This window comes from Choloepus didactylus, chromosome 5 (genome assembly GCF_015220235.1).
Source record: "Choloepus didactylus isolate mChoDid1 chromosome 5, mChoDid1.pri, whole genome shotgun sequence".
Classification (NCBI taxonomy): domain Eukaryota; kingdom Metazoa; phylum Chordata; class Mammalia; order Pilosa; family Megalonychidae; genus Choloepus; species Choloepus didactylus.
Genome location: NC_051311.1, coordinates 6,729,748 through 6,866,582, shown reverse-complemented (window position 1 = coordinate 6,866,582; position 136,835 = coordinate 6,729,748). Strand labels below are relative to the sequence as shown.

Here is a 136,835-nt window from a genome sequence, read left to right as displayed (position 1 = left end):
TATTGTTTAAGTATTATTCAGGTTCAAATCATGTGCTAGCAACTCTCAGAATAAGGCATAAGGCCTGAGAGCCTTTCTGTCCCATTGGGGGAGATCAGAGAAGAACAGCTGATGGTTGTCGAAACTGGACTCAAACCAGGTGTCTCTTCTTCCAAAAATGATGGATGTGCTGAGCCAACAAACCTGGGCAGAAAGCATACTAGAAAATGCCAGAAGGAGTGCCAAAGACAGCATTACAGAAGGCCTTGAGTAGGGGAGGGGGCACCAGGGAAGCAGGGGGAAGAGGGTGTCTTCATCTGAATTTGGACTTGAACTTGTATACAAAGGATGAGTAGCATGATTTTGAGGATGGCCACCACGCTTTCTCACAAGTGCTCCTTTAATGCTGCCAGAGAAAGAAAACTGGCCTCACGGGCCACCGAGTTCATCTGCTGCAACCCTTCGTATATAGTTATGTTATTAGGGACACTGGCTGGGGTGCGTTCACCCTGACCATGGATGTATCAGTCATTTACATTTTATAGATGAGAAATTCCGTAAAGCCTTGTATACTGTCAGGATCAGTGAAGCTGTTGGGAGACAATTCTTCATGGATCGCTTTCTTTTCTGCAAGTCACACAAACAGGGTCTTCCCAACTGCCCTTTGTTCTGGACAACCTTCTCGAGGATGTTAGCAAACAGCCTTGGAAGACAGAGTGTCTGCCTCCCATAGAAAGGGTAGACGTTCTTAATGTCCGTTATGAAAGACTCTGGTTTCCTGGTGTGCTTGTTTGGATATATTAGGTTCCTCAAAAAGAACCATGATCTTTTAACCCAATCTTGTTTGGTGGAAACTTTTGATTGAATGTTTTTGTGGGGATGTGACTCAATCAACTGTGGGTGAGACCTTTGATTAAATTAGTTCCACGGAAATGTGGACCCTGCCCATTCAGGGTGGGCCTTAATTAAATCGCTGGGCCCTATAAGAGAGCTCACAGACAGAAGGAGCTCAGAGCAGCTGAGAGAGACTTTTGGAGAGATGCTTGCTGACACTTTGATATGCTTGGAGATGTTTGGAGATGTTAGCCCAGAGTTTATTCCAGAGAAGCTAAGATAGGACTCCAACAGTTAGGTGAACAGGAGCTGAAGAAGCTAAGAGAGACCCAGAGACATTTTGGAGAAAGCCATTTTGAAATGCAACCCTGGAGCAAAGGACCAGCAGACACCAGCCATGTGTCTTCCAAGCTGACAGGTTTTCCAGATGCCATCGGCCATTCTTCAGTGAAGGTATCCTCTCGTTGATGCCTTAGTTTGGACACTTTTGTGGCCTCAGAACTGTAAATTTGTGACCTATTAAATCCCCTTTATAAAGACCAATTCATGTCTGGTATTTTGCATAATGGCAGCTCTAGCAAACCAGACCACCTGGGCTCTGGGTTCCTCGGGGATGCCGTGTGTGGAGGCACCCATTGAGCCCATCTCCATGGCCCACATCGGGCCTGGGAGCAAAGACACTGACACAAATATGCTGACCCACTGTTCTGGTTTGCTAATGCTGCCATTATGCAAAATACCAGAAATGGATTGGCTTTTGTTTTTTTATTTTATTTTTAATTCAGTTTTATTGAGATATATTCACATACCATACAATCATCCATGGTGTACAATCAACTGTTCACTGTACCATCATATAGTTGTGCCTTCATGACCCCAATCTGTTTTTGAATATTTTCTTTATCCCAGAAAGAATAAATAATAAAAAATAAAAGTAAAAAAGAAAACCCAAATCACCCCCCATCCCACCCCAATCTTCATTTATCCCTGTCCCCATTTTTCTATTCATCCATCCATACACTGGGCAGAGGGAGTGTGATCCACAAGTCTTTCACAATCACACTGTCACCCCTTGTAAGCTACATTGTTATACAATCGTCAAGAGTCAAGGCTACTGGGTTGCAGTTTGATAGTTTCAGATATTTACTTCTAGCTATTCCAATTCATTAAAATCTAAAAAGGGATATCTATACAGCGCATAAGAATGCCCACCAGAGTGACCTCTCAACTCCATTTGAAATCTCTCAGCCACTGAAACTTTATTTTGTTTCATTCACTTCCCCTTTTGGTCAAGAAGATGTTCACAATCCCACGATGCTGGGTCCAGTCTCATCCCCAGGAGTCATAATGGATTGGCTTTTATAAAGGGGATTTATTAAGTTACAAATTTACAGTTTTATAGCCATAAAAGCATCCAATCTAAGGCATCAACAACAGGGTACCTTCACCGAAGGAAGGCCGTTGGCATCCGGAAAACCTCTGTTAGCTGGGTAGGCATGCGGCTGGTGTCTGCTTGCTCCCAGATTGCATCTCAAAATGGTGTTCTCTAAAATGTCTCTAGGCTTAGCTTCTAGGGGCAAACTATGGGCTAGTCTCTCCAAAGCATCAGCAAAAGTCTGCTTTCAACAGCCATCTCCAAAATGTCTCTCTCAGCTGCAGCAGTCTGGGCCTGTGTGACTCTTTTTAAAGGACTCAAGAAAACTAATCAAAAACCATGCTGAATGGATGGGGCCACACCTCCATGGAAATAATCTAATCAAAATTATCACCTACAGTTGACTGAGTCACATCTCCATGGAAACAACCTGATTCAAATATCCCACAAGATTAGATAAAAAACATGTCTTTTGGAGGGACATAATATATCCAAACCAGCACACCCAAGCTGCCTGCTGTGCTGTGAGTAATCCAGTCCTCTGTCTGACCCAGCTGCCTTGTGTCTTATGCCAGTGACCATGAAATGGGGGTGGTTAGAACTTGCAAGTCTCAGACCCTTCACAGTTATTGACAGAAGTACAGAAGATAGGAATATTTTTTTTTTTTTTTTAGAGAGGCCAAGTTCATCCTAATCCTTATTGAAAAATAAGGCATCCCTACTGGCATCCATCAGATTAATATCAAGTAGGTTCTGTATTCAGGGGTTCCCAAGACCACCCCAAGTTCTGTGACTTCCAGGGGGCCTCTCAGAGTGCAGCAAAGCTGGTGTGCTCATGGCTATGGTTTATTACAGTGAAAGGATAGAGATTACAATCAGCAACAGAAAAAGGCACATAGGTGAGTCCAGAAGAGACTGGGTAAAAGCTTCCTGTTTTCTTCTCTTGGTTGAGCTGTGGGGACAGCACTTAATTCTTGGAACAACTATGTGTGATAACATGCATGGAGTACTCCAACTGCAGTGGCTCATCCAAGCCTTGGTTTGCTGAAGCTGCCAGAATGCGATATACCAGAAATAGGTTGGCTTTTACAAGTTCTAAGGTCATGAAAATGTCCAAATTAAGGCATCAATGCGATGATACCTTCTCTGAAGAAAGGCCGTTGGCATCCGGGATTCCTCTGTCAGTTATCAAGTCACATGGCCGGCGTCTGCTGGTTCTTTGCTCCCAGGTTTCATTGCTTTTAGCTTCTGGTTCCAGTGGCTTCCTCTCTGGGTCCTCTCCTAGCTCCATCAGGGCTTTTCTTTCTCATCTCCCTCCAAACTTCTTTGGAAGTTTCTCTCTAAGCTCTCTCCAAACTTTTCTGGGTGTTTCTTTCCGAGCTCCCTGGGCTTTTTCTGTCTCTTATCCTCATAAAGACTCCAGAAGAGGATTAAGACCCACCTTGCATGAGGTGGGTCACATCTTAATTAAAACAACCTAATTAAAATGTCCCACCCACAATAGATTCACACCCACAAGAATGGATTAAAAGAAGCTGGGATACAGAACAGCTCCAAACCACCACAGCTGGTGTCAAGGTTTCTTACTGAGGTTCTGTCCCTTAGGCATTGCCGACTGGCTGCATGGCTGACCCCTCCAGAGGTCAAGTTGATACCACTGGCCTAAGGCTCCCACCATAAGTCACACGGTTAGCATAGGCTACCTGGCATGGCCCAAGGCCTCCAGGTAAATGAAGACACTCCTATATAGCAGGACAGTCCCAGGAGTCCCAGGTGACCTCACAGGAGCTGGGCAAGGGCCAGACTTTCCTTTGGAATGTGCAGAGTGTGGACAACCCAGACCTGCTGAGAGAATCTGTTACTGCACGATGCAGCACAGAGCCCAGAGAAAACCCAGGAAGACACGAGGCCAGGATGTGCCACAGGTCCACACTGAGTAGAGCCCTTCCCATGCCCAGCCCCTGAAAATGTTCATCATCTAAAGCAAGGTTGACAAACCACAGCCTGTGTGCCAAACCTGACCCACTGCCTGATGAGTAAATAAAGTTTTATTGTTTGTGTATTGTTTACTCTGTTGATTGCAACATGGAAGTCATAACCTGTGCAGCCTAAATATTTCCTAGATGACCCTTCACAGACCTTTGCTGACCCCTCATCTAGGGGAAGAGACAGACACATGAAAGATAAAGAAGTACGTGAAAACTAAAGGCAGAGGTGTGAACAGACTGGAGAGCTACACACACACACACACACACACACACAGGTACTCAAGCACATACACTCACACAGTCACACCCATGTGTACTCACACCGCACACAACACACACACTCACATACACACTCACACTCACACATGCACGTGTACAACACACACACCTGCCATTTACACACATGATCCTGTTTAATCCTCTTGGTAGTTTTATGAGTTGTGTAGCTTGGGAGCTTCTGGAGCCAAACCAGAGCCAAACTGAAAGCTCTGCCATGTACTAGCTGAGTGATCTTGCGTATGTTACACAACCTCTCTGTGCCTCAGTTTTCTCAATTGTTAAATGCTCTACATCACAGGGTTCCTGGGCCCTTCCAGGAATTGCATGGCCCAGCCTCCAGCACATAGTAAGCTGTATGTAAATATTTGCTAGTGTTATTTATCCCCATTTTCCAGAAAAGTAAAGTGAGGACCAGAAATGTTAAGAAATTTTCTCAAGGTCACATGGGAAGGAAGAGGTAGAGCCAGAACTCAGACCACCAGTTTTGGCTTTCTACCACCGTGTCATGTCGCCCCTCCATAATAAAGGCTTATTGGATTTGTAAGTAAGATCACCGCAATAAACAACTTCTTTTCTGGCAACAATTTTATTTGTGGTTTGTGGTTTGTTTACTGCCAGATTCTACAGTATGTGAGTCCCCCAAGAGCCCTCCTTGCCTTCCCTCTGTTAAATTCACACCTGACACTGGGATGGTGGGTATCCACTGAAGTCAAGTCCACTTTGTTTATTGAACTAATTGTTTTTGTGGCTTTAAAATCTTAAGCCTAAGCAAAGCTTTGCTAGTCGTCTATATAATAATGCTTAGGTATTTTAAAATAAAGAATGGTGCTTTTCAGTTGTGCATGTTGAGGCAGAGTATCATGGGATAAGAGAAAAGAAGGTTTTAGATTTTAAAAGGGTAATCTTTCAGGTAAAAATTTCTAATTTGAGTCATTGTCTTGGCTGACTGCTGGTGAGCTTGGTCTTAGTATGTGAGAGGGGCAGTAACATTTAATTTCTCAAATTATTTTCCCCACCTTCTAGTTGGTATGAAATAATCCTCCAAGAGTCTTAGATGGGATCTAAGATAGTGTTGTTGAGTTTTCAAATTATCCTTGTACAAAATGACCCACACAAGATTGAATAGGTTCTCCTAAAAGTTGATTGTATTTTTTTTTAAATTAGAAATGTTTTCTCCATGTGAACTTTCAGATTATACCCATAGTTCAAACTTGAATATAATCACCTAGTCATGGATGATTGATTAGACATTGCCCAGTGCAATCACTTCTGACATTTACCTAAATCTGTTACCAACCTGATTTCCTCGACTTCAACAGAAAACTAGTGTTGCATGAGCTGTTAATAAATGTTTAATTCAAATTTTTAATTTCAGAAGGAAGTATAAACTAATGGATATACTTAATAGGACTTACTTTATTGGCCTTTATGTTCCCAACAAAAAAGCCAAGATGATCCGGAAAATGACACACAATATACATTGACCCGTAGGCAGTATTTATCAACTGAACATGTTGGCTGTTTGGCCACTGGCCTATCATTTTCCTCTACAGTTCTTGTATAAATAGTCTAGTCAATCTTTTTATTCCTATAATATGAGACTTTCCTATCTTGTTCCTAAAGTTAATAAATTGAGATTATAGTCCTCACACTTGGGCAACATTTAAAAAAAAAAGAATGGTGATTTTAAACACTAAAATTTAGATAGGCAATACACTATTGTATTGCTGTAAGAATAAACCAACAGTGACGTTTTCCTTGTAGTCTTTAGCCAGTTTATCCTACTCCTAGCATTCGGTTAAGAACAAATGGTATTTGAATTACGGCCCTTCTCAGAATTTTCTGAGGGCAAATGTACCATCTCTTGCTACACCCTGCGTCTTATCTCCACACCCGTGTCCTTGGCCGGGGAATGCTAGGGTAATAGCTTGCTGAGAAAGAAGATACCATTTATAAGAATTCTGTCTCAATAAAAAGAAAAGGTCAGTATCCATTTGATTTTACATGTCATTTTGAGCTTCTAGCTGATTCTTTGACAAGGAAATAATATATTTGAAATCTGATGGGCTCTGACTACAAGTGCAGTGCAAACTCGAATCTGTCTCTGATGCCTGCCTGGCGGCCACAAAAGCCTAAGAAAAGGGTTCCACTTAACTGGCCATGTCTCCACATAATTAATAGCTATTTTTCAAAGTTAGACACTCATTTTAATGAAATGTTTTGATCTCCAGAAGAAAAACATTAGCTTTTGATTCTGATAGAATAACAGCCAGAAGTGACTTTACCTAAATTGTTTTGAAATCTCCATGGATGCTAGTTTGGATATCTGCGGTCGAGTCATTATCCCACGTTGCCTGGGTCTCTTTCTCATCAACTGATGTGCTGTTCCAGTCCCAGCACCTGATCCCCCGGGGAGCACCTGATCTCCCAGGGAGCATCTGATCCTCCAGGGAGCAAATTAGCAAAACGGGGGTGCCCCTGGCAGCCTGGTCCCTTGTGGCCTGTGAAGCAGAGACCCCTCTTTTAACCAGAATTTAACATGTGGAGCACCTGTAAAATAACTTTGTTATATTAAGCTATCGAGATTCAGGGATTATTTGTTACCACTGCATAGGCATTCTATTAAATACCTTTGCCTGTTTTCCAAGTGGACTGTCTTTTTTTTAAAAAAACTGATTTATAGGAACTTTTGTTTATTAATGATATTAACATTTGTTTATTCCGTATGCTGCAAATTTTTCTCCTGGTCTATAATTTGACATTATGTTTTGCTTGTAGTGTACCTTACTGAAAGGAATTTGACTGTCTTATGGAGTTATGGTTTCTGGTTTTTCTGTCATATGTAGAAGGGGCTTCTTCTTGCCAAGACTATAATTTCCCCATTACCAAATACGCTATTATTTCCCCCACTGGGCAGAAAAGCCCCTTTATGTCAATTCTAAATTTCTATCTATCTTTTTAATCTGTGTCTGGGTCTTAATTTTAATATTTTATGCCTGTACCAAACTGATTTTTTGCTTTTAAATATATATTATGATAATAGATAGAGCGAATTCTTCCTTATTCATCTATATCAAAATATTCTTGGTAGCCAAACACATTCTTCTTCTGGAAAAATTTCACTGTCAATTTGTCAAGTTCCAGAAAAAAATGTGTTGGGATTCTGATTAGAATTGCATTAAATGTAATTTGGGGGCTGAGATCTTTATATTGCTACGTTTCCTGTCAAGGAACATGGTGAGTGCCCCCATTTATTCAGGTCTCCCTATAATTTTTTAGTTTTTCTTGCTTATTTCTTACTAAATTTCTTTCTAGATACTTTATAATTTTTGTTGCTATTGCAAATAGATTTTCTTCATATAATATATGAATATATAAAAGTTCATATATTAAATTTTGTGGCTTTGCACTTAACTGGCAACACGGAATGGGTGAATATCAAGGACCTGAGAAGATAATTTCAAACTCATGACTGCTCGATAATTGTCTTGTGTGGCTGAGATCAGAAGAGCAGCCCAGGTCCTTCCAGCTGAGAGAGGATTGTGTATTCACAATTGCCTCAAAGATCCCAAAGATCTTGAGCATGCTGAAGAGGAAAAACTGTGTTCCCTCCCTGAACCCGATGTGGCAGCCCTGCGTAGAACTTTTTTTTTTTTTTTTTTAATCTTCATCTTATTGAGATATATTCACATACCACGCAGTCATACAAAACAAATCGTACTTTCGATTGTTTACAGAACCATTACATAGTGGTACATTCATCACCCAAATCAATCCCTGACACCTTCATTAGCACACACACAAAAATAACAAGAATAATAATTAGAGTGAAAAAGAGCAATTGAAGTAAAAAAGAACACTGGGTACCTTTGTCTGTTTGTTTCCTTCCCCTATTTTTCTACTCATCCATCCATAAACTAGACAAAGTGGAGTGTGGTCCTTATGGCTTTCCCAATCCCATTGACACCCCTCATAAGCTACATTTTTATACAACTGTCTTTGAGATTCATGGGTTCTGGGTTGTAGTTTGATAGTTTCAGGTATCCACCACCAGCTACCCCAATTCTTTAGAACCTAAAAAGGGTTGTCTAAAGTGTGCGTTAAGAGTGCCCACCAGAGTGACCTCTCGGCTCCTTTTGGAATCTCTCTGCCACTGAAGCTTATTTCATTTCCTTTCACATCCCCCTTTTGGTCAAGAAGATGTTCTCCGTCCCACGATGCCAGCTCTACATTCCTCCCCGGGAGTCATATTCCACGTTGCCAGGGAGATTCACTCCCCTGGGTGTCTGATCCCACGTAGGGGGAGGGCAGTGATTTCACCTTTCAAGTTGGCTTAGCTAGAGAGACAGGGCCACATCTGAGCAACAAAGAGGCATTCGGGAGGACGCTCTTAGGAACAACCATAGGGAGGCCTAGTCTCTCCTTTGCAGCAACCGTCTTCCCAAGGGTAAAACCTGTGGTAGAGGGCTCAACCCATCAAACCACCAGTCCCCTATGTCTGTGGTCATGTTAGCAACCATGGAGGTGGGGTAGGCGAATACCCCTGCATTCTCCACAGGCTCCTCAAGGGGGCACTACATCTTTTTTTTTTCCTTGTTTTTCTTTTTTTTTTTTTTTTTAACTTTCCTTTCTTTTTTAAATCAACTGTATGAAAAAAAAGTTAAAAAGAAAACAAACATACAATAAAAGAACATTTCAAAGAGACCATAACAAGGGAGTAAGAAAAAGACAACTAACCTAAGATAACTGCTTAACTTCCAACATGTTCCTACTTTACCCCAAGAAAGTTACCTAATATAGCAACATTTCTGTGAACTTGCTCCTACTATATCCATCAGAAATTAACAGACCATAGTCATTCCTGGGCATCCCCAGAACGTTAAATAGCTTATCTGTTCTTCTTGGATTACTGTTCCCCCTTCCTTAATTGCTCTCTATTGCTAGTTCCCTTACATTCTACATTATAAACCATTTGTTTCACATTTTTCAAAGTTCACATTAGTGGTAGCATATAATATTTCTCTTTTTGTGCCTGGCTTATTTCGCTCAGCATTATGTCTTCAAGGTTCATCCATGTTGTCATATGTTTCACGAGATCGTTCCTTCTTACTGCCGCGTAGTATTCCATCGTGTGTATATACCACATTTTATTTATCCACTCATCTGTTGAAGGACATTTGGGTTGTTTCCATTTCTTCGCAATTGTGAATAATGCTGCTATGAACATTGGCGTGCAGATATCTGTTCGTGTCACTGCTTTCCGATCTTCCGGGTATATACCGAGAAGTGCAATCGCTGGATCGAATGGTAACTCTATATCTAGTTTTCTAAGGAACTGCCACACTGACTTCCAGAGTGGCTGAACCATTATACAGTCCCACCAACAATGAATAAGAGTTCCAATTTCTCCACATCCCCTCCAGCATTTGTAGTTTCCTGTTTGTTTAATGGCAGCCATTCTAACCGGTGTTAGATGGTATCTCATTGTGGTCTTAATTTGCATCTCTCTAATAGCTAGTGAAGCTGAACATTTTTTCATGTGTTTCTTGGCCATTTGTATTTCCTCTTCAGAGAACTGTCTTTTCATATCTTTTGCCCATTTTATAATTGGGCCGACTGTACTATTGTCATTGAGTTGTAGGATTTCTTTATATATGCAAGATATCAGTCTTTTGTCAGATACATGGTTCCCAAAAATTTTTTCCCATTGAGTTGGCTGCCTCTTTACCTTTTTGAGAACTTCCTTTGAGGTGCAGAAACTTCTAAGCTTGAGGAGTTCCCATTTATCTATTTTCTCTTTTGTTGCTTGTGCTTTGGGTGTAAAGTCTAGGAAGTGGCCGCCTAATACAAGGTCTTGAAGATGTTTTCCTACATTATCTTCTAGGAGTTTTATGTTACTTTCTTTGATATTGAGATCTTTGGTCCATTTTGAGTTAATTTTTGTGTAGGGGGTGAGGTAGGGGTCCTCTTTCATTCTTTTGGATATGGATATCCAACTCTCCCAGCCCCATTTGTTGAAAAGACCATTATGACTCAGTTCAGTGACTTTGGGGGCCTTATCAAAGATCAGTCGGCCATAGATCTGAGGGTCTATCTCTGAATTCTCAATTCGATTCCATTGATCTATATGTCTATCTTTGTGCCAGTACCATGCTGTTTTGGCAACTGTGGCTTTATAATAAGCTTCAAAGTCAGGGAGTGTAAGTCCTCCCACTTCGTTTTTCTTTTTTAGAGTGTCTTTAGCAATTCGAGGCATCTTCCCTTTCCAAATAAATTTGATAACTAGCTTTTCCAAGTCTGCAAAGTAGGTTGTTGGAATTTTGATTGGGATTGCATTGAATCTGTAGATGAGTTTGGGTAGAATTGACATCTTAATGACATTTAGCCTTCCTATCCATGAACATGGAATATTTTTCCATCTTTTAAGGTCCCCTTCTATTTCTTTTAGTAGACTTATGTAGTTTTCTTTGTATACGTCTTTTACATCTTTGGTTAAGTTTATTCCTAGGTACTTGATTTTTTTAGTTGCTATTGAAAATGGTATCTTTTTCTTGAGTGTCTCTTCAGTTTGTTCATTTCTAGCATATAGAAACATTACTGACTTATGTGCATTAATCTTGTATCCCGCTACTTTGCTAAATTTGTTTATTAGCTCTAGTAGGTGTATCGTCAATTTCTCAGGGTTTTCTAGATATAAGATCATATCATCTGCAAACAATGACAGTTTTACTTCTTCTTTTCCAATTTGGATGCCTTTTATTTCTTTGTCTTGCCAGATTGCCCTGGCTAGCACTTCCAGCACAATGTTGAATAACAGTGGTGACAGCGGGCATCCTTCTCTTGTTCCTGATCTTAGAGGGAAGGCTTTCAGTCTCTCACCATTGAGTACTATGCTGGCTGTGGGTTTTTCATATATGCTCTTTATCATGTTGAGGAAGTTTCCTTCAATTCCTACCTTTTGAAGTGTTTTTATCAAAAACGGATGTTGGATTTTGTCAAATGCTTTTTCAGCATCTATTGAGATGATCAATTGATTTTTCCCTTTTGACTTGTTAATGTGTTGTAATACATTGATTGATTTTCTTATGTTGAACCATCCTTGCATGCCTGGAATAAACCCCACTTGGTCATGGTGTATGATTTTTTTAATGTGTCTTTGGATTCGATTTGCAAGTATTTTGTTGAGGATTTTTGCATCTATATTCATTAGGGAGATTGGCCGGTAGTTTTCCTTTTTTGTAGCATCTTTGCCTGGTTTTGGTATTAGATTGATGTTAGCTTCATAAAATGAGTTAGGTAGTGTTCCATTTTCTTCAATGTTTTGAAAGAGTTTGAGTAAGATTGGTGTCAGTTCTTTCTGGAAAGTTTGGTAGAATTCCCCTGTGAAGCCATCTGGCCCTGGGCATTTATTTGTGGGAAGATTTTTGATGACTGAATGGATCTCTTTGCTTGTGATGGGTTGGTTGAGGTCTTCTATTTCTTCTCTGGTCAGTCTAGGTTGTTCATATGTTTCCAGGAAATTGTCCATTTCCTCTACATTATCCAGTTTGTTGCCATACAGTTGTTCATAGTATCCTCTTATAATTTTTTTAATTTCTTCAGGATCTGCAGTTATGTCACCTTTTTCATTCATTATTTTGTTTATATGGGTCTTCTCTCTTTTTGATTTTGTCAGTCTAGCTAGGGGCTTGTCAATCTTGTTGATCTTCTCAAAGAACCAACTTTTGGTGATATTTATCCTCTCTATTGTTTTTTTGTTCTCTATGTCATTTATTTCTGCTTTAATCCTTGTTATTTCTTTTCTTGTACTTGGTTTAGGATTGGTTTGCTGTTCATTTTCTAGCTTCTTCAGTTGATCCATTAGTTCTTTGATTTTGGCTCTTTCTTCCTTTTTAATATATGCATTTAGTGCTATAAATTTCCCCCTTAGCACTGCTTTTGCTGCATCCCATAGGTTTTGGTATGTTGTGTTCTCATTTTCATTCGTCTCTATATATTTAGCAATTTCTCTTGCTATTTCTTCTTTAACCCACTGATTGTTCAGGAGTGTGTTGTTTAACCTCCAGGTATTTGTGAATTTTCTAAGTCTCTGATGGTTATTGACTTCTAATTGTATTCCATTGTGGTCAGAGAATGTGCTTTGAAGAATTTCAATCTTTTTAAATTTATTGAGGCTTGTTTTATGTCCCAGCATATGATCTATTCTGGAGAAAGTTCCATGAGCACTAGAAAAGTATGTGTATCCTGGTGATTTGGGATGTAATGTCCTGTATATGTCTGTTAAATCTAATTCATTTATCAGATTGTTTAGGTTTTCAATTTCCTTATTGGTCTTCTGTCTGGTTGATCTATCTATAGGAGAGAGTGATGTGTTGAAGTCTCCCACAATTATTGTGGAAACATCAATTGCTTCCTTTAGTTTTGCCAGTGTTTCTCTCATGTATTTTGTGGCACCTTGATTGGGTGCATAGACATTTACGATTGTTATTTCTTCTTGTTGAATTGCCCCTTTTATTAGTACGTAGTGGCCTTCTTTGTCTCTCAGAACATCCCTGCATTTGAAGTCTATTTTATCTGAGATTAGTATTGCTACACCTGCTTTCTTTTGGCTGTAGCTTGCATGAAATATTTTTTTCCATCCTTTCACTTTCAGTTTCTTTGTGTCCCTGTGTCTAAGATGAGTCTCTTGTATGCAACATATTGATGGTTCATTTTTTTTGATCCATTCTGCGAATCTATATCTTTTAATTGGGGAGTTTAATCCATTTACATTCAATGTTATAACCGTGAAGGCATTTCTTGAATCAGCCATCTTATCCTTTGGTTTATGTTTGCCATATTTTTCCCCTCTGTCTATTAATACCCTTTATTGTACCCATACCGAATCTCTTTAGTACTGAACCTTTCTCCAAGTCTGTCTGTCCTTTCTTTGTTTCTCTGTCTGTAGGGCTCTCTTTAGTATCTCCAGTAGGGCAGGTCTCTTGTTAGCAAATTTTCTCAGCATTTGTTTGTCTGTGAAAAATTTAAGCTCTCCCTCAAATTTGAAGGAGAGCTTTGCTGGATAAAGTATTCTTGGCTGGAAATTTTTCTCACTCAGAATTTTAAATATATCGTGCCACTGCCTTCTCGCCTCCATGGTGGCTGCTGAGTAGTCACTACTTAGTCTTATGCTGTTTCCTTTGTATGTGGTGAATTGCTTTTCTCTTGCTGCTTTCAGAACTTGCTCCTTCTCTTCTGTGTTTGACAGTGTGATCAGTATATGTCTCGGAGTGGGTTTATTTGGATTTATTCTATTTGGGGTTCGCTGAGCATTTATGATTTGTGTATTTATGTTGTTTAGAAGATTTGGGAAGTTTTCCCCAACAATTTCTTTGAATACTCTTCCTAGACCTTTACCCTTTTCTTCCCCTTCTGGGACACCAATGAGTCTTATATTTGGACGTTTCATATTATCTATCATATCCCTGAGGTCCATTTCGATTTTTTCAATTTTTTTCCCCATTCTTTCTTTTATGCTTTCATTTTCCATTCTGTCATCTTCCAGGTCACTGATTCGTTGTTCAACTTCCTCTAGTCTTGTACTATGAGTGTCCAGAATCTTTTTAATTTGGTCAACAGTTTCTTTAATTTCCATAAGATCATCCATTTTTTTATTTAGTCTTGCAATGTCTTCTTTATGCTCTTCTAGGGTCTTCTTGATTTCCTTTGCCTCCCGTACTATGGTCTCATTGTTCATCTTTAGTTCTTTGAGTAGCTGCTCTAGGTGCTGTGTCTCTTCTGGTCTTTTGATTTGGGTGCTTGGGCTTGGGTTATCCATATCGTCTGGTTTTTTCATATGCTTTATAATTTTCTGTTGTTTTTGGCCTCGTGGCATTTGCTGAACTTGATAGGGTTCTTTTAGGATTTGTAGACCAATTGAAGTCCTTATCTCTAATTTATCAGATCTACAGCTTCGTGGAGTACACTTTCTCTAACTAACCAGCAGGTGTCGTCCACGAGCCACCTGTTCTCCACAAGCCAGTTCTCCCCTGCTTAGCCTTTTTGGTGAGTGGGGGAGTGAGTCTTGTGGGGTCCAATTGGTGTACCAAGCTTGCGTGTGTAGTTGGTGTTGCCTGCCCTGTATATGGGGCGTGTTTCTGGTCAGTCAGGGAGGGGAGGTGGCTCTAACAATCAAATCTCCGTGGTGATCCTAGAGTTTTAAAGCTGCTGCAATAGTCTAATCCTTCAGTTCAGTCCTGCCACAGTTTGTCTCTGCCACTGACCCACAAGTCCTTGGTATTGGCGTATGGCTCCTGAGACTTGCAAGTGGGCCCCTCTTCCAGGCCGTGCACCCCGGGTCCTCTGTTGAGGGATGACTGTGCTATGTCACAGGTGAGTGCCGTCCCCCCAGGGCAGTTCTGGGCTGCTGGGCTGTGTAGGGAGGCTCCCAGTCTGCTGAAATGATGGCTGAATGGGGCTTTGTTAATTCACACTGCTCCACCTTCCCAACTCTGGGGCAATCAGCTGAGGTTGCAGGGAAGGCTAATGTCCACACCCAGTTTTGTGGTGTGTGCCTGTTATTTGAAGCTCTTTCATAACACTGGGTTGTCTGGGGCAGTTCTGGGCTATGGGGCTGACGATGGGCAGGAGTGTTTCCTGTCCACCAGGATGATGGCTGTGAGCGGACACCCCCCTTTTCTTGGGAAGTTGTGGTGTTTAGTGAATTTTCTCAGCCACTGGATTATTGCGTTTTGTCTCAGAGCTCTCCTAGTTCTGCTCTTGACTTGACCTGCCCAAATAGCAAGTCTTTGAAGCTTTCTGTATTGGGCTTCTTAGAGTAATTGTTTTAGAAAAGGAAAAAAGGATTTAAAAAAAAAAAAAAAAAAAAAAAAGGGCCCTCCTCAGAGATCTAATGGGTTATTGAAATGCTAAGAGACAAAGCAACCAGGGCCATTAAGGAAAGGTCCACAGGGCAGAGAGATCAGCTTTTCTTTGGGATTTGCTTATGCGCCTCAGGGCCTGAGCTCGGGCCTGAGCTCTGCCCTTCCCCTTTCTATGTTCACCAGAACTCAAAAATCCTCCGCTTTTATTTTGGAGTTTTTCGTGTTGTTTTTTTCTATGCCTGTCTCCTCTCTGCTGGGCTGGCTGCTCTCAGATTCTCTGGTGTCTGGTCTCAGTCTATCTATGGTTGGAGTTTGGATCAGCAGAATGAGTTTCCAATAAGGGCTGCCACTGCAGTTCTCCCTTCTCCTTCCCGGAGCTGACAGCCCCTCCTCCCACGGGACTGAGCCTGGCAGGGAGGGGCGCGGGTCCCCTGGCCGCAAAAACCCACAGATTTCGCTGATCTCAGCAGTTCGACGTTTTCATGAGTGTTGTATGAAGTATGTCCAAAGTCAGATTGCTCTGTGGTGTCCAGTCCACGCAGTTCCTGGCTTTCTACCTACTTTCCTGGAGGAGTAACTAAAACATACAGCTCACCAGTCTGCCATCTTGCCCCGCCTCCTCCTAGAACTTTTATTGAACCCCACTTTGATGTGAGGCCAGTGCCCACGGAAACCCTTTTCAGAGCTCACTGGGGGGAGTCTCTGTTTCTGAGGAGTTATTGTACCTTTACATTGTGTCGTCGCCAGGAAGCTCCCCAGAGACCTGGTCTTTGTTCCCTGCCCCACAGCAAATGCATCAGGTCTTCTTGGAGGCATTTCAAAGTCTAACTTTATTCTTGGCCTTGTTCGTCTTTCTTTCTCACCCTCATGCCAGATTTCCTTTATCTTTCCATGTTACCCCTTGAATATCTGTGTAATCTGCTTTAAGCACTTTCTGGATCAAAACAGACTTGAAAATGACTGGAAAGCTTTGCACCCTACAGCCCACACTCTGAAGTCATGAAAATGCGTGACAAATATCATGACCACAACATTTGAAAGAAAGAACTTCATTCTAAAGCAAACAATTACATGCCTTAAAATGGAATAATGTTAGCCTTAATTTCTAAATTCCAACTCATAAAAAGACCTTCTTGGAAAGTGACTAAACAGGTAAACTTTAGACTGAAAGCATGACTAGAAAACATCTATCTCATAAGAGTGATCATGTAACTAGTGCTTACTCATTTTACCATTTGAAATGTTTGCACCATTTTGAGTTCAACGTTTGTCTTAGTTTGCCAGGCTAACAAAGGTTGGTCGGCTCAAACAACAGGAGTTTATCAGCTCCCCGTTTTGGAGGCTAAAATTCCAAACTCAAGGTGTTGGCAAGACACGCTTTCTTTGAAACCCATCGCGTTCTGGAGGCAGCGGGCCAGCCCCCCATAACACAATCTGTTTCCATCTCACAGGCATCCCTCTCTCCGTCCATCTTCCCGTCCTGCGTCCAAATGTCCTCTCGCGGCAAGGACTGCAGTCGCCCACCCTGCCTGGCCTCACCTTAGCTAATAATATCTTCAGAGACCCTCTTTACAAATGGGCTCCCACCTGCAGGAGCAGGCCGGGCCATGATTCAATCCACAACAATCCTGGAAAGGCAAGTCCTAGCAGAGCTCTACTCTATTTCTATATTTCAAAGTTTTCTAAAAAAAAAAAAAAGAAAAGAGTTGTTAAATTATATGAAATTTAAAATAATATTTTATTGGCCCAGCATTAAGATATGTCAAAGCAAATCAGAACTGTTTCTAACTGAAGGTGTATTTCCAATTTAACAAAGACAAAGGAAAACACATTTTCATGGAAATACTTTCTAGAAATATTTTTAATTTTTTAAAAAATATGACCAAAATTTTTTTAGAAAGGAGTTTGTGATGCTGAAATAGGTCTATAAATACTCAGGCTGTCAATAATCTTACTTTATGAAAGTGGGACAAGGTGACTGAAGACGCTGCAAACCACTGGATTTATCGAATCAGGTGCTCCGAAGCCTTCTGAGGCCACGGGGGTGTCCCGGGCACCGCAGCGCAGCACTTCTACACTCGATTCCCAAAGGACACAGACGCTCCTTAGGAAGGAGTGGGGTGGATGGAATTTGATAACCATAAGCTTTGCCTGGGGAGTGCTCAGCCGAACGTGGCCAAATCAGGCAGTGGCCTCTTGCAAAAGCATGGAATCGGAAGCACAGCCAAGTTCAATCCAAGTTTTCTCATTTCTACACAGAGAGAACATTTCAAATACTTTTATTTAAAGAAATACAACAATTGATGGAAAGTGAACATAATGAATTTCTTCTTTGCATCCCTGTTGTGTTCCTTTGATGGTTTATAGGAATCTGTAGAGTTCTGCCTCCCTGCTTTTCAACTTCATCAGTTCACCGGGATGGAACATGAGGTCCACGATGTACACCTCGGGGGGAGGCAGACACCCAGTCATGCCCTTACGAGATTTGCCCATCAGCCTGACTTCGTTCCACGCTCTGCCATACTCGCCCCGGGCTAGAGAGCAGCCGATGCCAACTCTATCTGCCAGAGCCTGTGGGAGAAAACACGAGATGGACCACGAGTGGGCAGGTGGGGGCGGGGAAAGAGCTTTAGTTGCAAGCCTCGCCTTGGCTGAAGGTCACACATGCAACTCATGCAAAGAAATGCCAAGGTAGGAGGCTGAAAAATATGGACTATGGTGACAGGATCCAGCAAAATGGAATGACAAGTTTCCTTGCTCTCAAGACTCTGTAACGACTGCCCTGGGTAGTCTGGGATGGGCCAGGATGATTAAGACATGCCGTCATTCTTAGGGCCTCACCCTCTATCTAGACTGAGACCGCTTGGGAAGCCGTCAGCCAGATCCCAAACACCTGAACATACGCACACATAGCCTAGTAGGGCTGAGAGGCAAAAATAAGTATGCAATTACAAGATTCCTGCCAAAGGAGCATTTAAGGATCTCTTTTTCCATAGCAAAGCACTTTAAATCATCAAAACAACTCTGGATGCCCCATTTTATAGACAGTAAAACTGAGGTCACAGGCAGTGGGGGCATAAAGGGAGAGCCAGGGAAGCTTCTCCAGAGCCTGAGCTCTTAACCTCAGAGTGGCCCCACCTGTGAGAGGAGGTGAGTCAGGTCCCACCAGGAGGTCCCCACTTCCTTCGTGAAGAGGGGAGGGTGCAGAAGGGACTGCGGGGAGGGGCAGGGGCAGGCACAGCAGGGGCGATGGGGAAGCTCAGGACGAGGAGCTGGAAGAGGGCAGCTGGGCCACGTGCGTCCACTGAGTCGGACACCAGGATCTGCAGCACCCCTGGATGCCCCTGGGGATGGCTGGCAAGGCAGGGTGATGGCATGGACGGGGTGAGGATGTGGGGGAAGCTAGCGAGCAAATTATTAGGGCTGTGGACAACTTATTGAAGCTGTGGGGGAGTGGCAGTGGGTGAAAGCCAAGGAAGGACCAACAAGTTGGAAGAAATGGAGACGAAGAGTGTGTGTGGGAGGAGGTGAGGTTTTATCAGTGAGTATTGACATTGGGGATTTCACAGGGAAAGTTCTGGGCCCTGGCATGACTCGGCTGAGATGTGAGGAGGGAGGGCGAAGGTGATGAAGTCATCTGGGCACCATGAGTTTGAAGCACCCATGAGACTCTCAGGTGGAGCCAGCTAGAGGCCATCAGATACACAGATGTGGAATCCAGAGGGGTGTGTGGGGTGGGGGAAGGATCTGGAAACCCGAGCAATACGGTATATTTTAATGCCATACGAGGGGACAACCTTGCCATGTGAGGCTCCTAGAGGGTGGAAAGAAGAGTTCCTGGTCAGGACCCCAAGGAACCCCAACATTAAAGAGGGGTAGAGGAAAAGAGGTCTGTAAATGAGCTTGCGATAGAGTGGCAAAAGAGGGGAAAAGTCAAAGAAAAAGAATAGCTAATGATGAAGTCTTCAGATACATGAAGACAGGTGATAAGGTGGTCTCTGTGCTCCTTACTGAGAGGGCATTGGACGAACAGCTGGCTGCAGCGCACTAAGGAGGGAAGGGGGAGGTGTGCCCAGGGCTGATGAGGTGAGGCGTGGGGACAATGCTGGGCAGTCGGCTGCCAATGAGAATTGTCTTAGGGAGGGAAGCAGAGTGGCAGTTTTTTGATTCAGCTGGTCATGGGTTCAAATTCCAGCTTCCCCTCTGGTTGACCTGGGGAAGAGTTCTTGTCTTTATAGCAAGGCTAGTAATTTCAACACTTGCATTTTTGAGATCACCCACAGTTGTATTTCCCAAGTGCCTGGCACACAGCTCAAAATGGCAGCGGTCGTGGTAACTGGAGTTACCGTGGAGTTGTTACGGACAATTCCGAGGAAAGATTTATAGTTTCTTTTTAAAGACTGTAGACTTAAACATGTTGAGATGCCAAAGAGTAAATAGCTGGTAGAAAGAGACTTAAGATGGAAAAGAAGGAAGAATTGATAGAGCAAGAAGAAACCCGGGGAGACAGAACGGCTGGCACTTGAATTCTACATAGAATTAGCTTGGAACAGGTGGCAAGACACACGTGGATGCAATGAGATTGATAGGTGTTTAAGAGAAGCAGGAATTTATGAACTCAGAAAGCATTTTCTCAGCTCCTAATATGAGCCAGACACTGTGGATTCAATACAGCCGAGACCTCCGTCTCTCCCACCTGCTCTTTCTGTCTCACTCCCCATCTCAGAGAATTGTGCCATCTTCCCCTGAACCTGGAGCCATTTCATTCTCACGCGGCCCCTCGCGTCGTGTCCAGGCAGCACCCAGCACCTGGTGGTTCTGTCTCCTGAGTCTCCCGCCAACCTCATCCACTGCCCGCGGCCTCGTGCCGTCCATGCAGCCCGCTCCCTGACCTCCTTCAGTGGCTGCTCTTGTGTCCTGCCTGTACCTCCTCACTTACTCCCGTTCTGTCACCCTCTCTCCTGAACAGCTTTCAGTGGACTGCTTAGATGTTAGGGTGCCCTGCACCCCTCGCCCGTGACCCTACTTGGCCCTGGTAGACCCGGGCCTTGCGCCTCGTCCAACCTCTCCTTGTCTCTCCATCCAGACATCCGCCTTCTGCGTTCCTCAAACGGCGGTGGTCCCCCTCGCCTGCGTTAGTTTGCACGAGGTCTTTGCTGGGTTTAAGGTGCCCCCCACTTCCCTCTGCCTGGCAAGCTCAGGCTACGTGTCACTTCCTTCCTGAAACCTCCCCCCACTCACCTGTCACCCCAGAACCTTTCTTATGAACTTAGGTCCCCCTCGAGTGCAGGGACTGTCACCTCAGCATCTCTACACCCCCAGACCCTGGCACCGGGCCAGCCCACAGGACACACATGATAAACGTGGAGTGAATGGGTGAGCGTGCTTCAAATAGCCTGGGAGATTATATACATACGTGCTGCATCAAATATAAATAAATCAAATCATAGGATTAGTACTATGCATTCAACTGTTAGTTACTGGCTCACTCTGATACGGCTAAGATAAAACAGTTTTATCTAGTAGCAAATCAGGCAAAAACATCTTAAATACCTTGAAAAGCAAAGCTCGATGATAGAAGATTCCTTTTTTGATCTGTCCAATCGGTACAACATTGGATTTAAGCTGAAATTTTAGTTCACTTATGTGAAGTTCCCAGCTGAATTCGTGTAGCTTATCTTTGGCAATTGGGCCACCCATTTTTTCTGCCACATACCTGTGTCGATTACATTGAGATTAAATTAATCAAGTTTAAGATCTTACTTTGGATGCTTTGAGTGTAACTATACATATAATTATGTGCACAAACTACATTCCTTCCAACTTTTATTGTTTGCTTTACTTTTAAATTTTTACTTACTATAAGTTGGTTAACATTATACTGTTGCATTTGAACTCTATATAAACTGTAAGTTCTGCAATTTTATTCAACCCAAAGAAGGAAGCAAATGCTAATTTTCCCAGTAGCTATAATGAGATGCAAATCATTGTCACATTAAACTTATCGGTGAAGTTTTAAAATCCTATCTCACCCCTGAAAATATTTTTAAATGTTTTCCTCTGAAGTCCAAGGCCTCACCCTCATCGAGGAGGAGGGGGTGGGAATGAGTGACTTGCCCTGACCCACTGTTTCCAGCAGCAAGATGCCAAGGGCAGCAGCCAAGCCGGACCAGGGCTGCGACTCTTCCCAGCCCCTGCTTGGTGGCAGCTCAGGCTAAAAAGACAACTCATCATCTGGGGGATGCTGGGGAGGGTTTCCAATGGGAACAAAGCACGAGAAGATCTGATGAATGCGTAAATGTCCTGCTTGGGTCACCACTTCCCCAGGGCATCGGGAAAATGGCAGTGGCCAACAGTGGCAGTGGCCCTGGCTGAGGGGAAGCCACCGATCTGGCAGCTGGGCAGCTGGCTGTTGTCACGTCCTGGTTTGATGCGTGCAACTCGCTTCTGTCTGGAGGAGCTTCAGGCTCCTGTGGAGACCACAGCTGTCGCACAGCCCAGCAGCCCACCCACCGGTGGGAACCCGTCCCCAGGACCAGCCTCGGCCTCCACCGTGAGCCCCAACCCCTCAAGCCACCAGGTCAAACGGATCAGGTGCTGTAAAGAAGAAGGCAGTGTCCACTGGCTCACACAGAGAGGCAGCCACCTCCGAGGAGACACGCACCACCACCGCAAGGAAACTTGACATGCAAAAATCCAGACATAGAAAAATACGGAAGCACTGTTTCAATTCAAAAATAATTTGTGAGTTTACAAATACTTCAGTGTAGGGATTCTTTAAATTGTCAGCACCCCATATACCAAAGGAATGACTTCATTGTCAAACTTCTAAGTCATACTTTTTCAGGATCACCCTGGAGAAGTCTCTGAAGGGTATAACTAGAAAAAAGGATGTAAGTATTTTTCTCTAAGCAACTGGCAGCTCCCAGCTCTGATTTTTGATGGAAATAAACTGAAAAGAGACAGTCAGAACCTTTCCAATTCAATGCATTTCAGCTTCGGAATCAGAGTCAGGATGCTCTAGAAGTTCAACTGTATTAGAGTACACTTATCTGAAAATTGCTTAAAAGATGCAAGCCACTAAAATGAAATAAATATTAAGTATTTAATTCAGAAATTAAATGTATATGTATATATAGCCAACTTACTTTGCAAGAGCCACAGTCTGTTCCTTAATATTGGTTATCGGCAGGATTGTTCTGGTCACTTCATACACGTAGAGAGAGAACTTGGGATCAGCAGGAGGGCACCATTCCTTTTTGAGACTTCCTTCTCCAATCACTTTTGGAATCAACATAACTTCTTCCTCCTCCTTCACTTTTTCCTCTTCTTTTTTTCCCCTGCCTTTTCTTTGAGAGTAAAGATCAGCAAATAAAATCACATCTACTAAATAAATGAACATGCACCAACTGAGCTCTGAGTTATCTGAAGAAAATCACAGACATAAGATAATTTCATGCCTCAACAACAACACAGATGCACAATGACCATTATGGAGTTTTATTGGAGGGCATCTAAATTATGCAGGAGAAGCTCATTTGCAAGAGAACGCTACATGATTGAGGTATATTATTAAAATCCCATGTGATACCGGTAATTCCTTGGAGGTATTTTCCAATATCCTCTGGCACCTATTTCTGATATTGGGAAGTCAGATCACATTGATTTATTTCACTTTGCCATGAAGTACCAAGCTACAGATTCCATTTTTGTATTTATAGATCCTAGAACATTCTTGGTCTTTCTACATCTCTGTGAAATGTCAAAATGTTTGCCTCAGGGACTGTTCCCAGAAATCATTCTCATTGATTTCCCTCTGAAACTCACAATACATACATTTTGGCCCTTCTCACGCTATACCCCATGTTATCTTAATTTTGTAAATCAGGTATCACCATACTACACCTGGGACATATCCTCACTATTGCACTCCAATTTGAAATTGTTTCTTCAGCTATGTCTACTCTACAATGGCATAAACACTTTGAATTTGTTAATCAAGTAAGTAATTTTCACCTCTATGATATTTGCCAAAGAGATGCATGTAATTGGTTATTTTTCTATAACATATCCCCCTTTGTGTTTCAAGAATTCAAATTCATTCTTATTTTTCACATTATTAAACATGTCTTATTAAAACTTCAAAAAAAAAATAAATAAATCACATGTGAGACTTCTGCCCAGTTGCCCACTGCTGTGTCTGGCACATGGTAGATATGCAATAAACATTTATTGAATTGGAAAAAACAGTGGCCTCTTCAGGGAGTCTGAGTCGGTCACATATCCAGCCTTGCATCAGTTGAGACCTGCTGCATGATTCTGCACTATTTTTCTTTCTCATTATTTTAAATAAAAATTATCCAAAACATGGAAATAAAGCAGGACAGCACATAATTTCTATGTCATTCAGGGGTGAAGACTCACCCAAGGTTTATCTAGGGGAATATACTTTTGTATCTAGGGGAATATATTTTCTTAAATACACTTCATAAATATACTTTCTTGAATATAGTTAAATATACTTCTTAAATATCTACTTAATATATTAATATAATATATACTTAAATATATACTTCTTAAATATACTTTCTTAAATATACTTAAATATTTAAGAAGTATATTTTCTTAAATATACTTCTTTTCTTAACAAAAATGGAATGTACTCAATAAACTGAAAATAATGCTTACTAGTAATTAAAAGTTCCAGACTTAATTTATTAGTTAGCATGTAGATTTTTGTCTGATAGAGATGCAAATAATTTCTGTACAATGGAAAATGTACTCTCAAAGATTATTGACAGTTTATTGTTCTGCAGAATGTTGACCAGTTTTGTATGTAACTCGGCAAACATTCCTTAACTGAATTGCATATAAATACCTATTTCCTCAAGTGCTCTTTGAATCAGTCATAACATCTTACTGGTTCCCTCATTAATTAATTAATCGAATGAAGAAAAAGACATGGGTCGTCATCCCAGGTGATGTGGAGTAAGTGCATCCCACCCGTCTCCCCCACGGAATGCGTCATAAATACAGGAAGGACGCATGCAGCAGCTATATGGAAACCCAGAAAAGTAAACAGCAGCAGAAGAAGGTTGACTGAGCTGATGGCAAGCTTATCTTTTTATTTGCCTCCACTATTCCCCAAGCCGAACTCAATCCAGCGAGAAATCAGGCAGCTGGCATCAGCGTAGACGAGAGAGCTCAAAGAGAAGCCCTCTTGAGAAGCAGGAAAGAGTGGAGAAAGCCCCTGATCCTGTTTTGTTTTGTTTTTCCTTATTTTTCTCTATTCTCTTGTGTCCCAGCCCACTGAGGAGCCCTGAGAGAGTATTAACAGTGGTGGTATTGGGGTCTGCGAGAGCCTAAAACAGCTTTTTTTGGTTTGGTCCTCCTGGTATTTGGCTGTAGATGTGGAAGCAGTTCACAGAAATGTGAGGCAAGCAGGGTAATCAAGTTTTCTGGTGGGAAGACCCAAAAGGGACACCTCAAGGAACGGAAAAAACTGGAAACGCAGAGAGATGGAGGGGCTCAAGAAAGCGACCCCCATGAAGTGGCTGATGCCCTCTAGGCTTAGCCCCGAGCTGCATACACATCATGTTGACCCTGAAGAGCTTGCACTGCCTTTGAAAACTGAACTAAAGGACTCGCCACCACACAAGTCCCAGACTGGAAGCTGGCTGGTGCCCAGGCAGGACTGATCCAAACAGCACAAGAAAGGCTTTGAAAACTCAAGGGACATTGGAAGGACGCCCACAGGAAGCTGGTTGGAATTTGGAGCCAGAACCCAATTGGGTCAATTGGCTGATAAAACACGTGCAAAAATGCAACGTTCTTTTCAGAATGTAAATAAGACCCACATTCAGAATCTCATAATATTTCCATCCAAAATTACTCAGCAAATGAATAACCAGGAAAATCTCAACTCACACAGAATAAGACAATCAACAGACATCAACATCAAGTAGCTAATAGGAGGACGCTCCAACAACTAAGGTCAAACATCTTGAAGTGAATGGAGAGTTAGACAGTCTTGGCAATAAATAGAAGATAGAAAGAAGAACAAAACAGAAAAACACAACTTTGAAAAAAACCTCCCTGGATGGGTTGAATAGCAGAATTGAGACAACAGAGAAAAGAATCAGTGAACTTGAAGACAGATTTGTAAAATTATCCAACCTTAACAACACAGAGAAAAAAAAAGATTAAAAAAATATGACTGAGTCTCAGGGATCTCTGGTACAATAACAAAAGGAATAATACTGATGTAACCAAAGTCCCAGAAGGGGAGAAGAGGTGTAGTACAGAGAAAATACTTGAATAAATGGGCTAAAGTAACTCCCCCAATTTGGTTAAAAGTATAAACTTACGTAGTCAAGAATTTCAGTGAAGGCAATCAGGTATCTACCAAAATATCCATGCCCACACATATCAAAATAAAGCTATTTAAAACCAAAGACACAGTAGAGGACATGACTGCCTATAGAAAAATTCCAAGGAATTTAACAAAAACTCCTAGAACTACTAAGTAAGTTCATTAAGGTCTCAGGTGCAAAAATCAATCACATTTCTATACAGTAACAATGAACATGTGGAAACAAAAATTAAAAACACATTATCATTTACAATTGCTCCAACTCCAAAGAAAATTAAATACTTAGGTGTACACTTTAAAAATATGTATAGGATCTGTGTGCTGAATATTGAGAAATGCTGATGAAAGAAATCAAAGAATGCCTAAATAAATAGAGATATACTGTGTTCACGAATTTGAAGAATTGACTTAATAATAAAGATTTCAATTCTCCCACAAAATGATCTGTAGGTTTAATGCAATTCTTATAAAAATCCCAGCAAAGTATGTTTGTTTTTTGTTTTTTCTTCCCATAGTGTGTCTTGTCTAGTTTTGACATTAGGGTAATGCTGGCCTCATGAATTGAAAGGAATTCCCTTCTCTTGTATTTTCTGGAAAAAACTGTGCAAAATTGGTGTTAACACTTTAAATGTTTGGTAGAATTTACCAACAAAACAATCTGGTTCAAGGGTTTTTTTTTCTGAAAGGTTTTAACTATGAATTCAATTTCCTTAATAGTTATAGGAGTATTCATGTTATCTATTTCATCTTCAGTGAATTTTTGCAGTTTGTGGGTTTTGATGAATTGGCCTATTTCGTCTAAATTGCAGAACCAAGTTGTTCATAGCATTCTTTTATTATCTTTTAATGTGTGAAAAGTCTGTAGTGATAATCCCCTCTTTCATTCCTGATACTAGCAATTTGTTTCTTTTCTCTTTTATTCTTTGTCAGTCTTATTAGAGGTTTTTTGATTATATCAAACTTTTTAAAGAATCAACTTTTTATTTCATTGAATTTTCTGTTGCTTTTTTTTTTCAATTTCGTTAAGTCCTGCTTTTTTGTTATTTCCTCCCTGCTGCTTGTGTTGGGTTTGTTTTGCTGTTCTTTTTCTAATTTCTTGAGGTAGGAACTTACTACTGAGTGGTGACCTTTCTGATTTCTAATGTAAGCATTTAGTCCCATAAATTTCCCTTTCAGCACTGCTTGCACTGCATCCACATATTTGATATGTTATATTTTTATCTCTATTCCGTTTTATGGATTATTTAGAAGTGTCTCACTCAATCTCCATGTATTTAGAGATTTTTGTCTTTCCATTACTAATTTCTAGTTTTATTCTATTATGGTCAGAGAACATATTCTGCATGATTTAAGCTATTTTAAATTTCTTGAGGTTTGGTTTATGGTCCAGAATACAGTTTATTTTGGTAAATGTTCCATGGGGCACTTGAAAGAACTGTTTATTCTGCTGTTGGGGTGAAGTGCCCTATATATATCAATTATATCCCGTTAGTTGATGGTGTCGTACAAATGTGTAACTTTGCTGATTTTCTGCCTAGTAGTTCCACCAGTTGCTGTGAGTGGAGGGTTGAAGTTCTCAACTGTATTGTGGATTATTCATTTCTCCTTTCAGCTCTATCAGTGTTTGCTTCTTGTAATTTGATGTTCAGTTGTTTGGTGCATATACATTAGATCGTATGTCTTCTTTGTGAATTGATCCTTTTATCATTTTGTGTTGTGATGTCCTTACTTGCCACTAATAATTTTTTTGCTTTGAAGTTTATCAGCTATTAAAATAGCCAATCCTGCTTTTTTTTATTAGTGTTTGCATGGTATATCTTTTCTATCCTCTGTCTTTCAACATATCTATGTCAGTGAATTTGAAGTGAGTTTCTTTAAACAGCATGTAGTTAGATCATGTTCTCTTTTTGTTTGATTTTATCCATTCTATCTCTGTCTTTTTATTTGTATAATTCAGCCATTTATATTAATTATTGATATGTTCATGCTTAGTATGTCACTTTATTACGTTTTTGTTTGTTTGTTTCCTGAGGCTCTTATTCCTCTGATTTTCTTTGCTTGCCTTCCTGCAGGTTGCTTGAACATTTTGTAGGATTCCATCTTGATTTATTATAGTATATTTGAGTGTATCTCTACATCTAGGTTTTGCAGTGGTTACAATAGGCATTACAATGTGTGTCTGTGTGTGTGGCTTATCACAGTCTACTGGTATCTAAATTTTACTACTCCAAGTGCGGAAATCTCAGTCCCATTCAGGTCCCTTTACCTTTCCTACTTTAAAATACCACTGCCTTGAGTATCAGATGTTGTTTATAATTTTTGTTTCAATCATCAAATATGAATCATAAAATTCATAAAGAAAAGGATAGTTTATTATGTGTAGCATATTCTTGCGCTTTCCTTCTTTCCTTCCCAACCTTCCCAAGTTCTTTCTTTTATCATTTATTTTCTGTCTCAAGAATGTTTTCTAGCCAGTCTGTAAGGGCAGGTCTGCTTGCAATAATCCTTATCTAAGAATGTCTTTATTTTCCCATTTATTCCTGAAGGATAATTTTGATAGAGAATTTGCAGTTGACAGTTTTCTTTCAGCACTTGAGAAATGCTATGCATTTCCTTCTGGCCTCCATGATTGCAGATGAGAAATCTTCTGTTGCTCAAATTGGTGTTCCCTTTCATTTCTTTGAGGGCACTTTCAAGATTTTTTCATTTGTCTTCAATTTCAGAAATTTAATGATAATGTATTTTTGTATGATTTCTTTGGATTTAACCTGTTTGGTGTTTGCTTCACTTCTTAATCCAAAGGTTTATGTCTTTTGCCAAATTTCGGAAATTTTCAGCCATTATTTCTTTGAATCTCTTTCTGTCCCACTCTTTCTCCTATTCTGCTGGGGCTTTTGAATTGTATTAGTGAGGATTCTCCAGAGAAACAGAACCCGCAGGAGATACACATGCACATAAATATTAAGAGATTTTTTATGCGAATTGGCTCATTGACCGTGGGGATTGGCAAGTTCAAATTCCTTAGGGCAGACCACAAGTTGGGAGCTCTGATTAAGACGTTGATGACTTCCTCAGGAGAAGTTGCCTGGCTGAAGTAAAGACAGAAATTCTTCTTTCTGAGTGCTGAAATCATCAGTTCTCCCTTTAAGGCCTTCCTCTGATTGGATGAGACTTCTCTCAGTACTGAAGGCAATTTCTTACATTGGTTTTAGATGTACTTGGCCATACATGCAATCAACTGACTAATGATCTAAGTCCTTGAAATATCCTCACAGTAATAATCAGGCCAGTGCTTGCTTGACCAAACAACTGGGCACCATTCCCTGAACAAGTTGACACATGAACTTCACCATCACAGTCCACCCTTTGTCAACTCAGCACCCATACACACATCCTTAAAACCATAATCAATCTCTACATAAAAACAGTAACAGTCATACTTTTACCTAACATAATTCAACTGTCCTGCATACACCCAGAAATGAATTAACTCTTTCCCCAGATCATGATGAAAGTCCTTGGGTAATATTCACTCTTAAACTTGATAGACTGTTACTTAAATACTGACATAAAGTTAATGCAATTTATATACTAAGAGGATAATATAGGGAAGAAAACAAAGATATGTGCTTTATGTATACATACAAGCATATTCATAACAAAACAAGGAATAAATACTCATAGCCATTACAGTGCTTGTTTCTGCAACTGGTCACATGGCCATAGTTTCTATTTAAAACTACCTTCTTCCATTACTCATTCCAGCTTCCCTTTGCCCTCAAAAGCACCTCATGGTTCTCTGCAGGGTGGGGTGAACCAAACCTTCATTCCTAAGAGCTCTGGGCTATTAGTAGCCATATCAGGATTGGGTTGTTGCAGTTTTCCATTGATTTTAATTTCAGGGCATGATGGTACTAAGAGAAACCCCAGGGGGTCTCCTGTATTCCAGGCAAACTCTACTTACATTGTGTAGTCGGAGTCCTATTTCCCCTTGATAATCAGGGTCAATCACCCCAGCCAGTACAGTAATCCCCTTCCTTGTCTGTTGGTTCAGAGGCATGAAGAGCCCAAAATGGCTGGGTAGCAGTCTAAACTTCTAGTTCAGTGGAGCCACTGTCATGTCTCCTGGTGAAAGCACTCCTCCTTCTGGAACTAAGAGCTGTAGACCAGCAGAACTTATAGTCACAGAGTCATGAAGCAAAAATCTTCCTAGTAGATCACTAAGGGTCACAGTGAATAGGATCACTCCCATTTCCACCCCTTGACTACTGTACTCATGAACCCCAGTATAGGAGAAACAGAGTGGATGCTGATTCAGAGCATACACAGCCTCTTGGAGATCACTGCACCAACTCTGCAAGGTATTAACACCCAGTTGGTGCTGTAATTGAGTCTTCAAAAGGCCATTCCACCGTTCTGTCTACCCAGCTGCTCCAGGATGATGGGGAATATGGTAAGAACAGTGAATTCCAAAGGCACGTGTCCTTTCTTGCACTTCATTTGCTTTGATGTGGTTCAGTGCTGTATGGAGTACCACGCTGATGGATAAAGCATTCTATAAGCCCATGGATGGCAGTTTTGGTAGAAGCACTGCATGCAGGGAAAGCAAACCCATCTTTGGAATATATGTCTATTCCAGTTAGAACAAAACATTGCCCTTTCCATGATGGAAGTCATCCAATGCAGTCAACCTGCCACCAGGTAGCAGGCTATAACTTCAGGGAATGATGCCATATCAGGGACAGAGTATGGATCTCTGCTGCTGGCAGGATGGGCACTCAGCAGTGGCCGTGGCCAGGTCAGCCTTGGTGAGTGGAAGTTCATGTTGCTGAGCCCTTGTATAACCTCCATCCCTACCACCATGACCACTTTGCTCATGAGCCCATTGGGCAATGACACTAGTGGCTGGGCAAAGAGGCCAACTGGTATCCACAGAATGGGTCACCTTATCCACTTGATTATTAAAATCTTCCTCTGCTGAAGTCACCCTCTGGTGAGTATTCACATGGGACACAAATATCTTCATGTTTGTCAGCCATTCAGAAAGGTCTATCCACATAGACCTCTGTCACCAATTGTTTTTGTCTCACAGGTGCATAAAGCTCTGTTCATTTTTATAAGCTAACTTTTCTCTCTGTTGTTAAGAATAAGTAAATTCTATTGCTATTCCTGAAGTCCACTGATTTTATTCTCTATCATCTTCACTCTACCACTCAGTCCATCCAGCAAGTTTTTTATTTATGTTAATGCATTTTCATTTCTATAATCCCCACTTGGTTCTTTTTTTATACCATTTTTTTGCTGAGATTTTGAGTTTTTTTTAGATTTTTCAAGAAAATTTGTACTTGATTGTTGAAGCAGTTTTATGAAGGCTGCTTTAAAATCCTCATCAGACAATTTCAACATCTGACTCATCTCAATGTCGGCATCAGATGATTGTCTTTTCTCATTAGGGTTGTAATATGTTTGGTTCTTGGTAAGATGGGTCATTTTCGATCACATCCTGGGCACACTGTCTATTATCAGGAGACTCTGATCCCACTTATTTGAACAAGCAGTCACCCTGTTTATGTTGAGCAAGCAGGTACTTGTGGTCTGTGTTTCCAATGGTGGCTCAATTTTCAGAGACCTTCAGTATTTTGTTTCTGCTGCTTCATTTATCTGGTGCTACTGGGGCTCCAACCATCCCCTGCTGGTGCTGCCTGATGGGAGGAAAGGGTTTCCCCAGAGCAGGCAGTTGGGTAAATCCCAATGGGGACGGGTGTCTCAAGCCCGCAGGAACAAGGAGCCTTCCCTGGACAGGTGCTTGTTGAGGCAGGATGCCCCTACCCCTGCCACCTGCCTCGGCGTGTCCCAGCAGGGGAGGGGGAGTCTCAGGCCCACTGGCTTCTCTGAGTGGGCACCTGTTCTGGTGGGTTCCCCTGCCTGCGGGGCACAGAAAGCTCTTTCCTGGCCAGGTGCTTCTGGTAGGTTCTCTGTCAGCATCCTGCAGCTACCCCACTCTCTCTGGTGAGGAAGGAGAGTCTCAACTTGTAGGACCGAGAGGCTTCCTTGGCTTGGCTGCTTGTCACAGAGGAGTCTCTTTTTCTGGTACCTCCTGGCTGCCCCTTGCCTCTGGTTGGGGAAGGGGCGTCTCAGGTCCATGAGGACACTTGTGATTGGGTTTATCCTGCTGATGCCACCCGGCTGCCTCAGTCTCTCTTGGAGGGAATGAGGTGGCAGGAGTCTCAGGCCTGGTGGGAGAGGAATGTGCTTTATCTTGGCCACTTGATAGTGAGGCTACTGATCATGCCCCTTTGTCGGTGGCACGGGGCTCACCTGGTTTGTCAGGGAGAACCTGGGCTGCCTTCAGTCGCTAGGTGGAGGTTGAGAAAGGCAGGTCTAGGTGTAGGCAGCCTTCTCCCGTTGGTTAGGGGGGATATAAGATGCCCTGCAGTGGGCGGTTCCTCCAGTCCTGGAGTCCCAAACCAGCCTGCCTTCTTCCGACATTTCAGAGTTCTCCGTCCGTGGTTGCTTCTTGCATCATTTCCAGGGTTTAGAGCTGCACTTAGCAGAGAGGAACAGGGAGAAAAGGGTCTGTGCCATTTTGTCCATACTAGAAGCCACCAGTTGATTTTTGACAAAGGTGCAAAGACAATCCAATGGAGAAAAGATAGTTTTTCAACAAACATTACTAGAAAAATTGGACATCCTTATGCAAAATGAATGACAACCTAAGCATCACAACTTATACAAAAATCAACTCCAAATTGATCATAGACATAAATACAAAACCTAAAAAATAAAATTTATGGAAGAAAATCTTCTTGATCTGGGGATAGACAAAGAGTTTTTAGACATGACACTAAAAACGCAAACCATAAAATAAAAAATTGTAGATTGGACTTTGTCAAAACTAAAAATTTTTGCTCTGCAAAAGTTACTACTAAAGAATGTAAAGACAAGGTACAGACTGGGAGAAAATCTTTGCAGTTCACTAAATGACAAAGAACTTATGTCCAGAATATATAAAGAAGTCTCAAAACTAAACAGTAAGAAAACAGATGATCCAAGTGGTAAACAGGCAAAAGACTTGAACAGACACCACCAAAGAGGACGTAGGGATAGCAAAAGAGCACAAGAAAAATGATCAATAATTCTAGCCATTACTGAAATGTAAATTAAAACTTTGTATTAGAATAGTGAACATTTATAGATAGAGATAGAGATAGAGATAGAGACAGAGACAGAGACAGAGACAGAGACAGAGATAGAGATAGAGATAGAGGTAGAGGTAGAGAGAATGTCAAGTGCTGGCCAGGATTGGTCACCTGGAACCCTCACACATTACTAGAGAGAATGTAAAATAGTGCAACCACTCTGGAAAAGTTTGGCAGTGTCTTATAACATTAGACATATAGTTACTATGTGACCCAGAAACCCCAATCCTTAGAGAAATTAACACTTACATTCACATAAAACATCTGTACATAAATGTTTACAGTTGCTCTAATCATAAATGCCCCAACAGGTGAATGGATATACTGTGGCACCTCCATACAGTGAAATATTAGTCAGGAATAAACAGGAATAAATTGTTGGTGCACACAGAGACCTGGATAAATCACAAAGACATTGTGCCGAGCGAAAAGAGCCAATCTTAAAAGATTGCTTCCTGTATGGTTCCATTTTCATGAGATCCTCGAAAAGACGAAACTACACTAATGGAGACAGAGCAGCGGATACAGGAATCAGGGTATCTGGGACAATGGATGGTTGTGTGACCCAACGGTGATGATGGTTACACAAATCAATACATCTGTAAACTTCATAGAATGGCACCCACAAGTCAATCCGAGAGTAAGTTAGCTAAAAAGATAAAATAAACCTTGTCATGTATGCATTTTATATTTGCATGAGAGTTACGATTTTACTTCGACACAAATTATATGTCACCACTGCAGACAGAGAAAAGGTGTGCTCTCTCTTCACTTCCTCTGACTAACACTAGCCACAACGCTGATAGGGTTTGATGAGCGAGAGACTCCACTTCCTTCTCTGCACCCCTAACTTAATCAGCTTGCCATAAACTTGAACAGGTGAAATGTCAAAGGAGGCATTCGTTATTTCGTTAAAATGCCTCCACATCAACATATAGTGTCTTATCTGTCATTTGTGCCTCAATAAGGCTCATGTCATCAGACATTTCCAAAGGATCAGACTAGCTGAGAGTAGGAATTGAGAAATGTGCGTAGAGACAGAACACTCTCGAAGAGGAAGTGGGTACAGCGGGGACTCGTGAGCCCTTTGCTAGAGCAGCTTTGCAAGGGATTCGCAGAACATTTCCAAAGGAAGGGGAAGGGGCTTGAGCCCACAGCCTTCTCACTTGGCAGCTGGGCCAGGGCTCAGCCTCATCACTTTAACTTTTTACAGCATTAGCTTTTTTCATGAATAACTATCATGGTGCAAGTATGTTAAGTAATACTTTTAACCAAAAGACTTAAGTAGGGGGCGGGGCAAGATGGCAGACTGGTGAGCTGTATGTTTTAGTTACTCCTCCAGGAAAGTAGGTAAAAAGCCAGGAACTGCGTGGACTGGACACCACAGAGCAATCTGTCTTTGGGCATATTTCATACAACACTCATGAAAACGTGGAACTGCTGAGATCAGCAAAATCTGTAAGTTTTTGCGGCCAGGGGACCCGCGCCCCTCCCTGCCAGGCTCAGTCCCGGGGGAGGAGGGGCTGTCAGCTCCAGGAAGGAGAAGGGAGAATTGCAGTGGCTGCTCTTACCGGAAACTCATTCTACTGATTCAAACTCCAACCATAGATAGACTGAGGCCAGACACCAGAGACTCTGAGAGCAGCCAGCCCAGCAGAGAGGAGACAGGCATAGAAAAAAAACAACACGAAAAACTCCAAAATAAAAGCAGAGGATTTTTGGAGTTCTGGTGAACACAGAAAGGGGAAGGGCGGACATCAGGCCTTGAGGCGCATATGCAAATCCCGAAGCAAGGCTGATCTCTCTGCCCTGGGCACCTTTCCTTAATGGCCCTGGTTGCTTTGTCTATTAGCATTTCAATAACCCATCAGATCTCTGAGGAGGGCCGGTTTTTTTTTTTTTTTTTTTTTTTTTTTTTAAATCCTTTTTGCTTTTTCTAAAACAATTACTCTAAGAAGCTCAATACAGAAAGCTTCAAAGAATTGAAATTTGAGCACGTCAAGTCAAGAGCAGAACTAAGAGAGCTCTGAGACAAAAGGCAATAATCCAGTGGCTGAGAAAATTCACTAAACAACACAACTTCCCAAGAAAAGGGGGGTGTCCGCTCACAGCCACCATCCTGGTGGACAGGAAACACTCCTGCCCATCGCCAGCCCCATAGCCCAGAGCTGCCCCAGACAACCCAGTGTGACGGAAGTGCTTCAAATAACAGACACACACCACAAAACTGGGCGTGGACATTAGCCTTCCCTGCAACCTCAGCTGAATGTCCCAGAGCTGGGAAGGGGGAGCAGTGTGAATTAATAGAGCCCCATTCAGCCATCATTTGAGCAGACTGAGAGCCTCCCAACACAGCCCAGCAGCCCAGAACTGCCCTGGGGGGACGGCACTCACCTGTGACATAGCACAGTCATCCCTCAACAGAGGACCCAGGGTGCACAGCCTGGAAGAGGGGCCCACTTGCAAGTCTCAGGAGCCATACGCCAATACCAAAGACTTGTGGGTCAGTGGCAGAGACAAACTGTGGCAGGACTGAACTGAAGGATTAGACTATTGCAGTAGCTTTAAAACTCTAGGATCATCAGGGAGATTTGATTGTTAGGGCCACCCCCCCTCCCCGACTGCCCAGAAACACGCCCCACATACAGGGCAGGCAACACCAACTACACACGCAAGCTTGGGACACCAATTGGGCCCCACAAGACTCACTCCCCCACTCACCAAAAAGGCTAAGCAGGGGAGATCTGGCTTGTGGAGAACAGGTGGCTCGTGGACGCCACCTGCTGGTTAGTTAGAGAAAGTGTACTCCACGAAGCTGTAGATCTCATAAATTAGAGATAAGGACTTCAACTGGTCTACAAACCCTAAAAGAACCCTATCAAGGTCAGCAAATGCCACGAGGCCAAAAACAACAGAAAATTATAAAGCATATGAAAAAACCAGACGATATGGATAACCCAAGCCCAAGCACCCAAATCAAAAGACCAGAAGAGACACACCTAGAGCAGCTACTCAAAGAACTAAAGATGAACAATGAGACCCTAGTACGGGATATGAAGGAAATCAAGAAGACCCTAGAAGAGCATAAAGAAGACATTGCAAGACTAAATAAAAAAATGGATGATCTTATGGAAATTAAAGAAACTGTTGACCAAATTAAAAAGATTCTGGACACTCATAGTACAAGACTAGAGGAAGTTGAACAACGAATCAGTGACCTGGAAGATGACAGAATGGAAAATGAAAGCATAAAAGAAAGAATGGGGAAAAAAATTGAAAAAATCGAAATGGACCTCAGGGATATGATAGATAATATGAAACGTCCGAATATAAGACTCATTGGTGTCCCGGAAGGGGAAGAAAAGGGTAAAGGTCTAGGAAGAGTATTCAAAGAAATTGTTGGGGAAAACTTCCCAAATCTTCTAAACAACATAAATACACAAATCATAAATGCTCAGCGAACTCCAAATAGAATAAATCCAAAAAAACCCACTCCAAGACATATACTGATCACACTGTCAAACATAGAAGAGAAGGAGCAAGTTCTGAAAGCAGCAAGAGAAAAGCAATTCACCACATACAAAGGAAACAGCATAAGACTAAGTAGTGACTACTCAGCAGCCACCATGGAGGCGAGAAGGCAGTGGCACGATATATTTAAAATTCTGAGTGAGAGGAATTTCCAGCCAAGAATACTTTATCCAGCAAAGCTCTCCTTCAAATTTGAGGGAGAGCTTAAATTTTTCACAGACAAAGAAATGCTGAGAGAATTTGCTAACAAGAGACCTGCCCTACTGGAGATACTAAAGGGAGCCCTACAGACAGAGAAACAAAGACAGGACAGAGAGACTTGGAGAAAGGTTCAGTACTAAAGAGATTCGGTATGGGTACAATAAAGGATATTAATAGAGAGAGGGAAAAATATGGCAAACATAATCCAAAGGATAAGATGGCCGATTCAAGAAATGCCTTCACGGTTTTAACGTTGAATGTAAATGGATTAAACTCCCCAATTAAAAGATATAGATTCGCAGAATGGATCAAAAAAAATGAACCATCAATATGTTGCATACAAGAGACTCATCTTAGACACAGGGACACAAAGAAACTGAAAGTGAAAGGATGGAAAAAAATATTTCATGCAAGCTACAGCCAAAAGAAAGCAGGTGTAGCAATATTAATCTCAGATAAAATGGACTTCAAATGCAGGGATGTTTTGAGAGACAAAGAAGGCCACTACATACTAATAAAAGGGGCAATTCAGCAAGAAGAAATAACAATCGTAAATGTCTATGCACCCAATCAAGGTGCCACAAAATACATGAGAGAAACATTGGCAAAACTAAAGGAAGCAATTGATGTTTCCACAATAATTGTGGGAGACTTCAACACATCACTCTCTCCTATAGATAGATCAACCAGACAGAAGACCAATAAGGAAATTGAAAACCTAAACAATCTGATAAATGAATTAGATTTAACAGACATCTACAGGACATTACATCCCAAATCAACAGGATACACATACTTTTCTAGTGCTCACGGAACTTTCTCCAGAATAGATCATATGCTGGGACATAAAACAAGCCTCAATAAATTTAAAAAGATTGAAATTATTCAAAGCACATTCTCTGACCACAATGGAATACAATTAGAAGTCAATAACCATCAGAGACTTAGAAAATTCACAAATACCTGGAGGTTAAACAACACACTCCTAAACAATCAGTGGGTTAAAGAAGAAATAGCAAGAGAAATTGCTAAATATATAGAGACGAATGAAAATGAGAACACAACATACCAAAACCTATGGGATGCAGCAAAAGCAGTGCTAAGGGGGAAATTTATAGCACTAAACGCATATATTAAAAAGGAAGAAAGAGCCAAAATCAAAGAACTAATGGATCAACTGAAGAAGCTAGAAAATGAACAGCAAACCAATCCTAAACCAAGTACAAGAAAAGAAATAACAAGGATTAAAGCAGAAATAAATGACATAGAGAACAAAAAAACAATAGAAAGGATAAATATCACCAAAAGTTGGTTCTTTGAGAAGATCAACAAGATTGACAAGCCCCTAGCTAGACTGACAAAATCAAAAAGAGAGAAGACCCATATAAACAAAATAATGAATGAAAAAGGTGACATAACTGCAGATCCTGAAGAAATTAAAAAAATTATAAGAGGATATTATGAACAACTCTATGGCAACAAACTGGATAATGTAGAAGAAATGGACAATTTCCTGGAAACATATGAACAACCTAGACTGACCAGAGAAGAAATAGAAGACCTCAACCAACCCATCACAAGCAAAGAGATCCAATCAGTCATCAAAAATCTTCCCACAAATAAATGCCCAGGGCCAGATGGCTTCACAGGGGAATTCTACCAAACTTTCCAGAAAGAACTGACACCAATCTTACTCAAACTCTTTCAAAACATTGAAAAAAATGGAACACTACCTAACTCATTTTATGAAGCTAACATCAATCTAATACCAAAACCAGGCAAAGATGCTACAAAAAAGGAAAACTACCGGCCAATCTCCCTAATGAATATAGATGCAAAAATCCTCAACAAAATACTTGCAAATCGAATCCAAAGACACATTAAAAAAATCATACACCATGACCAAGTGGGGTTCATTCCAGGCATGCAAGGATGGTTCAACATAAGAAAAACAATCAATGTATTACAACACATTAAAAACTCGAAAGGGAAAAATCAATTGATCATCTCAATAGATGCTGAAAAAGCATTTGACAAAATCCAACATCCCTTTTTGATAAAAACACTTCAAAAGGTAGGAATTGAAGGAAACTTCCTCAACATGATAAAGAGCATATATGAAAAACCCACAGCCAGCATAGTACTCAATGGTGAGAGACTGAAAGCCTTCCCTCTAAGATCAGGAACAAGACAAGGATGCCCGCTGTCACCACTGTTATTCAACATTGTGCTGGAAGTGCTAGCCAGGGCAATCCGGCAAGACAAAGAAATAAAAGGCATCCAAATTGGAAAAGAAGAAGTAAAACTGTCATTGTTTGCAGATGATATGATCTTATATCTAGAAAACCCTGAGAAATCAACGATACACCTACTAGAGCTAATAAACAAATTTAGCAAAGTAGCGGGATACAAGATTAATGCACATAAGTCAGTAATGTTTCTATATGCTAGAAATGAACAAACTGAAGAGACACTCAAGAAAAAGATACCATTTTCAATAGCAACTAAAAAAATCAAGTACCTAGGAATAAACTTAACCAAAGATGTAAAAGACCTATACAAAGAAAACTACATAACTCTACTAAAAGAAATAGAAGGGGACCTTAAAAGATGGAAAAATATTCCATGTTCATGGATAGGAAGGCTAAATGTCATTAAGATGTCAATTCTACCCAAACTCATCTACAGATTCAATGCAATCCCAATCAAAATTCCAACAACCTACTTTGCAGACTTGGAAAAGCTAGTTATCAAATTTATTTGGAAAGGGAAGATGCCTCGAATTGCTAAAGACACTTTAAAAAAGAAAAACGAAGTGGGAGGACTTACACTCCCTGACTTTGAAGCTTATTATAAAGCCACAGTTGCCAAAACAGCATGGTACTGGCACAAAGATAGACATATAGATCAATGGAATCGAATTGAGAATTCGGAGATAGACCCTCAGATCTATGGCCGACTGATCTTTGATAAGGCCCCCAAAGTCACCGAACTGAGCCATAATGGTCTTTTCAACAAATGGGGCTGGGAGAGTTGGATATCCATATCCAAAAGAATGAAAGAGGACCCCTACCTCACCCCCTACACAAAAATTAACTCAAAATGGACCAAAGATCTCAATATCAAAGAAAGTACCATTAAACTCCTAGAAGATAATGTAGGAAAACATCTTCAAGACCTTGTATTAGGAGGCCACTTCCTAGACTTTACACCCAAAGCACAAGCAACAAAAGAGAAAATAGATAAATGAGAACTCCTCAAGCTTAGAAGTTTCTGTACCTCAAAGGAATTTCTCAAAAAGGTAAAGAGGCAGCCAACTCAATGGGAAAAAATTTTTGGAAACCATGTATCTGACAAAAGACTGATATCTTGCATATACAAAGAAATCCTACAACTCAATGACAATAGTACAGACAGCCCAATTATAAAATGGGCAAAAGATATGAAAAGACAGTTCTCTGAAGAGGAAATACAAATGGCCAAGAAACACATGAAAAAATGTTCAGCTTCACTAGCTATTAGAGAGATGCAAATTAAGACCACAATGAGATACCATCTAACACCGGTTAGAATGGCTGCCATTAAACAAACAGGAAACTACAAATGCTGGAGGGGATGTGGAGAAATTGGAACTCTTATTCATTGTTGGTGGGACTGTATAATGGTTCAGCCACTCTGGAAGTCAGTCTGGCAGTTCCTTAGAAAACTAGAGATAGAGCTACCATTCGATCCAGCGATTGCACTTCTCGGGATATACCCGGAAGATCGGAAAGCAGTGACACGAACAGATATCTGCACGCCAATGTTCATAGCAGCATTATTCACAATTGCCAAGAGATGGAAACAACCCAAATGTCCATTAACAGATGAGTGGATAAATAAAATGTGGTATATACACACGATGGAATACTACGCGGCAGTAAGAAGGAACGATCTGGTGAAACATATGACAACATGGATGAACTTTGAAGACATAATGCTGAGCGAAATAAGCCAGGCACAAAAAGAGAAATATTATATGCTACCACTAATGTGAACTTTGAAAAATGTAAAACAAATGGTTTATAATGTAGAATGTAGGGGAACTAGCAATAGAGAGCAATTAAGGAAGGGGGAACAATAATCCAAGAAGAACAGATAAGCTATTTAACGTTCTGGGGATGCCCAGAAATGACTATGGTCTGTTAATTTCTGATGGATGTAGTAGGAACAAGTTCACAGAAATGTTGCTATAGTATGTAACTTTCTTGGGGTAAAGTAGGAACATGTTGGAAGTTAAGCAGTTATCTTAGGTTAGTTGTCTTTTTCTTACTCCCTTGCTATGGTCTCTTTGAAATGTTCTTTTATTGTATGTTTGTTTTCTTTTTAACTTTTTTTTTCATACAGTTGATTTGAAAAAAGAAGGGAAAGTTAAAAAAAAAAAAAAAAAAGAAAGGAAAAAAAAGACTTAAGTAGCACATGGAAACATAATAAAGATGCATTTGCCTTTTGAAGTGGGGGCTCTTGGCTTCCCCACAGCCAGAGAGGGACCCCTAAGCAGCAGGGCAGAATGGTTTCCGTTCAGCCAGCACTTTAGGATGGATTCAGTTTTGCATTTCAGTTCCTTGAGTTTAGCCAATGAAATGTAAATAACACTCCATTTTAGGATTAAAAAGAACTGGTGCTTTACCTGAATGGCTACTACATTCTTCCTTTAAATCTGGTGCTCCCTATATTTGACAGCTTTTTAGAGGCCAGATTTCTTATACCCCTTTATATTATAATAGAGTCTGACAATATTAGAATTAAACAGAAGCTTTTCTTTTGCTTCTCATTGGGACCAAAGAACTTAAAATAATGCATTTGTCACCAGGTCACGAAAGCCAAGCAAATGGGGCTGGACCAGCCTGGCCAGTGAATCTCCTATGTCATGAATTCAAGTGTGGAGCATTCCATTTCTCTAGCAGAAAATTAGGGGCGGAAATTGTTTATCTTTAAATCATACTTGAAGCACAGGATGGAGGGGTGGGGATCAACTGAAGTCCATGAGAATTTTTTTAAAATGTATTTTGAGAAAAAATGGAAAAATAAATCTCTCAACTGCTGTTCGCGATGCACAAAATTTGACAATTACAACTAATACCAGAAGTTTTATATTTTCTAATTAAACATTATATTCAACGAAGCTAGGAAAAGGAGAGAGCCTAACCAAATCTCATCAAATGCATCAGCCATATATCATGATAAAATCTCTAATCAAAAATTAAGATTTCCTAAATATATAATTTTAACTCCTTTCTGCTTTTGCAGAATAATTTGAACATCTATGCATATATAGTAATATTTTGTAAAGTAGGAACCTGCATTGGGAAGATCAATTAGAAAGGCAGGACACAGGGGTGGGTTTGCCCATTTTCTAAAATTACAAGGTAGCTCCATAAGATTGGGGGGCTTGACTCCCATCACTTCTCTGCCTACAATGCAGAAGCAGGGGTGTCCCTCATTGAGTGTCCTCCTTGACCCGAGAAGAAGGAACCTTCTGCCGTGTAGAAGATGCTACCTGGTGCCCCAGGCTAACACCTGAGGGCAGGGCCTTCTAATTGGGTGATTAAAAAGAAATAATTTACTGGAATTCCGGAGTCGTAGTTTCCTGCTGCTATAAATACAAGTCTTTCCTTTGGACCTCTTCCCACGAAGGCTGCCAAGCTGTGTTAATAAGGACTTCAATGCTTAAATGAATTTCATTTCTAAGTGAATATGGAAGCAAACACATGGGAATTATGAAACCAACTCCTTTAAAATTAATCCTCAGAAAGAGTATTAGTTGATGATCAAAGATGGCAGAGCTTTTTCCTGTCTTGCAAAACTACGTCAGAAAACGAGGAATCACTGTGTGAATCCAAGACCCTAAGTATGTTTCTCTGTGTCCATAGGTGGATCGAGTAGGGGCTAGGCAGACAGAGGTGATTGTCTGGGTCAAAATTGAAAATGGTATATTGTGGTTTTCAAAGTGTAATCACTTTCTCCCTTTTGTAATATCGACTATTTGAATATACAAATTATGGGGCAAGCTTGGTGGCATATATGGAGATGTGAAAGTCATGAACCCAGCCCACAGGGGTTTACAATTAGATTGGGAGATATGGGTCTGTGGAAAAAAATCACAATACTAGGCAGCATGCGATAAATTCCAGATGCAAGATAAAGACAAGAAACTCAGGGAGTTCAGTGTTGTGAGAAACCTATTCCATCTGGGTGGCCTGGGCAGCGGGTGAGAAGGGGGTGTTGTTCAAAGCGGAGGCAGGATATGTCCTGGGCCTGGAATGATCGACAGCATGCGTGTGCATGCGTGTGCATGCGTGTGCATGTGCTTATAGCACGTCTATGTGCATGGGTGCATACGTGTGGGTGTGCGTTTGTATATGTGTATATGCATTTGGTCCATAGTAGATGCTACATAGTATCAGTGGAGTGAAAGAATAAATTCAAGAAAAAGGAGGTGAGAAGGTATTTCAGTGTGAATAGAGACAACACCTATTTGTGAAAGACTTGAAGCTGGGTAGTCAACATTCAGAAGGAGAGAAAAAAGCATCTAGGGTATGGGTGAAAAGAGAGTTGGTAGGAAATTATTTTAAGAACAAAAATGTTAGGAAATGATTGTGCTGGAGATCGAGATGGTCTGAGCAGCAGAGATGTTCAAGTGTACACTGTAAATTTCTAAAAGGGCCCCGAGATGAAGAGGCAGGAAGGGGGACGTGACCCAGGAGACAGAAGCAGTGAGCTCTGAGGGGCGGGGCCTCTCGCTGAAGGAGATGGGTTGTCACTCACATCATACCTGGTAACAGTGTTCAGCAGGATGAAGGGATTCTAGAAAGCCACCTTTCTCTCTCTCCGGTCCCTGCTGGGCCACCTCACACATATGACTGATTTTCTTGTTTCCCACTTCCTCTCTCCTCTCTCTCAAAACTTCAGTCACTTTATGGCTCTGGACGTATCATCACTCTTCCACTATCAGTATCTCTTTTGCTGTCTTTTTGTTAACATAAACATTCTCAGGGACACTATCTGATGAGTAGAGTGAAAAAAATATTTTCCTCTCTCCCCAGGCGTCTAGAGTTGTGGCAGTCACAAGACAAGAAGAGCTGACGGAAAGAAAGACAATGTGACAGCAGGATTAGGGCCAGTCTATCCCCAGTGGGCCACGGGCCAAGAAAGGAAAGGGGGGCAGACACACGGGGGGCAGTGGCACACGGCGGGGCAGGGGCACACGGGGGGGCAGGGGCACACGGCGGGGCAGGGGCACACGGGGGGGCAGGGGCACATGGGGGGCGGGGGCACACGGCGGGGCAGGGGCACACGGGGGGCAGGGGCACACGGCGGGGCAGGGGCACACGGCGGGGCAGGGACACACGGGGGGGGCAGCGGCCCAGGCCCAGTGCAGACATCATCAGCCCATTTGATCGTGCACCACTTCTGGGGACAGAGAAGGATGCCAAGGACCAGCTTTGTCTGAATCCAAAGATGTTTCTCCTCTGCGGAAACCATCTCCATGGAAGTGGGAGCACATGGGACTAAGCAGAGATGAGAGGGAGAGCAGAGGCAGGGTGAGGAGAGAGGATTCTCATGAGTTTATAGAAAAGGGAGTCAAACACCTCCTTTCAGCAGCCAGCATGCAATATTTAGGGTAATTTGTGAATATTTAACCCGTACATATTTCTTTACTGCCACATTGTGCCTAAAACTCTTCTAGACTTTGCGGGACACTGATTACGTGCCTTAACTTGGCGGGCCTGGGCTGGGGGACCGGATCCACCCCTGGGGAGGGTAGTGGGTACGGGTGAGTGCGCCCTCTACAGCCCCCCGGGCCTGGGAAAGTGAGGCCGGAGGCAGGCCCCATTTCCTCACCCAAAATATACCAAATGTTAGGAGAGGCTTGCCGGAGGGAACCGCCTTTTCCCCACCCCCTTATCTTGCCCGGACACTCCCCGTTGCCAGCGCAACTCCCATCACCACCGGTGCGCATACATTGTTGCCGGACACCGTTACGGGAGCAACTCCCGCCCCTTTTCAATCAACCTCCGCGCCCTCTCAGAACCAATCCAAGCCTTTAACCCTTGCAGCTACCCCGCCCTCTAAATGCCCGATATAAACTTGTACTCTCCCCTAATAAAGCTCTCTCTCTCTTGGTTTTCATCACCCTAAAAGAACCGTGTCCCGCCTGTTCCTTTCTCGCCGCCCCTCATACTTGCACGCCTCCCGCCAGGGACCTGGCCAAGTCCCCCGCCTCGCCCTCGCCTCCGGGAAAGAGCCCCCGCCGCCGGTACCCTCGGAGCAATCCTGGGAGCCTAGGATTTAGCAACCGGCCGCCACCCTCCCCCAGACGAATCAACTGCGACCGCAACTGGCGCCCAACGTGGGGCCCCTGGAATTAAAAGTCCTCTCCACGCAGCGGTCCAGTGAAACCACCCGCTCGCCCAGACGCCTCTCCAGCTCCCCTTCTCCTCGCCTGCAAAGTAAGGGCCGCCTCTCCCTCGCCGCCCCGCGGAGCCGCCCCTCCCACGCCGCTCCGCGCCCGGGCCGCTCTTCCTTTCCCGCGTTAACCTAACTCTTACCCCCGACTACCTTTCGTCTTCTCTTCCTATATCCCCACATTCCTCCTAACACTCTTCCTCCAGTAGCTTTCCCTCTTCCCCTTCATTACTTTGCTGTGGTCCTCTGTGTCTTTGTTTCTTTGTTTCGCGCGGTGTGCCTCTTTGCAACCGCCCCCCCCCCCCAAACTGCTCTCGCTACTAGAGGCTCCTGCCTTCCATTCTCACCATCTCCTTCGGCCTCGCTGCCACAGTTTACCTCATTTTCTTTACTCAATAATCAACCCCCCTTTTTTTTCTCTTTTCTCACTCCGCTATGGGTAATCGTCTATCTGCACGCCAAGCACCCCAAGTTCGCGCTCTGGCGGGTCTCCTAGACACACATCGCTGTAAAGTGTCTGTCCGGCAGCTGCAGGTATACTGGGACCTCCTGCTGCCCTTTAACCCATGGCTCACCACTTGCCATCTTTGGGACCCTGTTACTTATGATCGCCTTATTGATCGGGTCACCAACGCCATGGAACATGAGAGCAAGCGCTTCCCTCCCGGCTTACTCCCCACCTTAATAACCGTCCGCTCCTGCCTTCAAGGCTCCCTTCCCCCTGATCGAGGCCCCATTAAATCCAAGGAGGCCCTATCAACCCAGCCAACAGATTCAGACAGCGATACTAATGTAGACCACGATTCGGACACAGAATCCTTAGTTGAGCAAATTAACAACACGCTCGAAGTCGCCCCCCAAAAACAAAGCAATACTAAGCCTCGCCAAGATGGCGAACTTCCTCCTTCTTCTTCCATCGAGGGGAGGAAGTGCTCCGGCGATGACGTCAGCCCTAAGCCGGGCCGGAAACCGCATGCGCTTTACCCCGCCCTTTCACAGGGCGGAGCTAGTCCACCATCTTATGCCTTAGCCACTCCCACCGCGCCGCCGTCTTGCGACGCTTGGGGCCTCCCACTTCCGCCTCCCCCTCCGGCGAGCTCCCCCTCGGAGCCGCTACCGGCAGCTGCCGCCGCTCCTCCTACCCTGCCGACTAACAACCCCTGGCTGCCTTCTACACCTCAAGGCAACCCTTGGGGCAACGCTCCCCCTACCCCCACTCCCGCGCCAAGCCCTCTGCAAGCGCGTCCTCCTTTCTCTCGTGCCTTTCACTGCTTTCCTCTTAACCTTACCCCCACACCACAGAAACCGTATGACTGGTATCCCATTGACTCTAATACTATTAAGCAGCTTCGCAGGGCCGTCAAGGAGGACGGGTTGGGTAGCCCATACGCTTCCCAAATACTGCAGGATCTCGGCATGGACTTTTGCATCCCCCAAGACTGGGCCTCGCTTGCCCGTTCCATTCTTAACCCCGGCCAGTTTATTGATTGGCGTGCTCACTTCCAGGCAGAAGCAGCTAAGCAAAGTGAGCAAGACGCAGCCACTGGAGTCTATCATCCCCCCGAAGCCTATTTAGGCACGGGAGCATTTCTAAATGCGTCTGCTTATATTAATGTCCCTGCCACCTTCTGGACTATCCTCAGAGGCATCGCCTTACGCGCGTTTGCCAACTGCTCTGCCCGTCGACCTGACAGCTTTACCAAGCTCCTCCAGGAGCCAAACGAACCTTTCGCCACCTTCGTATCCAGAGTCGAAGAAACCTGCGCTAGAAAAGTTAGCAACCCCCAAGCCCAGCTAGCTCTCACCCGAGAACTCATTCTAGAAGGGGCTAACCCCCCCTGTAAGCAAGCCATTCTCCCCTTGAGGGAAAAAAGTCTAGATGACTGGGTTCTCGCCTGCAGCGCCTTTGACCCAGCTGCCGCGTCCCTAGCCCAGGCTGTCTCTGGCGCTGTCACTGCCGCCTTAGCCGCCACCACCGGTTGTTTTAAGTGCGGGCAGAGCGGTCATTTTGCACGGGAGTGCCCCAATGCAGAAATCAGCCGCCCGCCTTTCATGCAGCGCAATGGGCGCCCCCCTCCCACTCCCTGCCCACGCTGCCAGCGTGGCTATCACTGGGCGCGCGATTGCAAGAGCAGCCCCAGAGATCTTAGCAAGAATAGCTTAAAAAACCTCTGCTATCCTTGGTGCCCTGACGGCAGTCAGCGCCAGGGCACTGAGCAAGCTTTAAACTCCAAGCGGGGCAAGCCTCAGCCCCGCCCCTAAGAGGCAACGTGCCGGCCGGTTCTAATAAAGCTAATCACTTCACCGGCAGTAAAACGCTTCTCTGGACAGTCCCTATCACCCCAGAAAAGCCTACTCGTAAGTTAAGAATAGAGGGGCAATGGTACACGGGCACGCTCGATTCAGGGGCAGAGGTCTCTTGCATGCCCGCTCAGTATGCCACCATGTGCATGGTTCTCGATGGTCCCTCGGTAGTGGGAGCCACTGGTACCTCCACCTCTCTTCAGGCCATAAGGCCCATTAAGTGGGAGGATGAAGAGGGCCACTCAGGCACCTTCCGCCCGTTATTTCTACACACCATAGACCAAATTTTATGGGGCCGTGACATCCTCGCCGCCTCTGGGGCAGTGCTTACCACGCAGCCCCCCCAATAATGTGCGCCACTGCTCGTTTAACACCTCCAGCGCCCGTTCCTCTGCAGTGGGATACTGAGGAACCTATATGGGTGGAGCAGTGGCCCCTTCCCACGCATAAATTAGTAACACTCCAAGCCCTTGTCCAAGAATAATTGGACGCTGGCCACATAGAGCCTTCTACTAGTCCCTATAATTCGCCAGTGTTTGTTATTCATAAAAAAACCACAGGGAAATTTAGGCTCCTCAATGATCTGCGGGAAATCAATAAGCATATTCTTCCCATGGGTTCCCCGCAGCCTGGCCTCCCCCATCCGGTAGCCATCCCGGCCCACTATCATGTAACCACCTCAAGAACCCATTAACTGGGGTATCTATGGAGGCCATCACCAGATTGCACCTACAGGTACCTGCTCACATTTAAATCTCAGTGTGCAGCTCCCCAATGATCCCTCCTGGTTACTCAGTCGAACCTGGGGCTTCAGAATTTATTTGAAAGGAGTCGACCCAGGTTCCCTTATTCTCATAAAAAAGGAAGCAGCTCAACATTCATCTTCGGGCATTGGCCCCAATAAAGTCATTAACCCCCTTTTTCCACAGCTCTCCAGCTGCACCTCAGCTTCAACCAGCCGCACCTCAGCTCCAACCAGCCGCACCTCAGCTGCAAACAACGCATCGCCAACCCCACCACCCCAACCTTTTCTGCCCCCCTCTCGTTACTCCTCTCCCCTCCTCAGCCTTATCCAAGCGGCCTTCACCTCAGTAAATTCCTCCAACCCCAATCTTACCTCCTCTTGTTGGCTTTGCCTCTCCACTTCCTCCCCCCTGTATGAGCCAGTTGCCTCCAACCTCTCCTTTTCAGAAAACACAGAGGACAGCCCCTCGGAATGCAATTGGAATACCTCTGCCGTCCCCCTAACCTTTCATTCAGTCTCCTTTACAGGAAAGTGCATCCGCCCTCGCTCAAGTAACTCTCCCAGCCTCACTGCCTGTGCCAGCTACTCATCTCCCAGCAGCTCTACCAAATTTCTCATTCCTCATAACTCCTCCCAATGGCTCTGCTCCTCTACAGGGCTTACCCCCTGCCTTAACGTGCAAACCCTCAATACAACTAATGAAACTTGCCTCCTAATTGTCCTCATCCCTAGGGTCCTATACCACAGCGAGGAAGACTTCTTCCTCCGCCTGGAAACAACTGCAGCTTCTGCCCCACTGCAAAAGCGAGAGCCCATCACCGTCCTCACGATTGCCTCCCTCCTAGGTCTTGCAGGCGCTGGCACCGGAATCGCTGCATTAGCCAGTCAAGGCTCCGCCCTAACTCACCTCCGGGCAGCTGTTGACGAGGACATTCGTCACCTACAAGACGCTATTTCTCATTTTAAAAATTCTGTCAATTCCCTCTCTGAGGTCGTGCTCCAAAACCGCCGAGGTCTCGACCTTCTCCTCCTCAAAGAAGGAGGCCTCTGCGCCGCCCTAGGAGAAGAGTGCTGTGTATATGCCAATTCCACAGGTCTCGCCGAGGACAGCCTAAAAAAGGTCCGAGAGGGACTGGAACAACGCAAAAAAGACCGTGAAGCCACCAGCTATTGGTCCCACATCTTTACCCCCCTCCTCCCATACCTCCTCCCTCTCCTCGGCCCCCTACTAATGATTATTCTAGCTCTCACCTTAGGACCCTACATTATCTGCAGAATTGTCCAGCTTGTAAGGAAACAAACGGATGCTATTTTTTCCTCGTTCGTGCAAGTCCAGTACCAACGACTCGCCACCTCTCTACTCCGAGATGCTCCCTACTCCGAGATGACAACCAACCCTCCGCGACCTCACCGCCACCGGTCAACCCGCCGACCACGAGGCCCTTCTCGATCACCTGAACATCGCACCAACCTCGAGCTCCAGCTTCTCTGAACCTCCAACTTTAAACCCCCCACCCTCGTCCATCCCGCAAGCAGCAAGGCCCCTGTCGAGCGCCCGGGCGCCACACCAACGCCGAGCTCCAGCCTCGCTGAGCCACCGTCAACCCCTTTTCCCCTCCCCGACCTCCCCCTTCCCTCATCCCTTAGCGGACCTCTCCGGTAAGCTTCTTCCTTTAATTAGAAAAGAAGGGGGAAATGCGGGACACTGATTACGTGCCTTAACTTGGCGGGCCTGGGCTGGGGGACCGGATCCACCCCTGGGGAGGGTAGTGGGTACGGGTGAGTGCGCCCTCTATAGCCCCCCGGGCCTGGGAAAGTGAGGCCGGAGGCAGGCCCCATTTCCTCACCCAAAATATACCAAATGTTAGGAGAGGCTTGCCGGAGGGAACCGCCTTTTCCCCACCCCCTTATCTTGCCCGGACACTCCCCGTTGCCAGCGCAACTCCCATCACCACCGGTGCGCATACATTGTTGCCGGACACCGTTACGGGAGCAACTCCCGCCCCTTTTCAATCAACCTCCGCGCCCTCTCAGAACCAATCCAAGCCTTTAACCCTTGCAGCTACCCCGCCCTCTAAATGCCCGATATAAACTTGTACTCTCCCCTAATAAAGCTCTCTCTCTCTTGGTTTTCATCACCCTAAAAGAACCGTGTCCCGCCTGTTCCTTTCTCGCCGCCCCTCATACTTGCACGCCTCCCGCCGGGGACCTGGCCAAGTCCCCCGCCTCGCCCTCGCCTCCGGGAAAGAGCCCCCGCCGCCGGTACCCTCGGAGCAATCCTGGGAGCCTAGGATTTAGCAACCGGCCGCCACCCTCCCCCAGACGAATCAACTGCGACCGCAAGACTTCATGAATATGAAGATGTTAAAAGGCATGGTTTAGGCTCTCAAGCAGCTCACTACTTAGTAAGAAAGACAAATAAACTGATGCCAGTCAGTGCAGTTTATACAAGCGGGAACCAACTTCAGGCTTCATCTGGCAGATAAGGAGCCCTCATTTTAGGGAGAGTAATATGACCTGGTTTTTCCTTCCAAAAGGGCAACTCTGGGGCTTGATGAGGCTCTCCCAGGGCCATGAGGATCTTAAAGAGATCGAAGGCCTGAACCAGTCAACTACCAGGGGGAAATGAAGGGAAGAATGGATTTAAGAGATATTGAAGATACAGGTGGACAGGACTAAGAGCCGGAGTCAGTGTTGGGATAAGGGAGAGAGAGGGCTCTAGGACAGATCCCAGGCTTGGACAACTGTATGGGACAGAGGAGAGACTAATGCACATAGGGAGTGGAGGTGGGGTCGGGAGAGGTTTGGGAGTTGGGGAGAAGGGGGAGTTGAGCTGGGAACATACTGAGCCTGAGCTACTCACGGGGCAGCAGGTGCAGGAGCCAACTAAAAACTGCGGCTGGATTTTAGTGGGAGCTGAGACAGGCCAAGAGGTGGACAGAGAAGTCTGGGTGTTTGCAGGGGGAGAGGAGAAAGCGAGCAGGAATGAAAAGGAAGGAACTTGTCTGTGTAACAAGGTGACGTGGGTCCAATGGGAAAAGGCCATGATGGCTCCAGAATGTGCACGGAGATGGTTAAGACCAGATATCCCAGCACAACAAGCCGGGGCTGTCTGCAGATCAGCATTTGATAGCCACAAGCCAACAAGCTAACTGCCAACTCCGAAGGGCTACCCTCTCTGTTTCCCCCAACAAATGTAGGATTAAGAACCAGATGGAGCTGTTAGAAAACTGAAATAACAAAAAGAGCTGAGAAGAGTGGAAGAACCGAAGGTGGAAGCAGACGTGTACCTCGTGGGCGTGAGGGCCAGAGGGAAAGGAGGGCTTCCACAGACGGGTGACCGGTGGAGGCGGGCCATGTGGGCACTCTGCCCCAGTGGCCCAGGCGTCCCTTCTCAGGATGGCAGATTCTCCACCCCCCCGGGCCAGACTCCTGCCTCCAAGCCGCGAGAGGAAGACCGTCTCCCCTGTGAATGCCAGGAGATGCCGCGGGTGCCCGGGGGGCTGTGGAGCTGCGAGGTTCTTTTGGCACTGAAGTCAGACTGGGTCCCGGGCAAACCAGGGTCACAGGGAGTCTGCAACTGTGCGCCAGGCAGTAGCTGAAAGAGCCAACGGCGGATACGAAGCAACTTGTGGATGAGAGTCCAGGCAGGTGGAGAGAGAGACCCTGTGGCCATCGCCTTTACTCCCAGCTCCTGGACCTCTGGGGGCTGGCCGCGTTTCCTGCACTGGATTCAGGGGGTTCCTTCAGATCCTCGCAGGGGTTGAATGGATTTTGGCTCCTGGCAGCTATGTTTAGTACAACAGTAACAATCATAGCCAATATTTGTTGAGTGTTTACCATGTGCCGGGCACTGCTCTAAGCATGTTCTGTGCATTAACAACAAATCCTTACAACAACCCCATGGTGTGGAGCCTATTTTTATTTCCATTTTACTGATGAGGTAAATGAGGCAAAGGAAGGGAAAGTGACTTGCTCAAGACACAGGATTTATCAGTGTGTTGAAAAGAAGCAATCTTGTCCTGCCGAAGTTCAGAATTCTCTGCTCCTGAATAAACACTGAATGCTCATGTAGGCCAGCCTGAGCTGTGCTAATCCTGTCTTCAGGGACCCTGAGTTTTTATCCAGATACAGAAGAAGAAATTCTCTCTGGATAAATTTTAAAGAGACAGCGAGACACAAAAATAAAGTTACTTCGTAATTGCATCTCACGATTCCAAAGTAAAAACTTCCTTCATAGTTAAAAGCCACCTCTCCTCCCCCTCCCTGTCACCAATCTTCCTGGGTAAATGGAAATAACGGAGTAGGGTTAGGAGGAGAACACAATACCCGTTTCCCTACCTTGATCCTTTTTCTTTCGTGGCACTTTTGCTAAGAACAGTATTTCGTCCAGAAGTAGGTTCTGATTTCTCTTCGGTGGGAGATGCAAATCCAGCACTAAAATGATAAGCACTTTTTCTCATTTCGAAATAAAGCACAATCAATTTCAATCATATGGAAAATAACCATACAGTATATTTGCGAGGTATGCTATCATTTATAAGGCATGTCTGCTTCCATCATGTGCTTTGATTCCTTCCTTGACACAGGGACAAGGGGCATTACGGCACTGACAGAGACACACACATACACACACACACACACACACCGTCTCAAGGTCTCCCTGGGCCCCCAGCAGACAAGGTGAGCCCAGGTTCCCGGCTCCTTTCCCATAAAAGAATAAAACGTAGCTTGCCCAAATCTAAAATCTAAAAATTGGATACTTCCAAATTAAGGGGAGAATTATTTGAGTATAGATAAATCTGAATTTTCTCACTTGGCTTTTTCTCTACTCATTCTTCTTAAGGAAGATGAAGAAGAAATACTTCGTCCATAACCAGTATCTGATGATCTATCTTCCATGGAAGGTGGTGGAGAGCTAAAATTGTACATGTTTGGAAAACGTACAAATTAAAACAACTTATTTTTCCATATTGGCTTTGTCTCAGAAAGCAGATTTTTTTTTTTCTGAAAATCATATTGTTGAAGCTCACTTTTAAGTGATGTGCTATTTTAAAGGCATAAAAGAGAGGTGAATGTAAGATAGAAAGGTTATTCTAAAGCTTTTCATGAGCTAGAACAGGAAATACTTTTATAAAATATATCATAAATATAAATTATATAGGTGTATAGATATATACATGACCATTGCACAGAAGAAAGCAGAAGCTTTAATCATTAGCAGTGCTAGTCCAGCACAAGTGCTGTGCACTCGTAAACATAACTCATCTTGGTTTGCTCCTTTTTATGCTCTCCTCTATTACTCCCCATGGCCTCAAAGGTAAGAGGTCCTTTGGAAATGCATTTGGAACTGACTAGTAACATGGAGTCGGAGGAAAAGGGCAGAGCAGATGCTGAATCTGTAGAGGGGTTGTTCTGTTGTCTTTACTGGGTCCAGGCTATGAGCTTGTGGACCAGTGTTTATTTTCACGGCGGCACTACCTGCAGGGGAAAAGGAGAGCTACCGCACTGGGGAAATTGACACGTTCACACGTTGATGGGCAAACAATAAAATATGTGCTCCCCTGCTCCCCTCCAGGACTCACACGTCACATTTACTGTTAATTAAGAGTACTGCACGTAGATCACTTGGTTCTTGTAAGGAGAGCTCCTTCAAAGGCAAAAGTTTGGTGCCGGGATTAATCTGTAAGATAATTTAAGGAACTGAAAATAATAGCCGTATGGGTTGTATTTTTTCAGTGAATGATAGAATACATCTTAGCCATTGGAGATGCTGAATCTATATAATACGTATATACACATGGGGGGATGGAGGATGACCGACTGTGGGCTGGAAGGTTAGAAATAGGAAGCTGAAGGTCCACACGTGCCATCGAGCTGCTGGACGCTCTCATCCTCGCTCAGGGTCTCCTTCCCTGTGCCCAGAAGCTCCGCTGCTTTACACTCGGCAGCTTCACGCCATAGTTATCAGCCTGACTCCTGACAGCATTTGAGTTTGTAAATCCATCTATACGTGTAAGGGAAAATCTACTGTCTGTAAGAATGAGTGATACTAAGACAGTTTACTATGTGCTCCCACCCTCCCCCCAATTTCTTCCTTTTGTAGTTTCTGCCTGATCTCCAGAACTCTGAGCAGCCCTTGGTTTTCTGACATCTGCTTCCTAGTATTGCCTAAAATAGGATTTGTGGGTTTCTCCCCCCCGCCATTCTCCTCATTGCTTTCAGATAATTTCCAGAAGTGGAAATGTTAATTTATGCAGCAATGTTCAAAAAGTCCTCTAGACTTTAATTTTTAGCTCTCCATTTCTATTAACATTAACACCCCACTCCACTATATGTTGTTTAAAAATCATAAATGCAGTTAAGCAAAATAACATTCTTCTCCATTACATTTTTAAATCCAGTATTATAATTTAACTTCAATTGGACATAGTTAATAAAATGAAGAACATTTCTATTTGTAACCTTATCACTAACACTAAGCCTTAGAAGTAATAGAACCCCAAACTAAAAACATTCCTTCTTTCATATCTTATCTGAAATTTGAGGCTAGGATTAGCAAGCAGATTTACATACAATGATTCAGAAATTGTAGAAAAGGGTACAAAAATGAAAAATCATATAGCTAGACGAAGTTAAGGATAAAGTGCTGATTTCCAAATTTCTGTCCATAAAAATATAAATTAAGTGGTTATGAAGTTGCAGTCTAATGGCATTGTGATTAAAGAAAAAAAAACTACCATCATACATACTAAAATACAAATAAGTGCTGCCACTTACCCGGCCATAATCATAGAATCCATCAGTAATTATGTTACTTGATGACAAATAGCCAGTCTGGCTGTATTTCAGGGAGAGATTGCTGTTGAGAAGTTTGTTGTAAGCTGCCTCACTGTATTTATTTTTTCGACTTACTGATAAATTAATTTCCTCAAGGATGTCCAAAGCCCTGTCAACAAGACCAAAGAGCCCTGTTAGCTTTATAAGCAATCCAACAGGAAGCTCACATTTATAGCCCCCCTAACAATCTGGAGTGAAGAATTGCGATGGAAAGCTTCAAGCCTCGCCTGCCCTTTTGGGCAACAGAATACCGACAGAATTCTGATGACAAACCAGCCCCTTTTCAGGACGTATGTCAGGTAGTATCTCAGATGCCAACAGTTGAAAAGATGAAATAGAAGTTCAGAAAAAGAAAAGTTGTTTGTTCATTTAAAGCAGAATTAGTCATGGTCCCCAATGTTGTTGGCTAAACAGACAATATACACGAAGAACAGACATGGTTTCAAGTGAACGCAGTGGGGGTGGCTCCAGCGGGGTTCCAGTGGAAGGGTTTGGGGTGGGTGGGGAGGAAAAAGGGGGATGGCAGCCAGAACATGCCCATTTCACTTGGGAGACCAATAGGCTGTGTTTGGCAGTGGCAGAGGAGAGCGAACGAGAAGCAGTTCTCAAGATGAGAAAGAGGAAGAAGTGTGGAAGATGATCTTTGCCAAGGAGGCAGGAGGGATGGGGGAGATGGGAGGGTGCGGAGGGCAGCCGGGAGGCCGTGCCCGTCATCTCTGCCAGAACCCAGGGCGGGCACCGCTCACCCGAGGCGGCACAGCTCCACTGCCACGAGCTCGTCACTGGCACAGACCATCACAGCCCAGCTGGCGTGCCTCTGGACGTCATCGTTCTTCGAGTGCAGGAGGTCCACCAGGGGCTCCAGGCCGCCTGCAGCTCTTAGCTGGAAGCAGAAGACAGGACAGTTGCACCAAGAGTATAGGGTACAGGCATTTATGCTTACAAACCTCTCCTTCTTGGATTGCAGAAGGTTTGAACTATGCATTAACAAAATTTTAGAATATGCCTATATATATTTGTTAAATTCAGGATTAAAAACCCCATCTATTGCAGACCCTTATGGCCAGCAGCCCAGTTGCAAGCTCGAGTGTTTGTAAAGTGCTTAGCAAGGTGCCTGGCTCTTAGCAAGGGCTGGGTGATGGTGAGCTGTTGTGACTATTTGCACTGGGGACAGAGGCACAAACCCAAGGGCACCTGGGTGGGTGCCGTGGTGACAGGTAAATATGAGTAAGGTGAGAGAGAAAAGGATGCTTGTAGGTTTATATCAAACGTTTATGATGATTTAATCAGATCAAGCACAAGTGCTAAAAATACTTTTATATGATGGACTTTAAAAAATGCAATTCTGCATTTCAAGATTATAAACTGTAAGACAAACACAAAACGTGTATACAACCCACGTGTATAATTTAAAGACACCTACTCAAGGCCAGAGCTCTTCTCAGTCACACCCACCTCCTTCTACCCCACCCAAGGGACCACTCCCCCGAATTGGGGGTTAACCCTTCTCTCACTGTTCCTGATGGTTTAACACACTATTCCCTTTGCCTGTGTTTGAATGTCATAAAAATGGAATCCTATCATCTGCATTTTTCTGTGCCCTCAGAAAACTACAGCTCAGCTTTATGCCTTCCAGGTCTATGTCCACATGTGTAGCTGCAGTTGAGTCATTTTCACCGATGTGAGATTCGATTTTATGAATATACCCCAATCGATTTATCCACTCTTACCAGTTGGACAATGGGTTTGATTCCCGTTGTTTCTCTGTTATATCCCTAGAGATGCAACCGCCCGGGTACCCACATGTTGCAAGATGCTGCACGGGTTCGGAGAACGACCCAGGACAGCGGCGCTGCTCACCTCCGCGCGCGCGCCCACGTCGCAGGCGGTGGCAGCCACGGCGAGTGCAGCGCGGCCCTGCACGGCGGCGTTGGCGGAGCGCAGCAGCCCGATGACGGCGCGCAGCAGGTCGTGGCTCTGCAGGCTCCCGCGCAGTGGCTCCTGCAGGGCCAGGTTGGTGAGCACCGTGGCCGCGTTCGCCACGGCTCCGTCTCGTTTGCTGGACAGGGTGTTTATCAGCGGACCGATGCCGTCCGCCTCGGCGGTGGCCCTGGGTACACCAAGGAGCGACCAAGGCCATCAGTCTGGGGTCAGGAAAGTGCCTTTGGAGCACACAGTTAGGCTTATAAGATAAATGGACACATAAATGAGATTGTAGGAATAGATTCATTTGCAACGTGATGAACACACAATTGAGGCGCCTGGGATTTAAACCGGAATCTGGGGGAATTTTCAGGTGTGAATGAATTTGGATAATCCTTTTCCTCCTTCTACAGTTTGGGTTGTAGAAAATTTTAGGACTACCTCTTAGAATACCTACTACAGCTGTTGTTTTTGTTTGTTTGTTTTAAATTCAGTGATATTTATAAGGCCAGGAAATTCTATTCAAAATTTCCTAACCAGTAGGAAAATATCTTAACTAGGTGGAATGACTGAACATGGGAACCTTTGATTTAAGTTCAGATTCTTTAGCCCATCTCCCCCTTTTCAATTAGGTTGTTAATTGTAGGCAGAGGTTAATGTGCTAGAAACCAGCAACTCATTCTGCATTGAAATGCGGCTTTTACAAATCAAACATCAAAGATCAAAGTCACGATTATTGATATAGATAATTTTAGTAATGTAGGCATATTCAGTTGTTAAATTTCCTATTTCTAATATAATAAGACTACAGTAATACATTAATATACTCATTTTTTCAGCATCGGAAAGCCTAATCTCCCTTTAAGAACACCGTACTTTCTATAGCCCTTGCTTTATAATCACAAAAGCTCATCAAATAGTAAAAATAAAAATGAGATCAGTTTAATGAGTGAGAGACAATTTAACAAAGTTCCTTACTGTGTGGCGTTGCTTCAAATAAGAGATGTTCTAAGCAATACAATATACTGAGCATCTTGATTGGAAAGGAAGACCCAAAATTATGCATTAAAAATCCATTTAAATCATTGTTTACAGACATAAACATGGTGCTGAAGATGTATTTGAGACTCCAATAAAATGAGCACGACTTGTGTGTATTTGATGTATTTTTGCATTTAGGATCATATAAATAACCAATATTGAAAAGAATAAAACTGATTGTGATTTAACCTCTTGCCCTGTACACTGTCACTTAAATGTGCTGTGAAGGGGCATGGACACTCTCAAGAATAGAAGCTACGACGTTTATCCATCAAAGAGCCGACCCCCGTTAACATTTCAGTAAGGATTTGGGTGGCCCTCCATTAAAGGTGTCTGTGATTGTGGCCCCCACTGGAGCTCCGAATGAGCCTGAGCAGCAGGGATTGTGCAGGTACAAAACAACGAGGACACCCCGAGAACGCAGGGCTCGGCTGCAGTTCACCTGGAAGGGCCCCCTCTCGCCCCTGGCTGCTAGAAATCAGTCCATAAAGCACACCGCACCACATCAAGGCAAAGCCAGCGCCTGGGTCCTTTTCTACACCACCCCCCCCATTCCTGGGCATGCTGGGTGTGCTGCCTCCTGTTTTCTCTCTGGGAAGGTGTCCCCTGAAATCAAAATTTGGTTAGATGACATGTAACTAGCATTTACTTATATAAAAATGTCCAGAGGAAGGCCCTGCATCTCACTGTAGGACACTCACTGAATTTCCTTTTCTAAGGAAGAAAAACAAACACTGTTACACTCACTACAGTGATACCTATTATTCATTGACATGGTGGCCATTTAGTTTTATGAATAAGGGAAAACTTGGATGCTCTAATAGATTGTTTGATCAGAAACTTTTCATATTTTACTTAGTTTAAACACTGAACTTCAAAAAAAAAACTGCAAGGATTTTTAAATATCCGTATTTTGTAATTAGTTAGTGTATACTTAAATCTTTTTAAAAATCATCTTTTTCCCTTGGAGATAGTTTTCAGTTCCTTAAATCAAATACTTTGCTGTTATATTTAAATATATAATTGCATATATATAGTTTATATTATATTCACAATTCCCTTGTCACTTGGTGGTTTTTCCTTCGGCAAAATTTAACATTTAAAACTCCTTGGGGAGTAAAGAAGGCCCACGTGCGTCAGCATATCCGTGATAGAAGCCAGAAGGATTGTAAGTCAATGCCATACTACTATATCCTCAAAGGCTTTGATTTTTGTGTATATCAGGGAGTTTTTGAAAAGTTCAACTGAATCCACAGGAGCACACACCCCTGCTTTAGCCTCTCTCCTTTATAAGAAAACTAGGGCCATAGAGATAATGAATTCACACTGGGCAGCCGGCGCCCAGCCTTCCTGCTTCGGTTTTGCTTCCTCCTTTTCCCATGAACATCGCGTTTTGCCTGGGTTCATCTGTATCTCTACTTTCTGCTCTTTTCTTCACTCTTTATGGAGGCAGTAAAGGGAAGTCCATAAAAACCTGGCTGTTCAAAAAAACAAGGATTCGAAAAGGCGGGGCAAGATGGCAGACTGGTGAGCTGTATGTTTTAGTTACTCCTCCAGGAAAGTAGGTAGAAAGCCAGGAACTGCGTGGACTGGACACCACAGAGCAGTCTGACTTTGGGCATACTTCATACAACACTCATGAAAACGTGGAACTGCTGAGATCAGCGAAATCTGTAAGTTTTTGCGGCCAGGGGACCCGCGCCCCTCCCTGCCAGGCTCAGTCCCGGGGGAGGAGGGGCTGTCAGCTCCGGGAAGGAGAAGGGAGAACTGCAGTGGCAGCCCTTATCAGAATCTCATTCTACTGATCCAAACTCCAACCATAGATAGACTGAGACCAGACACCAGAGAATCTGAGAGCAGCCAGCCCAGCAGAGAGGAGACAGGCATAGAAAAAAAAAAACAACACGAAAAACTCCAAAATAAAAGCAGAGGATTTTTGGAGTTCTGGTGAACACAGAAAGGGGAAGGGCGGAGCTCAGGCCTTGAGGCGCATATGCAAATCCCAAAGAAAAGCTGATCTCTCTGCCCTGTGGACCTTTCCTTAATGGCCCTGGTTGCTTTGTCTATTAGCATTTCAATAACCCATTAGATCTCTGAGGAGGGCCCTTTTTTTTTAATCCTTTTTTCTTTTTCAAAAACAATTACTCTAAGAAGCCCAATACAGAAAGCTTCAAAGACGTTCAATTTGGGCATGTCAAGTCAAGAGCAGAACTAAGAGAGCTCTGAGACAAAAGGCAATAATCCAGTGGCTGAGAAAATTCACTAAACACCACAACTTCCCAAGAAAAGGGGGGTGTCCACTCACAGCCACCATCCTGGTGGACAGGAAACACTCCTGCCCATCGCCAGCCCCATAGCCCAGAGCTGCCCCAGACAACCCAGTGTGACGGAAGTGCTTCAAATAACAGGCACACACCACAAAACTGGGCGTGGACATTAGCCTTCCCTGCAACCTCAGCTGATTGTCCCAGAGTTGGGAAGGTGGAGCAGTGTGAATTAACAAAGCCCCACTCACCCATCATTTGAGCAGACTGGGAGCCTCCCTACACAGCCCAGCAGCCCAGAACTGCCCTGGGGGGACGGCACTCACCTGTGACATAGCACAGTCATCCCTCAACAGAGGACTCGGGGTGCACGGCCTGGAAGAGGGGCCCACTTGCAAGTCTCAGGAGCCATACGCCAATACCAAGGACTTGTGGGTCAGCGGCAGAGACAAACTGTGGCAGGACTGAACTGAAGGATTAGACTATTGCAGCAGCTTTAAAACTCTAGGATCACCACGGAGATTTGATTGTTAGGGCCACCCCACCTCCCCGACTGCCCAGAAACACACCCCACATACAGGGCAGGCAACACCAACTACACACACAAGCTTGGTACACCAATTGGGCCCCACAAGACTCACTCCCCCACTCACCAAAAAGGCTAAGCAGGGGAGAACTGGCTTGTGGAGAACAGGTGGCTCGTGGACGCCACCTGCTGGTTAGTTAGAGAAAGTGTACTCCACGAAGCTGTAGAACTGATAAATTAGAGATAAGGACTTCAATAGGTCTACAAACCCTAAAAGAACCCTATCAAGTTCAGCAAATGCCACGAGGCCAAAAACAACAGAAAATTATAAAGCATATGAAAAAACCAGACGATATGGATAACCCAAGCCCAAGCACCCAAATCAAAAGACCAGAAGAGACACAGCACCTAGAGCAGCTACTCAAAGAACTAAAGATGAACAATGAGACCGTAGTATGGGATATAAAGGAAATCAAGAAGACTCTAGAAGAGCATAAAGAAGACATTGCAAGACTAAATAAAAAAATGGATGATCTTATGGAAATTAAAGAAACTGTTGACCAAATTAAAAAGACTCTGGACACTCATAGTACAAGACTAGAGGAAGCTGAACAACGAATCAGTGACCTGGAAGATGACAGAATGGAAAATGAAAGCATAAAAGAAAGAATGGGGAAAAAAATTGAAAAAATCGAAATGGACCTCAGGGATATGATAGATAATATGAAACGTCCAAATATAAGACTCATTGGTGTCCCAGAAGGGGAAGAAAAGGGTAAAGGTCTAGGAAGAGTATTCAAAGAAATTGTTGGGGAAAACTTCCCAAATCTTCTAAACAACATAAATACACAAATCATAAATGCTCAGCGAACTCCAAATAGAATAAATCCAAATAAACCCACTCCGAGACATATACTGATCACACTGTCAAACACAGAAGAGAAGGAGCAAGTTCTGAAAGCAGCAAGAGAAAAGCAATTCACCACATACAAAGGAAACAGCATAAGACTAAGTAGTGACTACTCAGCAGCCACCATGGAGGCAAGAAGGCAGTGGCACGATATATTTAAAATTCTGAGTGAGAAAAATTTCCAGCCAACAATACTTTATCCAGCAAAGCTCTCCTTCAAATTTGAGGGAGAGCTTAAATTTTTCACAGACAAAGAAATGCTGAGAGAATTTGCTAACAAGACACCTGCCCTACTGGAGATACTCAAGGGAGCCCTACAGACAGAGAAACAAAGACAGGACAGAGAGACTTGGAGAAAGGTTCAGTACTAAAGAGATTCGGTATGGGTACAATATAGGATATTAATAGAGAGAGGGAAAAATATGGCAAACATAAACCAAAGGATAAGATGGCCGATTCAAGAAATGCCTTCACAGTTATAACGTTGAATGTAAATGGATTAAACTCACCAATTAAAAGATATAGATTCTCAGAATGGATCAAAAAAAATGAACCATCAATATGTTGCATACAAGAGACTCATCTTAGACACAGGGACACAAAGAAACTGAAAGTGAAAGGATGGAAAAAAATATTTCATGCAAGCTATAGCCAAAAGAAAGCAGGTGTAGCAATATTAATCTCAGATAAAATAGACTTCAAATGCAGGGATGTTTTGAGAGACAAAGAAGGCCACTACATACTAATAAAAGGGGCAATTCAGCAAGAAGAAATAACAATCGTAAATGTCTATGCACCCAATCAAGGTGCCACAAAATACATGAGAGAAACACTGGCAAAACTAAAGGAAGCAATTGATGTTTCCACAATAATTGTGGGAGACTTCAACACATCACTCTCTCCTATAGATAGATCAACCAGACAGAGGACCAATAAGGAAATTGAAAACCTAAACAATCTGATAAATGAATTAGATTTAACAGACATATACAGGACATTACATCCCAAGTCACCAGGATACACATACTTTTCTAGTGCTCATGGAACTTTCTCCAGAATAGATCATATGCTGGGACATAAAACAAGCCTCAATAAATTTAAAAAGATTGAAATTATTCAAAGCACATTCTCTGACCACAATGGAATACAATTAGAAGTCAATAACCATCAGAGACTTAGAAAATTCACAAATACCTGGAAGTTAAACAACATACTCCTAAACAATCAGTGGGTTAAAGAAGAAATAGCAAGAGAAATTGCTAAATATATAGAGACGAATGAAAATGAGAACACAACATACCAAAATCTATGGGATGCAGCAAAAGCAGTGCTAAGGGGGAAATTTATAGCACTAAACACATATATTAAAAAGGAAGAAAGAGCCAAAATCAAAGAACTAATGGATCAACTGAAGAAGCTAGAAAATGAACAGCAAACCAATCCTAAACCAAGTAGAAGAAAAGAAATAACAAGGATTAAAGCAGAAATAAATGACATAGAGAACAAAAAAACAATAGAGAGGATAAATATCACCAAAAGTTGGTTCTTTGAGAAGATCAACAAGATTGACAAGCCCCTAGCTAGACTGACAAAATCAAAAAGAGAGAAGACCCATATAAACAAAATAATGAATGAAAAAGGTGACATAACTGCAGATCCTGAAGAAATTAAAAAAATTATAAGAGGATACTATGAACAACTGTATGGCAACAAACTGGATAATGTAGAGGAAATGGACAATTTCCTGGAAACATATGAACAACCTAGACTGACCAGAGAAGAAATAGAAGACCTCAACCAACCCATCACAAGCAAAGAGATCCAATCAGTCATCAAAAATCTTCCCACAAATAATGCCCAGGGCCAGATGGCTTCACAGGGGAATTCTACCAAACTTTCCAGAAAGAACTGACACCAATCTTACTCAAACTCTTTCAAAACATTGAAGAAAAGGGAACACTACCTAACTCATTTTATGAAGCTAACATCAAGCTAATACCAAAACCAGGCAAAGATGCTACAAAAAAGGAAAACTACCAGCCAATCTCCCTAATGAATATAGATGCAAAAATCCTCAACAAAATACTTGCAAATCAAATCCAAAGACACATTAAAAAAATCATACGCCATGACCAAGTAGGGTTCATTCCAGGCATGCAAGGATGGTTCAACATAAGAAAAACAATCAATGTATTACAACACATTAAAAACTCGAAAGGGAAAAATCAATTGATCATCTCAATAAATGCTGAAAAAGCATTTGACAAAATCCAACATCCCTTTTTGATAAAAACACTTCAAAAGGTAGGAATTGAAGGAAACTTCCTCAATATGATAAAGAGCATATATGAAAAACCCACAGCCAGCATAGTACTCAATGGTGAGAGGCTGAAAGCCTTCCCTCTAAGATCAGGAACAAGACAAGGATGCCCGCTGTCACCACTGTTATTCAACATTGTGCTGGAAGTGCTAGCCAGGGCAATCCGGCAAGACAAAGAAATAAAAGGCATCCAAATTGGAAAAGAAGAAGTAAAACTCTCATTGTTTGCAGATGATATGATCTTATATCTAGAAAACCCTGAGAAATCGACGATACAGCTACTAGAGCTAATAAACAAATTTAGCGAAGTAGCAGGATACAAGATTAATGCACATAAGTCAGTAATGTTTCTATATGCTAGAAATGAACAAACTGAAGAGACACTCAAGAAAAAGATACCATTTTCAATAGCAACTAAAAAAATCAAGTACCTAGGAATAAACTTAACCAAAGATGTAAAAGACCTATACAAAGAAAACTACATAACTCTACTAAAAGAAATAGAAGGGGACCTTAAAAGATGGAAAAATATTCCATGTTCATGGATAGGAAGGCTAAATGTCATTAAGATGTCAATTCTACCCAAACTCATCTACAGATTCAATGCAATCCCAATCAAAATTCCAAAAACCTACTTTGCAGACTTGGAAAAGCTAGTTATCAAATTTATTTGGAAAGGGAAGATGCCTCGAATTGCTAAAGACACTCTAAAAAAGAAAAACGAACTGGGAGGACTTACACTCCCTGACTTTGAAGCTTATTATAAAGCCACAGTTGCCAAAACAGCATGGTACTGGCACAAAGATAGACATATAGATCAATGGAATCGAATTGAGAATTCAGAGATAGACCCTCAGATCTATGGCCGACTGATCTTTGATAAGGCCCCCAAAGTCACCGAACTGAGCCATAATGGTCTTTTCAACAAATGGGGCTGGGAGAGTTGGATATCCATATCCAAAAGAATGAAAGAGGACCCCTACCTCACCCCCTACACAAAAATTAACTCAAAATGGACCAAAGATCTCAATATAAAAGAAAGTACCATAAAACTCCTAGAAGATAATGTAGGAAAACATCTTCAAGACCTTGTATTAGGAGGCCACTTCCTAGACTTTACACCCAAAGCACAAGCAACAAAAGAGAAAATAGATAAATGGGAACTCCTCAAGCTTAGAAGTTTCTGCACCTCAAAGGAAGTTCTCAAAAAGGTAAAGAGGCAGCCAACTCAATGGGAAAAAATTTTTGGGAACCATGTATCTGACAAAAGACTGATATCTTGCATATATAAAGAAATCCTACAACTCAATGACAATAGTACAGTCGGCCCAATTATAAAATGGGCAAAAGATATGAAAAGACAGTTCTCTGAAGAGGAAATACAAATGGCCAAGAAACACATGAAAAAATGTTCAGCTTCACTAGCTATTAAAGAGATGCAAATTAAGACCACAATGAGATACCATCTAACACCGGTTAGAATGGCTGCCATTAAACAAACAGGAAACTAGAAATGCTGGAGGGGATGTGGAGAAATTGGAACTCTTATTCATTGTTGGTGGGACTGTATAATGGTTCAGCCACTCTGGAAGTCAGTCTGGCAGTTCCTTAGAAAACTAGATATAGAGTTACCATTCGATCCAGCGATTGCACTTCTCGGTATATACCCGGAAGATCGGAAAGCAGTGACACGAACAGATATCTGCACACCAATGTTCATAGCAGCATTATTCACAATTGCCAAGAGATGGAAACAACCCAAATGTCCTTCAACAGATGAGTGGATAAATAAAATGTGGTATATACACACGATGGAATACTACACGGCCGTAAGAAGGAACGATCTCATGAAACATATGACAACATGGATGAACCTTGAAGACATAATGCTGAGCGAAATAAGCCAGGCACAAAAAGAGAAATATTATATGCTACCACTAATGTGAACTTTGAAAAATGTGAAACAAATGGTTTATAATGTAGAATGTAGGGGAACTAGCAGTAGAGAGCAATTAAGGAAGGGGGAACAATAATCCAAGAAGAACAGATAAGCTATTTAACGTTCTGGGGATGCCCAGAAATGACTATGGTCTGTTAAATTCTGATGGATATAGTAGGAACAAGTTCACAGAAATGTTGCTATATTATGTAACTTTCTTGGGGTAAAGTAGGAACATGTTGGAAGTTAAGCAGTTATCTTAGGTTAGTTGTCTTTTTCTTACTCCCTTGTTATGGTCTCTTTGAAATGTTCTTTTATTGTATGTTTGTTTTCTTTTTAACTTTTTTTTTTCATACAGTTGATTTAAAAAAGAAGGGAAAGTTAAAAAAAAAAAAAGAAAAACAAGGAAAAAAAAAAAAGATGTAGTGCCCCCTTCAGGAGCCTGTGGAGAGTGCAGGGGTATTCGCCTAACCCACCTCCATGGTTGCTAACATGACCACAGACATAGGGGACTGGTGGTTTGATGGGTTGAGCCCTCTACCATAAGTTTTACCCTTGGGAAGACGGTTGCTGCAAAGGAGAGGCTAGGCCTCCCTATGGTTGTGCCTAAGAGCCTCCTCCCGAATGCCTCTTTGTTGCTCAGATGTGGCCCTCTCTCTCTGGCTAAGCCAACTTGAAAGGTGAAATCACTGCCCTCCCCCCTACGTGGGATCAGACACCCAGGGGAGTGAATCTCCCTGGCAACGTGGAATATGACTCCCGGGAAGGAATGTAGACCCGGCATCGTGGGACGGAGAACATCTTCTTGACCAAAAGGGGGATGTGAGAGGAAATGAAATAAGCTTCAGTGGCAGAGAGATTCCAAAAGGAGCCGAGAGGTCACTCTGGTGGGCACTCTTATCCACACTTTAGAGAACCCTTTTTAGGTTCTAAAGAATTGGGGTAGCTGGTGGTGGATACCTGAAACTATCAAACTACAACCCAGAACCCATGAATCTCAAAGACAGTTGTATAAAAATGTAGCTTATGAGGGGTTACAATGGGATCGGGAAAGCCATAAGGACCACACTCCACTTTGTCTAGTTTATGGATGGATGAGTAGAAAAATAGGGGAAGGAAACAAACAGACAGAGGTACCCAGTGTTCTTTTTTACTTCAATTGCTCTTTTTCACTCTAATTATTATTCTTGTTATTTTTGTGTGTGTGCTAATGAAGGTGTCAGGGATTGATTTAGGTGATGAATGTACAACTATGTAATGGTACTGTAAACAATCGAAAGTACGATTTGTTTTGTATGACTGCGTGATATGTGAATATATCTCAATAAAATGAAGATAAAAAAAAAAAATACCAAGGACAAGAAAAGAACTCTGAAAACTGCAAAAGAAAAACAATGTGTTATTTACAAGGGAATCCCAATAAGATTAAGTTCCATTCTCATCAGAAATCCTGGCATCAAGAAGGGAATGGAATGAAATATTTGAAATAAAGTGCTGAAAGAAAACAATTGCCAATCAAGAATTTTATATCTGGCCAGGCTGTCTTTCAAAAGTGAGGAAGAAGTTAAGAGTTTCCCAGAGAAACAAAAGCTGAGGGGCTCATCATCATTAGACCTACCCTACAAACAATGCTAAAGGCAGCTCTTCAGTTTGAAAGAAAAGGACACAAAACAGTGGATCAAAGTGGCATAAAGAAATAAAGATCTCCATAACCATAAAAAAAAAAAAAAAAAAAAAAAAAAAAGTATTCTAGTAGGCCGTGGAGTACGGCTTTCCTAAATCAAGCATAACTGCCAGCCCAGAGAGACACACCACGGCCACACAGCGGGAGGAACCCCTTGTCTTGGGTGTACACATCTCTGCCCTTAATTTGCGACGTGCAGATTAAGTGTAAACAGCATAACTGACGCTACCTTATGACGACGAACGATGAAGCCGTTGTCCTTACCTAAAAAAACAAAACACTAACTTCTTTTACAGAAACAAAGTGCAGAATTGCACTAATTTTGTGCCTTTCAAATACAAGGCACTGTTTTATTTCCCCGTTTCTACTAAGTACACAAGCCGAAGCCTGTCATATTTTTTAAAAACATTTCCGTTTCCTAGATAGCACAGCTCTATCCAAGCAAACGAGACAGGAGTCAAACTGCTTGGTTTCCAAACCCAGGATTATAAGGCCACATGTCACCACAATAAGTTGAAAATAGTTTCTGTTATTTGCTCTCATTAGTCTCCATCCAGTTGGGATTTCATCAAATAAGAGTTTAAAATGGAAATCGAAGGGAAGAAAAACAATGAAAAAAAACACACACACACACAAATATGGGAGTGCGCATAAAAGCGTCTGTTTCCATGGCTGGATAGATGTAAACTGAGGCTTGACATGCCTGCAGATCCAGTCTCTGCCCAAGTCCTGTTTCCCTCCTCTGTCCTCCAAACCCTCCCATCATCTCCACCCCCTTCTAGGCTAACCCAGCACCCTGTCTTGGGGAACTGACATCAGCAGCCTCCAAACAGCCGTCTCCTCGTCCCCTTCGGTCCTTCTCCACCTTACAGCTAAAGTGATCTTTAAAATTATAAATCCGATCCTATTGCTCCGCCGCTGGCCAGGCTAATGGTCCCCCTTGCTCAGTGCGGCGCCCCCGGCCTCCCCATCAGCACGCCCACCTCCTCCCCAGCTCGGGACCCCAGCCCGACTCCTGGGCCCCGGCCTCCAGGCCCCTCTCTCTGTCTCCCCCAGTACAGCTGCTCTGGACAGCAGTTCACCTCCCGCCCACCCCCAGCGCTTCCAGACTGCAGAGTGATGGAATTTTCACATGGGGTTTAAGAAAGGAAACGTTGCGCTTTAGTCTGCTTCTTAGGCATTTAGTCCAGGATGTCTCCACTGGGACTTCGCAGGTGTCTACTTGTGTGTCGCATCCCAGCGTGTGACCTCGGCTGCAGTGGGAGGGTCGCCTCCACCCATCTGCTAAGGCTGGTTCCACGAACCCAGGCGACCTTGGATCGGACAGAAATGGGGGGACACAGCCCAGTGTGGGGAGTGTGGGACCCATAGGGCACTGGAGCCGTTCCCAGCAGCGAGGCGTCTCGTCTCCGGTGAGTCCTGCCGCTGGAGGAAGAAGAGCTGGGGGCGGACACTCGGCAAGTGGGCAGGAGAGTGGGCGGCCGAGCAGGTGCGCTGCCCCGGCCAGGTGGGATGGACCTGGCTCCCGTGGGCTCAGCCGGGCTCAGACAGGATTCCTGACTCTCCTCACGGCCAGGTTTTCCACAAAGGTAATGACCCGAGAAGTGGAATGTGTTCGCTAAACAGATCAATTTCTGAATCCAAGACAGCCATCCCCCTGCTGCAGCCAACAGCAGCAGAGTGCCTGGCTAGGGGGCCCCAACCCACTGAACGCCAAGATTGGCACAACCAGCACGGTAAGCGGAGGTCGTGTTCTCCTGCTAGAGAAGCATTTCTTAAAGAAGCTTATTTGTGCTTTTAATTACAGATGACTTTTAATTACAGATGAATGATTAAAATGAAGGATTAACCCAGGCCCATTAAAAGAAAACCCAGATTAATCCAGTCTGATTAAAGGAAAACCCAGCCACAGAAACAAATGTGTGAAATCGTGCCTCCTACCACAAAATAGCAAAATAAGAAAAATGCAGAAAAAGAAAAATTGTGTGACACCAAATTGTGTCATATCGATGTGTCATAGTAGGTGTGATTCTGAGACACTTCAGAATATGCTGTTACACTACAGCTGCTGTGACATTATGAAGAGAGAAATGCCTCACTGTAAAGAGAACAATATATGTGAACCTAGGGCTCCCACAAACAGCACACGCTTTCTTGTGACTGATTATGAGGCAGTCAGTCAAAGTCTGGGGAGTTCAAATTCAATTTTCTTACAAGTGACAGGCAATCTTATTAACCTATCTGTTCAATTGCAATACTTCATTTCCACACACGCTACCTTCTCTTTCAAAAGCTGGAATGTCCTGCCAGGAAAGAACAGCTAGCTTTGCTTTCCCTGGAGCAAAGGAAATCCAAGTAATGGCCAAGGTGTTGGAATAGTCATGTTGAATGACATTTGTGGTTACCCAATGTTTCCGTTTAGCCTGCGAACCACGTTGTATTTACATATCTGTACATGACAAGGGACAGTCCCAGTGAAATTAGCGATACCATGCTGCTGACATTTGGACATGGAATGCTCTAGAATGACAGCAAGAACGACCCCTGGTGTTTCCCAGGACTGGCTCCTGGGTCACGTCTTCTTACTTCCTCGCACGTCGTTCTCCTCCCTCTGACATTGCACCGTTTCATTTTATCTGCACTATATCAGTTCTGAAAGTACCATCTTAAAATTGTTCCCTTATTGTCTATCTCAGATAATAAATAATGAAGGAGGGGGGAGAGGAGGAGAGGAGAAATAATGGGGAAGGGAACCCTTGGGAGAAAGCTGGAAGAGCTTAGGGCTAAAGGGAGAGGAGAAGAGACGAGCCGAGTGTCCCCAGAGGCGCCCGCTGCAGCCCGAGGAGCCCTGGCTGTTCCAGGGTGAGGAACTCAAGGAAACCCCGAAGGCAAAGGGGAGGATGGTGGGGAGAAGATTCGGAGAAGCTCGGCATCGAATAGGAGACCGAGAGAGAGGCACCTTCCAAGGGTGGAAGGAAGAACGTCACCTGCCGCCTGCTCACCGTGGAGGTGAGAGAGCGCCCCGCCTCCCCGACCCGAGCACGTGCTGTCCACTGCTCCTCACCTGCAGATGGCCATGGCGATGGGACCCCCAGCTCAGGGCACTGCTGTTGGGGCCTGGCGAGACGGCTCACGCGTGGCCCGTGCACGCCCACTCCCCATCCTCCTCCAGGCCTCAGTCAGCCACAAGGGCGGAGATTTTCCTACAACCTGTCTCAGGTCCTTGGATCGTGGGGAAATATGATCACATTTCCAGATTTGTACATGTGTGTGAAATTTTAATTCACAGACAGCTTTTCAGCGGGACAGTCAAATCTCCACCCCCATCAGGGCTAGAGCTGGAGTGGTTTCCCCAAGAATCCCATGCAAGTCTTTCCATCTAGGTGTAATCAAGGAGCAATGCAGATTTCACACTTTCCAGAGTGAAGAAAAACCACTGAAAATGGCTCATGTAAAAAGGCAAGGATGAGTAAAAGAGGGCTGCTTTGAATGAAGAGAAAAAATTTCACACAAGAAAAAGAGATCCAAACTGATCATTTCCTCTGAAAAAAGTAACATTGGAAATTAAATCTGAAAAAAAATGTACCAGCAACTTTTAAATGTGGTTATGCAAGTGTCATTCTCTGCTCTCCAGGTAACAAAAGCTGCATGGATAATTTTCTAACTGAACATTTCCTGAGATTCACCTAGCCTCAGAAAACTACAAGCTAAGGACATTCAAACTCTTTGTCAAGAAAGGAGGATGTGAATTTGGCCTGTTTTATAGCAAAATTCAGTTCTTTATCCTGTATATTTTCTTCCAATCCAGTACAACCAGCATTATGACAAGATTTCTGTGAAGCTGGGAAGGAAATCTAGGCTGTAAGGGTTAGAAATGAAAAGTAACCACTAGTGAGTAAACTTGGAAGATTGTAGAAATTCAGGAATAATTCTTAAGTTTGCCACAAAGACTCTTTCCACCTATTCTATCTATTCATTTCAGAAGTCATACAGTCTTGTGTAACACTCTACGTTCTTTGAGATGCCATCCTTAATACAAAAGTTTGAATCATCTTTAAAACAAAACTGAACCTCTTAGACTAGCTCAAGTTACCATGCAAGACATGTTAGCTTGCAACCCAGAGGATCTATCGATATAAATATGAATTTTGAAACAAAACAAGCTCCAGAAAGCCAAGAGCAAAAAAATCTAGAGTAACCACAATAAAATAACATTTCTTAATTTATGTTCTCAAGCATATTGTATTTATCTTATCTGATTATGTAGCACAGAAGATATTCAACTACCAGCACAATGAATGTCAAAAGTTTTTAAAAGACTTCACCTTAAAACGGGACAAAATAAACACAAGGGTTTGTCAAACATACTCTCAGCAGTAAAATTATCTATTTAAAAGAGTCACAAAGAAATGCTTTCCCTATCACGGTATTTTAGTAATTTTTCAAAATATTATTATGGACAGTGTGCGTCCATTAAAATAACAGAGCAATCTTCCATCACCTTTATCGCCCCTTCCTAACGTCCTCCTCAACCGCCACTAGGGCGCAGCATGAAGACGCGATTCCTTTCCGTCGGACGGGAAGGCGCGGCGCAGGGAACGTCTTGTTCATGCAGCAGAGGCGTAACTGGGCAACTCTAGCAATACTGAGTCCAACCTTGTAGCCTAAAACATGAGTCTGCATTTTAATTCTGTCAATCACTGTGGAGTATTTCTATGGTCAGTGTTTCTTTACTAAAAGTATTCTTAGTACTTGCTCTACGTGAACCTGTGAGTATTGTAGATGAAGACAGTGTCAAAACCTATTTTTCAAAGGGTGACAGTAAACATCTCCAGCCACCCCAAAGACAGACAGACAGACAGACAGACAGACACACACACACACACACACACACACACACACACACACACACACGCACACACCACCTCTTCGTGGGGGAGGGGAGGGAACTTGTGGCATCGGGCTGACTTTAAGAGAGGTTTTTTCCCCTCAAAATGACTCTGATTCACTGCCCTGCAGCCTGCAGTCCTCAATCAAAATAGGCAATTCTAGGGAATACGCACGAGTCTGTCCTGAAAACTACAGAATAAAGGAAATTAAAAGAAATGGTAAAGATGAATAGACAAATGTCTCCCTTTCCTCTAAACCTATTTAATGGGGGTGGGAAAGGAAAACCCGGCATGAAAAACGTGTTCTGTACAGCCTGAGACTGAGCAGCCCATGAAATCCCTCCAGACTGTGCTTGACCCTGAGCGCCCTGGGGAGACTGAATGAACGGAGTCCTGGCTTCTCTGAAGTACCCTATGAAGCTCTGTTGTGGCAAAACTTTTCAGTTTTTCTCTCCAAACGGCACGGCTTTCTTAGGCCGGGTGCTCCACGGATAATTACAGAAGGTGTTAAGATTACTCAGTGTTTCATTTCCACGTTCAGGAACAGAATGCCAGGCCAGGCAGAGTGAGCACGTTCCAAGATTCCCACAGCACAAGAAGGCGCGTCCCCAGACCCTGGGGCCCTCTCTCTCAATCTCTCTCTCTCTCTCTCTCTCCCTCCCTCTCTCCTTCTCTCTCTCATCCCTTTGGGGTATATCCTTTCCTTGCTCTTCACAGGCACCCCATAGCAGGACACCCCAGAAAAGGGCGGTTTGTCTCCAGCATTGTGGAGGCCGCAGGGGCCTAGAAATCAATTAGCTCATGTTTTTGTTTGCTCTTTTTTTTTTTTTTAAGGAACCACTATCTGTGCTGCCATTTAGAACATTCTTGGGTCACTGGGGCTGTGAGAAGTCAAGAAGGGGAATAAAAAACAAAACAAAAAAAACTCCACTAGGAAACAGAGATAAAAGGGTCTTTAAGATTTAGGGAAATCACTCTGTTTTTCTGAAGATAAGATTAAATAAGTATGAAAACTCAGAGTTGGTATGATCTATGTGTAAACAATGGAGACCTGATTATGTATTTTCTACAGCAAAAAAATGTAAGTCTTTGGAAAAAAGAAAATCACATTGTTTCATCCAACATTCATTTAGCTCAAACCAGTTTTGTTTACCAACCCATATGTATTAAAATAATTGCAACTATTACTTTTTCACATTATTTTATTCATTGCATTTTATTTCCTAAAAATAATTATACCTTTTGAAAAACATCTAGACTATAGCCATACTAATTTTCTAATCATTTCATAGTTTACCAATGGCTCAAATTAGCGCTGAAAAAAGGAAAATGAAAACCATTGAGTCCCTTTATCTCAGGGGATAACTGAAAAACTCTAATTCTGATCAGATCCAACAGATGGCAGTGATGTTATAAATTAATATTTTAAAATAGTCTTATAATATGTAGGATCTGCCCTGCAGAAAAGTGTGATCAAAGAATAATTCTCTCTGTGTTTGCATATATAACTTAAATCTTTGATAAGACTAATTGTAAAAAGAGTACAAGGTAAATATAACATGAAATTTAATGGAAAAATAATTGTTCCTCATCTCAAAAATTAACAACTTTTTCCTTTCCAATAAATCTTACAAGTTGAGAATTGTCAACTTGTCAAGTATACCAAGAAGAAATAACGGTGTCCAAATTAACTAAATCGATCACATTTTTATATCAAATTCATTATTACCTCTTGGTTCCCATTTTCATCTGTTTCTTTATACAGGCGTTGTTTTAGCCTTCTCACTTTTTATTTATTCACTTTAAAAGAATTTTACTTTTCTTTCTCCTTCTACCACTTCTCATAGTGGTTGTGGCTGTTATCTTCCTTTACCATACCTTCAAATAATTACTTTTATTCTTGTTCATCGTCTTTTCATATTTCTACCCACTGATTTTTGACAAGGGTGCTACAGCCACTCAGTTGGGAAAGAATAGTCACTTCAGCAAATGGTGTTGGGAAAACTGGATGTCCACATACAAAAGAATGAAGATGGACCCCAACCTCATACCACCCACAAACATCAACTCAAAATGGATCAAAGACCTAAATATAAGAACCAGAATGATAAGACTCCTAGAAGAAAATGTAGGGAAGCATCTTCAAGACTCTCAAGATTTCATGACAGGCAATGGTTTCTTAGACTTTACACCCAAAGCACAAGCAACAAAAGAAAAAATAAATGGGGCTGCATCAAAATTAAAAACTTTTGTGCATCAAAGGGCTTTATAATGAAAGTAAAAAGACAAACTACACAATAGAAGAAAATATTTGGATATATTTATATCCAGAATATATAAAGAAATCCTACAACTCAACAATAGAAAAACAAACCAATTTTTACAAATGAGCAAAAAACTTGAATAGATATTTCCCCAAAGAAGATATTCAAATGGCCAAAAAAGCACATGAAAAGATGCCCAACATCATTAGCCACTAGGGAAATGCAACTCAAATCCACAATGAGATACCATTTCACCCCCACCTAGAATGGCTACTATAAAAAAAGTAAAGAAAATTACAAGTGTTGGAGAGGACATAGAGAAAAAGGAAGACGCATTCATGTAAATGGGAATGTAAAATGGTGCAGCCACTGTGGGATATGGCTTGGAGGTTCCTCAGAAAGTTAGGTATAGAATTACCATAGGATCCAGCAATTCCACTTTCAGGTATATACCCCAAAGAATTAAAAGCAGGTTGATTTCTGACCTCTCGATTTGATTCCATTGGTCTATACATGGCTTTGTAATAAGATTGGGACATGTGAGCCCTCCCACTTCATTCTTCTCATTCAAGATGACTTTGGCTGTTTGGGACCCCTTCCCCTTCCATATAAATCTGATGATTGGCTTTTCCATTTCTGCAAAGAAGACTGATGGAATTTTGATTGGGATTGCACTGAATTTGTAAAATCACTCTCGGTGGCATTGTCATCTTAATGATATTTAGTGTTCTGATCCAGGAACACGGAATGTCCTTCTATTTATTTAGGTCTTCTTTGATTTCTTTTAGCAATGTTTTGTAGTTTTCTGTGTACAAGTCCTTTACATCCTTGGTTAGATTTATTCCTAGATATTTGATTCTTTTAGTTGCTATTGAAAATGGAATTATTTTCTTCATTTCCTCTTCAGATTATTTGTTATGAGTGTATAGAAACACTCCTGATTTGCAGGTATTGATCTTGTATCCTGCCACTTTGATGATGAATTCATTTATTAGCTCCAGTAGCTTTGTTGAGGATTTTATTGTGTTTTAGTTTATTTTATTTGCTGTGTTTTTATTGGCCAGTGTTAGAGTTTTAGTTATCCCATTAAGCTCTTATAAAATATTTGTGTGGGAGTAGAGAAAGGGAGAGAAAGGTTAGGAAATAGATGGCATATGTGATGGGGGGGGTGATGGTGGTGGTTATTTCGACTTAGAAAAGAGGAATTTGGCCACAATGCCACAAAATAATATTTTAAAGTTAACAACTAAAGTACCAAATGAGATACAGGGAGGGTAAACCATTATTTTATTTATGAAAGCTGCCCTCCAGAAATTCTTACTGCTTTATAAAACAATCTCATCCTCTGCAGAGGAAAGAACATTGACTTTGGTGTCCCACAGAGCTGGATTTAATTTCTGGTTAAGTTATTCCAATAAGTGTATATTCAGGAAATAAGGCAAACTCACAGAGCTTCAGCGTCCCCATTTGTTGAATGGATTATTTGGGGAATTAAAATTTAAAATGAATATACATCACCTACCCCACTGCTTGGAAGACAGAAGACATGCCTTCCTTTCTTCATCATCTTCTCCCAAAATATGCTGTTTTAAAATTGACTTTGTAAAATGTTTCCAGATTTATCTAATATGCATGTCCTTTTAAAATAGACCTTCCTAAACCTTTTCTAGATTTTACATAATGTTGTCTTTAATGTTCCCATCATTATCAGGATTTCTTTGTAATATAGCTCTTTCTGCATGAGGACCCTGCTGTCTGCTTCAAATGGATTGAATGTAATTGAACCTTATGACAACAGCCTGTTTTCATAAGCAATTCTGAGAAATAAGCAGAGATAGACCATTTGAGAGACCGTGTAAACTACTTCAAAAGTAAAAACATTGCAGTTTGAGCAACGGGTCGTGTTGAGGGCAGCTGTGTCCTCACCTGGCGTTGGCGGGATTGCAGGTGGTCAGGTTCGCGAGGGCGAGAGCCCCGGCCTCCCTCACCTCCTCGTTGTCACTCTTCAGCAGCTGAATTAACTGGGGAATCCCTGTGGGAAAAGACAGGTGAACGAGGACTCGAAAAACGTTCCTGCGAACCAGAAGAGGGAAACTTAAGCACACTCCCAGTGCTTCTCTCCAGCTTGCTTACCCTGATTATTGAAAACATCCTTGCTGCTTGAATTCTCACACATGACTGAGATAGCCTGGGAGGCAGCGATTTTAGTTCCATCATTTTCAGAACCCAAAAGGGCTACAAGGCATTTTTCAACCTCTTGTTCATGAAAAAGTTTTCTGTTTTCAGCTTTTCATAAACCAAAAGAAAATGAAAATTCAGAATTTTGCTGCAAAAAAGGGGCAAGGAGTGAGCTACTCATGAGCAAGTAGCACTACTTACCCACCCGAAGGACAGTAGGGATTCAAACCATTTGCTAGCTTTAGTCACAAGAGTCTAAACCGAGCAAAGTATGTACCTGTTTCACCTTCAGAGCAAAATGATCATGCGACTTGAATCATGGTACTGCACTTTTCCCTATTGCCTTATATAACAATACTATGGCGATTAAAACGCAGTAACAAGACTTGGCCACATCCTCACACTTCACAGGCACTGATCTAATGCCAGCCGGGTACCTGTCGGTGCTCAGTGTTCACACATGCTGTCTTCTCACTAAGGAACAGAGCCTGTGTATTTGATGGTTATCTTAAACACAAACCTGACATTTGAAGAACATCTAATATGACAGACTGGTGGACTGGACACTGCGTTGTTTGGGAGAAGAGCAGATGAGAGGAGAAAATTTTAAAAAGCGGAATGCTATGACCTCGAGTCTTAAGGAATGTACAATCTTATCCCAAAATATCATTATCTTTTACCTTAAGTTCCAATATAAGCTAAAGTAGCAAACATTAAAATAACTATTTTCATTGATAAATTGTCAGAAACATAATCTAAAAGCATGTTAGCATAGTTTTCTTTATTTGAAGGCAAAGATATGACTCTATCATATACCATAATATTGAACCAATTTAAAAAACACTAATTTGGAAACCAAATATCTTGCAATGTTCTTTTTTCCCTAAGCACTGGATTTTCTCTTGATTTTGCTTGATTTTTCATACTTGATAATCTTATACAAAAACAAATATTGCATTAAACTAAATTAGAAAAGTAGGTTTCCATAGTTTTGTGTTCTATAGTTAATTCTAAATAAATCAGCTACTAACTTTTCAAAGCATGTTCTAGAAAAAATACATTAAAGCAAACTCAGGTTTAATGCTATAAAGAAGTACCAGAGATGAGCTTCTAAGGAAATAGCTTACAAATAATTCCTTACCAATTTATTTACAGTTCCTTCAAAAAATCTTATCGTAGGTTTGAAGAATCAAATTAATTAATCTTTATAAGGTCACTGTGCATGATTGAAAGAGAAGAAAGTCTTCTATGGTCTCTTGGGATATTAACATGTAAGCAAAAACTAGTCTGTTAGAATAAAAATCTCTACCAAAAAAAGGTGATAATAAATTAGATGATAGCATCTACATGTGGAAATAATTCATTATCTATACATATTTTAATAAGCTTGGTTTTTCCCCAGAAATATTTTCAGAAATCAAGAGTCAGTAGGCTTACATTTTAAAATTAATATATGACTCCTCTCTTCCTTCAACACTGATGCAAAAAATTGCATGCTCTCCCAGAAGCAGTGTCGCTGTCTGATATTGCCATCTCTGCAACGCTGTGGGCTGTTTCCGCCTGATTCACAGACACACACGGGGCGATCAGACCCGCCAGGTCCGGGCTGAGCCCTGACACTGCTGCTTGCGCATCTTAAACCAATCATGAACCATGCCCTGTAATCCTATAGCTGTAATCCCTTGCTCCTTTCATTTGAAATTAGAATTCAGGCAGGCCAGAACTGCGGTTCACAAAAAAAGCTGTGGGTAATACTTAAATCTCAGGTATGTGTAGCCCTTATTAGTTTCCACTGAATAAATAACACCTGAAACTTTTCTAGAGCCTCTGATCTAAAATACTTTGATTTATAAGTACGAGTTCCTGATGCCTCTAAAACAACTTTCCTGAACAGAATGCTCTTAGCCTGGATCCCTTCAGAAAAATCAGCCAAAAGAAATAATTTGAGAGGTTAACTTCACAATACGTAATTGTCACAGTCAGAAAACAGAATATATTTAATCATTGGGATGATTTTTAAAATAATTTAAATAAATACTGTGGGCAATTAGTTTTTCAACCATGCTAGGAATGGTCTCAAAATCCAGTTGTGTCCACCAAACCTCCAAAGGGCTGATGAAGTAGATTTAAAAAATGCATTAATATATTAAGCAAGTACCGTCATTGAACTGCTACACTAAGAAGTTTAAATTACACAGATGAGAAAGATGGTAAGCTAGTCATGTTTCTAAGAGAGCATCACTAAACTAAAAAGCTTGAGATTTTGTAACTGAAGGTAAATCTGCATCTAATGATGCTTTCCTTCACCCATTCTGGGAGGTTGCTAAGATGTTAGCACCAGTTAAGAAACTTCACAACCACCTCCACTTTATGCCAAGTCAAAGGCTTACTCAACCCGGCTATCCACTTGGGGTGGCAGGTTAAACTTACTCCACAAAGCAGCACTTAATTACAGGTGTATTACGTGCTCCTGTGTCGCAGCTGTGTTTTTGACGGATGCTGAACATGCATTACCCAGCCTTTTGGAAATAAAAAAAAATTGAGGATGATAAAAAATAAAAAGAGAATGTCAAAATTACATCACTCTTAATAGCCATCTGTGGAGCACCGTTTGTTGAAACCTATTTGTGAATGGAGTTCTCTAACTGTGGAAAATGATTTTAAAACTTATTCATGACTATTTACTTTCAATTCAGAAATATTAGGCGATGAGGACTTGGCTAATCCTTGTTAAGTGTTTAGAGTTTATGGCTGCGACTAACATAAAATAAAACTTATGTCCATTTAAGTAACTGGGGCTGGCAGGCAGAGGTCCACGCAGGCTGCTGCTGATATCAAAAGGAACAGAACAGAAATTTAGTGGCACCTGAAAAAAGGCTGAATCCAGAATCCAGCAGGGAGGAAGTGGTGGCTTTGTGAATCTGGCCAGAAAAACAGAGATAAGAGGTAAATAAATCCACAAAAACAGAAAAGAACCACCAGGAAATGGGGACGAGGCCAGCTATCCCTAGCCTGGGGGTTTCCGTCCTCGTTCTGATTCCTGTTGGGAATTACGCTTATGGATAAGCTTGGAATAGAGAAATCTCTCTAGATTTCTCAAAGCCCTGCCCTTCCCATCAGAAGAGGGTTCACATATGAGGATATTTATTGGGATATGTGGACAGAGAGAAAGTCTGAGTCTTTGTGGAATCTTGTATCTTTCTAGAGGCTCTAAGAAGGGAACTTTCAGACCAGATACCAACTAGGCTATGAGAAAGCTAAGCACCTCTGCATCCTATAGATTTAAAGAGTCACTTGAGCTACTTTTGCAGCGTTTGCTCAATCACCAAAGGACGAAGCAATTTAAGAAGGAGAACATGCCAGGGAGGATGGAGAAAGACTACCTGCTGAGTAAAGTGAGTGACAAATGTAAGTGTTGAGGCTGATGGGTGAAGCCTGCAAGGCAGTGGGGAAGGAGCAGGACTGAGCCACAGGGGAGCCGTGAGTCCGGTGGGGTTGGGGCAGGTGTAGAGCGTGTCCCTTCTGGAGAGTGGGCATGCGGCTACGCAAGGGGGCATGGACTTCTGTGCTGTGCTTGCTCGGTCTTCCAAAGTCGCCATAGTTCACGCACGGAGCACAGATCATTGCTCTAATCCACCCCAGGAGGGTAGATGAATGCTATGGTGGGAGGAGAACCCAAGGAAACTGATAGCAAGTTAAAGCAAAGAGGGTGAAACCATGAGCAAGCACATTTTAACACATTTCTTAAGGTGCAGAAAGAGAAAGTTATTTTACTGACTCCACACAAAGCAGCGGAGTGTGAATTTTTTTTCTTTCTAAGGCTAGCCAGGTGGAGACTATGGATACACAATGGTTCACAACAGGATTTCCAAAAACTAACCTGAGGACCTAAACCAGAGCAAATGTGCACAGAATTAAGCCCTAATGTAAGTCATATGCTTCCGAGCTCAGTGGATAGTGGCTTTGCAGGGGCAAAGTGATAATCAGTGGGCCCATGGTGCTGTGAAATGGGACACTCTCTCTGGCCAAGCTAGGACATTGCGAGCTTATCCCGCTTTATTGCAGCACAAAATTCTTAATTTGGAGGTGATGGACCCACAGATCTAGAAGGGCTTCAGGCAGTGCATGAACTCCCTGCAATCGCATGCAAAGTGCTGTGCCTATGTGCAATCAGTAGTGAAAAAAAGCAATAGTATAAGTCTCATATACTTTAAAAGAGAGCATCAAAATAAAACCAAGTTAGTTAAAATAAAACGACAAGAGAAAATTGACAGAAATAATAGAGTGGGGGCTCCTAACATACCACTGTTCTCTGTGATAGATCAAAGTAGACAGAAATAAATAAGAATAAAAAGAATTGTACAGCACAATTTATAAAGTTGAACTAAAAGATAAATACCAAACTCTACATTCTACAGGAAATACATCTTTTTGTTTACTTAACAAATATTTATTCAGCCATCTCATTCACCGCTGTTTACCCTTATCTTCTAGAACATTTCCTTGCACACAACATGCGTATGATAAATATTTGTTAAATAGCAAACAGAGAGCGTACCTTTTCAAGATTCCATAGAATACCTGCACACATTGATTTTATATACTAGACCTCAGAGAAAGTGCAATAATATCCCCCAAAGCAAAATTTGCTTTTTAAATACAAATAAAAAAATGTTAGAATTTAAAAGACCTTGAGCTCTGGGTCATGCCTGAGAAAGGGGGTCTGGGGTTAACAGCAGGTTTTTCCCTCAAAGGGTTGGCGCAATATGCTAATGTGGTCAAAAGGCCAACTAAGACACTCGCTTCATAAGGCCAACACCGGAAATCATCATAAAATAACTAATCTTTGTTATGTAAAATGATGGTGCGAGTTTTTAAAATGCTGTTCTTGATACCATCACCACAGCTCAAGGAGGGTATGATGAACAAGAGAAAATCCAGAAAAGGTAACCAGGAGCTCCACGGGACAGCCTGGGGACAAGGCCCGTGGGGGGAACGACACGAGGTGAGGACCCTTCCATCTGGAAAGGGGGTGGGTGGCGGGAACAGGATGACAGGATGCAGGCACACACGGCCGAGATGAAGGAAACACAGGATCAGCCGCTGGGTTCCACACCAAAGGGCTGGGAGACACAATTTGGAATGGGAATGTAGGCATTTTATAACCAACATAAGGAAGCAGAATCATAAATATTCAATGCCAGAAGGGACAGCAGCCTGTCTGGTGATTCCTTCATGACACAAAGGATGGACCGCGCTCCCTTCCCTTCCACGGAGCCTGCCCCTCCTCTTGAGGGCCCTGTTTCAGGAGCTGCCCCACCCTTCTCCCCACTGTCCAAGCCAAAAACATGGACTTTGCCTTCTCCTTCCCCCACCCCTGTGTGCTGGTGGTTGTCCTGGCAAATGTCCGTGTGTCCGTCCCGGGCACCAAGCCACCATCGTGAGGCACCATCTCATGTTGGTCAGTTTGCTTTGCAGCAAGAGCTCTTTCTTTGCAAAAGTGAAATCTTGCACGTCCCTCCCTGCTTTCAGTCACGTCGCTGACTCCTGGTGGCCATCAAGACAGCCCGAATCCTTCCCATGGTCCGTCCTGCCCAGGAGGGCTGGAAGCCCCGGGGCTCCTCCAGCTCACCGCTCCCTCCCTTTGCCACTGCCCTCGACCACTTGCAATGCTGCCCTGGGATGGCCTGTTTGCCGCCCTGCCCGGGCCTTAGGCACACACGCGGAGGCTCAGTGTGTCAGTTCTGGATGCGCTGACCACGGGCCCGGGGAGGCCACCGCTCGTGCATAGTCACACAGCGAGGCTGCGACCCTGCGGTGGTGGAACCAGCACCAGCACCCCGGAATCAGTCCCACTGCCCTTCCCACCACCCTGTCGTGAACTCGCCCCACTCACAACCCCAAGAGGGGCTGGATCGACATGGAAGGACCAGGCCACACGGGACCCTGTCCGTGCGTGCACTGCCCCCCTTGGGTCTCTGCTGCAGAGGCTTGGGAGAGACGGACAGACGTACCAGCCAAGACACTGTCCAAGTCCCATTTGATAGAATACTGGAAAAAAACAACTTTTGCCTGTATTAAGAACTCTAATTGCACAGTCTGTCTTTAGATTTGGCATTTTTAATGTAACTCATGGGCTCTGTGCTGACGCAGTACTGCGGGCTGACACTGTGCTGGCTGCATTCCAGGCTTGCCTTGGAGAGACCCGGCATGGGTGGAAGAGGAAATGCTTTCCATAATAAACACATAGACATATATAAAGATGTGAGTATGTATGTTCAGAATATAACTCACTTAAAATAGTCAAAGCTGTCATCATTTGTAAGGGGAGTGATGCAGAAGGGGGGAAATAAAATCACATCTTTTATTAAATAAAATACTCCAAATATACATAAATTAAAAGTCTAATTTCATCTTCAGTGCTTGTGATGTAAATAATCTCTCATATTTTAAAGATTTATGTCAACATAGCTTGTCACCAAATGAAAATCTTATTATGTATACAGTATGAGTGTATTACTTCTCAGAGCTATATAACATAGCACTACCAGACTCCAGCTGAAACTTGAAAGTAACTGTATAGATATATTCCACATGTAGATTTATTTAAACAAGGGTTTCTGGATCACAAATAACGTATACATTCTGCATAATTTCAAAATTGTGAGAAATTAAGGCTTAAAACTTAATTTAGGAATGGATTGTTAAAAAAAAAAGACAGGATAATAATTAAATTATGTTGAGTGTAGTACACCTCTGACAAAAAGAATCTCTGTTTTAGTTCACTGGCCCTGAAATCTCTATTTTAGAGTTCAATGGCACTGAGATGAGTTTTGGCCTTAAGTAATAATTATAGTGCTATTCTCAGGTGGTTATTTAAAAACAACACATATACTCTAGCTTGTTAATATTAATCAAAATCAAGACTATAAGAAGGAATATGCTTAGTTTATATAAAATGAAACATACGATCATAAGCTGCTTTAGTAATTGCTTTTGCTGCATTCTTCTGGATATCAGGAATTGTAGAGTTTTCTGCAAACGACAGGAGCTTTTTAAGACCCCCCGTCTGCTGAATCAAAACCATAGTATCCATATCTTCAAGGCAATTGGCTATCACCAAAAGAGCTTCTATATGAAGGTCATTCAGTTCCTAATAATAAAAACAAGCACAACTTTAGAACGGATGACTTATACTTTCCAAATTTTGCTACAAGAGGGACAAAGGTCAGCCAGAACATAGTGTAATTCATTATCTTTGTGACAAGGCCTGAGTAAACAGGAGTTCTGTTTACCAAAGTAATATCACTGGCCATAGCCTTTTGCCCTGTCTTTTCTCCTTTCCCCCACTCCAAAAGGTTTTACAGGTAAAAAATAATACCATAGAGGAAATTTCCAGCAATTGTAGTGGGGGTAGCGGAGTGAAGTTGCTCATAGAACTTTCCAACGATTTGAAAATCTGGACAAAATATTTGTTTCTATAAAAAACTATTTGAATATATTGGAAAGCATCCAAAAGTAAACAGAAGCTGAAGGAAAATTTATTCTTTATAGACTGCACTTGGAAGGAGAAAGTATTGTGAGTTTCTGGCTTTCTTGCCTGAGGAATCTCCCCGAGCCCCATAGCAGTGGAAAACAGCAGCCTTTCCTCGACAGCTAGAAATCAAGAGGGGAAAGTCTAGAAGCGAGAGAACCAAATAAGGAGGCAATCTAAAATCTGAACATAAACTATACCCAACTCTCCAGCTGGCCACTGAACTGTACATCCATGAAGGAGACTCAAGGGACTCTGAAAAAAATAAATGGGCAGGGACTAGAAAGGGATATATCCTACCCTTGCTCGGGGTGGGAACTGCTAATTTGCTGCCTTTTAAATAGAGGCCCTTCTTCAATCTCTGTGCAGCTCAGTGACATAAAACTGAAGCCCTTCTTGGCTTGATGTGTCCGAGGTCAGAGTCTGAGGCTGGCAGGGGAGCTGGAAATTCAGAGGGAGGACTGCTCAGATGCCAGAGAACAAGAGGAAAGATAAACCCCCAAATCTGAGTTTAAATTCTGCCCCAATACGTGGCTGACCACCAAAATACAGAATCACTGGGGAGAATCCCAGGGAGCCAGGCTGGAAACAACAGCAGCTAGCAGCTATCAGAACTAGGCAGACATCCCAGCTAGTGCACATCCCAAGGGAGAGGGGATCTGCAGTTAACAGCCTACTAGAACAAAATGTCAACAATCCTCAGAAGAACAGAATCCAGAGTCACCAGAATGTATTACCTACAATGCAGTGTTTTAACAAAAATTACTAGACGTGAAAAGAAACAAGAAAGTTTACCTCAAACTTGGGGGAAAAAGGTGGTTAACGCAAACTCACCTTGAATGGGCTCAGACGTTGTCTGATTTAGCAGTGAGAGACTTCATACCAGCTATTTTAAATACATTCAAAGAGGAATACTCAACAGAGAAATGAAACTTAAGATAACAGAAATTTAAAAATGAAAAGTACAAAAACAAAAAAGAAAAATTCACTAGATGGACTCAACAGTAGTTTAGAGATGGCAAAAGAAGCTGAGAACTTGAAGATAGATCAATAGAAATTAATTTATCTGGAAAGTATAAGGAAAAATGAACAGAGCCTCAGAGATGTGTGAGCAAATAGAAAGCATGACAACATATGTGCAATTGTGTCCAGAGGAAGAGAAGGGGCAAAAAACACTTTTGAATAATTAATGGCCAAAAATCATCCGTTTGGTGGAAAACATTAATTTACAGATCTAAAAAGCGCAAGAATCCCAAACAAGACATACAAATTATACCACTTCTATGGAAAGAAGATGAAAAGACAAAAGGAAAGAGAAAGTCTTGAAAGCAGCCGAGAAAAGTGATACATTACATAGACAGAAACATTGATGTGACCTGTGGCTGAATTCCAGAAGACAATGAAATAAAGTGACAAGAAGAAAAACAAGTCAACCAAAAATTCTGTTAAGCTAAACAAACCTTTCAAAACTGAAGGCAAAAGGAAGGCATTTTCAGATAAACAAACAAACAAAAAAAACCAGAGAATTCATGTCTGCAGATCTGCACTGTAAGAGAAGGTAAAAGGTCTTCAGATTGAAAGGAAATGACCCAGCTGGCCACGTGGCTCTACAGGAAGGAAGGAAGGACACCAGAAAGGGTAAATAAATGTGTAAATTAAAAAGCCGATAGAGAAACTCTACACACATATATGTATACATAATTTTTCTTCTTTCCTCACAATTTCTTTTAAAAATATATAACATATGACTGCTCAAAGAAAAAAATTACACTGTATTTCTCACTTTATAATGGACATAGGTGTAAAATACATAGCACGAGTATTAAGGGAGAAATAGAAAATACTGCTACAAGGTTCCTATAGTTCACTTGTGGTAATTCAATATTAACTCTAACTGGACTGTGATTTTATGAGGTCAGTTTTACTCTGATACTAAAACCAGCAAAGACACTGCACAAAAAAAAGGAAACTGAAGACTAACATCCCTCATGAACATTGATACAAAAATCCACAATAAAATATCAGCAAATTGGATCCAACAGTATATAAAATGGACAATATGTCACGAGCAAGCAGGGGCTTATCTCAGGAATGCAAGTTGGTTTAACATTTGAAGTCAAATTTAATTCACTATTTTTATAGAATTAAGAAGGAAAATGAAATGTTCACCTCATTGGTTCAGAAAAAGCATTTGAAAAAATTCGGCACACAGACGGAATAAAAACCATGACAAATTAAAAATAAAAGGAAAGTTCATCAATCTGAAAAACCAGCAAATACAATCACACTTAATAATTTACACTCAATAGTAAAATAGTTAATTTACACTTAATAGTAAAAAACTAAATGCTTTCCTCCTAAGAATGGGGAAAAGACACAGATGTCTGCTCTCATCATTTCTACTCAACATTGTACTGGAGGTCTTAGTGGGGGAAATTAGACAAGAAAGGACATAAAAGCCACACAGACTGGAAAGGAAGAAATAAAACTATGTATTTGCAGATGACATGACCATATATACAAAAAAAAAAAACCCTAAAGAGTCTACAAAAAGCTACTAAACTTAAAAATTCAATATATAAAAATTATATTTCTATATAGTAGCAATGAACAATTGAAAAGAAAATAAAAAATACAATTCAATTTACAATACCTTCCCAAAACATGAACTACACGGAGATAAACATTACAAGATTTGTGCAAAATCTGTACGCTGAAAAATACAAAACCCTTTTGAAAGATGTTAAATAAGGCAGGCCTAAATAAAAGGAGAGATATAACACGGCTGTGGATTGGAACACTTGGTATTAATATGTCAATGTTCCCCAGATTGATTGATAAAAGTCCTGGAAGACAAGGAAGAGATCCACCCATGAATCATGAATTTGGAAGAAAACCTGAGATACTAGAAGTGGAGAGATTCAGCCTGATGGAGAAAACGCATCCTAAACGTGTGTGGGAGAAGACAGGTGCGACACGGGAAGCAGTGACAGAGGTTGCGCCAAGGTCAGAGTCTGTGGACACAAGAAGCAGCTGGGGTGCCTGAGGCCAGCATCGGGGTGACTGAGATGCACACTGGGAGCAGAGGGCAGCCTGGCCCTTCCCGCCTCCCCCGTCCCTCTGCAGTGGGCGGCAGAGAAGTCAACCGGAGGCTGAAGCAGTTAGTGTGGGTGTCTAGCTGAAAAGGCACCAAGTGTCTCAGGGCTCCAGAGAGGCCAGGAGAAGGGACTCCAAAGTCAGAAGACAAGCTACTGGCAGCACCTCCCGGTCCAGGACAGTCATAGCTGGAGATACACATACACCCCTGCAGGTTTATATCTGTAGACAAATGGGGCTTATCAAGCGCAAAGATTGCAAACAGCAATCACCAAAGATTTATGTAAAACCAACAGACAATAAATCAAAGACAGTGAAATTTTAAAATAAGTGTAACTGACATCCTAGAGACTATTTCATCCAAAGAATCAACGGGAGATCTTAGAAATTAAAATTAGTCATTGAAATAAAAATTTTAGTAGATGGTTAAAGAGCAGAATTAACAAACCTTTAATATAAAATAGGGAACTGGAAGATACAGTCCAAGGATTCTTCAAGAGTGCAAACCAAAGGACAAATAAAAAGAGGGTATGAGAGAAAAATGTAAAAAACATGAAAAATGGATTTTGAAGTGCCAGCATCCTTCTAGAAAGAATGAAGAGCTTTCATCAAAGAAATAATTCAAAATACTACCCCAAAAGAAGAAAGCTTTCAATTTGAAAGGGCCCAGCATATGGCAAGCAGGATGAATAAAAACTAGGATCTACAATTTGATATAACATGATGAAATTTCACAACACCAAGAACATAAAGCAAATCTTGAAAATTCCCATAGAGAAATAAATCATTTATTTATGAAAGAACTAGGATCAGATTGGCATTAGAATTCCTATTGGGAACAACAGATGCTAGAGAGCAATATTTTCCTAATCCCAAAGGAATAAAGGAAAGAAAATGACATCCCTGGCCAAAATAGTTTTCAAGTAGGAAAGCAAAAGGAAGATATTTGAACACACAGGCACTCAAAGTGATTGAGCCACAGACTTTCTCTAAAGAAGAGATATCGGAACATATGCCCCAGAAAAAAATTAAGGAAGAGGAAAAATAAGATGTAAGAAGCAGTGGTGAATAAAGAAACCACTTGTCTAAAAAAAATTGTTTATGCATAACGTAAGAGAAATCAATAATAACCTGGAACTAAAACTCCAGATGATTTCAACGAGGACAATGGTAGAGTGAAAGAGTGACAGTTTGGCATTTTGTCATTGCTGAGGGGAGAAAAAAAGAATAATGATGAGGGTTACAACCCAACGAGAAGTTTTAACAGTCTTGAGTCCTTATGCTTGCAACAACATAGTTTCAGCTGACTGAAATATAAGAAGTGGACTACTCTATAATCAGAGAATGTCAAAGATAAAGAAAAATATCATGGTTTACCAGAAAAGATAAAACAACCTAGGAAAGAACAAGATTAACACAAGACTTCTCACTGCACTACTATGTGCAAAAAAACAATGCAGCAAATTTCTGAATTTTTAGAAGGAAAATGACTGTACCCAGACAAATTGTCATTCAAATGAGATGCAAAAATAAAGATATTTTGCAAATTGAAAAGTGAATCCAGAATTGATTCATGAGGTAAAAGAAACAGAAGTAAGCAAATATAATGGTGTCACAAACTTTAATTTGTACTATGACTTTAAAGGAAGGGGAAAATATCTGCATTGAATCTTATCGTAGAAGAAAAAATCCTAATGGACAGAAACATATGAAAAGTTCTCAATCTAACTGTTACTGGGGAAACGGATGTCAACAAAAATGAGATATTATGCCTCCCCCCAAGATTGGAAAAACTTTATAAAAAGATTAATAAGATCCATTGTTGGAAAGCAGGCAAGGAAGCAGTCACTAATTCTGTTGGTGAGACTATTAATTAGAAAATCTAATTTGGTGTACTACTTGGCATTATCTACTAATATTTAAATGTATTTATATCTTTAATTCTGTAAATGAACTTTGAGTATCTATCTTAGAGAAATCCCCATATACATGTACAAAATTATGCAATATTACCATAGCAAAAAATAACATGAATGTCCATCAATAGGATAAAAGTAAACTAACTTAAATATAGCTTACAATATGAACAATGATTTAGTCATTTTTAAAGACAATGAGGTGTTTCCATCTACACAAACATGGAAAGTTTCCCAAAGGACAATCAGTTTAAAAAAAGCATGTTGCAGAACGATATACATAGTATGATCCCATTTATTTGAGGGAAAAAGTAAAAAGGATGGACATTGTATATTTGCATTTGCACAGATATGTAAGTGAATGCAAAGAAGGAGATCAGAAAGGACAGACAACAACACGTCACCCCTGGGAAGGGGAGGGGAGCTGCAGGCAGGGGTGGGGAGGAGCACTTTCACTTTTCCTGCTCTGAATTTCTGTATTATTTGAATTTTTCCAACTACAATGCCTGTATTAGCTATTAAAAAAATTTGGCTCTTACATTTCCTAATTCTGTGACCATGGGCAAATTATTTAACCTCTCTGAGCCTCATTCTTCTTGTCTGTAAAATGGGATTTGTGACACAGTGACAGTTATATTACTGTCATTTTTCCATTCTACAGATGAGAAAATTACTATCATCACATCCTTCAAAGGACTTTTTTGAGAATTTAATCAAATCACACACACAAAACACTCACACAAGGCCTGCCACACAGTAGATGTTCCCACTCCCTTTCCTGGTTCAAGAAGACAGGTGAGCTGTTGGACAGGTGAGATATCGGACAGGTGAGAACTCCATGACACATCAGAAAAACCAAAACCTGTCCTGTGGGTGATCACTTTCAACCTGTGTGATACAAGGAAAATTTAACCTCTCCTTGTGTCACTTCCATGTAAAATAAGATAAAAGTCTGTACGGAATTCTACACCCCACGTGTAAAATGGCCAGTGCAGGGCCTGGCACACATGGATCACAGGCAATCCCCAGGTGCAGGCCCCTGCAGCCATGGAGCACGTGGGCTTGTCATCCCAGCTTCGCATTGTCAAGCTCTGAGGTTCTGTTTTGTAGGAAAATAATGTAAGGACTGGGTAATCTGGAATATAACACCAAGTTGCTACTCAAAGGTTAGTGACACCTTCAATCTTAGAGGCCCTAAGAGTATATTTCTGTTATTAGAGTTAATTTAATCTACTAAACCTTTAAATTAGGCACAGGCGGATCTGACAACAGCACATCCGCTCCTTCCCACTTCACTCTGTTGTTAAGATGTTGGACACTCTATGAATTGAGTGAAGTCAACTAAACGGCATTTGATAAATGACTAGATTTGTGTGTGTGTGTGTGTGTGTGTGTGTGTGGCTGGGTGTCTAGAAAAAGGCATACACATTCTTAAGTTGTCTATTTCATCCCTAAGAAACATACTAGCTACTTAGGAAATTTGACTCCAATATTTCTCAAAATGTTTCTAGGAGGCAAATTACTCTTCCTGCTTCCCTTTAGAGAAAACCATGGAAGACAGAAGTTAAAAAACTGATTCACCAAATCATGAGGAAGATCATACTCAGGAATTTTTAAATCTTCATATACAGGAATCTACAAAAACCTGAAGACTTTTTTCTAATATATATGATGGTCTCTGATTAGTCTGAGTTAATCAGGCTGATAAACTTGATGTAGCAATAAGCAGTTTAGTCCATCATACATAGTACCATGCTTAGATGTAATAAAATTTCATTTTTAAAAAATATTCTACAATTCCTATTTTATAACAGCATTCCAGAGAGATATGGTTTCATCATGGAGAGTTGAGTGGATGCTACAAATACCTTCGTTTCTAGGATCTTAATAAGATGGTCCAATCCTTGATTCTCTCTTAGCATTGCTTGGGACTCCTTGTCATTTGTAACAACACCCAGGGTTTTGAGCGCCAACAGCTGAATTATTGGGTACTCTGACTTCAGGAGATCTAAGATGGGAGGGATTGCATTTAGTTCTTGAAGTGCAGTTCGACACTGAAAATCCTGCCATGAAATACGAACAATCAAATTAGTTATTTTTAAGCGAAATACAATCTCAAGAATAGAGAATTTCTATTTTGTAACAAATTACACAGTAAGTTATAATTTTCTCATCTTTTATTCTAGAAGATTCCCTTAAAAAATAACTCACAGACACAAATAGGCAAACCCTCAATTGACAACACTAAATATTCATTTTAACTGTGCAGATGATGTCAGCAACAAGAAATGTACATAATCGGATGTCTGCAGTATCTATTGTTTCTTTATTGTATAGCAAATTCTTGTCACTGTAAACATCATTACAGTAAAATCTATGCATAGTAAAATCCTTTTCTCACTCTGTTTGATAAGCCTGTCACAGTAGTGTTTGATAGAATGAAACAGTGGCATCAATCCCTCATTATCTGTATTCAAATGGCTTGTTTGCAAAATGCACATACGCACGCAGCCCTGTTGGTCGAGCTGTGCATTCAAAATTATAGCAGGTTCAGTTCAGATTCAGAACCTTTGTTTGAGAAATTTACAACATCAAGGGGTCATTATGGTCCAAATAATATCTGCGTCATGTCTGTAGTTGTGTGTGTGTGTACACACACACACATGGGGGGGGTGGGGGGTGGAGATGGGGTGAGCAGAGAAGACAAGGCAAAACACCATGAGAAGTCCCAAAGCTTTGCTGGCGAATAGGGGTATTTTAAATCAAAACCTGGTAAATGGTATTAGAACATAAAAGATAGTATTAAAGGTGGCTAATGGGCCCTGCTTACGCTTATTTCCCCTATCCATCCTTCAACTAATCCCTTTAGACATAAAATTGTAGCTTGCTGTCATCAACTTGTACTTCTAGTATTAAGCAGTGATTGTAGAGGTAATTATTTCCCTTTCTGCTTGATGAAAAACTTACAGGGAGATAACTTTGGAGTCTTGGAGTCTTGGGATTAAAAACACTAACATATTTATAGGAAAATTTCGACCTGCCGTGTGAGGTAAAGCCCAATAGTGGAACAGGGAAGTGAGCCGAGCGCCTCTCCAGGTGCCTCCACCAGGAAGCAGGGCTGGTGGGGTGGGGCCGGGGGGACCAGGGAGGGCAGGGCTGGGCAGGGGGTGCTCAGGCCAAGGGCTCCTGTTTGGCCCTCATTTGGCAGGAGTCCATTTATCTCTCGTGGCCAAGATTCTCTGCCTCTCAATTAGCCCTCTCCCTGTCCCTGACTCTGGCTTCAGTGTCTCCTCCTTTCTCCCTCACCAGCTGGCTGGGGAACTCGGGGGTGCAGAGGGAGGGTGGAGGGGGGCGGCCCGGGTGGGGGTAGGTGGGCAATTTCTTTCCGTTACCGAGGTAAAGGGACAGCATACCCAGATCCCATGAACATCAGATTTTCTGTTTCAGAAGTCAGTTTTATCTAGCACACTCCCACTTTAATTTGCATGCCATTCCATTCTTTTAAAATAGAAATGTGCTTCTACCATGCCCCTTTAAGGGAGGGGGGCAAGTCATATAAAACATGGAACTGAAAGGTATCTAGAACACACTGTCATTCTTTTCTCTGAATGATACATACTAAATAATATGAAGTAGAACTGATGAGTCCAAACTAGTGAGTTTTATTAAAGCTTTCTGTTTGCTTGTTTGTTTTTAACAAGAAAATAAATTCTGTAATCGGCTTTTGCCAAACACGTCTGACAGACAGACGCCCGCACCTGGGCCAGGTTGTAGATGCACTCGATGGAATTCTTCTTTACGTCGGGGTCGGAGCTGCCCAGGAGACGGATGAGTGGCTCCAGCCCGCCCTGGGCAAAGATTTGCACTTTGCTGGTGTACTCTGCAGACATGTTGGCCAGGCAGAGACTCGCAAACTCGTGGATGACTACTTCCTCTGTGTATCAAAAATAAACAACACTGGTCAGTTAAACACGTGCTCCACCATGACTTTAAAGCACACTCGGAAAACCGAAGGTCCACACCTGAGCTTGGGGAGAGCCCACCTTTTCCCTAAACCCACAATCGAGCTGCGGTTTGAGATATTTTAACGGCAGTTCACAAGTTCTGTGTCATAAACTAGTTTCAATAAGCAGTGTAATAAAATGTAAAAAAAAAAAAAAATGAGTTCTGTGTTTGAAATCGATGTGGGATCCAAAGTTACCTTCTGGAGCGAGCTGGGCAATGACCGAGTTCATGACATCTAACTCCCTTAGCAATTTTTTAACATCATCTGCAAAGGAAGACACGGAATATTGAAGCTTATTAATAAAAGGAATGGCAGTATCTGCCGAACAGCCCCTTATGAGATAGGTGCCAACTACCCAATTTTACAGATGAGGACATCGAGGCTCAAAATCACCCACAGGGTGGGCAGGGAGGGGCAGGTTTCATTCCAAGATCGCCTCCCCCAGGTGGACTCAATCTTATGTTCCTTGACCACTGAGGGGCACCGCCTCCCCATTTCCCTAGGAAAGAGCACCAGAAAACTGCAAAATGTACCTGGAACACACACCAGTCAAGTTGAATAACCATGCCCTCTGTATAATAGTGTGCTGTATAATAGTAATTCTTCCTTTGTTTTGTTGGAGGGGAATTTTTAAATTTTGATTTTAATAAAGCTGTGCAGAATACAAATAAGAATGATCTCAGCCTGTTTCAATTAATAAATCTTGATGGTTTACATTCCTTTTGAATATTAAGAAATGCCAAAAAAAATTGCTTAAAGATAAGTTGATTGGCCTTTTTAAAGTTCACTTTTACAGTATTTATGTTTGCCTTTTTAAGGCTAGACGGTTATCTATCTCTCCTGAGAAATAAGGCACCACTTCTCCTTTAGTTCTGAAATTTTTCTTCTTGGTCCATTATCTTCGTCTGGAAGTCAAAGTCAGCCTTACCAGAATTTTGGAAAAGCCCACTTTGCAGCAGCCGAGCAGCAGATGGTCTCTGGATGAGTTCTTCCTCAGTGGCTGATGGCTCCACTTGGCTTTTACTAAACGTCTTTTCCTAATGGACTCAGGGTCGTTCTTCAATGTGTCAAAACCTCACGCCCTCTCTCCATCCAATATGGCTAAAAGAGGCCCTGCAGGTACACCTAGCTATACCCATGCAACAGGCTTGATGTACAGAAGATTCGGGCTTCTGGAAGGCTTCCCGAGGTGGAGGACAAAAATGACAAGAAAGGAATACCTTCCCTCCACAGATGCAAAAGTAATAGCCTTGGCATACACTCCAGTCCCCACAAGTGCTGGTCAACACCCCAAGGGGCACCCTCCAAGAGGCTGGTGTTCTCTCCTCTCTCGGGGGAGTCCAGTCTGCATTGCTCCGTCTCCTAGTTTTACATGCTCCAAGAAAAATATTCCCGAGCTTTGAGATCTCCAAGTACGTTTCCCCTGTGGCACAGAAATAACCTTCTGTGTCCCTGGAAATGCTCTGCTGCCACACTGACTATAAGATCAAGAAGACAGAGCCCCTTGCACCCTCCACTGCTCTCGTGGCTCCATGCACAGCCTCAGGGGATACCACACCACGGAAAACCCGAGCAAGGTAAAGTTCCCATCAGAGGGTTCCTGCATGATGTAAAATTTTCCTGCAGATTTGAATTAAGGCCAAATAATACGTGATGTGCAACAACAAATCTAGCCAATCTAGCCACAGAACCATTTTCTTTTGGCTCAATGGATGATTCCGATTCACTGGCATCACTTGTAAATTGGTGGTAAAGTCAATCAATCCGTTATTCTGCTTGTTGACACCAGACTGTTGCAAGGAGTTTTCTTTTCTTGAGGTTAAATCAGCAAAAATAATGGCCAAGCTGTGTCGTGCACCATCGTGAACACAATCTTGGTCTCTTCCCCCTTTGCCCTCAACAGGGAGCACTCTCAGAAATGGCAACTCAATAGAAACAGCGGCTCGTGGCCGGACATCTGGACATGTTCTAGGCAAGCAGGGCCACAGCTATAGTTTTAGGGTCTTTCACACCTGCCAGCACCTTTGCTTCTGGAGTACCTTCACACACTCTGTTTTCACTGCATCCTCATTCACAATGTCTAGATGCATCGTATCGACCATCTCATTTATTCCATATCTACTTCTTCCTATGATGACAAGTGCTTTAGATTGCTTTGAGCAACGGGAAGTGTAGGCTTCAGATGAATGGTCACTGCCTTTATTAAGTGAGCCCCTGTTATTACGTGTCCTCATGAAACTAAATGCCACAGGGCAGGAGAAAGAAGACAGCAGCTCCATTTGATAAAGGTTTAACAAAGGAATATAAATACCTGTCTTGAAAGATCCAGGCTGGTAAAGACATATGGCTCGATAAAAATGTTTCCTTGGCTGCTCAAGCAAATACCACGCAATGGGTTCTGCTTCAACAATGGGAATATTGGCTCACGGTTTTGAAGCTAGAAGTCCAAATCAAGGCATCATCGAGGTGATGCTTTCTTCCCAAAGACTGGCATTCCAGGGCTGGCTGCCGGTGATCCTTGGTCCTGGGTTCCTCCGTCTCCTGGCAAGGCACGTGGCGGCCTCTCCCGGCCCCTCCCTTCTCCTCCAGGTTTCACTGCATCAACATCAGAATCTGTTGATGCTCAGGTTCTGGCTGCTCCCACTGGCTTCCTCTGTCTGAATTTCATTCTCTTATACAGGACTCCGGTAATAGGAGTAAGACCCGTCCTGATTGAGGCTAACTGAATTAGCCTCATCAAAAGGCCTTTCTTACAATGGGTTCACATGCACAAGAATGGATTAAGTTTATGAACATGTTTTTCTGCAATTCATACAGCTTCAAACCACCACACCTGGGTTCAAGCCCTGACTCTGCCATTTAATAACTATGTGCTCTACTCAGAGTACTCAAGGTCTTTAATACTCCATTTACTAAAAGCAAAGCAGAACCATTGTTAGGATTAAATGAGGTAATACGTGGACTACGGGCAGGATCAGTAAATGGTAAGGTTTTGAAAAGTCTCAACCCCCAGCTTCTCTCTTCCAAACCAAGCTAGATCCACTTTTAGGTTGATCTTCTCAAAAGACCCCATGTCCACACTGTTCCACCACGCACCTTCTTCTACTCACAGCTCTTCAGTTATTCCCTGTTGTCTACAGAATCAAGTCCAAATTCTTAAACTTGACCCTGAGTTTTTCTGTTATTTAACCCCAAACTTCTTTCCACTCCTGTTTCCTGTAGCCCACGAGGAAACCACGTGAACATACAAATCTCTGAAGAAACATCAGTTATTTTAAGACTGCCCGAAGATGGCAATTTAGATGTGCAGCTGCAGGAGGTACATTTGCAAATCAGCCTCGAAACATGACTTTTCACTTAGATCAAATGACTAGTTTTCTAAATAATTTTGTTCCTAATTTATTCCAAGTTTTCTCAGGTGTAAAAAAGGTGAAGCAATAGCTGATAACGTGTTGGCCCTATTAAAAAAAAAGAAAAACTTCTACAAGCAGGGAAGGAAGCCCGTTTTCCATCCTGTGTCAACAGATATTTCAAATAGAAAAGCAGTTGATTCCAATCGCAGTTTGATTTTTTCCATCCAAATCATGGAATCAAAACTTCTGAAGCCTATTCATCATTCCTGAGATCCACACGCCCAGTGGAGACCCAGATGGCTGTGAAGCAGGCAGCGTCTCTGCTCCACTGCTCTCCACTTTGCAGCTGCAGACCTGGAGCCTCCTCCCAGCGCTGAGCTCACAGAGGACGGTCTGGTGGGCCTAAGGGGCCCCTGTTTTAACACTTGAATGTCACAGCAATTCTTCATCATTTTCCATCACAGCCTCCCTTAGAAACCTGCTTGGAAAATTATGTAAACAATTTGGAGGGCTGCAGAGGTTATCAACTCCCCAGATATTAGAAGACAGTTGTCTTGGTTTGCCTGAGCAGCTGTGACAAAGTGCCACAAACTTGGGGGCTTAAAGCCACAGAAATTTATCTTCTCACAGCTCTGGAGCCAGAAGCCCCCGTCAAGGTGTCTGCAGGGCCGTGCTCCTCGGAAGTCTGCGGGGAAAACTCTGTCCAGGCTGCTGTGCTGGCTCCTGGCTGGGGCAAGCCACCCGTGGCTTCCTGAGCTGGTGGCCTCCGTCGCCACACGGCCACCTTCTCCCCGTGTCCGCCTGGGCCCCTCCCCTCATCTTGAAAGGACACCAGTCACATTGGGTTTAGGGCCCCCCTTACACCAGTCTGACCTCATTTTTACTTAAATAATCCATCTGCAATGATCGTGTTTCCAAATAAGGTCACATTCTGAGGTACTGGGGATTAGGCGTTCAGCATGTCTGTCTTCTTTGGGGACAATTCAACCCAATACCAAATAAAGTGAATACTAGAAATTAAGAGCAGAAGGAAAGAGGAAAAAAAGTCATGGAGATCTAGACATTAAATTAGAAAAAAATAAGTGCAAATAGGAAATAACTCTCTCCTTTTCAAAGGTGATGCCTCCTGCCCCAGAAACATTTAGGAAGGACTGATTTAGCTTGCACACTAATGGTGAGAACCATCCCTGACTTGGTGAACAGAAAATCTACCAAATCCTGTGAGTCAGAGAGGAACATTTTAATTTTAGCTCTGATTTTAGCTTGTAATCAGTTCTGCTACTAATCACCCCGTGACTTGGGTCACGTAACCTCTCCTTGGAGGGCGGGCCCTTCCTATTTTCAGATTGAAGGCGTTGTACAGAGGCTCATAAAGTACCTTTAGTTCTCTAATCAGAGAATTTAAAAACAGAGGAATTTAAAGTTTCTCCCTTTCTCTGCTACAAATATATCCAATAAGACCCTGAAGCAGGATAGTTAGGCAACTCCCAAGACAGATGAAGGAAGGCCTGGGAACCTAATTGCACCCCTGATATAACTGCCCTGTCACCAGGGGCCTGGGGAAAGGGGGGTCAGAGTTGGTGAGAATTAAATGAATTAATACATTAAGGGCTCTGAGAGCAGCGCCGGGCAGGTCCCAGAGCTCCCGGAGCTGACACAGTCTGCGGAGGTGAGACACATTGGCCCCATGGCCGTCCCCTCCCATCGCCATCTCCACAAGTACCCTGAGTCCCCGCACCACAGCACAGCCGCCGCTGGAGCCCCGTGCACTAAAGACCCCACCTGAGTGCCCCTGCCCCTGGCCTGCAGGTCTGTGTGTGCAGCCCCAGAGATGGGGTTGTCCGGTGGGGGGCCACACAGGGCTCCCCTCCCCTCTGCCCCCTCCCTCCTTCCTCCTTTCCCCCTCTTTTCCCTCTTCACCCCTCCCTATCATCCTTTCCCACTCCTCCCCTCCCCTTCCAAGCCCCCCTGTCACCCCACGGAGTCCATGGAAAGTTGTGGGGGGGGCAACGGGTGGGGACAGGGACAGGGCCGTGCTGGGGTTTTTGCTGACACTGCGTAAAAGGGGAAAGTGCCCCGATGCCAAACACCCGCTCTTCCCACACCTGAGCCCATGCTAGAATTCAGCCTTTCAGACTTGGTGTGAGTTAGAGCCTCCTGGGGACTCACTCAAAAACCACCTCCCCTTCTACCCGAGGAAAACGCATCACCAATGGACAGCGCATCCTGCTCAAAAGTCCCAGCCTGTCTTTACTGGCGCGGTTTGGGTCAATCTGACATTCTCATAGACATAATAACATACTGTAACCAGTGACGTTTTACCACTAGATTAAATGTATCAACATATCCCAGGCAAGTACCAGGTTTGACTTAAGCTGTAAATACATTGAAATTTACTTTGGCAAAATATAGTCTGCAGTTTCCAAAAAAAAAAAAAAAAAAATCAGTTTATGAAAACTTTACCCTGGGCTTCATTCATTATGAAATACACAGGAAGTGTCAATTACATAAATTACATATAGGTAGGCAAATTACATTATATTAACTTTTAAAAAAAAAGGCGTAACAGGTGATGCTTGTTTGCCCAACTTGTAAGACTGGAAGATGCTATTTTACCAACTTGGAGAGGAGTTTCTGCCTGGCTGTATTTGCAAGTATTTTTATATTTTGAAAATACCCCTTACCTATGAAACTGTATGTTTGTTGAGTTAGACTGATTTACCTCTTTTTTCTTAACATTAAAGTCAGTTTAAATAAAAGGAAAACACATCCCTTAAAGTTAAATTTTAAAGAAGGATAATGCACTACAGGAGCGTATTGGCTTGTTTCTAAAAGTGGATAACTTACTATTAGAAGCCAGGATTCCAAATATCATGGTGGCATTTCTTCTTACAATTTTGTCTTCATGGGTGAGAAGTTTAGTCAAAGGTTCCACAGCTCCGAGTTCAAGGAGGGTTGCTTTGTTTTCCTCACCTGACACCACAGGTAAAATAAATTCAGACATGGTTATCATTTATTTCTCAAAACCCTCCTGCATCCCATTTGCCTCTGCAGACCCTCTTTGCTCCCACTCTCTAGAATAAACCTGTCCCTCTCCCCTGCCCGAGGTTTGCGAGTCTGGCTTCACCTGTCGTCTGGCCGGAGGCGTCTGCCTTGCCCACCCCACCACCTCCTCCAAGCCTTTCTTCTCTCCATCCTGCCTGATTGTCTTCAAACCACCTAATGACCTAGTGTCCAGGAGAGTGGACACCCTGTCTGCCTGTCCTCCCTCGGTCACTCAGGGCCGGCCACACTGCTTCTCAGGTAACAGGCACGCAATAAATGGTCATTTGCATAGTTGATTAATTATAAAAGCAATGAACAGTGGGTGGGGGTGGGGGAGCACGCTTGTCACCCAGCGGGGTTACAGCTCCTATATGACATCACGCGAGACACCTGCAGGCACCACGGGGGTGCAGGCACAGGAGGTGGGGACCCTTTAGCTGGGGCCGGAAGCCCTGCAAGTTCAGTCAAGGCCAGAGTCCAGGCTGACATTAGAAGTGGTTTGTCCACAGCCTGATGAACAGGATGTTACTCTGCAAAGCCTGGAACGAGGTCCAGGTCCTGGTTAATTTCAGCTGTTCAACTTCCCTGGGCTAGTAAAATACAGATTTCACTTTCAAAATTACTTTGATAGTGTAGTAAAGTCACTTGCACTCTTTATGCCTCCGTTTTCTTATAAGAAAAACAAACAATTTTGAATTTTAAGTAGTTGGTTCATATTCTGAAGACGGTTTTCAAAACACAGAACTCTATCTTTCTAATAGCCCATAGAGTGCCTTCCACCCAAATGGTCAAATCTGTCACCTGAGAGGAATACAGTTAAACATGCATTGCTGAGTAGTACAAACTTCCTTCTCAAATTTGCCATGAAATCTGTATTACACAGGAGCTCAAAAATATCTTTTACATGAAAATATTTTATCATATGAATTTTAAGATAAATTTTAGCATTCCTATGCTTAAATAAATAAAAATGTTTTACATAAAAAATTATTATAAAAATTAATTTTTTGTCTTCTGAATTTACATTCTGGGACTTTCAGAATATAATTTGAATTACTTCTTCATTAAAAGAAATTTCTCATTATTTTTTAAATGATGGTATATACTCTAATTTGGGAAAAATATTTTAAAAATTAATAACTTGGATATCATCTTTCATATCTATTTATATTGTGCTAAGCAGTTTCGTTGAAGTATACTTGACATGCAATAAGCTGCCCATAGTACATTTTGATGTATTCTGACATATTGGTACATCCATGAAACCATCACTACAATCAAGAACATATGTGACAACCCCCAACATTTGTAGTTCTCCCTCATGTCATTCCCTCCCCACCCACATTCCGTTCCCAGGAAACCGCTAGCCTGCATTTGTCACTATCCATTATTTTGCATCTCCTAGAACTTTATATAGTAGAATCATATGTATTCATTTTTGTCAGTTTTATTCACTAGGCCTAATTAGTTTGAGATTTATACATATATAGATGTGTCAATAGTTCATTTCTCTCTATTGCTGAGCACCATTCCATTGTGTGGATACACTGCGATTTGGTTGGATCACGTGGTCGGCATAGGTTTAACATTTTTTTTAAAACTGTCAAACTGTTTTCCAACGTGATCGTACCATTTTACATTCCCACCAGTGACGTAGGAAGATTCCAGTTTCCTCACATCCTTGCCAATACTTGTTATTGCTCAGTTTTCTGATTATAACAATCCTAGTGGATGTGAAGTGGTATCTCACTGGACTTTTCATTTGCATTTCCCTAATGACTAATGATATTAAATGATTTTTTGGGGCCAGACATATGTCTTTTTTAGTGAAGTGTCTGTTCAAATCTTTTGTGTGTGTATGTATATCTATCTATCTATATATTTTTAATTGGGTTGTTTGTTTTCTTATTGTTGAGTATTTTATATATCTTGGCTATGTCTTTTAGGAGATATAGGATTTCCAAAATTTTTTCCCAGTCTGTGGCTTATCTTTCATTCTCTAAACAGTGTCTTTTGAACACTGAAAGAGAAGTTTTAAATCTTGATGAAGTCCAATTTATCAATGTGTTCTTTTATGGATCATGTATTAATGTCCTATCTAAAAAACCTTCATATAACCAAGGTCACAAAGGATTTCTACTTTTCCTACTTTTATGGTTTTACGTTTTTAAATTAGGTCTATTATCTATTATAAGTAAATTTTTTATATGGTGGAAAGTATGGATTGAAGTGCAGTTTCTTGCAGATGGAGCTCATTGTTCCGGAACCACTCATTAAAAAAGACCATCCTTTCTCCCCTGACCTGCCTTTGCACATTTGTTGAAACTGTTGTTCATATATGTGAGGGACCATTTCTGGACTGTATTCTGTTCCATTGATCTATTTGTCTCTCTTTGCACCAAGACCAGTGTCTTGATTATTGTAGCTTTATAATAATCTTAAAACTGGATAGTGTAGAGAGGCAGGGCAAGATGGCAGACTGGTGAGCTGTATGTTTTAGTTACTCCTCCAGGAAAGTAGGTAGAAAGCCAGGAACTGCGTGGACTGGACACCACAGAGCGATCTGACTTTGGGCATACTTCATACAACACTCATGAAAACGTGGAACTGCTGTGATCAGCAAAATCTGTAAGTTCTTGCGGCCAGGGGACCCGCGCCCCTCCCTGCCAGGCTCAGTCCCGTGGGAGGAGGGGCTGTCAGCTCCGGGAAGGAGAAGGGAGAACTGCAGTGGCAGCCCTTATCGGAAACTCATTCTACTGATCCAAACTCCAACCATAGATAGACTGAGACCAGACACCAGAGAATCTGAGAGCAGCCAGCCCAGCAGAGAGGAGACAGGCATAGAAAAAAAACAACACGAAAAACTCCAAAATAAAAGCGGAGGATTTTTGGAGTTCTGGTGAACATAGAAAGGGAAAGGGCCCTGAGGCGCATATGCAAATCCCGAAGAAAAGCTGATCTCTCTGCCCTGTGGACCTTTCCTTAATGGCCCTGGTTGCTTTGTCTCTTAGCATTTCAATAACCCATTAGATCTCTGAGGAGGGCCCTTTTTTTTTTTTTTTTTTTTAATCCTTTTTTCTTTTTCTAAAACAATTACTCTAAGAAGCCCAAAACAGAAAGCTTCAAAGACTTGCAGTTTGCGCAGGTGAAGTCAAGAGCAGAACTAGGAGAGCTCTGAGACAAAACGCAATAATCCAGTGGCTGAGAAAATTCACTAAACACCACAACTTCCCAAGAAAAGGGGGGTGTCCGCTCACAGCCATCATCCTGGTGGACAGGAAACACTCCTGCCCATCGCCAGCCCCATAGCCCAGAACTGCCCCAGACAACCCAGTGTGACGAAAGTGCTTCAAATAACAGGCACACACCACAAAACTGGGCGTAGACATTAGCCTTCCCAGCAACCTCAGCTGATTGTCCCAGAGTTGGGAAGGTAGAGCAGTGTGAATTAACAAAGCCCCATTCAGCCATCATTTCAGCAGACTGGGAGCCTCCCTACACAGCCCAGCAGCCCAGAACTGCCCTGGGGGGACGGCACTCACCTGTGACATAGCACAGTCATCCCTCAACAGAGGACCCGGGGTGCACGGCCTGGAAGAGGGGCCCACTTGCAAGTCTCAGGAGCCATACGCCAATACCAAGGACTTGTGGGTCAGTGGCAGAGACAAACTGCGGCAGGACTGAACTGAAGGATTAGACTATTGCAGCAGCTTTAAAACTCTAGGATCACCAGGGAGATTTGATTGTTAGAGCCATCCCCCCCTCCCTGACTGCCCAGAAACACGCCCCATATACAGGGCAGGCAACACCAACTACACACGCAAGCTTGGTACACCAATTGGACCCCACAAGACTCACTCCCCCACTCATCAAAAAGGCTAAGCAGGGGAGAACTGGCTTGTGGAGAACAGGTGGCTCGTGGACGCCACCTCCTGGTTAGTTAGAGAAAGTGTACTCCACAAAGCTGTAGATCTGATAAATTAGAGATAAGGACTTCAATTGGTCTACAAATCCTAAAAGAACCCTATCAAGTTCAGCAAATGCCACGAGGCCAAAAACAACAGAAAATTATAAAGCATATGAAAAAACCAGACGATATGGATAACCCAAGCCCAAGCACCCAAATAAAAGACCAGAAGAGACACAGCACCTAGAGCAGCTACTCAAAGAACTAAAGATGAACAATGAGACCATAGTACGGGAGACAAAGGAAATCAAGAAGACCCTAGAAGAGCATAAAGAAGACATTGCAAGACTAAATAAAAAGTGGATGATCTTATGGAAATTAAAGAAACTGTTGACCAAATTAAAAAGATTCTGGACACTCATAGTACAAGACTAGAGGAAGTTGAACAACGAATCAGTGACCTGGAAGATGACAGAATGGAAAATGAAAGCATAAAAGAAAGAATGGGGAATAAAATTGAAAAAATCGAAATGGACCTCAGGGACATGATAGATAATATGAAACGTCCAAATATAAGACTCATTGGTGTCCCAGAAGGGGAAGAAAAGGGTAAAGGTCTAGGAAGAGTATTCAAAGAAATTGTTGGGGAAAACTTCCCAAATCTTCTAAACAACATAAATACACAAATCATAAATGCTCAGCGAACCCCAAATAGAATAAATCCAAATAAACCCACTCCGAGACATATACTGATCACACTGTCAAACACAGAAGAGAAGGAGCAAGTTCTGAAAGCAGCAAGAGAAAAGCAATTCACCACATACAAAGGAAACAGCATAAGACTAAGTAGTGACTACTCAGCAGCCACAATGGAGGCAAGAAGGCAGTGGCATGATATATTTAAAATTCTGAGTGAGAAAAATTTCCAGCCAAGAATACTTTATCCAGCAAAGCTCTCCTTCAAATTTGAGGGAGAGCTTAAATTTTTCACAGACAAACAAATGCTGAGAGAATTTGCTAACAAGAGACCTGCCCTACTGGAGATACTCAAGGGAGCCCTACAGACAGAGAAACAAAGAAAGGACAGAGAGACTTGGAGAAAGGTTCAGTACTAAAGAGATTCGGTATGGGTACAATAAAGGATATTAATAGAGGGGAAAAATATGACAAACATAAACCAAAGGATAAGACGGCTGATTCAAGAAATGCCTTCACGGTTATAACGTTGAATGTAAATGGATTAAACTCCCCAATTAAAAGATATAGATTCGCAGAATGGATCAAAAAAAATGAACCATCAATATGTTGCATACAAGAGACTCATCTTAGACACAGGGACACAAAGAAACTGAAAGTGAAAGGATGGAAAAAAATATTTCATGCAAGCTACAGCCAAAAGAAAGCAGATGTAGCAATATTAATCTCAGATAAAATAGACTTCAAATGCAGGGATGTTTTGAGAGACAAAGAAGGCCACTACGTACTAATAAAAGGGGCAATTCAGCAAAAAGAAACAACAATCGTAAATGTCTATGCACCCAATCAAGGTGCCACAAAATACATGAGAGAAACACTGGCAAAACTAAAGGAAGCAATTGATGTTTCCACAATAATTGTGGGAGACTTCAACACATCACTCTCTCCTATAGATAGATCAACCAGACAGAAGACCAATAAGGAAATTGAAAACCTAAACAATCTGATAAATGAATTAGATTTAACAGACATATACAGGACATTACATCCCAAGTCACCAGGATACACATACTTTTCTAGTGCTCATGGAACTTTCTCCAGAATAGATCATATGCTGGGACATAAAACAAGCCTCAATAAATTTAAAAAGATTGAAATTATTCAAAGCACATTCTCTGACCACAATGGAATACAATTAGAAGTCAATAACCACCAGAGACTTAGAAAATTCACAAATACCTGGAGGTTAAACAACACACTCCTAAACAATCAGTGGGTTAAAGAAGAAATAGCAAGAGAAATTGCTAAATATATAGAGACCAATGAAAATGAGAACACAACATACCAAAACCTATGGGATGCAGCAAAAGCAGTGCTAAGGGGGAAATTTATAGCACTAAACGCATATATTAAAAAGGAAGAAAGAGCCAAAATCAAAGAACTAATGGATCAACTGAAGAAGCTAGAAAATGAACAGCAAACCAATCCTAAACCAAGTACAAGAAAAGAAATAACAGGGATTAAAGCAGAAATAAATGACATAGAGAACAAAAAAACAATAGAGAGGATAAATATCACCAAAAGTTGGTTCTTTGAGAAGATCAACAAGATTGACAAGCCCCTAGCTAGACTGACAAAATCAAAAAGAGAAAAGACCCATATAAACAAAATAATGAATGAAAAAGGTGACATAACTGCAGATCCTGAAGAAATTAAAAAAATTATAAGAGGATACTATGAACAACTGTATGGCAACAAACTGGATAATGTAGAGGAAATGGACAATTTCCTGGAAACATATGAACAACCTAGACTGACCAGAGAAGAAATAGAAGACCTCAACCAACCCATCACAAGCAAAGAGATCCAATCAGTCATCAAAAATCTTCCCACAAATAAATGCCCAGGGCCAGATGGCTTCACAGGGGAATTCTACCAAACTTTCCAGAAAGAACTGACACCAATCTTACTCAAACTCTTTCAAAACATTGAAGAAAATGGAACACTACCTAACTCATTTTATGAAGCTAACATCAATCTAATACCAAAACCAGGCAAAGATGCTACAAAAAAGGAAAACTACCGGCCAATCTCCCTAATGAATATAGATGCAAAAATCCTCAACAAAATACTTGCAAATCGAATCCAAAGACACATTAAAAAAATCATACACCATGACCAAGTGGGGTTCATTCCAGGCATGCAAGGATGGTTCAACATAAGAAAATCAATCAATGTATTACAACACATTAACAAGTCAAAAGGGAAAAATCAATTGATCATCTCAATAGATGCTGAAAAAGCATTTGACAAAATCCAACATCCCTTTCTGATAAAAACACTACAAAAGGTAGGAATTGAAGGAAACTTCCTCAACATGATAAAGAGCATATATGAAAAACCCACAGCCAGCATAGTACTCAATGGTGAGAGACTGAAAGCCTTCCCTCTAAGATCAGGAACAAGACAAGGATGCCCGCTGTCACCACTGTTATTCAACATTGTGCTGGAAGTGCTAGCCAGGGCAATCCAGCAAGACAAAGAAATAAAAGGCATCCAAATTGGAAAAGAAGAAGTAAAACTGTCATTGTTTGCAGATGATATGATCTTATATCTGGAAAACCCTGAGAAATCGACGATACAGCTACTAGAGCTAATAAACAAATTTAGCAAAGTAGCGGGATACAAGGTTAATGCACATAAGTCAGTAATGTTTCTATATGCTAGAAATGAACAAACTGAAGAGACACTCAAGAAAAAGATACCATTTTCAATAGCAACGAAAAAAAATCAAGTACCTAGGAATAAACTTAACCAAAGATGTAAAAGACCTATACAAAGAAAACTACATAACTCTACTAAAAGAAATAGAAGGGGACTTAAAAGATGGAAAAATATTCCATGTTCATGGATAGGAAGACTAAATGTCATTAAGATGTCAATTCTACCCAAACTCATCTACAGATTCAATGCAATCCCAATCAAAATTCCAACAACCTACTTTGCAGACTTGGAAAAGCTAGTTATCAAATTTATTTGGAAAGGGAAGATGCCTCGAATTGCTAAAGACACTCTAAAAAAGAAAAACGAAGTGGGAGGACTTACACTCCCTGACTTTAAAGCTTATTATAAAGCCACAGTTGCCAAAACAGCATGGTACTGGCACAAAGATAGACATATAGATCAATGGAATCGAATTGAGAATTCGGAGATAGACCCTCAGATCTATGGCCGACTGATCTTTGATAAGGCCCCCAAAGTCACCGAACTGAGCCATAATGGTCTTTTCAACAAATGGGGCTGGGAGAGTTGGATATCCATATCCAAAAGAATGAAAGAGGACCCCTACCTCACCCCCTACACAAAAATTAACTCAATATGGACCAAAGATCTCAATATAAAAGAAAGTACCATAAAACTCCTAGAAGATAATGTAGGAAAACATCTTCAAGACCTTGTATTAGGCGGCCACTTCCTAGACTTTACACCCAAAGCACAAGCAACAAAAGAGAAAATAGATAAATGGGAACTCCTCAAGCTTAGAAGTTTCTGCACCTCAAAGGAATTTCTCAAAAAGGTAAAGAGGCAGCCAATTCAATGGGAAAAAAATTTTTGGAAACCATGTATCTGACAAAAGACTGATATCTTGCATATATAAAGAAATCCTACAACTCAATGACAATAGTACAGTCGGCCCAATTATAAAATGGGCCAAAGATATGAAAAGACAGTTCTCTGAAGAGGAAATACAAATGGCCAAGAAACACATGAAAAAATGTTCAGCTTCACTAGCTGTTAGAGAGATGCAAATTAAGACCACAATGAGATACCATCTAACACCGGTTAGAATGGCTGCCATTAAACAAACAGGAAACTACAAATGCTGGAGGGGATGTGGAGAAATTGGAACTCTTATTCACTGTTGGTGGGACTGTATAATGGTTCAGCCACTCTGGAAGTCAGTCTGGCAGTTCCTTAGAAAACTAGATATAGAGTTACCATTCGATCCAGCGATTGCACTTCTCGGTATATACCTGGAAGATCGGAAAGCAGTGACACGAACAGATATCTGCACGTCAATGTTCATAGCAGCATTATTCACAATTGCCAAGAGATGGAAACAACCCAAATGTCCTTCAACAGATGAGTGGATAAATAAAATGTGGTATATACACACGATGGAATACTACGCGGCAGTAAGAAGGAACGATCTCGTGAAACATATGACAACATGGATGAACCTTGAAGACATAATGCTGAGCGAAATAAGCCAGGCACAAAAAGAGAAATATTATATGCTACCACTAATGTGAACTTTGAAAAATGTAAAACAAATGGCTTATAATGTAGAATGTAGGGGAAGTAGCAATAGAGAGCAATTAAGGAAGGGGGAACAATAATCCAAGAAGAACAGATAAGCTATTTAACGTTCTGGGGATGCCCAGGAATGACTATGGTCTGTTAATTTCTGATGGATATAGTAGGAGCAAGTTCACAGAAATGTTGCTATATTAGGTAACTTTCTTGGGGTAAAGTAGGAACATGTTGGAAGTTAAGCAGTTATCTTAGGTTAGTTGTCTTTTTCTTACTCCCTTGTTATGGTCTCTTTGAAATGTTCTTTTATTGTATGTTTGTTTTCTTTTTAACTTTTTTTTCATACAGTTGATTTAAAAAAGAAGGGAAAGTTAAAAAAAAAACAAAAAAAACAAAAACAAGTTAAAAAATAAGATGTAGTGCCCCCTTGAGGAGCCTGTGGAGAATGCAGGGGTATTCGCCTACCCCACCTCCATGGTTGCTAACATGACCACAGACATAGGGGACTGGTGGTTTGATGGGTTGAGCCCTCTACCACAGGTTTTACCCTTGGGAAGACCGTTGCTGCAAAGGAGAGGCTAGGCCTCCCTATGGTTGTGCCTAAGAGCCTCCTCCCGAATGCCTCTTTGTTGCTCAGATGTGGCCCTGTCTCTCTAGCTAAGCCAACTTGAAAGGTGAAATCACTGCCCTCCCCCCTACGTGGGATCAGACACCCAGGGGAGTGAATCTCCCTGGCAACGTGGAATATGACTCCCGGGGAGGAATGTAGACCTGGCATCGTGGGACGGAGAACATCTTCTTGACCAAAAGGGGGATGTGAAAGGAAATGAAATAAGCTTCAGTGGCAGAGAGAATCCAAAAGGAGCAGAGAGGTCACTCTGGTGGGCACTCTTATGCACACTTTAGACAACCCTTTTTAGGTTCTAAAGAATTGGGGTAGCTGGTGGTGGATACCTGAAACTATCAAACTACAACCCAGAACCCATGAATCTCGAAGACAGTTGTATAAAATTGTAGCTTATGAGGGGTGACAATGGGATTGGGAAAGCCATAAGGACCACACTCCACTTTGTCTAGTTTATGGATGGATGAGTAGAAAAATAGGGGAAGGAAACAAACAGACAAAGGTACCCAGTGTTCTTTTTTACTTCAATTGCTCTTTTTCACTCTAATTATTATTCTTGTTATTTTTGTGTGTGTGCTAATGAAGGTGTCAGGGATTGATTTGGGTGATGAATGTACCACTATGTAATGGTACTGTAAACAATCGAAAGTACGATTTGTTTTGTATGACTGCGTGGTATGTGAATATATCTCAATAAAATGAAGATTAAAAAAAAAAAAGAGAGAGAGAGAATGGTAATGACAAAGGTGGCAAAATGTTATAATTGGTGGATCTGGGTATCTGGAAAGGTGGGGGTATGTTGGAGTTCTCTGTATGGTGTTTGTGTTATTTTTGCAACTGTCCTACAAGTTTGAAATTATTTCAAAATAAAAAAAAAATTTAAAAAACACCATAGAACTGTACAGCATAAAGAGTGAGTCCTAATGCAAACTATGGACTTTAGTTAATAATAATATATCAATATTGGTTCATTAATTATAACAAATATGCCACACTAACTCAAGATGTTAATAGGGCAAACTGTGTGACAGACAGGGGAGAATGAGTATATAGGAACTTTGTACTTTCTGCACAATTCTTCTGTAAACCTAAAACTACTCTACAATATAAATCAATGAAATAAAAGTTATACAACAATCAAAAACAAAAAACAAAAAACTGGATAGTGTAAATTCCACAATTTGGTTCTTTTTCCAGGTTGTTTTGACTATACTGCATTCCCTGCATTTCCATATAAACTTTGGAATTAGTTTGTCAATTTCCACAAAGTCCTGCTGAGATTTTGGTAGGCATTGCATTGAATCTATAGATAAATTTGGGGAGAATTGACATCTTAACAAGATTTAGTCTTCCATAGCATATATGTCCATTCATTTAGATCTTCTTTAATTTCTTTCAGCAGTGATTTATTGTTTCCAGTGTTCAGGTATTTCACATCTTTTGTCAGATTCATCCCTAGGTATTTCATATATTTTGACACTATAGCTTTTAATGTCAATTTTTGATTGTTCATTGCTAGTATATGGAAATTCAATTAATGTTTTGTATTTTGATCTTGTATCTTGCAATCTTGCTCATCTATCAGTTCTACTAGTTTTTTTTTGTTTTTGTGTTTGTTTGTTTTTTGTAGATTCAATAGGATTTTCTATATAGATCATGTCATTTTCTATAAATCATATAAAGGCAGTTCTACTTAACCAAACGCTGGATGCCTTTTATTTTCTTTCTTCCTTTTTTTTTCTTGATTGCACTGGCTAGAGCCTCCCAGTCAATGTCAAATAGAAGTGAGAGGGGACATTCTTCCTGATCTTAGGGAAAAATATTCAGTCTTCCACCATTAAGTAGGATGTTAGCTATGGTTTTTTCATAGGTGCCCTTTATTGCACGAAGGAAGTCTGTATCTAGTCCTACTTTGCTGAGAAATTATACCAGGACATGATGTTGGATTTTCTCAACCATTTTTTCTGCATCTAATAAGTTGATCATATGTTTTTTTTCTTTTTTAGTTTCTTTAATATGGTGTATTACAAATTTATTTTCTTACAGTTCTGGGGGTCACAAGTCCAAAATAGGTCTTGATGGGCTAAAATCAAGGTGTTGACAGGGCTGCATTGCTTCTGGAACCTCTAGGGGAGAATCCACTTCCTCGTCTTTGTCAGCAAGTATTTTTTGGCTCATGGACCCCTGCACCCTTCCTCCTTCAAAGCCAGCAATTGTATCACTCTCACCTCTGCTTCTGTCTCCACACCTCCTTCCTTGGCTCTGACTCTTCTGCCTCCCTCCTTCACTTATAAGGATGCTCATGATTACATCGAGGCCACCCAGTTAATCCAGCATAAGCTCCACCTCTCAAAGTCAGCTGATCAGCAACCTTAATTCCACCTGCCATGTAACATAGCATGTTCCAGGCTCTGGGGATTGGGGGAAAGAAATCTTTGGGGGCCATTATTCTGCCTACCTTGATTGGTTTTCAAATACCTTGATTGGTTTTCAAATGTTAGAACAACTTTGCAATTCAGGGATAAATTTAACTTACTCATCATGTAATTATAATCTTTTATATATTGTTAAATTCAGTTTGCTTATGTTATACTTAGAATGTTTACACCCATGCTCATGAGGCATGTTGGCCTGTAGACTTCTTCTCTTGTAATGTCTTTGTCTGTTTCAGGTTCCAGGGTAATGATGTTTTCATAAAATGAATTGGGAAGCATTCCATCCTTTTCATTTTCTGCAAGAGTTTGTGTAGAACTGGTATTATTTCTTCCTTAAATGTTTGGTGGTATTTGCCAGTGAAGCCATCTGGACCCGGAGCTTTCTTGGTGAGAAAGTTTTAACTACAAATTTCAACTTCTGTAATAAATATAGATGACTATTCAAGCTATCTATTTCTTATTGAGTGAAATTTGGGAGCTCAAGAGTTGGTGTCTTGCCATGAATTTCTCCATTTCATCTAAGTGATGAGTTTATCGGCATTTAAATTGCTCACAGTGTCCTTTAATGACTGTAGGATCTGTAGTGACTCTTCTCTTAATTTCTCAGATGCTTTATCAAATATCACACAATGGGTAGGCTTGACAATGAGAATTTATTGTCACGTGATTTTGGAGGCTGAAAGGCTTGCTGCTTCCTTGGGTCAGCAGTGTTGCGGCTGGCTGCCAATCGTTGGCTTTCCCATCAGATAGTGATGTCCTCTCCTTTCACTTCCAGAACCCAACTGACTTCCAGCTTTTGATTCCTCCCCACAGCTTTCTATCCATAAGGACTCCAGTAATGGGATTAAGACTCACCCTCATTCAGTTGGCCACACCTTAACTAAAAATAACATCTCCAAAAGGGCCCGTTTACAATGGGTCAAACCCATGGGAATGGGGTTAAGAATAAGTATGTGTTTTTATCAGGGGTATACAATTCAATCTACTGCATAGCCCCGTTCTCATTCTTGATATTGATAATTTGTTTCCTCTCTCTCTAATTCATCTGACTAAACGTTTATTGGTCATATTGAGCTTTTTAGAGAATGAGCTTTTAGTTTCACTGCTTTGTCTAATGTTTTTCTGTTTTATATTTCATTGATTTCTGCTTGGATATCTATTAAATCCTTATTAATATTGACTTTGTGTATAATTTGCTCTTCCTTTTCTAGTCTCTTAATGTGGAAGCTGAGATCATTGATTTGAGAACTTTCGTCTTTTCTAATGCAGGCATTTAATGCAATAAATCTCTCCATAAGTACTCTTTTAGTAGTATCCTAAACATTTTTATAGGCTGTGTTTTCATTTTCATTTAGTTCAAAACACTTTCTAATTTTCCTTTTGATTTCTTCTTTGGCTCATGGGTTATTTATAAGCATGTTTTTTACTTTCTATTTGGTGATTGTCCAAGTTGTGTTATTGATTTCTAATTTAATTCCTTTGTGGTATGGGAACATATTTTATATCAGTTGAATCCTTTTACATTAATTGAAGCTGGTTTTATGACCCAGAATGTGATCCATTTTGCTTAATGTTCCATATGCACTTGAAAAGAATGTGTGCTCTGCTGCTGTTGGAGTGTTCTATAAATATCAGTTAGGGTAAATTCATTGATGATGCTGTTCAAATCTTTTATATCCTTGTAGAATTCCTGTTTCCTTGCTTTTTCAGTTATTGAGAGAGCTGTATTGAAATCTCCAACCATAATTGTGGATGTCTATTTCTCCTTGCATTTCTAGCTTCATATATTTTGAAACTCTATGATTAGGTACATAAATGGTTAGGATTTTCATAGCCTTCAGATTAATTGTCCCTTGATCATTACAAAATTACCTTTTTTCATCTCTGACACTACTCTTTTCTCTGTTTACTTTATCTGAGATTAATATAGCCACTGCAGCTTTCTTTTACCATCCTTTTACTTTCAGGTGCCTTTATATTTGAAGTGCATTTATTGAAGGCAGAATATAGTTGGGTCTTGCATATTATCCAATATAACAATCTCTCCTTGTTAACTGAAGTTCTTAGACCATTTGCATTTAACTTGATTATTGATACAGTCAGGTTTCAATCTACCATCCTCTTGTTTTTTATATGTCCCATCTACTCTTTGTTCTCTTTTTCTGCCTGTTTTGTATAAACTAAATTTTATATGATTCCATTTTATTGTCTTTGTTGGCTTATTAGATATTACTCTTTGGCTTGTTATTTTGATGGTTGCATTAGGGTTATAGTATATATTCTTAACTTATCACAGTCTACTTTCAAGTGGTATCTCACCACTTCACATACGGTACAACAGTGTATGTCCATTTACCCCTTGCCACCTTGGTGCTGCTGCTGACATATGTGTTACTTATGCATATGTTACAATCTTCAATACAGGATTATTTTTATCTAAATAACCAATTCTCTTTTAAAGTGATTTCGATAACAAGAAAAATACCCAGTGTTAAAGTTACCATTTCTGAAGTTCTGCCTTTATTCCCATCTGATGTCATTTTTCTGCTGCCTAAGGTCTTCCTTTACCATTTTTAGTAGCTCAGGTCTGCTGGTAATGAACTCTTGCAGCTTTCATGTGCCTGAAAAATCTTTATTTGACCTTCATTTTGACAGATGCTTTTGCACAGTGTATGTCAGACTGGCAGCACCCTGCTTGCCATGCCAAACTCGCATTCGGGAAGTGTCACCTGCTACCACCTCCAGGAAAGGAGTCTCACCGCAAGGTGGGTAGCAAGAGCACAATGCAAACAGCAGTCCTGGAGTCCCCACCCACTCCGAGGTTTGCAGGTGTCACTCTGGGAATGTTTGCATGTGCTCAGTGCAAAAGGGGAAGGAATGCATGAGCAGACCCCTGCTGAGATGCCCCAGGAAGGGGGTCAGCCCCACTGATCGTCCCACCCCACGGGCCCAGTGGACACAGCTGGTCCTGAGCACAGGGTTTATTTGTGGGTCCCAGAGGAAGGCAGCGGGCTGCATCCATTTTCCACAGTATAGAATTCTAGGTTGACAACTTTTTTCCTCTGTAACTTTAAAGATGTTCCTTCACTAACTTTTTGTTTATGTCATTTCTGACCATAAATCTTTCATCCTTTGCTTTGTTCCCCTGAATGTAGCAAGTCTTTTTTTCCCTATGGCTATGTTTAAGATTTTAAGCAATTTGATTATGACACACCTTGGTGAAGTTTTCATGTTTCTTGTGCATGGGTTTCACTGAGGTTCTTGGATCTGTGGGCTTATATTTTTCATTAAATTTGTACAATTTTTGGCTATTATTTCTTCAAGTATTTTTTCCGTCCCTCTGACATTTTTCAGGGACTCCCATTTTACATATATTGGGCTACTTGAACTTGTCCCATAGCTCACTGAAACTCTGTCCATCTTTTTAAATCCCTTCTCTCATTATACTTCGCTTTGGATATCTTCCATTAATGTAAATTCATGTAGTTTCATCACAGATGGAATTTTCACATCTAGAAATCTTATCTGGATCTTTTTTATAGCTTCCATATCTTTACTTCTTTCTGCCAACATATGGAATACAGCTTAATAACTGTTTTAATGTCTTCGTCTGCTAACACTAATATCTATGTCAGTTCTGGGTCAGTTTTGATTTACACATTGATCGATCTCCTCATTGTGGTTTGAATTTTCCTGCTTATTTTCATGCTGAGTAATTTTTGATTGGGTGCCTGACATCTAAGATCTACCTAGTTGGGCACTGGATAGTTCTGATTCTTGAAAATTGTTCTGGGATACATTTCAGCTGCTGGGAAACAGTTTAATCATTTCAGGTCTTGCTTTCAAGATTTTTTAGGTGGATACCAGAACAGTGCTAGAACTAGGGCTAATTATTATTCGTACTCCTGGCCCTGTGTGAGCTCCAGGAATTGTTACCTCCAATCCTTTTGGGTGGGTCTTTGCCTGACCTTGAGTGGTTCCTTCACATGTATATGCCAATCAGAACTCAGCTGAATATTTGAGTAGGATCCTCTACAGATCCCCTGAGTTCTCTCTGTGTGCAACTCTCTTTTGTCTGTTACTCTGCCCTGCAAATGCTAGCCGCCATTGGTATCCTGGACTCAACTTGGGGAGTCCAGCAGGCTCTGCCCAGGCATCCCCTTCCTGTGCTGTGTCTTGGAAGCCCCCTCACGCCAACCAGCTGGGGCACTCAGAGGGCTGACTGCCTGTGTTTCCTGCCTCTCGGTGGTCATCGTCCTTCACTGCCTGAAGGCCGGTGTCTTGCCAACTGTTAGTTCATGGATTTTGTCCGTTTTGTTGTTGTTATTGTTGTTTCAGGCAGGAGGGTAAATCTGGTCCCTTACTTCATCTTGGCAAGATGGCAAAGTTCCATCATTAATCTTTTAAAAAATTTTTAAAAATTCTACCAGTATAAAGCACCAGACTTACAGTAATTTCTGTATTGATTTCACATGAAATACATGCCAATCTCTTTATCTCATGTCATATAAAGAGAGATGATGTATAACTAGGTGCATATGACAGCCAGATGATGTGAGAAGGCTGAACCTACAAAGCTGAAAGGGACTCATGCATAATAGATGCACAGTGCAGTCTGCCTGGAATTTGACCCAGGGATCCACACAAGCTCCTCCTGAACCTTCCAGAACCACCTTGATATTTTATCTGACTTGCCAATGATGACCTGAATAACATAGCAAGTTGAGTATTTTACCATATGCTAACTGAATGATGTACTGATCTCTCATCCAAGTCCCCAAACAATGTTTAAAGTATCATTTCTAAACATTCAAATTGCTCCCACCTTAAAGTATTTTGTTAAAAATATCAAGTTTCCCTAAACATATAAATAATCTCCTAAAACATTCTTAATTAAGATGTTACATAGTATAAAAGTCTAATTTTATCCCAATTTGGAATGATACAATATGAAAATATTTTGTTTGTAACTCTTTTAGGAAGACACTTTCCAGTAGAATATGATTTGTGCCATTTACAATTTTTAATAAACTATTTTTACAACAGTTTCAATTCTACAGAAAAATTGTGACGATAGTATAGAAAGTTCCCATATACACTGCACCCAGTTCCCTCCACTGTTAACATCATACATTAGTATGGTATATTTGTTACAATTAATGAACCAATATTGATACCTCGTTATTAACTAAAGTCCATACTTTACTCAGATTGGATTTCCTTAGTTTTAACTTAATGTCCTTTTTATGTTCCTGGATTCCATCCAGGGTATCACATCACATTCAGTCATCTTGTCTCTTTAGACTCTTCTCGGCAGTAAGTTTCTCAGACTTTCCTTGTTTTTGATGCCTGACAGTTTTGAGGAGGACTGGTCATGTATTTTATAGAATGTTCCTCACCTGGGATTTGTCTGACTTTTTTAGAAGTCATGATTAGATTGAGGTTATGAGTTTTGGGGAAGATACGCAGAGGTAAAGTGGCATTGTCCTCGCACACTATCCACCTGACTGTAGCTGGTGCTGACCCGGATCACCTGGCTGAGGTCATGTGTCAGGTGTTGCCACCACAAAGTTCCTCTTCCTTCCCCATGTCCACATCGCACTCTTTGGGAAGAAGTCGCTATGCACAGGTCACAAAGAGTGGGGAGTTACATTCCACTCCTTGAGGGTGGAGTAGCTACATAAATTATTGGAAATTCTCCCACATGGGAGATTGGTGTTTTCTCTTCCATTTTTAAAATTTTTTAGTCATTTATTTATCATTTATTTCAGCATGGACTCATGGATATTTATTTTCTACTTTGAGTATAATCCAATACTATGCTATTTATTTTGTTGCTCAAATTGTTCCAGCTTTGACCATGGGGAGCTCTTTCAGTTGGCTTTTATGACATTTACAATTTTTCAAACTACAATAAAACCTTCAGAATGACTATTCTACTCAGTAGCTAGATTACTCCTTAAAATTAAGTTAGACACTCAGGGAGTTGCCTGATTCCCAGGTGATGCATTAAGCGGCGTTCAGCGGTCTGAAAGAATTCATCAGACAGGAAGTAAGGGCTGGGGGAAAAGTGCCCATTATGTAGTAAATATTTTAAGAAACTAATGAAATAGAAAGATAGAGTGAAAAATCCAAACCTTTTAAAGCAAACCTATAAATGGCCTCGCACGCTTTAGCCAAAATTTCTTCTTCTGGAGAATTAAGCATTAACACCACGGTGGCTGCTTTTTTGCTTTCAATTGTTAATGGATCAAACTGAAATGCAAAGAGGAAAACATCAGGTTTACATAAAAAATGAATGGCGTCTTAGAGAGAACCTCATCTTACAAAAAATGATGTGGTCACTGCCTTGCAAGTACATTGTAAAGTTTTTATTCTAAAAGAGCAAAACACAAAAAGTCACTGAGAGAGAGTCAGTGGGCAGCACTGGGGGTCTGGCAATTCCACATAGAATCCAACAAGTCACTTAAGCTCCTAGAATTTGAGTCTCTTTATCCATATAGTGGGGATAGTAATATTGATCTCAAAGTACTGAGGAGAGGATTAGAGATCATATATGGAAGGCATTTAGCACATTGTCTGGCACATAATAGATGCTCATTAAACAACATAATATTATAATCCTTAAGAATCCTTGAGTACCTGTACATACCAAAAGCCCTGACAGTTTTGATCGCCAATAGCTATCTTCCAGTCACCAGACTCTTTCTGGGAAGGCAGGAATTGCATATGTGAAACAATTAAAAAGCAACACAAAACAGCCCATAAAACATGCAAAATTGGATAAAATCTGGAACAGGGGAAGTGGTAATATGGTATAAAGAAAAAAGTACAGAACTCTAAGATAAAAGCATTGGTTCCTGCTGTGAGGCCTTGAGAATTCGTGAGTAGCTGAAATGAAAAATAACAAAGGTCATGACCCCTAGGGTCTTTTTGTGGTCAAGGAGGAAACAGATTATTACACTATTTTTCTTCCATTTCCGGAGACTGGCGCAGGAAGAAGCCTAGGTTAAGGGAGGGAAAAAAATCTATAATTTCAAAGTTTCAAATGGTTCTTTGTGCTCACCCTTCTTATATGAAGAACATCTTATTATGTTTGGGGATTTAAAAAAAAAAAAAAGCTTTGAAGTTTAGTTTTAGGTAGAGCATGGAGATAGAGTTTGCTTCACAAAAATATGAGAATTTTGTGCGTTCATAAGAGTGAAGAAGACAGAGAAGGTGGTAGCAGCGATGGCCTGGAATGACGCAGCCAGGATAACATTTCCCCTTGGGGGAGAAACGACTGTTGGCTTTCAGGAGAGCCCTGTCTAGCATCCAAGCTAGAGCTGTTGGCCTACATCTAACTCCATGCTAGAAGCTCCAGGGTTACAAAACTCATGCTGCTTTTTCTCAAGCCTCTTGGACTCTTTTGGGGAAGACAAAGCTTCAGGAAATGGCCATGCGCAGCAGCCGTGGTGCCTGTGGGTGCACATGACTCAAACCGGATAGCAAGGTGGCCTCTGCCAGGGCCGAGCGGAGAGCACAGGGCCCCGGGCATCCACCATAACCTGAGGGAGGGCCTCCCCAAGCACTCGGGGCTGGGGCTTGAGAGCCACCTTGCTCAGGTATCGAAGGGGGACCTGGGATCCTCGGGCAGCAAATGGGGCTCAGGATTATATGACACACGCGTTTGCTTCCAGATAGAAAATTCTATGTACTTCTAAGTGCAAAACCATATGGCAGAGACAATAAATATTACGGTAAGGAGGGGAAATTAATTTGAACCAGAGGTAAGGGAGAAAGCTTCATGGAGATGGTCGAATTTCAGATATGATTTGAAGAATGGATAACATGGGGTAGGTAGAGAGAAGGAAGAAGGATATTAAAATGGATAAAATAAAGTGAGGAACATTTGAAATGTGACTGTTGAATTTATGGTGGATTAAAAAGGGAGAGGCTCGACTACAGAAAACGTACAATAGGAATTAGAAATATTTTTGAGTAATTAGGAAAGATGAATAATCAGGAAAGCAAATGGCCTAGGCCGTTTGCGCTAAGCAATAAAGTTCAGAGAGAAAGGACTCTAGCTCTAGACATTTGTAGGTGGCTAAGTTATTCAAATGTGAAAAGACATTTAAAGCACTCACAAATGTATTTCACCCATATACATTTAAACATATTATTCAGGCAACTACTCCAATCAAAACTGAAGAGGACATAATATCACTCAACCATGGTAACTGATAAGTAAAATAAATAGTTAAACTTAGCGAATGCTGAGAATGATGAGAATCATACTACAACTCTTTTTTTTCAAGTAGGGGAATTCTAGATTTACAAAAAAATCATGAGGAAAATGCAGAGTTCCCTTTTATCTCCCCATTATTAATACCTTGCATTAGTGTGGCACATTTATTACCACAATTATACTATAATTCTTTTGTTTTGTTTTGTTTAAAATATATATAATTTACATAGGCACACCCACACAAATGAGAAATAATGAAATGTTAATGGTAGTTAACTTTTCCACTGTTAGCATTTCAAGTCAGAGGGGTTACTGATAGTTGGACATAGTTTTTATCTTATTAAATTTTTTCCTGTATTTTCTAAATATTCTATAATGAACTTGTATTATCTTTAAAATAGGAAAAAAAAGTTATTAAAAAAATACCCCTTATACTCTCAAAGGAGATTAAGTCCAAAATGTATACGCTTATTCATTTCCATCTTCATTATCAAAAGAAAGGAGGCTATTGTTTTTTATTTGCTTTTGTGAGTTCTTTTTAACTGAGTCCTTCTTATTGATTTCATCTTCATTTGTCATTTTCTTTTTTGAGCTTGCTGTTAAACCTGAATATTTTTCATCTGAGGGACGCTTGACTGGTTTTCGATACGTGGCTCTTCCAGCAGCTGGAGCTGATTCTTCATCTGCTTTGGCAAACCTTTATCTCTGCTTTAATTTTCATGACTTCTTCTGCTGATGGGTCTCCCTTTTTCAAAACCACCACTTGAGGTTGTTCATCTTCTTTGTCGCTGTGATCACCATCTTCCTCTGGGAGCTGAGGCTGGATTCTCTTGGTCTCAGTAGTGGGCCCTTCCCTATAGCCGACCCTTTCCTTGAAGCGAGCCAGGAACGTGGGCTCAGTGGGCCGCACATGCGACACTTGGTTGCGCTTGCTCATGGCCGCCCCGGAGGAAAAATATACCATAATTTGTAAGAAAGAGCTCCCGAAGTAATGGTGACATGTTGTAAGCAAAAGAAAAAAAAACAAAAGCTAACAATGACCTGGAATTACAATTGTAGATTTTTTCAACAAAACTCAAGTAAAGAGAGTTTTACTTGTTGCCTAACTATATTTATTTTGTTTACATTCATAGAAAAATACAGGTTTAAGTATGAGTATTTGTGGTGTACTCCAGAGAAACATGTTCTTAAATCTAATCCATTCCTGTGGGTGTGACCCCACTGTAGATAGGACCTTTTGGTGAGGCTACTTCAGTTAAGGTGTGACCCACCTCAACCAGGATGGGACTTAATCCTATTACTGGAATCCTTTATAAGAGAATGAAATTCTGACGAAGAGAGAGAAAGCCATGGAAACTAAAAGCAACAAAACCCGGGAGAGAGCAGCAGAGGCCACATGTGGCAGAGGACACCAGGATCGCCAGCAGCTGGTCTTTGGGAGGAAAGCACTGCTCTGATAATGCCTGGATTTGAACATTTTCCCAGCCTCAAAACCACGAGTGACTAGATTCCCATTGTCTAAGGCAACCCATTTCATGGTATTTGCTTTGAGCAGCCTAGGAATCTAAAACAGCATTTAATAGGCCACAGGTAGAAGTTCCAAATTACCACAGGGAAAGGAGAACAAAGTTGCTCAATTCAGAAAAAAAGCAAAGAAAATACAAAATAAATACAGCATGAAAATAATAGCAAGGAAAAAAATGAACACAAATGATAGGAATAAAATCAAATTTATCCATGATAGAAATAAACCTCAGTGGCTTAAATAAATATCTCATTAACTAAGGTTGTCAGATTAGCTTAAGAGAAAGAGAAAAATCTATGTCTTCCGTAGACATTTTGCTAGATATTTCTTGCACTTTATCTTCCACAGTATTAATTCAGATCCTTCTGACCAATTCATGGAACATTTCTAGCACCCCTGAGTTTCCTGACACCCCTTACTCCAAAATACCACCTCCCCCCACACACAGATAACCATTGTTCTGGCCTCTAAAATAATTGATTAATTTTGTCTATTCTTGAACTTCATATAAATGAAATCATAGAACTTACTTTCTTTCCTGTCTGGCTCCTTCCACTTGTCATAGGTCTTTATGATTCATACTCATTGTTGGTTGTGTTAGTAAGTCACACTTTTTACGGCTACACAGTATTCCATTGTGTGAATATACCACTTTGGGCTACTTCCAGTTTGAGCCTACTAGGAATCAAGTTTCAGTGAATCTTCTTGTGCATGTCTTTTTGTAGATATATACCCAAGAGATACCTAAGAGGAGAAATGATGAGTCATAGGGGAGATATATATTTAGCTATCATAGATTCTGCTAAACATTTTTCTGAAAGCGTTTTATCAATTTACATGCTCATCAGCTAGGAGTTACAGTTCCAGTTGCTTCATGTTTTCACCAACATTTGGCATTATCAAGTCTTTTAAATTCACCTTTGGCCAGTTCTTCAATGGTATGTTTAAGTCCATCTGCCCTTCCAAGTCGTTCTGGTGGGACAACCGCCTTGCTGATGCTTCTCCTACTACTACGTCCCAACCAGATGCAGAAATGTCCTCATTACTTTTTAATCAAAGCTCTCTTCCATCTCTGCTACTAATTCTGATGCACAAGCATCCATCTCTCAGCTTTGTCTTCTGCTCCTTTGCTAGATGACCCACTCACTTTCTTTGCCTACTCACAGATGGGTTTCCTTTAGCAATGAGGCTTCCAGGCTTTGGGGGTGTCTTGGCAGCCGACCGGCAGTGGTGAGTGACAATTTGATTGTTCAGCTATTCTGCAACTTTAATGGGATCCCCAGTCCATTCACACCCTCTGCCTTCTATCCTCTATCACTTTCTCATTTTGTCACTTCATTTCTTAGCCTGCTTAGATTTTATGATCTATTACTTTAATAACACTCCTAACAAAAATTTACACCTCCTTGTCCTCCTGTTTTTTGTTTCTATTTTTTTACCAAATCAATTCAATCAAATGTGAGTGAACAATATTATTTGCTTTATTATTATTATTATTATTTACACCCAAGTTCAAGCACTCTCAGAGAATGTTACCCTACAGGGAAAAGTATTTTCACTATAAATGCATGATCAACAATTTCAAAAAGGCTCTCAGAAAGGCCTACCAAGCATACTGTATTTCTCCTGTAAATCTGTTTTCTTGTAAACACCCCTCCTCAAAAATTATTTCACACCATCTCTACTGTCCTTTATACTTGAACTTTCAACACTCCTTCTGTCCCTTTCCTCTATCCACCTCAGCAACTTCTCAGAGGAAATAAATTTATCAAGATGGAAACTCCATCAATTTCCAACTTCCAGATATGAAATCTACCTATCCCTGCATATTTTCTTCCTTCCCATTACAGAAAATGTTTCTCCTACTAAAGGTAATCTCATAATGTTAGCTGTGCATTGTTAACCCTCTGGCCTTAATTCACCCATTCATTCAATAAACATCGATGCTTTTGGGTTGTTCCAGTTTAGGATCCTTATGAATAAAGCTGCAATGAACATTTTCAACTTGTAGACGTACATTTGCATTTCTCTTTGATAAATATCTAGGAGTAAAATTTCTGGGTTGTCTGGCAAGTATGTTTAACTTTATAGGAAAATACAATTTTTTTCCAAGGTAGTTTTACCATTTTATGTTTTCACCAGCAATGTATCTGTATTAAGCATAGTATCTTTTCATTTATTTAGATTATCCTTAATTTGTCTCAGTAATGTTTTGTGTTTTCAGCATTTGGGAATTGTATTTATTTTGCTAAATTTACTGAGTATTTCATTGTTTTAGGTACCGTGTAAAATGATTTTTTTTTGGTATTTTCATGTATCTCTTTTTTCTTTTATGTGTTTTAAGTTCTGTTATTAAGTGAACAACATTTAGGAACATTCCTCCTCTTAAAGAATGGACTATTTTTACTGTTATGAGATGCCCATTTTAATTCCCTCTGGAGATATGCTTTGTCTTGAAGTTTACTTCATCTGCTATTAACACAAACACTCCAGCTTTCTTATGATCAGTTCTCGCATGTTATATCTTTTTCCATATTTTTACTTTTAACCTATCTGTATCTTTGTATTTAAAGGTTTCTTGCACACAGCTTATAGTTGGATCCTGATTTTTCATTTAGTTTGACAATCTGTGAATTTTAATTGGAATATTAGATCATTTACAGTTAATGTGGTTATTGATATGTTTGGGTTTTAATCTACCATCTTGCTATATGTTTTCTCTTTGTCCCATCTGTTCCTTGTTCCTTTTTCTTACCATTTTTTGGATAACTGATTTTTTTTTAGTATTCCATTTTATCTCCCCTATTGTCTTAACTAATTTTTCTCCTGATTATGTGTCACATTTTTCCACCTTCTTTGCATATCTAATACTTTTTTTTGGATGCTAGACATTATGAAAATTATGTTGCTGAGTGTCTGGATTTTTTTATTCTTCTCTTAAAGGATCTTGAAAATTGTTCTGGCAGGCAGCTACCTTGCTTATGGATCCACTTGATCTATTTAAAGATTATTTTTAAACTTTGTTAGGGCAGGTCTAGGGAAGACTGCCCTGGGACAAGTTCAGCCCTACTACTACTAAGGTGTAGCCCTTCTGGGGATTCTGTGTAATCCCCCAGTGTTCAGCAAGCTCTCTCCTCTCTTTCTAATCAAAATCTGAAGGTCTCCCAGACCTGTGTGAGCTCTGGAAAATATTCAGTTTACAGCTCCCTGAGAGCTGTTCCTTGCCAGGCCATGTGGAGTTTCACCCATGTAAGTAAGTAAGTTAGTAAGTAAGTAAGTAAGTGAATAATTCAGTCAAAGAATCAAACAGATTAAGCAGATTTCTGGAGTTATTTCTTTATGTGGTTCTGTCCTCCCTGGTACCCTTCCCTGAAGTTTCAGCTCCCTCAGTCTCCCTGAACTCTGACTTCTCGAAACTCTCTTATTTAAAAACAAAAGCAAAAACAAAACATTTTTTTTCTTGGATGATAATCATCCTCTGGTTACCCCGTTATCTCTTCTTCCCTTTCACAGTTAAAAATCTTACAAGCAATCTCCTTTTCTCCATTTCCTTACTCCTACTCCCTGGTACATATCTCCAGTCTGACTTTCACCCCCACTAGGCCATCATCTGCAATCTCCATGTCACCTACCACTTCCCAATAGTGTCATTTCATCTCTAGCGAGTTAAAATAATAAAACGATTCTTGAAACTTTAGAAGCTTATGACTAACTGCCAGGCCTCCATCTTTCCAGGTAAATTTTCAACAATTTTTATTCATGATAGTCTGAGGGCTGAAAATCCTTGGGCTTTCTTTTTGTTGTTGTTGTTGTTTTTTACCTACAGCTATATTCCTCTGAGCCTCTCCATTGCAACACTTAACAACACACTGTGTTGTTTCTTTCATTTACCCAGTTGTTCAGACCAAACACGTTGAAACATCTCTCCACACCTCTTTCTCACGCCTCACGTACAATCCATCGGCAAATCCTATCAGCCCCACCTTCAAAATGTGTCCTCTTTCTGGTCACTTCCCACCTTCTCCCTGGCTCCCCCCGGGTCTGAGCTGCCATTTATCTTAATACTTCTAGCCTCCAAATCGGTCTCCCAGTTCTCAGTTTTGTTCCATATTGTGTCTATTAAATGATCTAATTTTTTATCATAAATACAAATCAGATTTCACTACTCCTTTACTTGTACCCTTCCAATGGATTCCCTTTTTTGCACTTCAGAATAAAATCCAAACTCCTTACCATAGGCTAAAGGGCCCTACATGGTCAGCCTGCCCCTCCACCCCCCACAGGTCTGTGACCCACCTCCTGCTCCCTGCTTTCTCCTCTCCAGCTACTCCAACCTTGGCCTCCCTCAGACACCTCGAAGGAAGGCCTTGGTTATTGTTCTCTGGCCACGGCCACCTCCCCGCCACCCCCATATGTGCACAGCTAACTCACATATTCCATTTAAGTCTTTCTCAAGTGTGACCCCACCAGAAAGACCTGCTCTGATCTTCACCCATCACTTTCCACCCCCAACTTTACTTTCCTTCATTGATCTTATCACCACCTGAATTCTATTACTGTTGGTTTCTGACTGTCTCCTGCCTTAGAATGGAAGCCACATGGGGCCTGAGCACTGCATCCTTCAATAAGCCCAGACTGCGGAAGGGCACGTGCCTGAGGGGCATTCAGTGCCGGTTCAGCGCTTGACCGTTATTTCTCTATCCTCATCACCTACAACAATGCCAGGTCCTTAAAGGAATGGATTAGGTGCCTCTGAAAACTTCTCTTACATGGTTGTGGCCTTAAAGTGCCTTAACTGTGTACAGCAGACCTCAGAGATATTACAGATTCAGCTCCAGACCCCAGCAATAAAGCAAGTATCACAAAAAGCGAGTCACAAGGATTGTGTGGTTTCCCAGTGCATATAAAGGTTATGTTTACAATGTACTGTAGTCTGTTAAGTGTATAAGAGCATTAATTCTAAAAATACAATGTATACCGTAATTAAAACGTGACACAGATACACTCACGCACAAGCTGTTGGAAAAATGGTGCCAATAGATTTGCTTGATGCAGGTTTGCCACAAACCTTCAATTTGTAAAAACAAAACAAAACAAGAAAACCCACAATATCTGCAAAGTGCAATAAAGCGAAACACAATAAAATGATATATGTGTGGATTGTTGATGTCAGGAAAGAAGATTCTAAATCTGAGGTCCATGGAGCCATCAGTGGGCTTCAGGGGTATGTTCTCCCATGGCATGCAGAAATTTTGCTGTGCAATTTTGCAGGCAGAGTCCACAGCTACCATCAGATCTTCCCAAGTCTCCCTGATCCCCTGACCCCTTGATAATCACAGCCTTGGACTCCCACTTAGACAGCTTCCCCAACTTTCCAGCCAGTTACCTTCTCCACCAGTCCACAATCAGATCATATTTCCCTTCCATTTTAGAATTTTCACTCCAGAAACCTCTGAGTCCTTTGATATTTCAATTTTTTTAAAGCTTACTTGCATAAGCATGTAAATCCATATACTATGTTTAAACATGGATATGTGATAACATCCACAGAATGATTACAATTCTCGAAGGAGGGGAGTACCTTAAAATACAAACACTATGACGAATGCCATTTGATATTTCTTCAATGGTTTAGAAATCACTGCAGTATTTCACCATATCTGTTGTTCACCATTAAGGAAAAAGTGATATGGGCACTAGAAGCTTCAATAGAAAGAGGAGAAGCACCAACATTTGGCAAGGAGTGGAGAAACTTGGCATCATGTTTGTTTCTCCTACAGAGCTTGCAGCATTATAGTAATTTTTTATTTAAAAAGGCACTGAGAATAAAATGATAGCTACAACAGAATGCCACATGACTAAATAAATAATACTGTGCTGTAATTACATATCCCATCTGCTCTCCCATGAGGAAGCCACAGTCACCAACAAGTTTGTTGTGAAATTATAATTTCACGCTCTGTACAAAATAAATGATGAACCAAAATTATTTACAGAAAGAATGAAAGAAAGGGGAAGCAGTTTGGCTAAGCTTTGACATTTAAGCCCCAACAGTCAGAGAAGCCCCAGACTTAGAGATATTTTTATACCTCTGTTAAGGAAATAGACTGTCTAGAATGGCATTGCCCAATAGAGCTTTCTCCAACAACGGGAAACGTGTAATCTGCACTGCCCAGCTCAGCAGTCACAAGCCACGCGTGGCCATTGAGTACTTGAAATGCAACCAATGTGACTGAGCAATTGTATTTTTAATAGTTTGGTTTTGGTTTCACAACATTGTGAATGTAATAAGTGCCACTGAAATGCTCACTTTAAAATGGCTAATTTTACATTATGTCAATTTCTCCTCAATTAAAAGAAAAGGTACCCTTAAAGTGTGCAGGCCTTATATGAGTTTCAACAAGTGTCTCACCCATGTCACCAACACTCCAATCATCCCAGAAGGTTCTCTTGTGCCCCTTTTCTTACTACACCATTAACTCTCGCAGGGAACCACTGTTCTCATTTCAATCTCACAGGTTAGCTACCCCTGTTCTTGAGCTTCATATAAATAGAATTATACAGTATGTACTCTTTGTGTCTGGCCTCTTTCACACAACAAAATATTTTTGAGATTCATCCATGTTATTTTATAAATCAGTAGTTTGTTCCCTTTTACTGCTGGGTGTATGTATGAGAATACACATGTATGAGTACACTGTATGCATACAACAGTTTGTTTATCTGATCTCCTGTTGAGAGGCATATGGGTTGTTTCCAATATTTTGCTATAATGAATAAAGCCACAATAAACATTTTTTGTGGACATGTGATTTTACCGGGGGGGAGCAGTTAATTTTATTTAACTTCGAATATTACAAATTTAAATTTAAATAGCCACAAGGGACCAGTGGCTACCATATTAGGTACCACAGGTCTAAAAGAATACAAAATTATACACATGAACACAGCAGAAATGGGTGGATCATGGGAAGCAAGTGACCTTGAAACAAAAACTTTGTTGACCTCTGTTGGAATGTGTTTGTTGGTTCAGGGGTGCCGGGTCACGAGGAGCTGATTGCACAAGGAAAGGAGAGACAGACCACACCACAGCAGGACAGAACCACGCTCACCTCACCTGAGCTTTTGGTGGAGAATAGCTAGATATCAGTGAAAATCTGCTAAGTATAAAGGTCAAAATGAAAATCACTAAAATGGACTTTAGTTGACTTTACAACCTGAATGTAAGTAGCAAAATTTTAGAGCAAGGAGAGCAAGCGGGCAATTGTTTATACTGTATTACATATGTATGTTATTTATGGATTTATCCTATATTTTTTAAATTAATTCCTGGTGTTTTATTTATCTGTGATGAGGCAAAAACGTGGGAAAATTAGTCCCTATGATCCTTCATTTCTAAAACACGTCTAAGACTGAGACAAAAGAGTCAAGGTTGAGTTTTGAGCCTGATGAAGAGAATCCAGAAAAGAAGCACAGGCTCAGGGGCCCTCCCGCTCTTCCAGGGAATTGGGTTTTGGTTGCCCCACTCCTGCCCTGCTCTACCTCAGTGAGCACCTTGCTGAGCTCCCCACCTGCCTCCAACTAAAAGAGGGAAAGTGCTAGTCCATTAACATAAACATTCAGTTAACGCGACACTTTGTCCTTAAGATTCCTGGGCCAGGTCATAGTCTCCTGGGAGTTTAGACACAGTGGATATACCCACTGAAATATGAAGAGAATAAAAGTTCCAAGCTCATAGGCTGGAAGACTGGACCACGAACCATGATGGGCTCCCCTCTGGTGTCTGGGGACTTAAGGGGCCACTCGTCTCCCAGCACTGATGTTCTGTCTCCTTTGACAGTCCATGCAAAGGTCCACACTTCCAGAGAACAGTGAGTGGCAGTCTCAGCTATGTCACTATTGATAATAACGGTGTCTATGACATTCTTACGTAGTGTGATGGTTCAATGCTGTACGTACCCCAGAAAATATCATGTTCTTTTAATCCATTCCTGCGGGTATAGACCTATGGTAGTTGGCAACTTCTGATTAGGTTATTTCAATTGAGATGTGACCCACCTCCTTCAAGGTGGGTCTTAATCCTCTTACTGGAGTCCTTCATAAGAGGATAAAGGACACAAAGTAAAAGCCCCAGAGAAGCTGAGAGAGGAAGCCACTAAAGCCAGAAGCTGAAAGCAACAAAAACTGGGAGAGAAGGACATTGCCAAGTGCCTGGCTATCTGACAAGGGAGCCCAAGCTCCCTGGTAGCCAGTCTTCAGGGAGAAAGCATCACCCGTTGATGCCTTGAGTTGGACATTTTCACAGCCTAGGAACTGTGAGTTTGTAAGTTAATAAATCCCCATTGTAAAAGCCAACCCAGTTCTGGCATATTGCATTTCATCAGCTTTAGCAAACTAAAACACCAGCATCAGGCACTGGTCTTAACAACTGCACATCTCACCTTGCCTGGCCACCTAGGAAATGGGTATCTTACTTCTCATGTGTTGCTCATTGGTGAAGACATGCTCAAGGTCAGAGATGACAGATGATGGCACAGGGATTCAAACTCAGGCTGTAGAGTCCCCACACCCCATACTCTCAGTCACTGAATACCCTGCCTTCCACTGACTGTTGCCTCCTAGGGACATTCATGAGAGGAATTTTTTATGCCATCATTCCACAATGTTTGCCTGTTACTGAAGGATCCCAACCTTTCAGCCAGACATGGAAGTGATTTGGGAAGGCAGAATATTGTCGTATTTTGTAGCTCGAGACATACCTTCCAAACATCTAGGCATCTTAGCTTGTGTTTTCTTTTATGAGGAAGAATGGAGATCAATAAAATATAAACATGCATATTAACGTATGTTATGACAAATGATGATATTAAGAAAAGCAAAGAGGATTTTTTTGTTTGTTTTAATCATACCACCAAACATTCTTCTTACTGTCCTTATTTACCCATTTTAAACAGTAAATTAAAGATGAATAAAAATTAAAATCTTTGGAAATGATGGTTTAAAGAAATTCTTTAAGAAGCAAATGACCATTAGTTAACATGGAAGTATCTAAGCATTTATTCTATTAAGTAGTTATATATCCCTCATTTAAATCCTGTCTTCATTTTGAATTTGTACAACAAAGCTTACTTGGACTTTGAAGAGATATACCCTGGAACAAATTCCAAGTTAATGTACTGTAAACTGTGGTACACTGTTTTGAAGGATGAAAATTTACAAGATAAGGAAGAAGTTAAATGGTGTAATACTCCATCAGTTTTGGTAGCGTGGAAGTCTGAGTAGGGTAAGGATGGAAAGACCCTTGAGAAAGCACTGACTCCGGAAAGAGCGGCAGCGTCAGGAACCACAGCTAATTGTCACACACGCCCAGGCTGCGCCATGCTGCTGTGAACCGACGAAGCGGGGGCCATATTTTTGTTAACACTCGGATTGGAATCGTGTCTCAAGGCCTAGACTGTGTCCCCAAGGACTGGAGTGCAAAGGACAAAAATGAGACATTATAAAATCACAGGAAGTGTGTTAGTCAAAGGTATACCAGTCCTCCAATTCAAATTTTAATCAGATGTGCTTGTTGTCTACACTGCGTTTGTGCATCCCTGTCTGCTAAAAAGATGCCAATAACATATAAGGCAGCAGAAAAGGAGGTGATGCAAACCTACAGGGTAATGAAAAAGTAAGAGATTCTGGAACATTTTCGGGGTCTGTCCAAAGTAAATCAGCCACAATGATGACCTACGTCACAAGACCATAAAGACCAACTCTGCAAAGCCCTCTTGGCCCGAGGCGGGCACGACCAATGTCCTGGGTTTCTCGTGTCTGAGTCCTGGACTGTCCTGATGATCCCACAGATCCCACAGAATTGCAATAGATCCTATTTACTGAGCGATCACTCTGTGCCAGACACTGAGTCTTCTATTTACATCATTTCATTTAAATTTAAACAATAACCTCAATGAGTTGGCTATTAAATTCCCATTTAAGAGACAAAGAGGAAATGAAGCAACTTAACCAAATTTGGCAAGTTGGCCTAAATAACTTGGTTCCTGAGACGCAGAGCCGGGCCTGAGGTTGTGTTCATAACCCCCGGCTCTGGGGTTCCCACGTTAAGCTCATGTTTCTCCAAATTTTAAAATCCCACCAGTCTATGGACTGAAATAATTTCTTTTTATTCACATTTTATTTGAAGAAAAATCACATCGAACATTGGTTTCAAAATGTTTCTAAGCTGAAAATTGTCAAAGGGCCTTTTCGATTTTTAACACAGTTTTTCAGCCATTCCTAAACGCTAAAGAGGGAAGATAGAACTGTGCTTTTAAAAGAGAGAGGCAAGCGCTTTGTGGGGTGGGGAATGCATCACTTAAGCATTTGGAATATGAAAAAGATGATGGACCCAGGCTTCTCTCCACATAGATGTCCAAATGGCTAAACTCATCTTCAGAGAAACTTATATGCATATCTAGTAGCTGTTACAGAACCTCTAGTTATTCTTGAAAATTCACTTGGATAATTACCTTAATGAGAGACTGGCAGATGTAAAGTATTTAAAAGAACAAACCAAAGGTATTATTCATTAACGAGGCTTATAAACATGCCATCCACATACTGGAAAAGCTAATAATTGCTCTCTAATTGTAATAATTATGTAATGACAATGTTGTAAGTGTTTGTTATCCTTAATCAGACTTTGGACTTCTGCCACTATGTATTCACATATACACTGTTACGTGCCAAACTGTTTTAACAATTTATTTTGAAACTGGTTGTTAAAGTGCTACCAGTATTCAAATCAGAAACTTACCACATCCTTAGGAGGAGGTTCTACTTCCTTCTTTATCTTCTTACCCATTCTAGAAAAAGATGCAATAAATAGTTAGTGTCATTCTACATTAAACATGTCCAAATTTCTCTGTTAGCTATATCCTTGGAAGAAGGTTTTAATTCCGGCCTCACATTTTTACCTATTCTAAAAGAAAATGCAGTACCTGTGGATATTTTTCATATGTGCAAATATATTGCCTATTTCCCTATTTCTGACTCAACCATTTTAAAGGAATCTGTTGATAAGATTGTTGCAATTTGTGGCCCTGGCTTCCAGTTTGGAAAGGAGGTAAACATATTAGTGACAAAACTTTTATTTACATAACAAGACATAGTTTGCATGTTGACAACTTGTCTGTGCAGGGCTCTAGAGCCTAAATCCAAGTTACATTGTGGACCTGCAAGAATGCAAGTTTGACAAAGGCAGGGATTGTCGTCTGTTTTGTTGCACTGATGTACCCCAAGCACCTCAAATGGTTTCTGGTCCACAATAGGCATTTGATGTTTATAGAAATTATTAACTCCATTTTTTTCCTAGAAATAATGATTTTGTGAATGGTTTCCAAGATCCTACCAACTCTGAATTAACATTTGTGTATTTACCCAGGTAACAGAAAGTTTTCTCTAATATAATCCATAACTCAAGTAAAAAGTGAGATTCAAAGAGAAGTATTGTGGGGAAATTGGGAATACTCCTTGCAAGACCTTTTTCCAGCTGCCCTCATAAACCCAGGGCCGCATGAGAAATGGGTCAGAGGAAAAGAATAGAGCTGACATGCCATGGGCTACTGGATGTTGGCTCCAGTTAGAATGGCCCTAGACATCTTTCTAGTTTTTCCCATTGAGAGTTTATGTTTGCACCACAGCAATCCCCAATGTTATATTCTAGTCCCAAGGAACTCAAGGAAACCTGAGATGGGGAAAAATGTACAATGTCAGGGTTGGTTCAAATGGCTTGTCAGGGATCACAAGCAACCCTTATCATTACAGACGCTGACCAGAATTTGTCACATACATTAAGAAGCCACATGATCACAGAAACTCACAGGGACTTCTGAAAGACATCTATTCCATGTCCCTAACTCGAGGCCACATAAATTTAAGATCTCTGATGCTCTGGTGTGCTGGTTTGAATCTATTATGTACCCCATAAAAAGCCATGTTTGTTTAATCCAATCTTGTGGGGGCAGACCTATTGTTGGGTGGCACCTTTTGATTAGGTTGTTTCCATGGAGATGTGACCTCACCCATCCAAGGTAGGTCTTAATTAGTTTACTGAAGTTCTTAAGAGAACTCAGAGCTGACACAGACCCAGGCACTTGGAGATGCAGACAGAAAGATGTTTGGAGATGCTAAGAGATGAACCCCAGAGTTTACCCTGGAGAAGCTAAGAGAGGACCACCAGATGCTTAGAGAGAAACACGCTGGGAGAAACAAGCAGGGGCACACAGGAGCTGAGAGAGAGAAGCTAAGAGAGACAGAAGCCCAGAGACACTTTGGAGAAAGCCGTTTTGAAACCACAACCCCAGAACAAAGGACCAGCAGACGCCAGCCACGTGCCTCCCCAGATGACAGACGTGTTCTGGATGCCATCAGCCGTTCTTCAGTGAAGGTATCCTCTTGTTGATGACTTAGTTTGGACACTTTTATGGCCTTAGAACTGTACATTTTTAACCTAATAAATCCCCTTTATAAAAGCCAATCCATTTCTGGTATTTTGCATAATGGCAGCTTTAGCAAACTGGGACACCTGGCTTACTCTACACTGCACTACTTCACCCTATATTCAATATATTAAAATATCAAAATGTACCCACATTCCCCATCAAATATCATTTTCATTATTAAAAGTTCTTAAATTTGCATTTGAAATCACTCAGCAATCAGTTTGTATAACTGGGAATCTTGCAAAAGGAGAAAATTGTTTTCCAATACAGTGAAATTTTAATATTCATGAAATATTTAATTTAATATTGATGACTTTTCAACTTTTCATATTTCAGAGCCATTTTTTTTTTTTTCAAATCTCAGACATCTTTCATAGGTGCTTGAAAAGCTCACAGGCCCTTAGCCTCCTTGCCTGCAATGCTTCAAGCAGACACGTGAAAACCACTCTGGACAAATGAGAACCTATCCTATACTTAGATCTCAAGGAAAAGAGATTTCATATTTCTTCTTTGTAACCAATTCTAAGACATAGCAGTCTTTGATTTATAAAAGAATTCCTTATGAAAAATATTCAAGAAGCAATTCAATTACAACTATATAAAGTTATTATAAATCATCTGATTTTCACTCAGGAACTTATTTTTCCTATTTTAGGACAGTATTTTTGAGCATTGCATAATAAACAGTGCAGAGGCTGGAACATCCTTAAAACAACAGTATTGCAACGACAGAACTGGTCCTGGGCGACACTGTGAATTAGGAAGTTTGTGTATTTATTGCCTTCTCGGGTATAACACTCAATGGCAGAGAGAACATAAGCTGACATAAGCTCAGTGGCAATAAGCCTCAGAGAAGGCCCTAAGACTTTTTGTTAAAAAATTTGTAAACTCAATATTTCACGTAAAATCAACATGATACAACTAAATTACCTTATAGTATTTTATCCTTTAGAGATTTGTTTTCCTTTAAGGTGACAAAGATGTCAAGTTAAGAAAATACATCCCTTTGATTTTTTCAAGCACTTGAACTAAATCTGTTCCCCTGAGTATTTCATCACTCTGCCCGCTGATATTTTTAATAACTTTTTTTTCTTGTAAAGACAATAGATTTCATTACAGAGGATTCAGAAAACAAAAAAGGTCACAAAATAAAAATCACCCAGACATAAGCTCAGAGAAATCAGCATTATTAGCATTCCGGTAGACTTTGTGTGTGTGTTTGTGTGTGCGTATGCACACACTGTCTATGGTGATTTTACCATCCTACCTAAATTTTCTCTCCCCTATTCCCACCTTTCCTTCCTGGGACAATTTTCTTTCTATGTTGTTAAATAATAAATACACAAGTTCATGAAGTATCAGTCGTGTCTATCCTATGTGGATCTAATCATCTCCAATGGATCAGTATGTCATATCATTTAAAATAATATTTAAAAATCCTTTATTTATCTAACCAGTCTCTTGTTGAGCTTTTGTTTCCAATTTTCTGCAATTATGGACAAAAATATAAATTTTTTCATCCACAACCCCAACTGTTTCATTAGGATAAATCCCTGGAAATAAAAGAATTGGATGAAAAGTTATTAACTCTACGACACTGGATATGGGAAAAAAAAAAAAAAAAAAAAAAAAAAAACGTATTTAATTTGCATTTTTTTGATTGTTGGAGAAGAGCCCACTTTTTTTCCCATGAGTTTATCGATCATTTGCATTTCTCTTGTGAACTTTCAGCCTATGATCTTGGGGGAGAAGACTTCTGGGGGAGTTTTGATAAGTTTTGAGTCGGGGTCCACTTCTTGAGTTGCTTACAGTTAATTAACTGAATCTTAGGCGCTCAGGTTCCGCCTTGGAATCCCAGTTTTGTTCCCGGTTCAATGGGAGGTAACCGGGGTCACAAAGCCCACCCGAACCCCGTCTGACACCGCGCGGGCTGGATAGGGGCCGACACCCCTAACAAGGGGTTCCCTCGGTAGCCCCAGCAGTCCCCACCCGCGCGGCTCCTTCTCCGTCCCCAAGCTTTGCCCGGGCCTCTGAGCAGCCGCGACCCGCCTTTACCTGCCGGGGACTCCGCCGAGCAGCTGCTCCTCCGCCCTGGCAAACCGCGCCGCCGCGCGCCTCCGCGTCCAACTGTTGTCTCTGGTTGCTAGGCGACGCCTGCGCTGCCGGGACCCGCCTCCTGGTCCACTGTTGTCCCGGGTTGCTAGGAGACGCCTGCGCGCCTGCGCCCTGGAACAGCGCCCGGATGCTGCGGCGCTCGCTGCCCTTTCCCGGCCGGAGAGCCACGTGTGTGCTGAGTTCCCCGAGTTCAGGGGTTTGGGGCAGAATAGGAACCCGGAGTCCTCTTCTTCCCAGGTGTGGTGGGAACGCTGTAAATCAGGAGGCGGTGCAGCCTCAGCTTCTGGCCAGGGACTGGGATGGGCTCGCAGCGCTGAGAGGCCCTGGCATTCTGCCCACCCCAGGCCTCCGCCGGGGTCTCGGTGCTGAGGACCTCACATCGCCGTTTCCTGCCTGGACCCTCCCGCTGCGGACCTGCCTTCCCCACTTGGCGTGCACTGGGGCATCCAGTTAGCAGACGCCAATCTGTTCCTGCAGGATTTATGACCCCGCAAAGCCTCCACTTCTTCCTGTCTTTCCTCTGTCGTTCTTCCCAATGGCCTGGATGTAGAAAGAACCTGTTTGCCTACTTCCTCCACTCTCCCCGAATTCCCATCCTCAATTAAGTCAGCAGTTGGCCTTCTACATTTTGCCCCCTATCTGTGCCCTCTCTTCTATCTTG

The 136,835-nt window shown here is 41.7% G+C and overlaps 1 protein-coding gene and 1 pseudogene across 7 annotated transcripts; both read right to left on the bottom strand.

Annotated features, from left to right (window-relative positions):
• Positions 1-17,579: 17,579 nt before the first annotated feature.
• On the bottom strand, positions 17,580-136,187 carry ARMC3 (armadillo repeat containing 3). 7 transcript variants are annotated; one of them, XM_037837840.1, is made up of 20 exons: positions 136,115-136,187; positions 132,373-132,421; positions 122,105-122,318; positions 117,960-118,077; positions 99,648-99,773; positions 93,643-93,711; positions 93,200-93,375; positions 91,310-91,504; positions 83,865-84,048; positions 76,851-77,003; positions 76,644-76,749; positions 56,818-57,067; positions 55,704-55,840; positions 54,898-55,066; positions 53,703-53,800; positions 52,934-53,035; positions 52,459-52,554; positions 22,466-22,666; positions 20,871-21,033; positions 17,580-17,888 (listed from the first exon to the last, which is right to left on the bottom strand). In XM_037837840.1, exons 3-20 carry the CDS (start codon positions 122,135-122,137, stop codon positions 17,679-17,681), a joined length of 2,586 nt encoding a protein of 861 aa, XP_037693768.1. In that variant the 5' UTR covers positions 122,138-122,318; positions 132,373-132,421; positions 136,115-136,187; the 3' UTR covers positions 17,580-17,678. The 7 variants fall into 7 exon arrangements, 6 of the variants coding, with proteins under 6 accessions (XP_037693768.1, XP_037693767.1, XP_037693769.1 ...); XM_037837839.1 differs by lacking the exon at positions 122,105-122,318 and having other exon boundaries at positions 136,115-136,186; XM_037837841.1 differs by lacking the exons at positions 76,851-77,003; positions 122,105-122,318 and having other exon boundaries at positions 136,115-136,186.
• On the bottom strand, positions 120,518-120,986 carry LOC119535530 (annotated as a pseudogene).
• Positions 136,188-136,835: the final 648 nt, after the last annotated feature.

Excerpts from the sequence above, each read along its gene's own strand:
- ARMC3 (XM_037837839.1), bottom strand. The coding sequence starts at position 132,420 with ATGGGTAAGAAGATAAAGAAGGAAGTAGAACCTCCTCCTAAGGATGTG. Across the intron at positions 57,068-76,643 it reads TGCAATCCCGCCAACGCCAG|GGCCACCGCCGAGGCGGACG; the intron begins GTGAGGACACAG and ends TGGTGTACCCAG. Across the intron at positions 21,034-22,465 it reads CAGACTGTGGCTCTTGCAAA|GTATGTGGCAGAAAAAATGG; the intron begins GTAAGTTGGCTA and ends TAATCGACACAG.